This window comes from Littorina saxatilis, linkage group LG4, assembly GCF_037325665.1.
Source record: "Littorina saxatilis isolate snail1 linkage group LG4, US_GU_Lsax_2.0, whole genome shotgun sequence".
Lineage (NCBI taxonomy): Eukaryota > Metazoa > Mollusca > Gastropoda > Littorinimorpha > Littorinidae > Littorina > Littorina saxatilis.
The window spans coordinates 19,309,538-19,437,037 of record NC_090248.1 but is presented as its reverse complement, the minus strand read 5'-3'; the positions used below and the strand labels follow the sequence as shown (position 1 = coordinate 19,437,037).

At 40.7% G+C, this 127,500-nt stretch overlaps 2 protein-coding genes and 2 long non-coding RNA genes across 4 annotated transcripts; all 4 read right to left on the bottom strand.

Moving 5' to 3' along the window:
- Window positions 1-22,637: 22,637 nt before the first annotated feature.
- LOC138965520 (uncharacterized) lies at window positions 22,638-29,266 on the bottom strand. Its single transcript, XM_070337703.1, has 6 exons — window positions 29,198-29,266; window positions 26,579-26,720; window positions 25,026-25,160; window positions 24,582-24,690; window positions 24,287-24,348; window positions 22,638-23,927 (listed from the first exon to the last, which is right to left on the bottom strand). The coding sequence occupies exons 1-6, from the start codon at window positions 29,264-29,266 to the stop codon at window positions 23,566-23,568; spliced, it is 879 nt and encodes a 292-aa protein (XP_070193804.1). The 3' UTR covers window positions 22,638-23,565.
- Window positions 29,267-49,248: 19,982 nt separating this feature from the next.
- On the bottom strand, window positions 49,249-110,661 carry LOC138965519 (uncharacterized). Its single transcript, XM_070337702.1, has 54 exons — window positions 110,283-110,661; window positions 109,992-110,046; window positions 107,620-107,683; window positions 107,109-107,190; window positions 106,514-106,800; window positions 105,928-106,126; window positions 105,300-105,511; window positions 104,630-104,760; window positions 104,309-104,369; window positions 103,128-103,341; window positions 102,276-102,421; window positions 101,562-101,701; window positions 100,764-100,956; window positions 99,313-99,455; window positions 98,720-98,790; window positions 98,056-98,198; window positions 97,481-97,647; window positions 96,168-96,339; window positions 95,225-95,383; window positions 88,554-88,963; window positions 86,471-87,015; window positions 85,593-85,796; window positions 84,874-85,077; window positions 83,917-84,053; window positions 82,858-83,032; window positions 82,238-82,308; window positions 81,608-81,765; window positions 79,493-79,693; window positions 78,860-78,971; window positions 78,086-78,339; window positions 75,491-76,156; window positions 74,871-74,965; window positions 74,390-74,586; window positions 73,382-73,721; window positions 72,929-73,106; window positions 72,236-72,420; window positions 71,453-71,735; window positions 70,592-71,009; window positions 68,839-70,295; window positions 64,977-68,329; window positions 63,768-64,061; window positions 63,367-63,489; window positions 62,885-63,029; window positions 62,278-62,423; window positions 61,489-61,574; window positions 60,702-61,053; window positions 59,699-59,818; window positions 59,257-59,439; window positions 54,401-54,929; window positions 54,084-54,128; window positions 53,445-53,489; window positions 52,775-52,819; window positions 52,231-52,352; window positions 49,249-51,108 (listed from the first exon to the last, which is right to left on the bottom strand). Exons 2-54 carry the CDS (start codon window positions 110,015-110,017, stop codon window positions 50,852-50,854), a joined length of 14,745 nt encoding a protein of 4,914 aa, XP_070193803.1. The 5' UTR covers window positions 110,018-110,046; window positions 110,283-110,661; the 3' UTR covers window positions 49,249-50,851.
- Window positions 110,662-111,134: 473 nt separating this feature from the next.
- Window positions 111,135-113,043, bottom strand: LOC138963541 (uncharacterized). The gene is made up of 4 exons (XR_011454853.1): window positions 112,804-113,043; window positions 112,234-112,288; window positions 111,676-111,776; window positions 111,135-111,227 (listed from the first exon to the last, which is right to left on the bottom strand). It is a non-coding gene; the product is annotated as an uncharacterized lncRNA (long non-coding RNA).
- A 2,012-nt stretch (window positions 113,044-115,055) lies between these two features.
- On the bottom strand, window positions 115,056-120,442 carry LOC138963540 (uncharacterized). Its single transcript, XR_011454852.1, has 3 exons — window positions 120,346-120,442; window positions 119,070-119,227; window positions 115,056-115,149 (listed from the first exon to the last, which is right to left on the bottom strand). It is a non-coding gene; the product is annotated as an uncharacterized lncRNA (long non-coding RNA).
- Window positions 120,443-127,500: the final 7,058 nt, after the last annotated feature.

Genomic DNA, 127,500 nt, shown 5'->3' with positions numbered 1-127,500 from the left:
AACGTATACTCGATCGTAGCATCGTCAGTACACCGCTCTGGGAAAAGGCAGTGAAATTGACTAGCCAGAATAGCGCGGTGGTGGTTGCGCTGAGCAGGATATGACGCTTTTCTGTATCTCTGTTTATTTTAACTTTCTTAGCTTTGTAATCCAAACATACCATATCAATACGTTTTTGGAATCAGGAGCCCACATGGAATAAGGTGAACATGTTTTTAGATCGATTTCGGAAATTTAATTTTAATCATAATTTTTATATTTCAAATGTTTAGAGCTTGTTTTTAATCCGAATATTACCTGCTATTCAGACTTTGTCGTGTGACAGACGTTTTCTTCCACACGAGATTACGTTGATTGTCTAACGAAGCCGTTAACATTTGGCAGTAAGTTTAGATAATATAATGTTGATATCGGGTCGTCTCAAAAGGATGAAAACTTGTTTCCAAATTGCACAAAAATGACCCCATCAAATATATTTTGCAACAAACATGCATCAGCATTCGAAGAAAACACATACGCACTGCACTAAGATAAAATGACAAGATAAGCTTTTACTTTATTTCAAACAGAGTCGTACGAATGCACATATGCAATAATAACAAAATGTGTTTACCAAAGTGTCCGGAGGAACAAGTTTCTGTAACAAACAGGCTTCCCAGGAAACACACACATAAATTCACGAAACGCATATTCATGCAGTCTACACACGAGATGTGTTAGGAGTGATTCCCTTCACACCTTCCTCTTTCACCGTTTATATGCGGAAGGAAACCAGGAAGACAATTCCAGGGTAGATTACAAGCTGTGACATGAGTGACAAATGCTCTATTTGACTTGCTCCTCATGTAGGAACACCCCTCGTGTTTGGCCCACTCCGTCCCGTGAATGCCTTCAACAAAATTAATTCTAAAGTGAAAATATCACTGTGCACAGAGAGCACACAGGCCCCCTTAGAACATGTTTCATTTGAATGCCACTCTTCCAATGAGATGTTTATTATTGGGGTGTGTACCCTCCAACCCCACACACACACACATACACACATACACACACACTAACACCCCCCACACACACACACTAACACACACACACACACACTCACACACACGGCACACACACACGCACACACGCACACACACTCACACACACGGCACACACACACACTCACACACACGGCACACACACTAACACACACACACACGGCACACACACACACACACACACTAACACACACACACACACACTCACACACACACGGCACACACACACACACACTAACACACACACACACACACACTAACACACACACACTCACACACACGGCACACACACACTAACACACACACACACACACACACACACACACACACACACACACACACACACCTTATTTCAGAAGAATGTAGTTGTTATATATTGTCCACACTTTGTAAATCATTGCTTTCCCCTATCAATAGTGCGTGGGATCAGTGATCAAACAGAGCAGCACTCAAGTTGTCTCGCAAAGCCTATCAACTGAATGAATGAAATCGTGTCACACTCATTTGAAAAAGGCAGTTGTGTTCTGTCACGACTGCAATATGTGTTCTCTACTAGTACTACCCATATCAAGCTAGGCAGATACGATATTTACCATATTTAGCAAACATTTTACATAAAGTAGGGTCAGTAGGGTCAGTAGGGTGCAACCTACATCAAAGACCCCCCCCCCCCCCCCCACCCAAAGTCAAACTCGCAAATGCAAGGTTTGTGTGGTAAATTAGTTTGAATAAAACACACACACACACACACACAAACACACACACACACACACACACACACACACACACACACAACCCAGCTAGATCAGATTAAGTGCTGCTTGTCATTGGAAAGAACAATCAAACTTGTATCAATAACTGTCTTTTGTTTACCTATCTTGTCTAACAATAACGTTGTGATACGCTGAACGGTGTAGGTGTCATTCTTCTTAGAAGCCATAGAAGGCAACTTTTGATACTGTTTCAGCGGGCAATCCGACAAAACATCCGGTACATTTCAGTTAATCCTCAACGCTTTGCCTTCAAACTTTCGGAGCTTCGTGCCAGCACACGTCGTACAATACACACGAAATGATAAGTCTTTTGAGACTTTATTGACGCTGCATTCAAATAGACGACTGGCCGTGTGTGCTTTGTGTGTACGGGTTGTACGGTACCGGTCCCTCTAATCTGTCGCATCAAATACGTTGGAGGGAAAACAGTAGTGCACCGAGTTTCCATGTTTATATGAGTGTAAGCAGAAGTGCTTTAACTCGAAGTAGATCATTTACCTGTAGTGTCGGTAAATGCGAATATCCGCCATGTTGGCATGTTCTGGAACCACTTCCTCTGTGTGTGGTTAGCTGCTTGAATGGAATACAGGACTGCAGGTGGGCCGACTGTCAAATTGAGCACGCATTCTGGCGTGTGCCAATGTCTATTATGAAGACCGATGATAAGAAAATAGCTCTGAGTGGATTACCTCTGATATTGTAGAATGGAATGCATTCTGGCTGACATTAAGTTGATCCCCCAAAATAGACATTATAGTACCTCGTATACATGTACACCCAGTACATGTACTTCAAATCGCTCCCTCGTGACAAGAAATCAGAAGACAATACTCACAATCCTACATATTATGGACCATATTTCCTGAAACATGTGACGTGAACATTTTTGTTTAAAGGATTGGATTGGATGGATTGGATAAGATTTACAGTCCAGTGAGGTTACCCTCATGGAAATTCGGGCTGCTTTCTCCCCGGGGAAAGCGAACTGCCATACATACGGCGCTACCCATATTTTTTTTCCTGCATGCGTGTATTCATGTTTCCTGAGACTTAATGCCGTGTGAGATGGAATTTTTTAAAAAACTTTATTCCAAGTCCCACGGGTATTTGATGGACATTTTTATCTATGCCTATACAATTTTGCCAGGAAAGACCCTTTTGTCAATCGTGGGATCTTTAACGTGCACACCCCAATGTAGTGTACACGAACGGCCTCGGTTTTTCGTCTCATCCGAAAGACTAGCACTTGAACCCACCACCTAGGTTAGGAAAGGGGGGAGAAAATTGCGGCCTGACCCAGGCCTGAACACGCAACTTCTCGCTTCCGAGCGCAAGTGCGTTACCACTCGGCCACCCAGTCACTAAAGATGTTTTAGCAATAATAACATTGAACTGGTTGAAGAGAGTTTTGGTTTCAGATTTCGAATATTCTGTATATGCACTGTGTCCATTCTGTCAAGGTATTAAAACAAGAGGTGGTGAGTTTTTAAATGTGTTGATGGAGAAAGTAAACCATATTGTCTGGTTTGACATGTTTAAACATTGTAAGAAGTTATGCTGATTCTTTCTTCTTCTTCTTCTTCTTCTTCGTTTATGGGCTTAGACTCCCACGTACACTCGTGTTTTTGCACGAGTGGAATTTTACGTGTATGACCGTTTTTACCCCGCCATTTAGGTAGCCATACGCCGCTTTCGGAGGAGTTATGCTGATTATAAGAGCATTACTCAAAATAAATCAATTGTCCTTGATCTTGGAGAAGAAAAACAAGTCGCGTAAGGCGAAAATACAATATTTAGTCAAGTAGCTGTCGAACTCACAGAATGAAACTGAACGCAACGCAACGCAGCAAGACCGTATACTCGTAGCATCGTCACTCCACCGCCCGTGGCAAAGGCAGTGCCCGTGGAATTGACAAGAAGAGCGGGGTATTCGTTGCGCTGAGAAGGATAGCACGCTTTTCTGTACCTCTCTTCGTTTTAACTTTCTGAGCGTGTTTTTAATCCAAACATATCATATCTATATATTTTTGGAATCAGGAACCGACAAGGAATAAGATGAAAGTGTTTTTAAATTGATTTCGAAAAAAAAATTTTGATCATAATTTTTATATATTTAATTTTCAGAGCTTGTTTTTAATCCGAATATAACATATTTATATGTTTTTGGAATCAGCAAATGATGGAGAATAAGATAAACGTAAATTGGGATCGTTTTATAAATTTTTATTTTTTTTTACAATTTTCAGATTTTTAATGACCAAAGTCATTAATTAATTTTTAAGCCACCAAGCTGAAATGCAATACCGAAGTCCTCGTTTCGATTCCCCCTCGATGTTAAAATATTTAGTCAAAACTTGACTAAATATAAAAATGGGATGAGTGTTTTGTATGAAAATATAATATGAACACTAATACCAAAAGTTTATATATAAAACAAATTTGTCACTCACGTGTACCTGAGTGCATTGAATATTGGTCACACAAAATGTGTACAGAAAGAGGATTTTTGTTCAGTGATTAAAACCACAGGAAATACTAGATAGATTAAGATGGCTTCAGTTTCGGATATCTGATATCACCAGCAAAGCGGGTGTTTCTTTTAAAAAAAAGTGTAAACTTTTACTTCGTACGCTGTGTAAAAGTAAACAAGTCGCATGAAGCGATATTAAAACATTAAGTCAATATAATAGGTTGAAACTAAAAGATCAACGATAAAAAACAGCCATTACCGAGACTAAATGTAGTAAGTCTGGGCTAGCAGAAAACCGAGAGGGGTCACGCTCGGCTCCGCGAAGCATGCGAACGTAGTACCTATTTTCTTTAACTGTGAGCACATTTTCAGAGTGAACATGATGTACTTTTTTTTTTTTTTGATTCAAGAAATGATACAGATAAAGATGAAGTCGGTTTTAGATCGAATACTCAAATTCTACTTGTAATCATAATTTCGCCAGATTAACATATTTTCATTAATTGTAAGTACATTTGCAGAGTGCAGAAGGCATATCTATATATTTTTGGGATTCAGGAGATAACAAAGAATAATATGTTATAATTTTGGGTCGATTACTTTAATTTGAATTACAATTTTAAGATTTGTAATGACCAAATGAATTAACTTAAAAGCTTTCAAGCTGAAATGCAATCCCATAGTCCGGACTGGGTCGAAGATTGGTTGACCAAAAATGTAATCAATTTTATCAAAACATGAGGGCGTGACAGCGCCACCTTAACTTTTAAAAAAAAAGCCGGATATGACGTCATCAAGGACATTTATCTAGAAAAGGAGAAATGGTCAGGAGATATTATACCCAGGAACTCTCATGTGAAGTTTCATGAAGATCGGTCCAGGACTTTTCTCGGAATCGCTCCACACACACACACACACACACACACACACACACACACACGACAAAACTTGACCAAATGTAAAAAGATACCCGACAACACTTGTTGAGGGATTGCATTAAAGTGAACAACTTTTGGAGATTTTTTTGTCAATGGTTAAAGCAGCATTGTTCACATTGTGGGCAAGTATTGTTTTTAAAAGAATTGTCTTAGGCTTAACACAAAATGCACAAACCGATACAGGATTGTGTGTGTGTTAGTGTGTTAGTGTGTGTGTGTGTGTGTGTGTGTGTGTGTGTGTGTGTGTGTGTGTGTGTGTTTATATCAGGATGATATACCCGGATATTTTTGTTCTATCATAATTATTGCGTTGGCGAGCGGCTTCTTGAGTTATTATGCAAAATGAAGCTGCCTTGGAAACAAACAATGCAATGTGTTTCAATAAACTGAGTTCCTTATGCTTTCAACTTTGATCGCGGATCATTTAATGTTGAAGTTTGTTTTTGTTGGCACATAACAAAGCTCTATTGGTCACACACTTCCAAGCTTTCGTGACTAATGAGACAAACACTTCTACCAATTAAGAGCTAATGATATTCTTTCCTTGGTGTAGACAATGAGTGAACGGGTTTATGACTTCCTCATCATTGTATTACTGTGAAGATATTATTGTTTAAGCAGAACAGTAATTGACAGTGAGAAGACAGATGACCAAGTTCACCAGGCATGATTTTCCTTCTGAATGATTGTCTTGATGAAATAGAATTAATGAGACTGACGAGGAAAAATTAACAAGCCGGATTTTCCTGTTGTAATTCCTTTTCCTTTATAGAAAAAGTGAAATTTTCTTCCTCAAATTGACGCGTATATTTCCGCAATGCAAGAGAAAGAGAATGAACGAACGAACCATCTTTATTAATAAAGGATAGCATTGTTAGGCTGACGCCTCGGATATAAGAAATGGCCAATCTGAACTAAGCCAAGTTAAATTGACATCTGATTCAATGTTTGGACTGGATGTCATCAAGACAATTTCAAAAGCGAAAACGGCATCTGAATTAAAAATTCGTGGGTTTGAATGACTCCTCACTGCATGATGTGTGCAGATGTTAACACTCAAACTTAAACAGGTGTGAGCTTCTAGCATATATCTGATTTTCACCAAGTAGGAACCCAAATGTAACTTCATTACTATTCATTATTTAGACCCCCGTCCTCCCAATCCCATCCCTTCCCTAATTTAGTTTTTTGAGGGGTTCACTCAGTGTTTTTTTTTCTCAGTTCTTGTTTGTGTGTCTGTGACAGTGTTTGTCCTGCTGTTCACACGGTGGTTTTCGGCTGATTGAGCAGAAATTTGACGTGTGTTTGGAAGTAGGGGACGCACAGTCATAGCAAAACATTAGATTCCTAGCATTCATGGATGAAGAAATACGCCGAAGACACATTTTGGCATTCACTTTAAACGCTACGCATGCGCTGATCCAAACTTAGAAAGATAACCCCACTATTATTGTATGACTTCTGTCCTTTGATACACAAGTTGATTTTCACGAATCATGAGACCAACGACAGGCTCTGACAAACATAAACTTTCATAAAAGGTACGTTCGTGTTAGTGCCTTCACACACATAGTAACACACGCAGCCAGCGCCGCATGCAACTCCTGTTTAAATCTGATGCTAAAAGAAACATCCTCGGATAAGAGAAAAACATTAACAAATATTGTTTCTGCCCAAGATCTCCTGATAAAAAAGCCCTCGGATATAAGAAAGGATTTTCCCTCGCTCGATTTCCTTAAAAGCTGGTTCCACTGTACAGGCTTCGATAGCTGCTTCCTTTTCACACAAAAAGGGTTTTTAAATATCTGCTTCGTAATATCTTGCGTAATATGCAAATCTGTCAACTTCCCTTTGATCTCAATTGCAAGCTTTGTATCCATGGCAGCTTGGAGTTAAACTCTGTTTCTAAAGCTGTATGCCCATCTAGAATTTTCGATGTTACCGTATAAACCTAAGGTTAGCAAAGACACCCGTCAAGAGTTTAGTTCATATAGAAAACAAATTTATTTTCAAAAGTAAGGGAAAATGAAAAAAAAATAACAAAGCTTTTTCTATTATTGAAAACAAAAAACACAAACATACTGCGAGACCGTAATAATCAAATGTTGTACAAGTATATTCAATGTGTATGTTAAATTCGGCGGCATACATAAGTTAAGTCAGCATGCATCCATCCACAATGTCACATTCAGTTTTGAACTTATTGTATGCTTTTTCACGGAGGCATAATACAAACAATTCCGTTGACACATATGTTGTATAAAAGAAGGATACAAGTAATGTTATACAGGAACTGGGTTTTGTTTTTCTTGAGTTGAAGTCTGAGTATGTTTTAACTTAACTAACCTACAAACTCATACAGGGTAGTATAGTGATACAAAAATGCAGTATCATAAAGCGAAGATAACACAAAAAGCCTTGTAAAAGATAACTATGACAGGATGTGGGGAAATTCAGTATAAGTTGCACAACCCCTCTTTATGTCTTGCGCTGAAAACAGTTGGCAGTGGAACAATTATGTTCATATTATGGCTTTTTTTCTCTGGCTCAATTTGACGCACATGCTATTATTTTTTACATACATATAACCAAAAATGAACTGCTATTTTGATATTGACAATATGTCTCTTTTCAAATGTCTGTAAACTCCATTCCATAACCAGGGGCTTGACTAATATCTGTGCATTTAGATTGTTGAAATGGGAGCATCTCGTTATTCCCCCGGCTCGTTACTCCCCCGGCTCGTTACTCCCCCGGCTTGTTACTATTCCTAACCCTAACCCTAACCCTAAGGGGGAGTAACGAGCCGGGGGAGTAACGAGCCGGGGGAGTAACGAGCCGGGGGAGTAACGAGCCGGGGGAGTAACGAGCTGATCCCGTTGAAATAACCAATCAAAGAAAAAATAAACTGTTGTTGCATATTGTTCAGTATATTTTGCACTTGTACATGACTGTCATATTCCATTGCGTAAAAAAAAAAAGGACCAATATACAGATTGTTCCTGTTTACTGCCACATATTATCAAATCTACAGAGACTAATACTATGGTACTGCTATGGCCGCGGGGATCGACAGCTGGAGCAGTGTCCTGTTACTTTGTCACACACCTCACCGTTACTGCAGTTACCACACCTGTTACATCCACTGCCCCAGTAGTTGTCACTGCAACCTTTATCATGACCGATGCTTTCTTGTTAAGTAGTTGACCGTTTACCGTTGATGCACAACTATCACAGCAACAACATATGTATTTGTTGTTGGTGTTGTCGTTGTTGATGATTGTGGTGGTGGTGTTAGCTATGTTGTTGATGAGCAATTTCATTTTTCAAGAAACGATTGCTATGGAATAGAGAATGATAGTTTGGTTGGTTAGATATTCAAACTCGCTGAAAGTGACCGATCAAAAATAGTCCTTATTCCCTACACACTGTACACCTGCCGGCAAAAAGCTTTGATACACGCTAAACTAGTATCAGCCAACCCGCAGTGTCAACTTCATATACCAACACCGAGACGATTGATCCATGCCAAAGGGATCACGTCGATTAAAAACCACGTCTGCATTGCTTTTAGGAGGATTTCTTCTTCTTCTTCTGCGTTCGTGGGCTGACACATGTACATTCGTGTTTTTGCACGAGTGGATTTTTACGTGTATGACCGTTTTTACCCCGCCACTTAGGCAGCCATTTCGGAGGAAGCATGCTGGGTATTTTCGTGTTTCTATAACCCACCGAACTCTGACATGGATTACAGGATCTTTTCCGTGCGCACTTGGTCTTGTGCTTGCGTTTACACACGTCTGCACATAAGCCGACCTGAAAGATCGGAAAAATCTCCACCTTAAGCCACCAACCGCGGCCGGGATTCGAACCACGACCTCCCGCTTTGGAGGCCGGCGTCTTACCACCAAACCATTGCGCCCGTCTGGAGGATTTCACAATTAATCGGTCACATAAAAAGAAGAAACAATTGCATGAGAGCGAACAAATTCGCTGGAACTGAGTGATATAATCCTGATACGGCAAAGCAATCGATCGGACTTGATCCTTTCAAGTGAGTGAATTGATAAGGATATGTTAACAGAATAGAAGCAAAATGCCCTGCTACATCGGTAATTGCTTGTAGGCACGTGTTCGGTGACAGATTGATTCATAATAACAGTACAAATATTATCATACTCTCATTGGAGACTTTTCAGCTATGGTTTTTCTGAGCTCTGAAGTTTGCCTCGTTGATACACACACACACACACACACACACACACACACACACACACACACACACACACACACACGCACGCACACACACGCACACACACACACACACACACACACACACACACACACACACACACACACACACCACGACCCTCGTCTCTATTCCGCCATCTATGTTAAAACATTTAGTCAAAACTTGACTAAATATAAAAAGAAAAGGAAGTTTTAAACACTTATTTGTATGAGGATAGATGACACTCGAGTATGGGATATCCGACTTCTGGACAAGAAATACCACTGAATAATTAAGTAATTTTAGGAAGAAAAAAATGTATTTGATTTTCGAGCATAAATGCCTAGTTTTAATCAGTTATCTATTATCACTGCGACAAACAACCAACTCGGATGTGTATGATATGCAGTGTACGCTCGCTCGGTATTATACTATTTCCTTTGGACAATATGCACACCAGAGCCACGAATCGCAGCATTGTGGTTCTCGATCATTGACAGTGATCTCTCAGCACGTATCGCGTATGTTTTCCTAAACTCACGTGACCTCAAGCCAAACCCACGTAGCATCGGTCAAAACACGTTGTTAACGATCACTGTTGGCAAGTAATCCTTGCACGATGAGCTTTATAACAAAGACATCGGACGTAATTAATTGATTGTCGCGATGACAGGTTAAAGCCCCCCAGTACCGAGCTAGTTGATAGCTGGTTTCTAGTTGAGACAATCCGTGGAACGCCATGAACCTCTGCACAGTCGATCGTAGATCATTCTTTTTGGATGCAAAATGACTAACATGTATCAGTGAAATTTGTTGTTTAATTCTGCAAGCAAATGTGTGTGCTGTTATTGCATTATTTGAAAAAAAACGCACAGAAAAAACACTATTTTTGACGACTCACTGCAGTTATCCCAGGTGCGGTTAGATAGACGCGCATACATGTAAGTACAGTTTATTTTCTAGGTTTGGTATCGTAGAGAATTTTTTTGGAATGCAATGTGACAAACATGTATTGATACAGTTTGTTGTATAATTTTGCAAGTGAATATTTGTTTATTGGCTGCATGTTTCACTAAAACGCAGTAAAATAAAAACTTTTTCGTTGCTTTTGTTGTTTCCTTTGATTGCAGCCAAATGACTGAAAATTAAGTGGAAGACACTTTGAGATATAAGGAATCGGATAGGCCATGACACGAGAAGGTGTAGAAATCTGCTTGCAGACAGCTTTAACATGACATCACATATTGATATATTTTTTAAGTTTTTGCATATTACCCCATTTTTGAGGTCACGTTTTAACTTTGGTTAAGTGTTTGCCCACAACTGACATTAGATTACATTTAAACATTTTACATTATTTTTCTAGCACATGTTCATGTTAGTCTGCGCCATCCATTGATCACAGAACATCCACATAGGAAGAAAAGGTGTTTGACTACTGAAATAAAAATGTTTAGAGAAATGTAGAAAGAGGTGAACAAAATGCAAGATGATTTGGTATGGAATTTAGTTGTATACGTGAATGAGGTGTGAAACGTATGCAGAAAGGAAGATGTTTATTTGCGATGAAAGAAAATAGATATAATAACTTCATACTGTAGTAAAAAAACAAAACAAAACAAAAACAACCAGTAATCAGCCAATCAATTTCAAATGTTCATTCAACAGTAACCATATACATTCGACAATGGTCCTCTGTAAATAAAAATTAAAAACAAATCTGCTTGGACAGAATTGTTGTTATTTTTGGGAATAAGAAAATATCAACTATCTTCAGATGCATCCTCTTGCACAAAAATAATGCAAGTTAAGGAGTTACGTCCATATGCGTAAAAAGTTAAGATGAATATATGGATCAACAATTACCTCCCCTACTTGCATTATATTTGGGCAAAGCTATAGGAATAGTGTAATGATATTTTAAAATAATTGTCACATTGCCTTAAACATTTGGATTTTGACATGGAGTATTTTACGTAATGTGTACATTTTAGACATGGCAACTGAAGGAAAAAAAAGTGGAGAAAAAAACCCTAACATTTTGTGGGACAAATTTTGTAAGTTGGGTGACGAAACCATGTAAACTTTTCCTTCACAACAGACAAAATTAAGAGGTTTTTCTTTTAACAAACACAAAGAAATATGTCTTTACCTTCGAACAAGCACAGAAAGTATGTGTTTTTGTTCATAAGACCATACATTTTGTTGTTGTGGAGATATGGATTCAACTGCAGAAAATGTGAAACTTTGCTAACAATTCCCATACCTGACATTTTAAAAGTCTAAAAAGTGCCTCCCACTAGCTTGTCACCAAATAAACGGAGTAGGTTGTAACAAAATTGCAGATTAATAAAAAAATAGTTCAATCAATAGTATATGTCACACCTGACATTAAACTAGTAATTTCCATCACTATCCTTTTCAGGCATTAAAAATAGTTCAAAGCAGCTATAGCCCCACATGAAAGTAAGAGGCTCATTCACAAACTAGTTAAAAGCTTTTCATTCTTTTTGTTTTTCTCAAAAGAAAGTTCATAGTATGACAACAGTATTCACAGCAGGCAGTTTTAAATCACGCAAGGGTCATTCTCAAGGTGTGTTCACGAAATACATTGTAATTTTAAACAGAGACAATTATCAGTTCACGCTTGAAGATGATTTTACTGACCAAGTTTTTCCCCATATATTTCATAACCCTGCAGGTGAAAATGGGAATACCAGCACAGAATGACTGTCAGTGAACATTTAATACCAACACTTCAAACTACATCACTCATCATAAAACAGAAGCTGTGACTTGGATTTAAATGAAAATCAAAAAGTGGAAAAACTCATACTCTGATAATTGTTGTCCAAGTGTTTCAAACTACATCACTCATCATAAAACAGAAGCTGTGACTTGGATTTAAATAAAAATCAACACGCGGAAAAACTCATACTCTGATAATTGTTGTCTAAGTGTTTGTGTGGTTAAAAAAACAAACGTACCTGATCCTGAATAAAATCAGAGCAACCCATATGATCATTAAAATGTAACCATTCACTGGTCCATAGGTATACTCTTTTCAAAAAGGAGATGGGTATGGAAGAGGCAGTGCTTCTGTTAGTGATTCAAAGTGCCAGACATCCCATCCTAGTGCTGTGAAATGGATATGAATTATATATATATTCAATATTTCATGGAAGCTTACTAATATTTGCATGCAAACATACTGTGACAGTACTAATACAGTAAAAGCATTATTGAGGGTGAACAGCCTGCTTTACTTGGTTTCAGTGAGGAGTAACAATACTAACAATAACAATAACATGCCTAAGTTGTGAAATGTAAGTACTTAACCCCCCCCCCCCCCTCCCGGACACTGGCAAAATTCCAGCAGAATGTCCCCCACCTTCGCTGACGATTATCCACAGTTTATACAGGAAGTGTGCAGGTAGGTTGTCTGCCTCTGTGTCGGTTTTACCTCCGCGGTGTAGACGAAAAACTTTTCCACTTCTGCCACAGGGCGAAAAGTCTCGTTTTGGCACTTTAACTTGGCATATAACATCAAACATCACGTTAATCAACTGAATTGTGTGGCATTATACCTATGCGATTCATGTCACATTAGAAAAACTGCCGTAACGCAATAAAATTCCTGAGATGTTAGTATTATGCATAACACGGTAAAACATCGAGTTTTGGTGTCTGCGTTTTGGACGTTTTCGCTGGGATTACGGAGGGCTATTCACATCGTGTTAAACAAGTTGTCGCAGTGAGCAAAACACCAGATAACGTCTGGAATTATGACAAGTTATTGCAGTGACTTAAACTCGAAGTTAGCTGTTGGTTTTGATGTGTTTCACTGCGTCAGTTTTCGTCTTGCTTTTGTTTCATAATGTTGTTGCTGTTGTTGTTGTTACTGTTGGGAGCTATACATCACATTTTTTTCCCCAAAAAATACATTCTTGATTAATATCAGGACGCAAACCATCCCCTTTACTTCACACACACACACACACACACACACACACACACACACACACACACACACACACACACACAATCTACTCCTCAGTTTGCAGCGTGGCTTCGACAGCGAGTTTGCCCGTACCCAAGGGGAGTAACTCGACATAACTCAGCGCGCGGTCTACAGTAAATAGAAATCACCCGCTAGGTACACGCGCACTCAAGTTAACCTCTGCTTTGACCTGTGGCTGTGTGCCAAGAGAGAGCAGAACACACACGCCGTAGACCAAATAAATAGGTGCTTGATTTTGGTATTTTGATTTTACATAACATTAAACCTTTCTTGGGGTTCATGGTCATGGCAACAGCCATAATAATATTATATCATGTATAATATTACATTTCAGCATATGTGAATTACATGTCATCATAACAAACTGTCATACATTTTTATTCCTCATCATTCTGACTGATCACAACCAAACCTACTATCAGTGGACACATCCAAATGCAAGCGCCTGTTCTTAACAAATTGCCACAGTGACTGATCTAAAAATATAGGTCCTTTGCCGCCACGGACACTGTTTGGCCTGTAGGTAAAATGTACAATGTATTTTCTGATTTGTGCACAAAAGCTTTTTTTCTTTTTTTCTTTTTTTTAACATAACAATGTTTAATGTTACTGTATGTTTGAAAGACCATGGTCACATTTGTAAAACAAATGTTAAATTAAAAAATAAATAACATTTTGGTTCATGATTTGTTCCTACACCTGTGCTAAAACTAAGAAGTAAAAATGTCGGTATATAAGTCACTCAAATACTTCAAAGTTGAATGGTTAGAGTTTGTTGCGGTTGACCCTGCACAGTTCGACCTACGATGTTTTTGTTGAACAATTTTGTCAAAAAAAACACAAAAACAAAAGTAAGGGCAGTAACTTAAGACGTAAATGTGGCAGTGTCCCATAGGCAACCGCAGAGTTATCCTGTCCATAGGCAAGCGCTTACTTGATCCCAATTACTAGGCGTCTCCGGACGCCTAGAAAAAGCACAACTATAAGTATTTTTGTAACTACATGGTTTATTCTTTTGGAAAAGAACGTTGATTGTCTCAGGATAGCAGAAGTAAACTGTCGATTTCCACACTCATGCGTAATTATGCAGGTTAAGTCAATATTACCTTTTTAATTTGACTACATCATGTTTCATGTAATGTGAATCTATAGAAAGAAGACGGAACTTCAGAAGCACCATTCACAGGCAAGCAGCAATAAACAAAATCATCATCACTATCTTAAAGCCTCAGTATGCCTCAAATGGTTTAGAGAACGATTTAAATCTTCTCACGAAAAAAGCAGTTCTAACCTTATGGAACACACTTGCAATAGTATTTATCAGCATTAAATGACAGTTCGTTTGAATGGCTCCTTTGCTTGCGTAAACCACACACCAGATTTCGTGTCAAGCGCAAAGAGCATAATTGTAAAGTTATGATGTTGCGCTATATAAATGCTCATTTATTGTTATTATTATTATTATTATTATTATTATTTAAGTTATTGAGACATCCCAGTGCACTAAGGGATTTATAGAGCAAATCGAGAAAATTCATTATTGAACGAAGCGCATAGCGCTGAGTTCAATAATTATTTTCGAGATTTGCTCTATAAATCCCTTAGTGCACTGGGATTGTTTCAATAACGATATTGTCGGTACCGCCAGAGAAAAAAGAAGATACAACACGCACATTTTGCTACGCGCATTTGAATAGGCATAACTGTGTGGTCAGGTCGTATAGAAGATCTACTTTTGTGTGGGCTGTCTCGTGTGTTGTGCTTTCATCACACGCAAACTCTTGTTTTAATTTCTGTTGGTAAATTCCAGTGTAGCGTTAAGCTAAACAGTGATGATCTTTCTCTCATTTGAACTCGGAGAAAGGACTGTGCTTTCAGTTATTTGCGGTTCGAAACCTTCATCGAGCTTCGACAGATTGACTGTGCAAAGTTGTGCCCCTTGCCAAGGTCGACGGAAAGCCCATTTTCAAAATAAACGTGGCATGTTTTTCGTGTGGTATCTTCCCTCATCGGGGAGTCTGGTACTAAATATGAACGGTAAGAATGCTCTGAACCCTACACGTATTATATCCCCATCGTTTTATCGTTCACATTTGCCTAACATGTTAATTTGCTGAGCGGGATTTATGTCGTCTGCTAGGCTATTGCACTGAGTCTCATTTCAAAAACAAAAATTGCTCGTCCCGTTGCACTGAGTCTGCACACATAAAGCAGGCTGGTAATAAGTCTTATATGTGGTAAGAACGTTCTAAACCCTACACGTTTTCGATTCCGATTGTTCTTGCCTTAAAATAAACGGAAAGCATTCATTTACTGAACAGATGCAGTCGTATTTCAGTGTAGTCTGCTACGTGCTGATCTAGCTGCGACGTTATCGGAATAACACTTGTGTTTTCTGTTAGCTGCTGGGAATTGTATACTAACTCATCATTTGGTAATGTGGATAATAAGGTACATGCCACCAACATGGCATAATTATGAGAGGAATCTTCGCAAGTCGAAACTGAAAAATTAGACACAGCGGGTTCTATTTTTAGATCAGTGCAACTGTGGGCGGCACAGGCGCATGCAATCTGTCAGAAAAAAACCACTTCTGCTTTAATTGAAAAGCAGGACATTTATGGTCATAATCATTGGTATTGTGGAGAATATATAAGCTACATGTCATTAATTAATTCGTGTTGTATCTTCACTCATCGGGGAGTCTGATACTAAATATGAACGGTAAGAATGCTCTGAACCCTACACGTATTATATCCCCATCGTTTTTTCGTTCACATTTGCCCAACATGTTAATTTGCTGAGCGGGGTTTATGTCGTCTGCTAGGGCAATCAAACCACTGCATGCAGTCTGCACTGACTGAGTCTGCACGCACGAGGCACGCTGGTAATAAGTCTTATAATGGTAAGAATGCTCTGAACCCTACACGTTTTCGATTACGATTGTTCTTGCCTTGAAATAATAATTCGGAAACCATTCATTTACTGAACTGATGCAGTCGTATTTCAGTGTAGTCAGTGCGGCTACGTATGACAGAGTCGATCGAGTCAGTCTTCCAAACTGGTCTAGCTGGTACGTTATCGGAATAACACTTGTGTTTTCTGCTAGCGGGTGGGAATTTTATATTAACTCATCATTTGGTAATGTGGATGATAAGCTACATGCCACTAACACGATGAGAAGAATCTATGCAAGTCGGCGAAACACAGCGGCTTGTATTTTTAGATCAGTGGCAGCCGCACTGTGGCACAGGCACCTGCAATCTGTCAGAAAAAAACCCACTTCTGCTTTAATTGAGAAGCAGGGAATTTATGGTCATTTGGTATTGTGGAAAATATAAGCTACATGTCAGTAATTAATTCTGAGGATGAGAGCACAGTCTTGCTTAGGTAAAGGGCGTAAGAATACGCTCTGTGGAAAAGTTAGCGCACTCCAAGAGTGCGCTAACAGTTTTAGCGCATCGCCATTAGCCAATCAACTGGTTCACATCAGTCATGTGACACCAGTACTTACTGACAATTATTATTATTATTATGTTTATTTTACCCCTGAGTCATCGTGGACCCGTGTCACCCACTTTCCTTTTTTCACAATTTAGTCGTCAGTTTGTGATTTCAATGCAACTCGCTGTATCTACAATAGCACGTTATTTTGTACCTCTGAGTCAAAAATGCAACAAACGACTGCGAGTCACACGAACTTATCGGCGGCGGTTGGCTTCAAAGAAGCAAGCGATATGCAGAAAATTCGTCTGCTTGGGCAAACACGACCTTGCGTGATCTCCTTACAGGCTTCCTTTTTTCAAACTTTCAAAACTTCGAATTGTACTGATCTTGTCTTGATGAAAAAAAGAATTATTTTATGATTTAAGAATGCTTGTGTAACAAGTTGTCAATTTATTATTTAGATTTCAAAAGTAAGGTCTCGCGCCAAAATTAGGCTTCCAATTTGTTTTATAGTAAATCCGGCTGGCCACGCAAATATGAATTCTTTGAAAAATGCTCGCTCTTTACGGAGGGTACCTAGGGTGTTCTCAAGCGGTGAGTGTTTAAACGAAAGGGTGTTTGTACCGAGTGTAAAAGCCAGACAGTGTCTGTGGCCAGAAACTGATGGTCTACGTGAAGCTGAATGTGCCTTTAAAGTGCTTACGAAGGTCTGTTTTCAAATGTTTAAGTTGGGCAGATTGACAATGTGTGAGTTCAAAACTCACAAATACCCTCTTAATAACCCTATGCTTTCCCAATAACCTGCACTTATCCTCCCCTATAATCGCTAACGTAAACTCGTTTCACAAAAACTCCACTCTGAAAGATAATTTAAATAGATGCGCATATGCATATAATGAAAAATACTTTGTAAGAAGTGTGACAGGGAGACTACTGCGTCACCCTTATCACAGCAGACTCTGCAGAGTTGTCTGGGGGCCATTTATAGCTCGCCGGCAACACCTGTGAATTGTAAAGTTATGTTTGTGATAGGGTCTGGGGCTGCTGCTTGTATGTTCTTGGTTGTCTTTGAGTAACCAAAACAGCTTTTATAGGGCTAAGAAATTAGCTCTAAAATTCTCAATCCTGTTTGATTGGACTTCGCCTCCAGAAATATTTCGCCTTCGTTACAGAAATATACCATTTTCAGCCATAAATACTAACTAAATCAACATTAAATTTTCTCAATGATACAAGTCTAGAAAAAGGACCAAGACACACGCGTAGGTACAAATCGAACAGAACAGGTAATTCAGGGTTTAGCCTGGGAGAAAAAGGCAATGGGACATTTGCCCCCCTCAACCAAATTCCGATGGGACATAGTCGAATGGAAGGCAAGAAGCGCCAAAGAGGCCTGTACGCGTTTTGACCAAAGATGCAAAATGGTACAATATGGTGCCATCTGAGAATTAGCCGCCGACACTCGACTCTTCCGACTCCCCACAGTGCAAACAAAGACATGTGGCGAGAGGTCCTTCGCCTATCAAGCCCCTGTGACCTGGAATAGATTACCTCTGCCTCTCAGACACACAGATTCTCTCACAACATTCAAGACAAATCTCAAAACACACCTCTTTCAGCGCAAGTGATTTTCCCTCCAGCATCTCCCCACCCACCCCATCCCGCCCCACCTCACCCCCTACCTAGTGCCTAAAATAACGTGTATATATATTTTCTGCGCTTTGTGTCAGCACTGTTTGTGTGTGTGTAAATAGTATTGTTGACACGTTTTTATACAGTAGCCTTATGTGGTTCTTGTGCCTAGGCTGTGTATTGGATTGTCATTGTATGCCTGCATCATTAGTTGTCAGTAATTATTACATGTGCTGATTGTTCTCTTTGCCTGCGCGCGTATAGTATGTTGGTTATGATTGGTCATAGTATGTTTGTTTATGTTTGGTCGTTATCTTTGCCTGTGCGTGTATTGTATGTTTGGTCGTTTTCTTTGCCTGTGCATGTATAGTTTGTTGGTTATGTTTGGTCGGTTTCTTTGCCTGTGCGTGTATAGTATGCTTGGTCGATGTATGTATTGTAAAGCGCTAAGAGTAGACATTTTTCTAGAATAGCGCTATAAAAGTTTGCATTATTATTATTATTATTATTCTCTGTGTGTGTGTGTGTGTGTGTGTGTATGTGTGTGTGTGTGTGTGTGTGTGTGTGCTTACTTACTGTAACGTTTAAAAGTCAATGTTCTCCTCAAATAGGTCGCGCTATACTGTCCCATATGCAACTATCCTCCGTTATGGTCGTCACCTTGTAAGGTTTGGAGGCTTAGCGTGGCTCGCTGAACCTATAAGAGCTTTACAGCGAAGCCGGACAGATCTCGGTGGAGAGTGTAGACTAAGTGCAATCAGAGGCTGTAAACGCGAGCAGCCTGGGGATTTGGTGCTGGACTAGCTATTTTGTTTTGCACAGTTTGTCAGATAAGTTTTTTCTAATTCGTGTTTGTCTGTGCACTTAAAAGACCGCTGGGTCCTTATAATTTGTATGTGAAAGTAACGTTTTGTTTTTTCAAGAGTTAAACGTTCTGACAACATACCTTTCTTTTTTTGTGATTTAGATTTTTCTGTATAAAGTGTAGGTTAGCCAAGGCACCCGCAGGCATATCGAAAACAAGTTTATTTTAAAAAGTAAGGAACAAATTAAAAATGAACAAAGCTTATCCATTATTGTAAAACACAAAACAAGCCATCTTAGGACCGTAATAATCAAATAATGTACGAGTATATTCAAATTGTATGTTAAATTCGGCTGCATACTGAATTTTAGCCAACATACATCCATTTACAATGCAACACTCAGTTTTGCACTGGCAGTTGGCTTTTCCTACGAAGGCAGAATACATTTGCGTATGCTGTATAAAAAGAAGGGTACAAGTATTTTCACACGGGAACCTGAGTTTTCTTTTTTCTTGAGTTGAAGACTGTGTATCTTGTTACCTACCTGATCTACACACTCATAAAGGGTAGTATAGTGACGCAAAAATGAAGTATCATAAAGCGAAGATAACACAAAACAAATAACTATGACAGGCTGTGGGAAAATACAGTATAAGTTGCACAACACACTTTCATGTCTTGCGCAAAAAAAATTGTGGGCAGTGGATCCATGGAACATGAATTATGTTTACATTATAGTTTTTTCTCTTCATGCTCAAATGTATGGACATGCTTTTGGTTTTTACATATTTGTTTATACGGCACTCTATATGCAACAAAACTGAACAGCAGATTTGGTCTTAACAATGTGTTTCTTTTCAAATGTCTGTAGACTCCTTTCTTGTCTACTGCAACATAATATTGTCCACAGAGAATAATACTATGGTACAGATTTATTAACACTGTCACAATATCTATCCAAACACCTGACATCAGGCAGCTATATATATAAAGTACAAGAAACAGTGTTATCAACTGTTAACAAGCTTATCAAAAGATGTTCGTCCTATATATCTACATGCATTAACATTTGCCGGATGCCGCTTTTGACTACACACGCCCGACGATGCGGGTTTGTCTGAACCCATACATTTGAAAGAGGGTTTTTACCGTTTATTCCTCTAACGACGATGCGGGTTTGTCTGAACCCATACATTTGAAAGAGGGTTTTTACTGTTTATTTCTCTAACGACGGGGTGGGTTCAGGGAAACCCACAGCGCTACTTCAGTGGGTGCATCGAGTTTCTCCCTTCACCGACCTCTTGCAGGGGAGGGAGAGGGGGAGGGAGAGGGGGAGGGAAAGACTGAGAGAGACTGAGAGACTAAGAAAGAGAGAGAGAGAGAGAAGACTAAGAAAGAGAGAGAGAGACTAAGAAAGAGAGAGAGAGAGACTAAGAAAGAGAGAGAGAGACTAAGAAAGAGAGAGAGAGACTAAGAAAGAGAGAGAGACTAAGAAAGAGAGAGAGGGAGACTAAGAAAGAGAGAGAGAGAGATTAAGAAAGAGAGAGAGAGAGACTAAGAAAGAGAGAGACAGAGAGAGAGAGAGAGACTAAGAAAGAGAGAGACTAAGAAAGAGAGAGAGAGACTAACAAAGAGAGAGAGACTAAGAAAGAGAGAGAGAGAGAGACTAAGAAAGATAGAGAGAGAGATACTAAGAAAGAGAGAGATAGACTAAGAAAGATAGAGAGAGAGAGACAAATAAAGAGAGAGAGACTAAGAAAGAGAGAGAGAGAGACTAAGAAAGAGAGAGAGAGACTAAGAAAGAGAGAGAGAGACTAAGAAAGAGAGAGAGAGAGACTAAGAAAGAGAGAGAGAGAGAGAATAAGAAAGAGAGAGAGAGAGTCTAAGAAAGAGAGTGAGAGACTAAGAAAGAGAGAGAGAGAGACTAAGAAAGAGAGAGAGAGACTAAGAAAGAGAGAGAGAGAGAGACTAAGAAAGAGAGAGAGACTAAGAAAGAGAGAGAGAGAGAGACTAAGAAAGAGAGAGAGACTAAGAAAGAGAGAGAGAGAGACTAAGAAAGAGAAAGGGAGAGAGACTAAGAAAGAGAGAGAGAGAGACTAAGAAAGATAGAGAGAGAGAGACAAATAAAGAGAGAGAGAGACTAAGAAAGAGAGAGAGAGAGACAAAGAAAGAGAGAGAGAGACTAAGAAAGAGAGAGAGAGAGACTAAGAAAGAGAAAGAGAGAGAGACTAAGAAAGAGAGAGAGACTAAGAAAGAGAGAGAGAGACTAAGAAAGAGAGAGAGAGACTAAGAAAGAGAGAGAGAGAGTCTAAGAAAGAGAGAGAGAGAGAGACTAAGAAAGAGAGAGAGAGACTAAGAAAGAGAGAGAGAGACTAAGAAAGAGAGAGAGAGAGACTAAGAAAGAGAGAGAGAAAGAGAGACTAAGAAAGAGAGAGAGACTAAGAGAGAGAGAGAGAGAGAGAGACTAAGAAAGAGAGAGACTAAGAAAGAGAGAGAGAGAGACTAAGAAAAAGAGAGAGAGAGAGACTAAGAAAGAGGAGAGAGAGAGACTAAGAAAGAGAGAGAGAGACGAAGAAAGAGAGAGAGAGACTAAGAAAGAGAGAGAGAGAGAGAGAGAGACTAAGAAAGAGAGAGAGAGAGAGACTAAGAAAGAGAGAGAGAGACTAAGAAAGAGCTAGAGAGAGAGAAAGAGACTAAGAAAGAAAGAGAGAGAGACAAAGAAAGAGAGAGAGAGACTAAGAAAGAGAGAGAGAGAGAGACTAAGAAAGAGAGAGAGAGAGAGACTAAGAGAGAGAGAGACTATGAAAGAGAGAGAGAGAGACTAAGAAAGAGAGAGAGAGACTAAGAAAGAGAGACAGAGAGAGAGACTAAGAGAGAGAGACAGAGAGAGAGACTAAGAGAGAGACAGAGAGAGAGAGACAGAGAGAGAGACAGACAGAGAGAGACAGAGAGAGACAGAGAGAGAGAGACAGAGACAGACAGTCAGATAGACAGACAGTCAGATAGACGGATAGACAGATAGACGGATAGACAGACAGACAGACAGACAGACAGACAGAGCAACTGACAACAGACATACAGACAGAGAGATACGGACAGACAGACAGAGAGACAGACAGTCGCTTGGAGACAAACAGGCAGACAGACACTGTTCCGCCGCTTTGGTAATTATGGGTGTAGCAGAACCCGCGCCGTCGGCAGAGGGATAGTTACAATCACTACTACTCTTTAAAAGTATGGGTTTGTGTGAACCCGCGCCATCGGTAGTGTTTATGTAAATTATCATAATCAATTAATTTTAATGTTTTGTCATGTACAAACTAAAAATTTGCAGACAGAGAGCAAATTAGGTGTGTGAGAGATACTTAAAATTTCAAAACGATACCTTTAATGGTTCCAGAGTTACAATGATTTTAGTGTGTCTCTGGGTACAGGTGAACCCAGGAAGCACGGCAAAGGTTAAAATGACCAAAATATTTATTCGTCTTCGTGGTTAACTATAGTATGTGTGGCTTCCATTGAGCACACTAAGTACTATGCATCCAATAATATTGATGTAATCACTGCAGCAAGCTATGTTTCATAAACTACATACATCATACATCACATACGTCTTATTCTAAATACAAGATTTGCAAGCAACCAAACATGTACGTATAGTCAATAGGATATTAAAAGCGCATTATCAGTGCCACGTTTCAAATCACGTACAGATGTTTGAAAAGCTCTTCAACCTAGTTTGACCTTGTTAAATGCATTGTTGTAAATAACATAAGTCACGAATACATGTATTGCTTGTAAACGTTGCCGATCGTAGGATCTCTTGGAACGAAAATAGTTCATTCTTCTTCTTCTTCTTCTTCTTTGTTCAAGGGCTAAAACTCCCTCGACTTTTACGTGAATGACCGTTTCTACCCAGCCGTTCAGACATCGGTACGCGACTTTCGGAGGAAGCATGCTGTTTGTTTTTGTGTTTCTATAACCCTAAGAACTCTGACTAGCATTACAGGATCTTTTCCGTGCGCACTTGGTCTTGTGCGTGCGTGTACCCACGACACCAGCACATCTGCATATGATGTTGACCTGGAAGATCGGAGAAATCTCCAGCAGCTTGACCCACCAGGCGCGGCCTAGATTCGAACCCTCAACCTTTCGCACAGGAGGCCGGCGTCTTATTCACTAGGCCACTGCGCCCGTCATTGTTCTTTCAAGTTTTGAGTTCACTGTACACGTGCTGATCTCCAGTGTTCACGTACACCTGTGGTCTCTCGTACGTGTTTTCACGGCCACGGTCCACGTTTTCATAGGGCTGGTCGGTGGAGGGAGCTGAAGACTTCCTGGGAGCCCCAATGTTAGACTCCCCTTCCACAACGCACACTTCTGTTGTGGCTGGAAAGCGCTCTGCTGGGTTCTGCGTCGTCGCTGGCATGTCTTGTTCGGAGTTGACGTATCCATGGTTAACTTCGCCATCGACTGCTTCGTAATTATTGTCCGACTGTGAGGATGATAGTATTACCGGGTTTCTGTGATTCGTGGGTGAGATGATTTTGGATGAGTCTATCCGTGCATCTAAATGGACAGCAACACAACATCAAGGCATATTCCAGTAAACTTTGTCATTAATGCTATGAACGTATTGTGTGTGTTCTTGTTTAGGGAATGTGTGCTTGGGTCTGCTTTTATTGTTTTGAGGGAGAGGGAGGTTTTTTCCACCAATCAGAGCATCCCAGCATGCAACTATGTCTTATACTTTGGCGTGCCCACAAACGATCAGCAGACTTACATATGTTGAGTAGAAGAAATTTAAGCGAGGCAATAGGTTCCTGGTAACGTACATTACAGCTACCTTTTACACATGCTATGTCAATTATAATTAATAAGCATTAAACATTACATAACAAAATACACACAATCATAATCCATCATACCGTAAGACGCGATGTCTGTTGCCCTTCCTTCGTTGGTTTGATGGGAGCGTGATCTCTGCCATCTGTAGGGAATAATTATGTTATCATTAAATCATTCTGCAATTAAAGTTATGAAAAACATGTTACATTTCCCCTACTTTTCTTCTACAGAAAAAGGCCATCTGGTTGACACTCCTTTGTCACTGTTTGATAATTATGTTCAACACTCATTCCCTTTTGAAAGTTGAACTGCCACAATGTTAAAGCTGCAGTAATATACCGTGGGCTATAGTGGAGTATAGCAGGCATTACTGACCTTACGGCAACAAGCACCACAATGAGGAGCACAACCACTGCAGACAGGGAGCCGACCCCTGCTCCCACCAACATCCCAGTGCTGATAGGCTCGCCTCCTGTATGCTCTTCTGTGTGCAAAATAAGAAAAACAGCAACAAGTTCAGTGCTGGTATATACGCTCTCATTTTAATAACAAAGTCTGTACCAAAATTAAGAAAATGTATGTGCATTAGAATTTGACCAACCCATACCACGCCATTGCGCTTTTTTGTAAGTTGTACCAACTTCAAAGAAAGACCATTTTTCAGACGAGAATATCCTAATTATAGTGTTACTTTATAAAACATACATACGCGTATACATGTGTGTGCTTTTGAGTAAAACATTGTTTTTGTCCTTAGAGGAAAATAGAAGTTTACGCACTCTTGTAATTATACTGCATGGGCAAGTTGTGTTCACTCACCCCTATCGCACAGTGGAGGCTGAAGGCCAGGGGGACAGCTGGAGCAGTGTCCTGTCACCTTGTCACACACCTCACTGTTACTGCAGTTACCACACCTCCTGTCACACCCACTGCCCCAGTAGTCGTCACTGCAACCTGTATCAGGACCAGTGCTTCCTTAATATGAAGTTTCAGACATGAGCAAATTTCAAAAAAGTTCAGTCGTCATTTTGGTTTAATGACCGGTTTATCTATAAGGGAAGCAAGCGGTTAAAAACGGGCGTCGACAGAGCCAATGAAGGGGGATAATAACTTATAGATACTATAACTGTGTTTGAACCTATAAAAAAGAAAAGAAAAAAATACCAGCACGGTTGGCCTAGTGGTAAGGCGTCCGCCCCGTGATCGGGAGGTAGTGGGTTCAAACCCCGGCCGGGTCATACCTAAGACTTTAAAATTGGCAATCTAGTGACTGCTCCGCCTGGCGTCTGGCATTATGGGGTTAGTGCTAGGACTGGTTGGTCCGGTGTCAGAATAATGTGACTGGGTGAGACATGAAGCCTGTGCTGCGACTTATGTCTTGTGTGTGGCGCACGTTATATGTCAAAGCAGCACCGCCCTGATATGGCCCTTCGTGGTCGGCTGGGCGTTAAGCAAACAAACAAACAAACAAAATATGAAAAAAATCACTGGGTTGAAAGAAAGGTTTGGACAAATGACACCGGATATAACATAATTGCCTCCCTTGTCTTAAATCACCCCTATCACTTTGTAAATTGTATTAGTCTCTTTCAGTGTTTATTATTATTTGATTTTGAATTGTGTGCAAAATAATATATTTATATATGTTTTTGTGCTTAGAACTGTTTTAGGATTTGCGCCATAAAAATATCCGCATTATCATTATTATAATTATCACTTGTTGTGAGAGAAAATAAAGGAAATTGCTGTTGATTCACAGTTTGAAATAACTTTCATCATTTTAAGGTCATTAACAAATCGATTGTAGCAGAGAACTTTTCTTTCTAATTGCGTTGCCGAGTTTGATTGTGTTGTGTTGTGTCTACACGTTTTGAAGTGTGCCCTATGAGAAAAGGGGTCCTCTTATGTATAAGTACCCATTTGCAAATTCCCGATGACTTAATATTTAGACTTGCAAAGTGGGCAATCACTTGCTCAACATCTGTTCGCCCGGTCATTACTAGTAGCCTGGGGCGAGTGGACGACCGACCTTACTCATGCCTTCCGGGTTGCCTGTTTACTTTTGATACATTACTATTAAAGCAACGTTATCTTCTTTCGTGTTCTGTTATTGGAGTTAAAGAGTACTTTCTTGTCAAAAAAGGAGAGCACACCGACTTATACTGTGGAAGAATAGGTACTTCGTGGCAAAACGTGTTCCTTGTTGTCATCTTTCGACACCACGTGATAAATACAATCAAACACAGCTGACATTATTTGTGAAATTTAACTATTGATGTCCTCGTCATGTTTTCTATCGGCGTGTGGTATTTCAAGGCCTATTATATGGCTCGTATACCTCATAAATAGTTCGTTATAGTTGGAGAACATACTTAGCACTTGTAATTCACACATGTTGATTGTAATGTTGTCTCCAGTAAATCCTGTGGTGTTCTTGGCCAGTGTGACATTTCGTCCGTTGAGAACACCGGTCACACAGGTCACGTTTGTTGTTCTGCTGGGTTCTGTCAGAGACTATAGAGTATACAGAGACGCTTCATCCTTCTTTGCGCTGCGGTGCGAAAGTGAGACCGGCCGCCAGCGCGCGGGAAAAGAGCCACTCCCTGCCGCACAAGGAAGTTCGCGTATAGTGGCTGCTGTCGGCTGTGTTTATATCACGTTTGTATTAACATACTGTCTGTTCTGTCCGACTGACAGTGCTGCAAAAAGTAACTGAACGAAAAAATATGTTTGTTTGTGAACATCCTTTTTAAATGACCATAAAAACACCGCAGAAAATGGTGTAGATTAAAATTAAATCAAATTTACTTAGGCAGCAATACCCGCTGCATCGCTGTAGTTATGCAAACATGATTCAAGTCAGTGTCTTTTCACGAACTAACTGTCGTTATTTTTGTGTGTTTTAGTCAAATACAAATACACACTGTATACATGGTCACTTAAGCCTGAGAAAATATGTCAGGAATAAATCGTTAACGAAATAGTTCCCGGTCAAATCGGTAACTAAGGCATTTAGTCAACTTGGCGTCGTCCCAGCACCTCTAAAGTGAAATGGGTAGTCAATTGCACGGTGCTAAGAAATTATCATGTAAGGAAAACTGTAAAATACAGCAACTTAAACAACATTATTGTGACCTAGCTGACTTTAATTAAAGCCGGAATTTTGATCGATCGATGATTGTCTTATTTCTTATCGGTTGCTTCTTTCTTGTTCAGAAAGCTCTCTCTCTCTCTCTCTCTCTCTCTCTCTCTCTCTCTCTCTCTCTCTCTCTCTCTCTCTCTCTCTCTTTTTTTTCCTAGTCATAGTTATAGTAAAATAGTTTAGTCCCTCTTTAGGGCGAGGGCCAGATGCAAAAAAGCATATCTATGCTTATTCTTGTCACCCTCCAAAAAAAGATTTGTCATTGTCATTGTCATTCTCTCTCTCTCTCTCTCTCTCTCTCTCTCTCTCTCTCTCTCTCTCTCTCTCTCCCTCTCTCTCTCCCTCTCTCTCTGTCTCTCTCTCTCTGAGTCAGCTACACACACACGCACGCACGCACACACACACACACACGCACACACACACACACACACACACACACACCCACACACACACACACATGAATTGAGATGAATTAACGAGGTACGGACCGACTGGATGACACTTTGAACAGCATCGTCACAAGCATTCTAGTTTGAGAAGTTTTCGACTTTTGCGCTTGGACGAAGAATAGAATCAATTGTTCAGTTGTCCTTCAAAACAAAATTAAGCCTGATGTTAATTAAACAACTGCGCAATCACATTGTTGAGCTTGTGTACAGTGTGTGTTTTCTCTGTTCTGGTAGAATACACGCAGTTCGACGCTACACTTTTTACTGATTTTCCGACATTTAACGAGAGAAAAAAACCAAAAAAACAATCCTCACTTGCTCTCTTCCTCGGAAATTTGAACATCCTGAAGCCTTTGGCATGTGAGTTTGAGCAATTGATGGCCAAAGACCATGCCCCGCTGTGTTTTCTTTTTGGTGCGGCCATGGTTGTGCTGCACGATATCGCTACTGCTGTGGAAAGGGAAAGTAGGTTTTTATATTTAGTCAAGTTTTGACTAAATATTTTAACATCGAGGGGGAATCGAAACGAGGGTCGTGGTGTATGTGTGTGTGTGTGTGTGTGTGTGTGTGTGTCTGTCTGTGTGTGTGTGTAGAGCGATTCAGACTAAACTACTGGACCGATCTTTATGAAATTTGACATGAGAGTTCCTGGGTATGAAATCCCCGAACGTTTTTTTCATTTTTTTGATAAATGTCTTTGATGACGTCATATCCGGCTTTTCGTGAAAGTTGAGGCGGCACTGTCACGCCCTCATTTTTCAACCAAATTGGTTCAAATTTTGGTCAAGTAATCTTCGACGAAGCCCGGGGTTTGGTATTGCATTTCAGCTTGGTGGCTTAAAAATTAATTAATGACTTTGGTCATTAAAAATCGGAAAATTGTAAAAAAAAATAAAAATGTATAAAACGATCCAAATTTACGTTTATCTTATTCTCCATCATTTGCTGATTCCAAAAACATATAAATATGTTATATTTAAATTAAAAACAAGCTCTGAAAATTAAATATATAAAAATTATTATCAAAATTAAATTGTCCAAATCAATTTAAAAACACTTTCCGCTTATTCCTTGTCGGTTCCTGATTCCAAAAACATATAGATATGATATGTTTGGATTAAAAACACGCTCAGAAAGTTAAAACAAAGAGAGGTACAGAAAAGCGTGCTATCCTTCTTAGCGCAACTACTACCCCGCTCTTCTTGTCAATTTCACTGCCTTTGCCATGAGCGGTGGACTGACGATGCTACGAGTATACGGTCTTGCTGAAAAATGGCAGCTACTTGACTAAATATTGTATTTTCGCCTTACGCGACTTGTTACATGTTTCCGCGTGGTGGCGCCACAGTGCTTCCTGTTTCAATTTTCAGCGCCGAATGAAGCGTCTCTGTGTACTCTACAGTCTCTGGTTCTGTGTAGCCAAACCGGTAGCACTCCTTCCCGTCCACGTAGATGATACAACCTGTCATTCTGTGTATTTCTGGAACAATACAGGAACATGAACAACAGGGCTGAGGTACACGAACCGAAAGTGGGTACCACCCAGACGGGGGAGAACAAACCGCGGAGTTTGATTCGTTTAAATCAAAACAAATATCAATGTCAACCAGTCCATTACCGCGCCTGGCTCCCACCCGTTTGGAAACTTTCGTGTGCACCTCGGCCCAGTACTCTTATGATCCTTTTTTCGCAGAGAAAAGCACCTCCTTGCGCTATCTCGCGCGCGCGCATGCGTGTGTGTGTGAGCGCGCGCGCGCACGCGCGCGCGTGTGTGTGTGAACTCTGCAGCCTTTCTCCTTTTGAGAATTGTTTTAGAATCTATAGCAATCAATCGTATTCCCTCTGACTCTATCCACTTTCCTCGGTATTAACATGACATAGTCGCATTAAACAGTTCAGAGTGGGAATAAAGAGAACAAAAGTGTGGTTTGATGCTATTTTCTGGTGTTTAGCAAGAAATTGTACGAGTTCCATTAACAATAAAACACAAACCTCAGAGTTAGCGTTGGTATGGAAACACTAATGCACAATTACACAACATTCACAGACCAGATTCAGTTAACCAGGATCACGAGGTGTGGTTCAGGGTCTATCAGTGCTTGGGTGGTAGTTAACGAAGTCACTGAAAGACCGCTCAGTGGCAGAGTGCTTATAAACGAGAACAGACACATCACAACAAGCACTGAACTATCAACTTTAGATCTTTGAAACTGTGCTTACTCCCTGGGTTTGATGATTTCCAGACATGACACAAACCTGATTGACCGTCCTCAAAGTTCAAGGTCACAGCGGGGTCATGTTTTTGTTGACTCTCGTCAAATTTCAATAACAATAACAATAACAATAACAGCACTTTATTGTCCATTAAAATATTACATAAAAATAGAAATTTTTCTTCGGCACACCCTGTCTGCCTGTAAACGATTATAACAACAATTGTATAGGACGACACACATAAAACATAAAACATAAAAAGGTTACAGTTGGCTCAAGTTCAGATCAAAAAGGTGAACATGTTTTATCTGTATAAATGCTTTAATATAGATCTGCACAGTTGGGTCGAGTTTGGGTCACTCAGTCGGAAATATAATTTTTCTTGAACGATAATGGAGCTAGTGCAGTAATTTGTTTCTTATCAGTTCAGATTACGGATGACGAATGTTAGTAGCATTTTCTGTTCTTTTGCTATAGTTATTGTCGGTGGTTGTGGTGGTTATGTTTATCTGTTGTTTTTGTTGTTGTTGTTGTTGTACATACTCATTCAGTCCCTCATCCCGCATGGCCTTTTTATATGGGTGTGCGATCAACGTATCCAACACTATCCAGCGGCACTCCCTCTCTCTTCCCCACCCCCTCTCTCTCTCTCTCTCTCTCTCTCTCTCTCTCTCTCTCTCTCTCTCTCTCTCTCTCTCTCTCTCTCTCTCTCTCTCTCTCTCTCCATGTATGAGAAAGACGGTGTGCATCAACCCGGTGTAACACGAAATTTTTACTCCACGAAAAATTTACTCCGTAGTAAAAATTTCGTACGAAATTCGTACTCCGAGTACATGCACCTTTCGTACGAGAAAAGAACTCCCCAAGGCACGAAAAAATTACTCTCTCCACGAAATATTTACTCCCCATATTTATATTTAGTCAAGTTTTGACTAAATATTTCAACATCGAGGGGGAATCGAAACGAGGGTCGTGGTGTATGTGCGTGTGTCTGTGTGTCTGTGTGTGTGTGTAGAGCGATTCAGACTAAACTACTGGACCGATCTTTATGAAATTTGACATGAGAGTTCCTGGGTATGAAATCCCCGAACGTTTTTTTCATTTTTTTTAATAAATGTCTTTGATGACGTCATATCCGGCTTTTCGTGAAAGTTGAGGCGGCACTGTCACGCCCTCATTTTTCAACCAAATTGGTTGAAATTTTGGTCAAGTAATCTTCGACGAAGCCCGGGGTTTGGTATTGCATTTCAGCTTGGTGGCTTAAAAATTAATTAATGACTTTGGTCATTAAAAATCTGAAAATTGTAAAAAAAAATAAAAATTTATAAAACGATCCAAATGTACGTTTATCTTATTCTCCATCATTTGCTGATTCCAAAAACATATAAATATGTTATATTCGGATTAAAAACAAGCTCTGAAAATTAAATATATAAAAATTATTATCAAAATTAAATTGTCCAAATCAATTTAAAAACACTTTCATCTTATTCCTTGTCGGTTCCTGATTCCAAAAACATATAGATATGATATGTTTGGATTAAAAACACGCCCAGAAAGTTAAAACAAAGAGAGGTACAGAAAAGCGTGCTATCCTTCTTAGCGCAACTACTACCCCGCTCTTCTTGTCAATTTCACTGCCTTTGCCATGAGCGGTGGACTGACGATGCTACGAGTATACGGTCTTGCTGAAAAATGGCATTGCGTTCAGTTTCATTCTGTGAGTTCGACAGCTACTTGACTAAATATTGTATTTTCGCCTTACGCGACTTGTTTTTACTTCCAGTAAAAATCTCGTACGCGAAAATGGAAAGCGGGCGAAGGGTTAATGCCAATAATTATGTGATCTCGCGCAAACGAATGTTGCGCTACCCTCCCTCCACCCCTTCCACCACCAAGACTAACAGGGGACAAGGGAGTACAAATTGCGTACACCTGGCATGGGAAGTTAAATTGCTCGTGTTAGGGTGAAGTAATTTATTCGTTATTTAATCGTCAGGGGAGTAACATTTTTGTACGAAATGTTTACTCGGAACTCACCTGTCGTGGGGAGTAATTTTCTCGTGTAATGGGGGAGTACTTTTTTCGTTAAGGGAGTAACATTTTCATACGAAATTTTTACTCCGGAGTAAAAATCTCGTGGGAATAATTTTCTCGTGTTACAGCGGACCCGGACAGAAACGCAAATCATAAGTGGTTCGACAAGGAACGCGCGCAGAGAAAGTGAGAAGCACGCCGCGAACTGAATCGCTTTCATAGAGCAAGCCCAGACACCAACAAGAACAACAGCGTAAACCGGCACAGGCGCTCGGAATAAAAATTCCTTGATGAAGGAAAAGAAAAAAGAGTATCAAAGGACCATGCACCAGTCGCTCATTGAAAATAAAAGGAACAGTCAAACATTTTTGGACACCGTCAAGAACGCCAGACAGAAAAGACGAGTGTTCCCTGAAATAGATAGTGGGAATTGGCAAGAGCATTTGTTTTAACATGTTGAAAGAGGGCGATGCCGGAACCCATAGATGTGTAAATAAGAATAAGTTCGAAGATGAAGGGGAGACAAAAAAATATATATTTCGGAACTTGACCCCATTAGGGAGCAGGAGTTGAGGCATGCAGTGCAGAAATTTGAAATGTGGTAAATCCCCGTGACTGGACGAAGTATGCGGGGAATTTCTTAAGTATGCAGAAGATTTAGTTGTGCCGTTTTTCACCGAATTGTTTAACAGATTATATGACGAAAGTGTTTTTCCTGCGGATTGGTGCAAATTCATAATCATCCCCCTAAATAAGAAGGACGACGTTAAGAACACAACTAATTACAGAGGTATTTCCTTGCTTAGCTTTGTGAGTAAAGTCTTTACAGCTGTCTTGAATAAGAGATTGTATAATTATATATGGGCTGAAGAAGAGGACAGAATTAGTAAGGAACAAGCAAGATTTCGCAAAGGTTATTCAACGGTGGGCCATATTTTTACTTTGATGTCTATAGTGAGTAAGACGTTGAATAACAAACGGGGAGGTAAAATGTATGTGGCCTTTTTTTTACTATAACCGTGTATGGGACTGTTCAGACGGTTCTAGGACAATCCCCCCCCAGACAATCCCCCCCCTGGACATTTCCCCCCTAGGACTTCTCCCCCCCCCCCCCCTGGTCAATTTCCCCCCCCCCCGGACTTATCCCCCCGGATCTATACCCCCCTATACTAGTTTCTTCATGCATCATCGTTGTTATCACACTTGAAGAGTAAGACGTACGTGAGCTAACATGTTTTGTTTCAGTGGCTGTGGAAAGTTGCATTCCCCTGCGTGAAAAGTGTGCTCCTGTTATGCTTTTTGTCGTGTTTTTTTTGCTTCGTTCGCCTCTTCCATATTGTCAAAGACGCAAATCACGTCTTCTTGAGGAACAAAAGCCAGGGCAGCAATCTTGCGTACTGCCAGAGAACTTCACTACCCTCAACTTCACAATATCACCTCTTCCTTGGTTTCCAGAATGGTTGTGGTCATTGATTTTCTTCTTCAGCTGTGTTTCTTTTACGTGAATCTTCGCCTTACATCCATGATCTCGCCTCTTTTCACACTCCCAACATTCTACACCTTTGTTTTACGTAGACATGATTTTCAAACACAATGCAGCGAGCACCTCTTGTTGTCAAACTAAACTCCATTGTGTACTATCCTGAAGCAAGGTCAAAGTAAAATAATCCCTTTTATATAACACCTCTGAGCTTTAAAATACTGATTTATACTCACTGATGAACAAAACCCAGGGCAGCAATCTGAGTTCTAAAATACTGATGAATGCTCACTGATGATTTCTATGATCCGCAGCAAGGGAAGAAAGTTAACGATAATAATCACTTGTGAAATTGATTTTTTTGGGGGGGAGGGGGAGACAGGGGGGGGGGGTATTGGTGTTGGGGGGGGGTGTCCTAGGGGGGTATTGTCTAGGGGGAAAATTGACCCGGGGGGAGTTATCCTAGGGGGGGGGGGGGTGTCCAAGGGGGGAGTTGTCCAAGGGGGGATTGTCTGGGGGGAAAAGTCCAGGGGGGGTATGTCCGGGGGGAAATTGTCCTGATACGGTTCAGACATGCGTGAGATGGGGTGCAAAAATGTCTCTAATTGTTTCCTTGTTAATTACAGAGGTGGATGATTAGGTGCGGGAGAAAGGAAAGTATGGTATACAGTTGTTATTTGGAATGGAAAAAATGTGTTTGATGTTATTTGCTGATGCTATTGTTTTAATTTCGTCGACACCCGTTGGGCTGCAAAACCAGTGGATAAATTTAGAACATGCCTATACAAATTTAGGTCTTGATGTGAATTTGGATAAAACGAAAGGAATGGTTTTCAGAGAACGGTGGTTACTTAGCTGCAGGAGAGAAGTGGTTTTATGATAAGAAACAGATTGAAGTTGTGAACAGTTCTACGTATTTGGGATTTATGTTCACAACAAAGTTGTCATTTGCTGAATACGCAAGCACAGGAAAAGGAAAAATAGTAGAATTGATGAAGACGCATGGGCACTGCTCGTTTTTGTTTTCAATCATTTCACGCAGAGGTAAAACTGTTGCTCCGCTACGCCTCACATATTTGTGACCCTCCACCACGGAATGAGTCGCATGTCACCTTTGCATGATTTTCATATTTTTACATTTTCCTAAAGAGTTGTTTATGCTCTATCCAGTGGTGAAACCCGTTTTAGAAAAGAGCGAAAACTGTTTGAGTTTTAAGCCTGTGACTAAGGTGACCCTCACACTGTTACCAGACACTCCCCGGACTTATATTAAGCCTAGCGCAGAACCGCGCGAGGTGACATGCGACTCATTTCGTGGTGGGGAATAAGAAGATTAGCCATTATTGAGTCCGCCCATATTTTTGCATGCATTTACGAGGTTTTTAAATGTCAGCGGAAAAGACACCCGACCACCCGCTGTACGGGAACACAGGACGGTATCCATTATACTATTTTATTATATTATTTTATTCTCTCTCTCTCTCTCTCTCTCTCTCTCTCTCTCTCTCTCTCTCTCTCTCTCTCTCTCTCTCTCTCTCTCTCTCTCTCTCTCTCAAGATTAGAATAGTCCCTCTCTGGGCGAGGGCTGGTTGAAAAGAAGCTCGTTTATAATAAAAAAAAATTTGATTTGATTTGATTTGATCTCTCTCTCTCTCTCTCTCTCTCTCTCTCTCTCTCTCTCTCTCTCTCTCTCTCTCTCTCTCTCTCTCTCTCTCTCTCTCTCTCTCTCGTATGTTGATAGTACACTCTCTGTTTACATTTAGTCAAGTTTTGACTAAATGTTTTAACATAGAGGGGGAATCGAGATGAGGGTCGTGGTGTGTGCGTGTGTGTTCGTGTGTGTGTGTGTAGAGCGATTCAGAGAAAACTACTCGACCGATCTTCATGAAACTTCACATGAGAGTTTTTCAATTTTTGAATAACATTTAATGTCTAGGATGACGTCATATCCGGCTTTTTGTGAAAAATAAGGCGGCACTGTCACGCTCTTATTTTTCAACCAAATTGGTTGACATTTTGGTCACGTGATCTTCGACGAAGCCTGGACTTTGGTATATTGTATTTCAGCTTGGAGGGTTAACAATTAATTCATGAAAGTTGTCATTAAAATCGAATTTTCGCAAACAGATTTAAAATAGATTGCATCGTATTCTTCATCACATTCTGAATCTAAATGTATAATACATTTGTCATGTTTACTCTTAAAATGTGATCACAGTTAACGAAAGTATATTAATTAGTACAGTACTACGATTAAAATGTTAGAAATCGATCCAAAAATGATTTCATTTTATTCTTTATCATTTCCTGATTCCAAAACATATAGATATGATATTGTGCATTCAAAACAAGCTCAGAAAGTTAACAAGAATACCGAAAAGCGCGCTTTCCTGATTAACGCAATACGCTACCGCGCTATTCTGGCTTGTCAATTTCACTGCGTTTTGCACGTGGAAAGTGAGCGATTTTCTTCTCGCGGGGATTGACGAAGCTGTCTTGGTAAAGAAATGCAGTGCGTTCAGTTTCATTTTGTGAGTTCGACAGCTTTACTAAATGTAGCAATTTCGCCTTACGCGACTTGTTTTAAACATGATTGGTTTGAATTTAAGAAAATACCAGAGTCGAGATTTAGTAGACAAGTGCTCACAATGATGCAGTCAAACCTGAATATACAGGGACATTTTATTATATGAAAGAATGTCTCGAACAATATGGTTTTGAAAATGTCTGGCAGAACGGAGTGGAAAATGAATCAGCCTTCCTTTCCAGTTTTAAGCAGAACTTAATTGAATAATTGAAAATCTAACAAACAGAATGTATCAGTTTAGTAGTTAATGTTGTAGGAAGTAGGAAGTAGGTTGTAGGAAGTATCCGTTTCATTGCTAGTATCATCCGATGTGTTGGCGAGTAGTTTGTTGCTAGTTTCATCTCTTTACGTGCTTGAATCATCTTATCTGTGGCTGAAATCATCTTTTTTCGTGCTCAAAGAATCCTTTTTCGTGGTGGAAAATCTGTTGATGAGGTAAGCCTCTCTGTTGCCAGATTCATCTATTCTGTTGGTAAATTAATGGTTAATCAAAATTCAGTCAAGTGACAGATTTGAAAGGTACCGATTGTTTAAAAGTTCGTTCAAAGCGGAACAATATTTGAACGATATCACAATTAAAACGTTTAAAGATGTGATGGTAAGATTTCGTTTTGGCATTAACGAATTGAAAATAAATAAGAGGTTTAATTCACAGGGGTTTGAAAGTAAAAGCTGCCCTTTCTGTCCGAACAATATCGATGACGAACATCTTTTTTTGTTTGAATGTCACTCTCATGACGATATTAGAAAGAAGTACAACATTTCGACCGCAGTTTATGATATTGAGATCCTCTCAAGGAGCCCAACTGTAGTACAGATAAGAAACGGTGCAATGTACATTTGATATTCACTCAAGGGGCGTGAAGAACGCTTGGAAAGATTTTGAGCATGTTGTACATATGTTACATGTAGTTGAGAACCCGTTCTGTGTGTGTGTGGGAAAGGGGTGTTAGTGTGGGTGCTAGTAGGTGAGAGTGACCTTTTGTCAAGTTTTTGCTGCTGCTGCCTACTACACTAGGAAGTCGGGGGTATGTTACACAATTTGGGCCTGTGTGTGTGTAATTTTTGGTTTTCGCTTTAGTTACATCTATTTTACACCATGTTTGTGCATGGGTCGTTGGTCAACACAATAAAATTAGTGGCAGTGGCTCTCTCTTCTCTCTCTCTCTCTCTCTCTCTCTCTCTCTCTCCACTGTCTCTCTCTCTCTCTCTCTCTCTCTCTGACAACAACATCTCACCAACAGTCCTTGCCCAGACAACGATACGGTGAACAGGATACATCCGACCAAGGTCCACCTCCCACCAAGGCGCCGTGTCATTACCAGCGGTATGGATACAGTTGTCCTCGCGATAATGCTTTCCTCCTGTGTTACCATTAACTGCTGCTCCAGGTGGGTGTGTGTTATTGGGCCAGTAATACTGTGAACTCATACTACAGGCCTTGTTCAGTGCAACATTTTCTGTGGAAGAAAGCACTCGATAGATTATTAGTTTTTTTTAGATGAAACACAATGCACATGGACAATTTCAACGTTCATGTTGCAGCAGTTCTTCAACGAAAAGGAGCCTGGATAGAGCATATTATAATCTACTAAGGACAGACCAGTTTCTACCAAATTTGCAAGACATAATGTCCACTCATTCTGCTATTGTTTGGTGAACACATTTTCTAAATCTCCCTTCGCAGTCAAAATGAGATCAAAAAGAAAATAAGGCGCATTTTTGGACCACCCTGTATACACTCTTCAAAGAAAGTTAAGGATTGGTTGAAAAAACGGATCTAATTATAAAACATTGCCAAAAAATTAAACATCGACATAATAATTAAAAGATTAATGTGTTTGAATTAACAAATGAACAATGAGTCTTGACCTAGAATTTTGTTTGGCAGGCAGAGTTATTTCCCTTTGTGGGACTTCTCAAAAGCTTCTGCATTTTGGAAGAAAAAGGGTGTTTTTTATAGCCCCATGAAATTTGCGGAACGCATGCCAGGGCAAAAGGTTGTGATGCACGTCACGTGCTACAACAGGATCCTGGCTATGAACATCGCTCACCAGCTTGTGTTTAAAGGTTGACACGCTGACACAATTATGCACAGTAGCAACATGCCCCCACGAAGAAAACTGAGCGATTTGGATAGAGGAAGGGCAATAGGATGGCTACAAGACGGTGTTGCTGCCAGGCAAGTGGCCCAGAGGCTTGCAGTGGCTCCCTCTGTCATCATCAGACTAAAACAGAGATTCCACGCAACTGGAAGAGTGCAGGAGCGAAAACGTTCTGGTCGGCCCAGAATCACCACACAAAGAGAGGATCGCTTCATTCAGAGGCAGGCCATGCAACAAAGCGATCGGCCCTCGTGCGATTCTTCAAGATGACAACGCACCTCCCCATCGCTCTGCAGCTGTAAACACCTTCATCCAGCAGGCCAGGGTCAACAGGATGCAGTGTGGCCAGCCAACAGCCCGGACCTGAACCCCATAGAGCACATGTGGGACGAGCTTTGTCGTCGGGTACAGCAACATCACCCTCCTCCTGCCAATCTGGGTCAACTGCTGCAATGGCTCCAGCAGGAGTGGAATGGAGTTCCCAGAGCATTCATATGCAACCTGATCCACTCCATGCGCCAACGATGTGTTGAATGCCTGGCACACAACGGAGGGCACACGCGTTATTGACACTGATTCACATTGTTGTGAATTCCATTTTCGAGGGTTGTCACGTTTGACACACTCTAGCTAAATTGTCGCTGCCGCGTTCGATCTTTGCTTTGTTTGTCATTACTCCTTGGTTGTTCAATTATATAATTTTTTACAAATTAAGTAGATGTGCAACGCCAAGGCACTGCATACCCCAGCGAACTTTAGACAAACCTCTCTCTCTCTCTCTCTCTCTCTCTCTCTCTCTCTCTCTCTCTCTCTCTCTCTCTCTCAAACACACACACACACGAACACACACACACACACACACACACACACACACACCCAAGTTACACACGTACACACTCACTCACACGCACTCACTCACTCTCTCACACACACTTCACTGTACACACAAAACACACCCCCATACGCACATATAGACAGACGGACATACTCACCTTTACAAACAAACACACATACACATACACTTACGCACACGCACAAACCAACCCACCCACTCTCTCTCTCTCTCTCTCTCTCTCTCTCTCTCTCTCTCTCTCTCTTTCTCTCTCTCTTTATCTCTTATACAAACAGACACACACCCACACAAACACACACAAACACACACACACACACACACACATGTACATACGCACGCATGTACGCACGCACACACCCACACACACACACACACACACACACACACACACACACATTGACTCACACAAATCTCATACACACAATACACACACTCATACGCACATACACGGTTGGCCTAGTGGTAAGGCGTCCGCCCTGTGATCGGGAGGTCGTGGGTTAGAACCCAGGCCGGGTCATACCTAAGACTTTAACATTGGCAATCTAGTGGGTGCTCCGCCTGGCGGCTGGCATTATGGGGTCAGTGCATGCTAGGACTGGTTGGTCCGGTGTCAGAATAATGTGACTGGGTGAGACATGAAGCCTGTGCTGCGACTTCTGCCTTTTGTGTGGCGCACGTTATATCTCAAAGCAGCACCGCCCTGATATCTATGGAAACAAACAAACAAATACGCACATAGACAGACGGACACACACACCTTTACAAACAAACACATATGCACACTCATACACACACAAACATACACACAAACTCATGCACACACACATTCACACACACACACACACTCCGGTTGGTCCGGTGTCAGAATAATGTGACTGGGTGAGACATGAAGCCTGTGCTGCGACTTCTGTCTTGTGTGTGGCGCACGTTATATGTCAAAGCAGCACCGCCCTGATATGGCCCTTCGTGGTCGGCTGGGCGTTAAGCAAACAAACAAACAAACACCCACACACACACACACACACACACACACTGTGCATACGCACGCACACGCACACACACACACACACACACACACATTGACTGACACAAATCTCATACACACATAACACACACTTATACGCACATAGACCGGCACGGTTGGCCTAGTGGTAAGGCGTCCGCCCCGTGATCGGGAGGTCGTGGGTTCGAACCCCGGCCGGGTCATACCTAAGACTTTAAAATTGGCAATCTAGTGGCTGCTCCGCCTGGCGTCTGGCATTATGGGGTTAGTGCTAGGACTGGTTGGTCCGGTGTCAGAATAATGTGACTGGGTGAGACATGAAGCCTGTGCTGCGACTTCTGTCTTGTGTGTGGCGGCACGCTATAGGCTATGTCAAAGCAGCACCGCCCTGATATGGCCCTTCGTGGTCGGCTGGGCGTTGAGCAAACAAACAAACAAATACGCACATAGACAGTCGGACACACACACCTTTACAAACAAACACATACACACTCATACACACACAAACATACACACAAACTCATGCACACACACGTACATTCACACCTACCGCACACACACACACTCTCTCTCTCTCTCAAACACACACACACACACACACACACACACACACCAAGTCACACACACACACACACACACACACCAAGTCACACACACACACACACACTCACTCACACGCACTCACTCACTCTCTAACAAAAAACTTCATACACACAAAACACACACCCATACGCACATATGCCAGACGGACATGCACACCTTTACAAACAAACACACATACACGCACACACATAAACTTATGCCCACACACACACTTACACACACACGAATACAGACTCATGCACGCGTGCGCATGCACACACACACACACACACACACACACACACACACACACACACACACACACACACACACATACACACACACCACACACATACGAGTACAGACTCATGCACGCGTGCGCGCACACACACACACACACACACACATACACACACACACACACACACACACACACACACACACACACACACACACACACACACAGTAACACTAACACATGTGCACAAAATGAACACAAACACACACACTGCGCGAGAGAGAAACATAGACTACAGGGAGGCATGACGTCATGATGCATTAATTGACGTCAAAGACTTTCGACCGTGACATATTCTTCTTACGCGAGCTTTATCCATAGACTTGGAAACTACGGAATTTCTACCCGTCCAAAGCGGCCTGGGGTGGCGTTTGCTGAAAAAATGGGGGCGCCTATTTTACCCACCGTATTTTTGTTAGTATGGTCCCCATTTTTGGTGAACTTCCATCTCCAACTGTAGCACGTAGCCGGGCACAACGAATCCTTCTTTATCATGTATTATTCGGTGTGCACATTTCTCAAATCGATTACAGTATAGCGTTCACGGGATACCTCCAGCTTCGCTGGGATTAAGTAGATGTGCAACGCCAAGGCACTGCATACCCCAGCGAAAGACAAACCTCTCTCTTTCTCTCTCTCAAACACACACACACACCCAAGTTACACACGTACACACATACACACTCACTCACACGCACTCACTCACTCTCTCACACACACTTCACTGTACACACAAAACACACCCCCATACGCACATATAGACAAACCAACCCACCCACTCTCTCTCTCTCTCTTTCTTTATCTCTTATACAGACACACACCCACACAAACACACATGTACATACGCACGCATGTACGCACGCACACACCCACAGACACACACACACATTGACTCACACAAATCTCATACACACAATACACACACACATACACGGTTGGCCTAGTGGTAAGGCGTCCGCCCCGTGATCGGGAGGTCGTGGGTTAGAACCCAGGCCGGGTTTGTTTGTTTGACTTTAAAATTGGCAATCTAGTGGGTGCTCCGCCTGGCGGCTGGCATTATAGGGTTAGTGCATGCTAGGACTGGTTGGTCCGGTGTCAGAATAATGTGACTGGGTGAGACATGAAGCCTGTGCTGCGACTTCTGCCTTTTGTGTGGCGCACGTTATATCTCAAAGCAGCACCGCCCTGATAATTATGGAAACAAACAAACAAATACGCACATAGACAGACGGACACACACACCTTTACAAACAAACACATATACACACTCATACACACACAAACATACACACAAACTCATGCACACACACATTCACACACACACACACTCCGGTTGGTCCGGTGTCAGAATAATGTGACTGGGTGAGACATGAAGCCTGTGCTGCGACTTCTGTCTTGTGTGTGGCGCACGTTATATGTCAAAGCAGCACCGCCCTGATATGGCCCTTCGTGGTCGGCTGGGCGTTAAGCAAACAAACAAACACCCACACACACACACACTGTACATACGCACGCACACACACACACACACACACATTTACTGACACAAATCTCACACACACATAACACACACTTATACGCACATAGACCGGCACGGTTGGCCTAGTGGTAAGGCGTCCGCCCCATGGATCGGGAGGTCGTGGGTTCGAACCCCGGCCGGGTCATACCTAAGACTTTAAAATTGGCAATCTAGTGGCTGCTCCGCCTGGCGTCTGGCATTATGGGGTTAGTGCTAGGACTGGTTGGTCCGGTGTCAGAATAATGTGACTGGGTGAGACATGAAGCCTGTGCTGCGACTTCTGTCTTGTGTGTGGCGCACGTTATATGTCAAAGCAGCACCGCCCTGATATGGCCCTTCGTGGTCGGCTGGGCGTTGAGCAAACAAACAAACAAATACGCACATAGACAGTCGGACACACACACCTTTACAAACAAACACATATACACACTCATACACACACAAACATACACACAAACTCATGCACACACACATTCACACATACACACACACACACACACACACACTCTCTCTCTCTCTCAAACACACACACACCAAGTCACACACACACACACACACACTCACTCACACGCACTCACTCACTCTCTAACAAAAAAACTTCATACACACAAAACACACACCCATACGCACATATGGACAGACGGACATGCACACCTTTACAAACAAACACACATACACGCACACACATACACTTATGCCCACACACACACTTACACACACACGAGTACAGACTCATGCACGCGTGCGCACGCACACACTCTCTCACACACACACACACACACACACACACACACCAATACACACACACCACACACATACGAGTACAGACTCATGCACGCGTGCGCGCACACACACACACACACAAATACACACACACACACACACACACACAGTAACACTAAACACATGTGCACAAAATGAACACAAACACACACTGCGCGAGAGAGAAAGACTACAAGGAGGCATGACGTCATGATGCATTAATTGACGTCAAAGACTTTCGACCGTGACGTATTCTTCTTACGCGAGCTTTATCCATAGACTTGGAAACTACGGAATTTCTACCCGTCCAAAGCGGCCTGGGGTGGCGTTTGCTGAAAAAATGGGGGCGCCTATTTTACCCACCGTATTTTTGTTAGTATGGTCCCCATTTTTGGTGAACTTCCATCTCCAACTGTAGCACGTAGCCGGGCACAACGAATCCTTCTTTATCATGTATTATTTGGTGTGCACATTTCTCAAATCGATTACAGTATAGCGTTCACAGGATACCTCCAGCTTCGCTGGGATGAAAGAATTCGGTCTTGTCTGTTTTGTGTGGCGTGCTTGTAAAAAAGTGATCCTTAACTTTTTTGGAAGAGTGTATGTTATCTTTAGATTGAAAACAAGCTAATGAAAAATCAAGAAAATGTGCACATTAGGGTCATTTGGCTTATGTCATGGAGACAGAATGTCTGCTTCCACAGATTTTACGCGACTCGTGTTTTTGTTTTTAAAGGTCCTTGTCTACATTTTTATACCGAAATCGCCATTTGACCATTAAAATGCAGAGTCTATTATCTACAAATATCAACAATACACCCCCTTTCGATCAGGAAAGACGAAGCCAGTGTAGCCGTTTGAAAATTCATTGTAGTATTCCAGCGTAGTACTCATAGTAGGATATCCTTATTTGGAAAATGCCAAGCGCAAAACTCCTCTCAAATCCCGTGCATTTCGTGCGTTTAAAAAAAAGCGTGGACAGCGCTCCAGTGTCAAACTGTTGCTGCACTTGTTTGGGCGTGGCTTTAAGCATAGTGACATGAATTTGATTGGTCAGTATTTTTAGGCAAAGCACATGTTCTCAGCAAACAGAAAACAAAATATTGGAAGCGTGAGTCACGCTACCCAAAAATAAAATCTTTGTTTACATATATTTTTTTTTCTATAACTTTTTTCCCCATGGTTCATTCATCATCTGACATAACATTTTAGCGAAATCTAACCATAAGATTATTGAAAAAAAAGCAAAAATGTAGACGACCACCTTTAACGCCCCTTCAACCTATTTGGAAATGCGGGACTCCGTAATCGATAGAAAAAAGTTAACGACAAAGAAATGAATAGGAACAAGAGACTGCAGGTGGGAATAACCAGAACAAAATAACTTGTTTTAAGTGTAACTGACGAAGACTATTTGTCGAAACCGGTCTGTTTTTATTGTTCAAGTATTTCTCGTACTGGTGAGTAAATTTTAATTGTTATTTATTTCTGACAAAGAAATGGATAAACGTAAGTAGACCATTTGCATCACAGGAAAAAAATAATGAATATGGGAAAAAAAATGGATAAACGTAGGTAGATCATTTACGTCATCAAAACAACAAAAATAGATCATCATAGTCGACGATTTACGACATAAAAAAAGAGAGAGAGAGAGAGAGAGAGAGAGAGAGAGAGAGAGAGAGAGAGAGAGAGAGAGAGAGAGAGAGAGAGAGAGAGATATGACAATCAATATGCTACCTGCAATAACAGATACACTGAAAGCGGAATAGGCGAATGATAATAGATATATAAATAAACAACAAAGCTATCAAACGTTTTACAAATTGCAACGACTGACGCCATTAAACATGTTTTCTAACAAACAAAACAGCACAAGAAAAAAATGAAGCATCATGGCCTAGCCTACACATACACACACATACACACACACACACACACACACACTCACACACTATAAACATCAAGTTCATTTGCTGAAGGTTTGTATTGAGATCAGCGGTCATTGGTCAGATTATAATCGAATAAAATCATCAGATGTGCTTCTACATGTACAGTATTTCACCCAGAGTCGTAGGAATGCATTACATTATGTGATGATAACAAAATATGTTTACCAAAGTGTCCGGAGGAACACATTCGTTTCACACACAGGCTTCCCAGAACACACACACATAAATTCACGAGACGCATATTCATCCTTTCCATGCATGAGCTGTGTGTAGAGTGATTCACTTCAAACCTTCCCGTGACACAGTTTATATGCTGAAGAAAACCAGGAAGCCATTAGACAATTTTCGGAAATAACTCGGATTTGCAACCATTGTGGCAAAATTGCGCCCCGCTAACAAAAATTCGGACAAACCGGAAACAGATGGTCGCAGCGAATAACTGACTCTGATGTGTATGATATGCAGTGTCCAATCGATATTATGCCTTTTTCTTTTAAAAAATCTGCACATCGATCGGCGCCACGATTCTCTTGATGGTACAGCGATCGCTAAGCACGTCAGTTTCACACGCTGTCGTGACCTCGACCTCAAGCAAAACTCACGTGACCTTAGGCAAAACACATTGTCGGGTAACACTCGGGACAAACAATTCAGCCTTGCTGCAACAAATCGTTAACTGCGATGTGTATGTTTTCGAAAGAAATGGGGTCATATCGAGCGGACGTCCCTGTAACCTCGCGGTATTTACCAACTTTGAATGGGTATTTTGAACGTGGAAGTTAAAACTCGTTGCCTGTGCGTAAATACGAATCTGAAAATGACATTAACCAAGCAGAAATATTTGTGTTAAGGGCAGGAGCTACCATAAAATACACAAAACCAATAAATAACTTCAAATGAAACCAGGCAATCTTATATTAAAGGCAGGAGCTATCATAAAATACACCGTTTTTCTCTTCAAGTCATTTGACCACAACATTCGTGAAACAGAACTGTTTGTGTTAAAATGTGGTGTGCATTTGCTTCAATGTATATTGAATAATAGTATATGATCCAACACAAATTTGCTTTTAGATTGACTAAGTAAAAATTATCAAATGAAAAATAAGCAAAGTGATGAATCGAAACATGTTAGTTCATGGATGACAAGATAATGTCATAGCATTTTTTGTCATGATACCCCTAAAATATTACGCAAAAAGTCCCGTTTTTGACCGCTCTTGCGATCGACACCTGCAGCAGTAGGAATAGCATAGCGCACGAAATACGCAATGTAGCTAAACAAAACAATGTTTTCAGGGTAGATAATTGATTTGACTTTCTTCTCGTATGTCAAAGTTGCACAGATTTACCTATTGTGATTTTTTTGTAGATTTTTTCATTCGGACCTTCCGTTTTTGTCTGGTCGATTTTGAGGGTACCCTTATTTGAGCAGCGGTCACGTGATCCCTGTAAAATAATTCTTTAAACCAAAAGGTGATCATGATAGTCAAGTGAACGGCCTTAACTGTCATATAAAGTGTTAATGAAATGACACTGGAATTAATGCTTTAAGTTGGGTTCGAAATGTGTTGCAATAACTTGTTGGCCAAGTTTATGTGTTACTGTCATTTTAAGGCGAACGTAGGTACACTTAAGTTTTCATCGATGTCAAGTGTACGTTGATACCGACATGGATTGTGAGATAGAGAAAGCGTGAGAAAACAAATATAAAAATGTATTTTGACTTGCAGTTGTTGACGCTCACTTTGGTATTGAATCATTGAGATTAAGAGAAAGAGAGATATATATATATATAGACACACACATATATATATGCTAAACATATATGCATACACGGGAGCTCACGCTTACCTCCTAATTCATATATTGTTACTGAACATGTAGTGTCATGATTTTAAACTTTCGAAAGGAAAAATAATATCTATTTTCAAACATCGCAGATTGTGACCACACTTTGAGACAGCTATTACACGTCACTAAACATGCATATTTTTGAAAGAACGATCACATTTACGTACGATTTTTTCAAAGATGTGTAAAGATGTCTCTGTCATAATTTGGGAATTTGAGATGGTGTGTAATCTGTTCAGTGTCTTGTTAAAATCCACTGGTTGGTTCAGGAAATATGTAAAGTGAGAAACTGATCTCAATTTAGCCTACACAAACGTCATGTAATTTCGCAATGACAATGATTTAAATGAAAATACATCATTATAACAAATACCTCATCCAATCACCCCGCCCCCGTTTATCTTATTTTTGACATCATATTCAAAAGTCTGTATCATAACGTATGTCCGATAGATTTCTCTATTTTGTCAACACTCTGAAAATATCACAGGCGAAATGCTATCGGTTTTTAGTCAATCGGTGTCATGTTTCTGTAACAGAGGAAGAAAGCTGAGGAGTGTTTGTATTCGCGACTAACAGAGCGTTATCGGTCACACCTTCCAAGCTTTTAGTTGTTGATGAGACAAACGTTGAAATAAGAAGAGCTAATCGGGTTCATTGTTTATTGTTCAGCGACGACAATGTCTTAGCGGATGCATGGCATCCGCATCATTGTAATACTTTAAAGATAGCGTTGCCTTTGAAATAAGTTTGATTTTCCTTTTGAACGTTTGCCTTAGTAAAACAGAGCTTATAATACTTACGGGGAGAAATTACCAGGCCGGATTTCCCTGTCGTAGTTTGTATGTCCTTGATCTACAAATAAACGTGTCCGTGTGTGCCATACAGCTGTGCGTGCGCGCGTGTGTGTGTGTGTGTGTGTGTGTTTGTATGGAGGGGGCACCCGATTTGTCAATGGTGGAGATGGTCCGGGGGGAGGGATGCTGTGGAATGTTGCAAGGACAGTACTGTTAAAGTACAGATTTACGGCATAAACAGCAATAAGGTTCATACATTTATTAACCTTTTCTTTTAATCAGTAACGGAGGTCAAGACTTTGGACATATCGCCATTCCTTGTGTTTTTGTGTGTGTTTTATTTCGATACTGCAAGTCAGAACAGATTGCTGCATGTATCTCAACTTATGTGCTCTTCACTTTTAACAATTATGCTGAACCGTAAATTTATTTCTCTTTTAGATAACATTCAAGTCGTATGTCGTTCATTTAAAATCAAACCAGCCCAATCAAAACATGATGTACGATTTCAATGCAACTGTCATGGCATACCTTGTCAAGATTTACTTAATGCGTGTTGTCATCATAATTCGTCATAAAACATTAATGAACAAAAAAAGCAGACGTCAGTTAATCATTAACAGTATGTTTCATTTATATCATGTAATTTGAAGGGCCTACATTTCGTGTAAAAGTCACAAATCAATATAGGCTTATTTTCAGATGAAACAGCTAAATTGCCGAAACAATCCTCATTAACGTTTATGACATAAAATGCAAGGAACAATCTGCCAAAGAAAAATGTAGCTTTTGTTCTGTCAATCAATGCTTTACCTGTACCACTCCTGCTAAAATAGAGACAATCACCATCAATAAAAAGAAAGGGTATGACGCTAATGGCCTAATTAGCACAGAAAGTACTGCTCCGTATTTTACTGTCCTGAATACTTTGTTGTTTTGTTGCAAATGTATTGTTATACGAACAGCTCAGCTATCCTTCTGTGTGATTCAGAACTCTAAAAAGTGCACAAAGCGTCTATCACCGTAATTATGCTTTGTCAAACGAACCTTTATGGCCATAAAAATAATTCCTGATTTAGGGGGTACATCAGTCTTAAGACACGACAGTACAAGTTGTACTGTTAAACAGATATCTGGGAAGAGCTTGCTGCCACTCCAAGCCAGATATATTTCACTCTATTATCAATGTATTTTGAAAAGATATACGTTACGAAACGATCTAATTAAACCACAAAATCACTTAAAAGGCCATAAATGAAAGCAACAAACAGAAGGCACTGGTTAGTGTGTGTGTGTGTGTGTGTGTGTGTCTGTGTGTGTATGTGTGTGTGTGTGTGTTGGAGCGAGAGAGGGGGGAAAGGAGGAGACGGAGCGGATCGAGAGCAAACGAATTATGTTTTGGACACCATTTGGTTCAGGAAATGTCTTTATTGAAAACTATACACCCTAAGTAATCTACATATTTGCATGCGTACAATGAAAGTTACATAAAAGTACACTTCGGTGGAACAAAAAAACAGACAAGCATTCATTTACAGGGTTATGTGTAAACTATTTTAATCTTACGCGCTTGCCGATCCAAATAACTAGGTAATACATGTTAACATATATACATATTGTTACAAAACGATTTTACTCATGTGAATGTTACCTATGTTTTACTAATGGTTTTAGCGAACGGCGTTGTGTCTGCGTCATGGGTGACTGAAGTTACAGCAACAGAACTGAAGTGGAGAATAAAAGAGAAATAAAAAGAAAATACGCGTGAAAAATACAACATTCTAACACAAGTTGGAGCGTCAGCAAAGAAGCACAATAATCATGTGTCTGCCTCTATAGCGCGGACTGTATAACGACACTACTTTATGTGTGCAGGCATTTGATAAAATCCAAAGTCGTAAAAGTCTGACGCTTTCAGCAGATGTCTTGGTTGTGTAATTAATCCTAAACAGACTCCGTTTGAAATCATTACACAGAACGTAAACGTTTTTCTTGGTCAAATGAACGTACCATTTTCTTCTTGGTGTCTATACGTTTCCCTGACAGCCCCACCTCCCTTGTATGCCATCATTTACCGGTATTTCTTTTATTTTTTTCTGTTGAATATGGTTCGTTTAGGACAAGGGGTGGAGCAGAGGAAGTGGGCTTGATAACTGAGCAGCAGCATCGTCATAGGTCTGCGAGCTCAGAAAGAAACATCACAGGAAGACCAAGGAATAAAATCATTGCCAAGAATATGAATACGAGTTGATTTCCTGAAACAAGACTTAGTTCATGAAAATATAAAGCGGTTAGAGTTCCCTATTTCTCAAACAAGAAACCAGGAGAGGAAGAGCGGATTGGAGTTTCTTATCTCTCTCGACTTACAGCACCTGAACGGCACAATAGAAGCCTGATTCAAACCGTTGCTGCCAAAGAATAGTTAAATACGGTTCCGTTTCTGACATGTCTTCAAACAGTTGACAATTTGATCATTTGTGAATATTGTACTAACAGATTTTGTTCCCTAAAACCTTAAGTGTATTTTAAAGAAATTGCTCAAACAGGAAAACAAATACCGTTCTTATTCTTGCTTGACACACCCTCATAACTTACGTAGCTGTGATACATGAAATGCTCATACAAAGTACATGAATAAGTGTATTAAATATGCACTCATCTACAATTACAAACAAAATATGATTTAAAAAACCAACAATGTTTACATGGATACAGATACACCGCATACTTGATATTTGTGCAAAACAATCACTTCGTTTAACTACTAAACAAAAAAAGATAAAAATCCAAAGAAATAAATATAGCAGTAATCGGATATTGCTGAATCGTCTACATTTTTCTACATACAGTTCATGACTGTAAAAATGGTTTCTGTTTGATTACATTGTTGCAACATCATCACCAAGTCAATTTAAGCATCCAATTTCGACAAGTTATCCTACTGGAAGACAAGGCGTACAGTCAAAATGACACACATGACATTAATGTTGCAACATTACCACAAAGTCACTTTAAGCTTCCACGGGGGGCAAGTTGTCATCCTCGAAAACAACGCTTGCAGTCGAAATGACGACCCCAGAACTACTTGCAGAAGACAGGCGGGTTAGGTTGTTCCTAGCACCTGTAAGTGTAGTTGGCTTGACGCTGTTCTTGCTTTTCTTTGGGGCTCCTTTATTTACGTGTTGGACCTTTATTTCGCTGCGGGGGGGAGGAGGCTTTGTCTTGGAGGCTGATGTCGAAGGGTTTTCTGTGTCGGCCAACGCCGAAGCTGTTTGAAAGAAAACAACGTAACTGTTAAGAGGACACATATATTATTCTGAAGTAACCAGGAACAGTGACATTGTATAACAATTTCAAATCAAGATAATGTTGGAAATCAATCAATCAATCAATATGAGGCTTATATCGCGCGTATTCCGTGGGTACAGTTCTAAGCGCAGGGATTTTTTTATTTTTTTTTGCAATTTATATCGCGCACATATTCAAGGCGCAGGGATTTATTTATGCCGTGTGAGATGGAATTTTTTTTTTACACAATACATCACGCATTCACATAGGCCAGCAGATCGCAGCCATTTCGGCGCATATCCTACTTTTCACGGCCTATTATTCCAAGTCACACGGGTATTTTGGTGGACATTTGTATCTATGCCTATACAATTTTGCCAGGAAAGACCCTTTTGTCAATCGTGGGATCTTTAACGTGCACACCCCAATGTAGTGTACACGAAGGGACCTCGGTTTTTCGTCTCATCCGAAAGACTAGCACTTGAACCCACCACCTAGGTTAGGAAAGGGGGGAGAAAATTGCTAACGCCCTGACCCAGGGTCGAACTCGCAACCTCTCGCTTCCGAGCGCTAGTGCGTTACCACTCGGCCACCCAGTCCTGTAGAGTTATTTAAAGCTACCGTCATTTCATAGGCGTATCTAATTAATTTGAAATTTTTGAAAACGAAAGATATTTAACTATTTATAGAGAAAGGCGGATTTATGTTTGCACGACTTCCAGTGGCTTTAAAACGGTTAGCCTGTTTCAACACTGACGTACACATTTTAATCATATATTTATGTGCAAGCTAAGCTTAGTACACAACCTTGGATGTTCTCACAAGTGCATGGCACACCAAATACTATAAAAAGGTAGTCTCAGTTCTGAAATACTCGGTGCCGGTGCTGAAACTTTTATTCTTAAGTTTGCTGTAAAAGAGGAGGAATAGTAGGTACTTTCGGCAGAATCGATTTCTTTCCTCTTGTTGTTGTTGCAGTTGCATTTGTTGTTGCTGCTTTTGTATAGTTGTGCTGAAAGAAGCTGTGGTAAATCACAGTAGCTTTTAATTGTTTGCTCGTTCGTTCGGTTGGTTGATGTTTGTGTTCATATTTCAATAATACCTTTTTCAGTCCTTGCACGTTCAGTCGGGTTCTTGGTTGGTTGGAAGGTGAACATTGGCAGAGACATGAAGTCAAATTTGGCTTCTTCCCCCTTAGGTACTACAAGAGGTGGCAGGTTGTCCCTGGAAGGAAATTAGAATGTTTAGAAATTATTATTGGTGTGGACAGAGAAACATACTCCTGAACAAAACCTTAGTAATGGCTAAAAATAACAAATCATTAAAAACCAAAACAATCGTTCATTTTTATTTTTATTAAAGTTTATTCAAACACAGCTCTCGGTCTTGTATAGCCAAACAGGTTCAAGGGAAACTACTGGCTCTTTGCAGTGTTACTAAAGAAAATTCATTGGAAGACAGCAACAATATACAGCTGTCTAACGCGCAGGTTTTTGGACTAAAACCCACCGTTGATTTTCAGCGCAATAAATAAAGCTCTATAACATTACACACAGTGAAAGAGGATATAAACACATGTGCTTATGTCATTGAATACTACATTATTTTAAAAGTTGTACACAAAAGAAAGAAAGCTCAATTCTTACTGGCTCTGTGCTGTGTCCTTTTTGAGATCGTCTGTCAATGAATTTCTGAAATAATAAAGACAAATAAATGCTCAAGCGTAAAGAAATACCAATAAAATATTATTACTCAAAAGATACAAGTTTGTAGGTTTTTGTTGGTTGTTAGACTACGATATTAAGATATACAATGATGTGATTGGAAGACATATGCATTCAGTGATAGAAAGATACATAACAGCAACAACAAACATATACAGGGCCCCCAAACCATGTGTCCCTGCGTCTTGTATGAACTAGAAGCCAAACAAAAGCGAACTAGAAATTCATGGAGCGAGTCCCGCGACGCACTGAACCTGAAAAGAACGTGTCCAGCGATGCACAACATACCCCTTATCACGAGTACTGTCAAAACAGTTTTCAGAAAATGTTCTGCCAGATCTGTACCGACACAAATTTACAAAGTTAATCTAACTCAGAGAACTTCCAAAAGCCGGCATCACGTGGGAATGAGCGTTCTAAAGATCATGTGTCGGCGAGGAATGCAAGAATATGAACCTCCTGGTAATTTGACCCTTTAAACGTTCACTAAAAGTTGGAGTTGGGGGTCCCGGGACCCTCCAGGCCGTGGGAAGCCCTGAATAAAAACTATACAATCAAAATGTAAACAAAAACAAAACAGTTTTAATCTTACTGATTTGGCGCTGTATCCTTTTTGAGATCATCTATCGACGAACTCCTGCAAGAACAATTGAACATTTGAAATCCAAGCTATGGGAAATACACTTACATACCCAAACGTTAAAACGGCGTGCAATAGTAACACCACACGTTAAATTATCTCTCTCTCTCTCTCTCTCTCTCTCTCTCTCTCTCTCTCTCTCTCTCTCTCTCTCTCTCTCTCTCTCTCTCTCTCTCTCTCTCTTTGTCCCTGTCATGTATACATTGCTTATTCTGTCACCCTCGTAAAATAAATTTCAATTCAATTCAATTCAATTCAATTCTCTCTCTCTCTCTCTCTCTCTCTCTCACTTTGTCCCTGTCCCCAAGGTTTTTTTTTCTTGCTCTGATTAATCTGACTATTCGTTTAGCATTCAGGTACATTTTTTTTCCTTGTCCTTTTTTTAAAATGAGGATGATATTTGTGTGTTAAGTTGAGATTATATTTTTCTGATTGCATGTTTGTTTTGAAGACAACACTATAAGCCGTAGGTTTGTTGTTGTTTTCATTAATGTATGTACACTTCATGAATATTTAAACAGAAATAAAACATTAAAAACAAAACTGGGTTTTTTTAAACAGAAGAAAAATTAAAAAAAGTTTCAATCTTACCGATTTGCCGCTGTATTCTTTTTGAGATCATCCATCGACGAAGTCCTGCAAGAACAAATGTAGGATTTTTTTTGTTTCATATTAATAAATCCATGTACATTTCATGAACACATGAACAGAAATAAAACAATGTTTAAACCAAAGAAAGGAATTCTGATGAGACATTTTGCCCGCGTGCACAAATATACACACACACACACACGCACACGCACGCACACGCACGCACGCACACACACACACACACACACACACACACACACACACGTGCGCGCACAAACAAACAAACAAAGAAACAAACACAAAACTAGCAAACTCACATGATTCCAGTCTTTGAGCTTTTTTTCTTCAACCGCCAAAGTGCAAACAGGCCCACCGCCAAAGCCAAAATTGGGCAGAGAACAATGGCGGCCAGCTTGGTAGTGTTAGGGTCACAGCGATGTCCACCAATGAGGTCCACGCAGTCTGTGATGGGACTGCACGTGGCTGTCCGACATTCGTCCGTCTCTGTCTGGCACCACTCACCCTCGTACCCAAGGTCACAGTGACATAAGTAAGGGTCGAAGGTCAAGGCCCTCTTGGGGTCACTGCATGGGGTCAGGGACAAGGCCCGTGGTTGGCAGTGTCCATGGAAACAGGGGTTGATCAGGACGTACATGTTCAAGGTCAGCTGCATGCTAAAGGCGTTGGAAGCGTCCCTGGCTCTTGCGCTGTATGATACGTGGCCGTTGTAAGCTTCAGGTAGATGGAGGATAATGTCTTTGCCTGTGACGTTTGTAGGACTGGTCAGGGTGACGCCAGATAGACGTGGGTCTGTGGAGCTGATGTCATTCACTTTGATCTCGGCACCTGTGATGGAGATTAAAAAAAAGGTAAATCAAACAATCAACAAGAAAAATGTTCATTCAAAATGAACAGGCGTCCATGTTATTTTGACAAAAGGAATATTTTTGTTAAAGAAGCTGGCAAGCACACCCTTTCGAATATAGCGGAAGTAGTTTCGACCCTAAATGCTTAAGTACTTAGGCCTTAAACTTAAGTACGGGTTGATAGAATATTTTAATGTAAGCAGAGATGTCTCTGATATAAGTGCAGTTTATTTTCAAAGTTTGGAGTCGTAGATCATTCTTTTTGGATGCAATGTGACTAGCATGTATCGGTGAAATTTGTTGTTTAATTCTGCAAGCAAATGTGTGTGCTGTTATTGCATTATTTACAAAAAACGCACAGAAAAAAACACTATTTTCGACTACTCACTGCGGAGCAGAGCGTGCAATATACGCTCTGCTACAGAGTTATCCCACGTGCGGTTAGATAGACGCTCATACATGTATTATTTTCTAGGTTTGGTATCGTAGATAAATTTTTTTGAATGCAATGTGAAAAACAGGTATTGATACAGTTTGTTGTATAATTTTGCAAGTGAATATTTGTTTATTGGCTGCATGTTTGACAAAAACGTTGTAAAATAAACACTTTTTCGTTGCTTTTATTGTTTGCTTTGATTGCAGCCAAACGACTTGCTCTACGGGGCTGAAAATAAAGTGGAAGACACTTTGAGATATAAGGAATTGGATAGGCCATCATACGAGAAGGTGTAGAAATCTGCATGCTGGCAGCTTTAAAGTGTTACAGCAACATCAGAAAGCTCTAAAAGCTTCTTTTTTTTTTTAAATGCATGATTTTCATAGTTTGTCACTTTAGACAATTTTTGTAATAATTAATTTGATCGGAAAAAAATAGTGTAATATACAAATAAGAAAATTTTTGAATCACATTTTTGCTATCCTTGATGAGAAGCGAGTTGAAATGTGCCTAAATAAAGTCACACCTTAACATTTTTTAGTTTTTGCCCACTAAGGCATTTGCAACATGAAATTTCAGTATTTTTTAAGTTTTTTTGAAGGAAAATAAAGTGGAGAAAAAAAAACCTAACATTTTGTGGGACAAATTTTGTAAGTTGGGTGACGAAACCATGTAAACTTTTCCTTCACAACAGACAAAATTAAGAGGTTTTTCTTTTAACAAACACAAAGAAATATGTCTTTACCTTCGAACAAGCACAGAAAGTATGTGTTTTTGTTCATAAGACCATACATTTTGTTGTTGTGGAGATATGGATTCAACTGCAGAAAATGTGAAACTTTGCTAACAATTCCCATACCTGACATTTTAAAAGTCTAAAAAGTGCCTCCCACTAGCTTGTCACCAAATAAACAAAGTAGGTTGTAACAAAATTGCAGATTAATAAAAAAAATAGTTCAATCAATAGTATATGTCACACCTGACATTAAACTAGTAATTTCCATCACTATCCTTTTCAGGCATTAAAAATAGTTCAAAGCAGCTATAGCCCCACATGGAAGTAAGAGGCTCATTCACAAGCTAGTTAAAAGCTTTTCATTCTTTTTGTTTTTCTCAAAAGAACACGAAGTTCATAGTATGACAACAGTATTCACAGCAGGCAGTTTTAAATCACGCAAGGGTCATTCTCAAGGTGTGTTCACGAAATACATTGTAATTTTAAACAGAGACAATTATCAGTTCACGCTTGAAGATGATTTTACTGACCAAGTTTCTCCCCATATATTTCATAACCCTGCAGGTGAAAATGGGAATACCAGCACAGAATGACTGTCAGTGAACATTTAATACCAACACTTCAAACTACATCACTCATCAGAAAACAGAAGCTGTGACTTGGGTTTAAATGAAAATCAAAAAGTGGAAAAACTCATACTCTGATAATTGTTGTCCAAGTGTTTCAAACTACATCACTCATCATAAAACAGAAGCTGTGACTTGGATTTAAATAAAAATCAACACGCGGAAAAACTCATACTCTGATAATTGTTGTCTAAGTGTTTGTGTGGTTAAAAAAACAAACGTACCTGATCCTGAATAAAATCAGAGCAACCCATATGATCATTAAAATGTAACCATTCACTGGTCCATAGGTATACTCTTTTCAAAAAGGAGATGGGTATGGAAGAGGCAGTGCTTCTGTTAGTGATTCAAAGTGCCAGACATCCCATCCTAGTGCTGTGAAATGGATATAAATTATATATATATTCAATATTTCATGGAAGCTTACTAATATTTGCATGCAAACATACTGTGACAGTACTAATACAGTAAAAGCATTATTGAGGGTGAACAGCCTGCTTTATTTGGTTTCAGTGAGGAGTAACAATACTAACAATAACAATAACATGCCTAAGTTGTGAAATGTAAGTACTTAACCCCCCCCCCCCCCCCCCGGACACTGGCAAAATTCCAGCAGAATGTCCCCCACCTTCGCTGACGATTATCCACAGTTTATACAGGAAGTGTGCAGGTAGGTTGTCTGCCTCTGTGTCGGTTTTACCTCCGCGGTGTAGACGAAAAACTTTTCCACTTCTGCCACAGGGCGAAAAGTCTCGTTTTGGCACTTTAACTTGGCATATAACATCAAACATCACGTTAATCAACTGAATTGTGTGGCATTATACCTATGCGATTCATGTCACATTAGAAAAACTGCCGTAACGCAATAAAATTCCTGAGATGTTAGTATTATGCATAACACGGTAAAACATCGAGTTTTGGTGTCTGCGTTTTGGACGTTTTCGCTGGGATTACGGAGGGCTATTCACATCGTGTTAAACAAGTTGTCGCAGTGAGCAAAACACCAGATAACGTCTGGAATTATGACAAGTTATTGCAGTGACTTAAACTCGAAGTTAGCTGTTGGTTTTGATGTGTTTCACTGCGTTTTCGTCTTGCTTTTGTTTCATAATGTTGTTGCTGTTGTTGTTACTGTTGGGAGCTATACATCACATTTTTGTTCCCCCCAAAATTTATTCTTGATTAATATCAGGACGCAAACCATCCCCTTTACTTCACACACACACACACACACAATCTACTCCTCAGTTTGCAGCGTGGCTTCGACAGCGAGTTTGCCCGTACCCAAGGGGAGTAACTCGAAATAACTCAGCGCGCGGTCTGCTGAAAAAGGCCCTAATAGAAATCACCCGCTAGGTACACGCGCACTCAAGTTAACCTCTGCTTTGACCTGTGGCTGTGTGCCAAGAGAGAGCAGAACACACACGCCGTAGACCAGATAAATAGGTGCTTGATTTTGGTATTTTGATTTTACATAACATTAAACCTTTCTTGGGGTTCATGGTCATGGCAACAGCCATAATAATATTATATCATGTATAATATTACATTTCAGCATATGTGAATTACATGTCATCATAACAAACTGTCATACATTTTTTATTCCTCATCATTCTGATTGATCACAACCAAACCTACTATCAGTGGACACATCCAAATGCAAGCGCCTGTTCTTGACAAATTGCCACAGTGACTGATCTAAAAATATAGGTCCTTTGCCGCCACGGACACTGTTTGGCCTGTAGGTAAAATGTACAATGTATTTTCTGATTTGTGCACAAAAGCTTTTTTTCTTTTTTTCTTTTTTTAACATAACAATGTTTAATGTTACTGTATGTTTGAAAGACCATGGTCACATTTGTAAAACAAATGTTAAATTAAAAAATAAATAACATTTTGGTTCATGATTTTTTCCTACACCTGTGCTAAAACTAAGAAGTAAAAATGTCGGTATATAAGTCACTCAAATACTTGAAAGTATGAATGGTTAGAGTTTGTTGCGGTTGACCCTGCACAGTTCGACCTACGATGTTTTTGTTGAACAATTTTGTCCAAAAAAAAAGAAAAAAAAAGTAAGGGCAGTAACTCAAGACGTAAATGTGGCAGTGTCCCATAGGCAACCGCAGAGTTATCCTGTCCATAGGCAAGCGCTTACTTGATCCCAATTACTAGGCGTCTCCGGACGCCTAGAATGAATATGTCACTGCGTCAGAAATAGAAACGATCATGTATCATAAAGTAGGTCAAGCAGACAAACGAACAGAACTATTTGAAACTATTGTTGAGCATCGCAACCAGAACAATGGTAATTATGAACTCTGCAATTTACACGTCATTGCTTTTTTCATGTTCTTCCATGCAATGTTTAATTGTCTAACTACTTGACTATTTGAATGGGTACGGCAGATGTAAAATAATCAAGCGTGGTGCCCCGCTAGCTGCGAGCAACCAGTTCAACAAAGGAAAGATAGCATGGGGCAAAAGTAATAAGTTGCTGTCGATATCATACCATTATCAACAACCGTTTTGTTGAAGAAGTGGACGGTATCGTTTTGGTCAACATCACCGAACACGACAACTCCCAGATCAGCAGTAGTTGTTGTGTTCCCCTCCACATACACAGAAATGTTCAGTCCGTTGCCAGCTGATATTCCCACCATGATCTCTTGCTGTACATCTGTGTCGTTCCTACCTGCAGATGACAAAATGTGATTGGTATGACAGAAATTGCCAAGGGCTATGACCATAGCCCAATATAAGTCATAAATATTATATCGTTTGAGGACAAACAGTTCATGTCAGGCAAACTAAAAGATCACACACACACTGGCCTGTATATAAGACAAAAACACTCTGGAGAATATTTCATTTTTTGGCCGAAATGTGACTATTAAATCGCACATTAAATCCATCATTGTGCTGTACATCGAAGAACAGAACCCTTGTCTTACCTGGCAAGTAGAAGATGGCAGGCGGGTCGTTGGTATCAGTTACATCAACTGATATGGTGAAGTTGATAGTGTTAGGTTTAATCCCCTGGGCCAGTGATGCTGGGTCCAGGTGTTCGTAACCTGCAGGCAAGCCAAAGCAATACAAATGATGAATCGACACTTACATACATACAACTATTCTAATGGCATGGTGAAAAATGTCATCATAATTGAGTCATGTAGTGTCTGTGTTGCTTAAAGGCACAATGCAGGTCACAGCCTTCGTTTTGCGTTTTTGTCGCAGCTGAGTGCATTTACAGTTCAAAAATCCTCCTATGGTAGTAAAACAAACCCAAAACTACCCAACGACATCTGTGAAGCTCGACAGTTTCTTGTTCACGCGAGTGCATAAATTAACCTAGTTATTACGTGGTGTTTGGTCGGAGTTCGATTCAACTGAGTGATTCCGGCCTCCATTTTGTTTTACACAAACTCATGATGACGTCTGACATAGTTTGCTAGTGACTGTCTTTTTGTGCATGATGTGGTGATCTACCTGATCTAAATTTAGATCCAAAAATAGGTCAAGACCAGCCGGGTCCGAGTACGAAATTAATTCGTAAAAAAATCGCAGTTCTTGACTCTTTGGGTGCAAGTCAATGAAACTTGGTAGTTCTTCCAACGGATAGCTGCCTGAGGTATGACTAAAAGCCCCAGGGGCTCCGTGCACCTGGATTTGACAAGTTCAGTACCTTTAAGTTTATTGGATTTCATGGGTTGATGCAGGGTCGGTACAAGGAGGATTTGGTAAAGTCTTAACCCGGCAATTGTTCATAAAAGGCAGCTGTATCTTGTTGAAGGATTCAAGTAGCAGGAGAAAGTAACTTAACGATTTCAAATCGGAACATTGCATACGTTTTAACACTGACTGATCACATTCTCAATCCAATATTCTTGTTCTTTGTTTTAAAACGTAAGTTTCATCTAAAATCACCCTCACGGTAGCTTTAAAAATAACCTTTACCAACAACGCGAATCACATCAGGTCCGCTGTAGTCGGGTACCGAGCGATACACAACACGACCGTCCTGGGTGACGTGCGCTGATCCGTGACGGGGTTGTTCAGCCACCCGGAACGTCATCACATCCCCCTCGGGGTCAGTGTAGGTGATGGTGAAGTTGAATGAGTCACTGTCCTCCAGAACTGCGTAGGAAGTGTTGTGGATCAACGGAGGTTGGTTTGGGACTGAGGTCTTTATGGTAGACACTGTCAGCATTCTGGGGTTCAAGGAATCTGCCTGGTCTATCGTTGCGCTGCGTTTTCTGCGTTGGGAGGGCGCCACAGGTTGCAATGATCGGAAAACATCGGGGCACACCTGTAAAATACTTAGAGGTATTCGTATTATTGTTTCAATGTAAGTGTTATCATGTTAACCTGTGCACACACAATCTCCTCAAGACTTGTCAATGTTGGCAAATGTTTGACCCCACAGGAGGCTTTATCAGAACAATGAAGGGTGAATGGGTAGTGATTATGTCTTGGAATGAATGGTGTGAGGTATGATAAGGCTAACATACAAAATACACTGTACAATTAATCGTAACAAAACACAAGCGATTATGGTATGTGGACCCACGGCTTAAATAAATTCTGCGTGAAAAATTGCCTCAGTAGCCAGCAAACTCAGCTATTCCTCTGGGTAACTTGCAGTGCTGGCGCACAAAGCACGCTTACAGATGTGCTAGTGCACCCACAATTAAAACGTGACTCAGTAATTTACCATCACATTTAACTACTCCTGCTTACTTACTTGCACTGACAGTGACCGTGTCTTGTTGTCATACCACTGATTGCTGTTTGGGCAACGTTCTTCCACGGACTCCCATTCTCTCAGGACTGAAAATAACGAGACTTGTGCAACACAGGAGGTACTTATACACTTTAACACATTTTATTTAAATTGCTAGAAAAGGCTAAATAATGTGCTATCATTTGCAGTATAGTAGGTGTAATATACACACCTGTAAATCCTGGATGTTCGAGACACAACATTATTGGTTTCCATATGGGAATTATTCTTTTTGCTTATGGAATGCTCTTCGTTATACATTCTACAATTTTTTAAAGACACACACAAAAATAAGTAAAACAAATTCTTATGAAATAACAATATCTTCAAGGTCTTTTATTTAGTGACTAGAATATATTCACAAACTGTAGTAATACAGTCCACTGTATACGGAACAACCGCAACAATAGAACTTAAGGTTATCCATAGGTCAAACATCCAAAAACAGATAGACTGCCAACGTTCCAAAATTCAGACTAAAAAAACAAGAATGGTAGGCAATTGGAACGTTTATCATAGACAAAACAAAACGTTACATTTTACTAGTACGTCGACCCAAAAGCCGTTGAAGTAGACAGACAGACAGACACTTATGAAACAGATATGAACTTAACTTAAGATCGTGTGGCTACTCGCTTGCACAATGCCGGCAAAGTAATTATTTGTTTTTTTTAAACAAACAAAACATAAACGATCAAACACACAAATAAATACAAGCAGCAGGACAAGGATATTTTCAATATCACTTACCAGGATTCCATACTAGTAGAGAAACTAAGCTGTCTTGAGGAATACTCATGGTGTCGGACAACTGGTAGCTGACAGCAATATCCTCATTGAACTCAGCGTCTGCCACAGGCGAGAGAAAGAAGCTGGGCCCGTCCATGCTGACAAGTCTGAACAAATTGTTAAGAATACACATGAGTTATTTAACCCACCTGACCATGCCCATGCTCATGCCGACAGTCTCATATTTTGAGCTGCTGTTGTTCTCGCTTGCAAAGTAGAATCTTGCAACAAAATTATAACTGTAGTATTTTTAGGGGATATGCCTTGTTATCTTTTGCAACAGTTCAGTTCTCCTAAGAAAAGACACTTGTGCAAGACCGATTCAAAAACATGATCTGACTCAATGCAAGAGGCGTGAAACAGAATGTAATTTAGCCAGCGGAAAATCTTTTGTGTAGAGAACTGAAGAAACAAGTTTACTAATACCGGTAATTTGTCCTTGGAAAATAATGGTAGAGTATGCAATACTTCAACTCTGACTAAAACACAATACTTTGTGACACTCTACAAGAATAAACTAACCTAAACCAAAATAAACTACATTCTCTCTCCCTCTCTCAGTACTTGCCTTTTGCGCAAAGCCCTTGAAGTTTGATCAGCAGCAGGGTCTGGCTGAACAATGAAGGGAGAGTACTCTGCTGATGCAGAACTTCCGTACTGAGAACTCAGATCACTTTGGGTTAGCGCCCCTGCCATCAGTGCGCCTTTAGACACTGCACAGAAGACAGACAATGTGAAGAAAAAAAATGGTGTGTATTCATACTTTATATAACAATTAAGCAGGAACAATGACATTTGGGACAGCTATTGTGTACTCATAATTCAAATAAACCAAGGTAGTCCTCACTTTCAAGAGAACTACAGAAAAGTAAACACATCAAAGGCACAACAGCTGAGCATCACCATGGAAACCATGGCATTTCGTGAAATCATTATCAGCAAGACGAAATCAGGTATACCGTATTTTAAAAAGAAATTCTGCGAATGCCTTAAAACACATTCGAAGGAAGTCCAAAAAAAAAGCTGCACACAAGATTTAACTTTACTCACTTTTAAAGTTGACATGTACTGAACTCTCCTTAGAGGACGTGGAATTATCAAACTGGGTAGAAGCTCCATTCATTGTAAGCTCGTGATTCGCACCATCAGCTTCAGTTATGACATCGTTAGGACCTGATAAGCAAAAATAAAAAAAATCTGTCAAAGCACAGGATCAACATATAAAAATGTAATTTTAGCATCAGATAAACAGTGTAAAACTATAGTTATAGAGTTGCATCACGTTCTCATCACAATCTGAAAGTGCAGCATTTTATCTCAACTTACCCCTCCTCAAAGTATCTAAAAAGAACGCGTAAATACGAAACGAAAACAAACAAACAAACAAGTAGATCATAAAGCAATTTAGGTACTTCATATAGACAGACAGGGTATAGAGGTAGGATACTTACGTTTGACACAGGTAGGTTTCAGGTTGATAACGGTCGACACGTGTGCCTTGCTGACACCGATCACCTGTTGTCTCAAACACCTGCCCGGCTCCATCAGAAAGTTGCTGGCCGACGGGTTTGGCTTGTCGCTGCTGCTGTAGTTTTTCTTAGCGTAGTCCCCGACACTGATACCCGCGGGCGCCTCGTCTCTCTGCACGAAGCCGTTGGCGATGGTGATTGTTTTGGTGTTCTTGTCGCCAACTACTGTTCTTGGAAAGACGTCTTCGCCGCCTTCACCAGTGCCAATGGACAGCTCTGATAAAAGAAAAGAAGATAATTGATTGCTTATTTAAGCTGTAGATCAATGATAACTTTTGAGGAGCTTAACCATTGAGGTAGGGATGTATATTTAGCTAATATTGAAGCTCGGTTAACACCAAAATGATGTGATAGGCAATGGGAATATACGTTCTTGGTTCTTCAGCTTTTCATCATAACACTGTACACAAATATATTGGCTGACTAGATGATTACCCGCTTCGCCGGGTGGATCGCGAGACGGAGTATGCAGCGTGGCGGTTCGCCGGCTTAGAGCACGTGTTGACGTCCCCCCCCGCCCTCTTGGCACCTTTACACAACCGTCCCTATCAGGCATGGTCAAAGGTGGCTGACCTCTCAAGCAACCCCCTACCCAAACACAATGGCAGACGGAGTATGCAGCGTGGCAGTTCGCCGGCTTAGAGCACGTGTTGACGTGATTGACGCCACACGAAGGAAGGGAGATAAACGCGCAAAACACTGGAGAAGATAAGGAAGAGTTACTGGTAATGGATCTACAGAAAAACCAAAATCGGTTGACCGCGCCGCGCTTGGAGCACGTGTTGAAAATGTTCATCGACCAGATTGTGTCCGGGGTCTACCTGAATATGCCCACCAAATTTGAAGCAGATCCATCGAGAACTTTGGCCGTGCATCGCGAAGTGACAGACAGAAACACACAAGCCGTATATAGATATAGATACTCGCACGCGCGTTTTAAATAATGTATGGTAATCTCTAACCATTTCTATATGTATATAATTTATACATCCATCTATCTGACACCTTACAAAACTGTGTAATCGTTGTCTGCAATTAGTATAGTTAGCATGTCAAAATGTGACAAAAACATGCAACGATTCATTAAAAAAAGAGATTTGCAGTAAAAGTCCAAAGAGAACGTTTACCTACCATAGTACTGAACATCCACAGCTGCTGTTGAAGGAAAGTTCAGGTCGATCTGCAACTGATCTGTGCTTTCCATCATCCCCATCTCCACACCTGAGAAGTTCACTGATGTCACGTTGGGCTGCTCTGGTGTCACACCTGACATATCGGGAGGTACGGTGTCAACCGTGAAATTTCTCCATGCTTGGGTGCTCAGTCCTGCTGCGTTAATCGCTTCCACGGTGATAAAGTACACGCCAGTCTCCTCCAGAGGTGAGGAGAAATTTGTGAAGATATACTCTGTCTGGTGTTCTATCAGAATTTGTTGTACTACATCATCCAAGCCTGGTTGCGTCCCCAGGCTTACCTTGACTTCCGAGATGTCTGAAATGTCTTCAGAAGCTTCCCAGCTCGCACCTACCGTGTAGTTGTTGCCCAGGTAGGATATGGCAATATCTCCAAAGAACGTCGGATCAAAGCAGCGGATGTAGTTGATAACAGGAGGAGAAGTATCGACGACAACACCTGAAGACTTTACTTCAGTAACCCGCCCGCTGTGGTCGGTCACTCGGACGTCGAGAAAATAAGTTGGAAGTTGGTACTGACGAAGCTCCGCTTCAGTAGAGTTTTCAGAAGGAAGGCTGTTTCCAGGCGTTGTTTTGTTTGCCAATTCCTGGCTCTGTTTAAACGCTATGTCACCTGCTTGGAGAAAGATCCCCTCCAATCTCAAAGGAAAAGTTTTGAAGCTGTTTGAATCGACCATTTCTTTGCCATCACAAGAAGCACAGAGGCTATTGCAGCCCAGAAGGCAAGGCATGCAGAACGACTTGTACACTCTGAAGGGGACAACATTTGCAGTTGTATTGTAGCTGTCGGATACGCCCAGTGAGATTTCTTTGATGCCGCTTACACGATCCTGAAAAGCTTCACCGTATGAGCAGAGCGGCTGTTGAGCAAGTGGCAGAGAAATGGCAGACACTGAAATAGACGCTGTGAAAGGATGAAAAGGGTCTGTGAAATTGGGTACGACGCCATCAATGTTCCATGTGTAGACACTTACAACAAAGTCGCCAGACAGCACCCGGCCAGACACGGATACCTTTTCTTGACCGTCGACAAGAGCTGTCACTTTCCATAACCCGTGGCCATCTCCATTCTCTTTGTTCAGCCTCAGAACATAGTCCGCCTCTGTGTTAGTGGGATCAAAATCCAAAGGAACCCAGCTCTGTTCCAGTTGAAGCTCGTCCTGTACCCAGAACAGTAGCTTCGTCTGTCCCTCCTTTTTGAAGAAAGTTAACCCGGCTCCACTGTCAGTATCTGATTGCATGACACCCTCCGACACTGTCTCGTTCTTGTCTTCGAGGCAAAGCTGTTGTGAAGGATCGCAAGGCAACTGAGCGTGTTCGGTCATACCATTCTGCCTGAAATACGGGGGCTTTAGGGACGCAGAGGTGATGGAAATGCCGGAAAGAATTTTGTCGTCAATGCCTGATGTGAAGCGGAATGTGTAGTCGCCTTCACGCCATGGATGGTTTCCAGACTGAACGGCCCCTTTGTCTATTCCAGTCAAGAACCGATCATGGCGGATGATAACCTGCAGTGTCCCCGAGTCATCAAAGCCAGCACAGTCGTCTGCAAATTCGCCAGTCATTTTCTTCCACTCATCTCGCGAAGCTGCATCCAACAAATCAATCTGAGTAGCACAGTCAGAATCCGCTGATAGTAACGGTCGTACTGCTGTGATGCCTGTAATGACGTCTGTTTCACTCTGAAATGTTCGGCCAGCAGCAGTCCAGTCTGTGGTCAGCTTGACACTGCCTGGCAGAGGCGGAGAGAGGTCCAGCAGCATTGGTTTACTTGTAGCTCGTGTCTCTAGCCCAGCGCCGTTAGTGATCGTTGTTCTGAGGAAGTAGAATACTCCTTCCACCAACTGCAGATTGTGAAAGTTGATGACAGACTCATTCTGTACTGTCAACGTAGCTATGACTGTGAGGTGGTCAGAATTTTCCTGTGCGCTACAATCAGAACTGGAAAACAGATCGACACTGATAGCGGTGATTCCACTCTCTGGGTCTCGGAACTCAGTCATATCTACTTGCAGTGCTTCAGGGGAATGTACAAATATTGCGACATCAGCTTCAAACTGACCGGTTCTGATCTGCCCATGGTCTGTAGGAGTGGTGTCTACCAGAACGGCTTCACTGACAACGGCCACACATTGTCCCATCTGATTGACAGCGATAAGCGTGACATGGTATTCCTCTCCATGTGTGAGTCGAAGGTTCTTGATAACGGCCATAGATTCTTCGTTTATGGTCTGCAAAGGGCTGACATCAAAAGAAGCTGACACATTTTTGAAAAGCTTTGCGCATTCCTGAGTGGAGTTGCTAACTCGAGGCAAAGTTGAAGAGACGCCTGTGTAGTAATGCGTGATTGGCATGTCAGATGTGAAATCGGCCCAAGAAAAGCGGATGGACTCTGTGCTGCTCTGGTAGACATCAACATGAACATGGCCGGGCAGCAGGTCAGCATTATAGCCAACTCGAATCCCGTCCGAGGAGCTCTCTATAAAACTGCCACCGGCACTAAAAGCTCTCACCGTGACAAAGTAGGTCGTGGATTTTGCTGTCAGGTTCAGACCATAAACTGTGATGTTTGTGGAAAGCCGTACGTCCTCAAACCCAAAGACATCAGTGCGCGTTGTAGGAAGTCGCCTGTCTGTCCCGACCGCTGCTTCGTACCTCAAGATGTGATCAGAGGGAAGAGTGGATCGGGGATTGCCAAAGGAGTCCCAGTTTGCTGACAAACGATCTGTTGGCTCCTGGAAGTCTTGGTCTTCTTCACCAAGCCCATCAATCACTGAAGCCGCCTCCGGAAGCTGGACGAGTACCGTGATCCCGTCCGAAAACGCGGTGACAGTTCTGTTCAAAGAATCGGTAATTCTCACATAGCTGACATACGTTTTGAAGTTTTCCAGATGCATATCGTCTTTGTAGAACGTATTACCAGAAATCGTGGTGAAGTTGACGACAGTCTTTCCTCCAAGCTCCAAAACGGACCACTCAGCTTTCCAGATTGGACAGGGATCTGAGTAACTCCAACGGCCCTGTAGAACGTTCAGGCTCAGCTGACCATCGAGATCACTCTCTTGTCCTCCATCGCGAACTTCTAGCCGAGGATCGGGGCTGATCACCAGACCTTGTGACGCGACTGTTGTGAACAATCTCACATTGTTTGTGACACGAGCGGTAACAAAGACGGTGGACCCAGGCATAAGAGCCAGACGATCCATAGCATACATACCGTCAAACAGCGCGTATTGCTGAAAAGGCTTGATATCGGTTCTTCCCTGGGAAGATCCAAGCGCAAGCTCAACGCTGAAATGGGAAAAATCAAAGACACGTAAAGTCCCTTGTGACAGAGATCAGAACTGAGCAGATTAGTAAACTATTGTTTCATTGCACAATGAATTTTAAAAGATCCAGTAATAGGCAGGCAGCAAATGTGTCTTTAGGTTAAATTATAACATTTTTTCCTCTGTGCCTTAACTTTTACTTCCGACTTAAATTGACACGAGGGCCATAAATGCATGTACAAACAAAATAAAATAAAAAAAGTATAGCTTGCTTGCAGTTAAGTGGCTTTCCATACCAGCTCTTGGGACATTTTCTAGATATATACTCAAAACATTCAACAACCTTGGCTATTTACAGTTTTGTAACAAAGAAATTGTCTTCCTTTGCTTGCAAGCAATATATAGTAAAAAAAACAGACGAAATCTATACTAATAACAGATATTCAGATAACATTGTTTAATTGTCCACATACATATTTTCAAACATTAAATAACATGACAGACGACACAATAAAAGAAAATGACTAATACCTTTCTATTTCGGACTCTGGGTCTTCAAGCCCACGAAGGAGAACTTCAATGTGGTCTTGAGATGTCTGACACACCTGCTCTACATTATGGAAACCGGACCTTGGTGACGTCACTACGGACACGGAGTTGAGCGATGGCCGTGTCGAATCGACAAGAACCCGAACAGGCTCTTCAGTCTTGAACCCGGCAGCAGTCTCAGCGATGAAGATGACAAATAAGTCTGCTGAGGCAAGAGTGAAAACAATTTCTCTCGTATCCAGGATCCATTGGCTGACGTAGAGAGGAAGATGTGTCATGTTGAGTAGATTAGAAGCAGACTGTCCGCTCCCAAGTCCTACCGTTATGCTGGACAAAAGACTTTCCTCTTCATCAATCATCTTCCAGGCACAGGTAATCAAGGGGGAGACAGCAGATATCACTTTTGTGCAATTCAGTTCGTTGAAAACAGGAGGAGTGAAGTCAAAAGTCACAAGTGGCAAAAGCGATGTTGCTTCGTTTCCAGAATTGTCCGTCATGGTCAGTGCAGAGAAAACAGAGTCGCCAGATTTCCAAGGTAAAGTGAGTACTAGGGATTCTGTTCCAACAGCGGGCACAAGTTCCTTGTTGGTTGTTGTAGTGAAAATGTCTCGGTTCAGCCACGTTTCCTTCACACCACTGGAATCCTCGACATGCCACAGAATGGGGAGATGTTCGGAATTTGCCTGATAAACGACGTTGTGTGATGAAATATCCCCGTCAGCTGCTCTATAGGTCACTTGAGGAGGTGTGATGTCCAGAATGAACCCATCTGATGAAGCAACAACGTAATCTTCGTGACAGCCTTGCCCCGTTTCTGCTCGCACTGTGCTGAAGTACTTCTTCCCCTCATCCTGTGTGACGTGAGCCTGTGCAAATCCAGCACCTTGCTCATCCACAACAAGCCCTTCTCTGGTAAACGGCATGATGTCAGTGGCAAAAGCTGATGTCCCAATTCCCCACTCGTAGCTGACAATGCCGAAGGCGTCGCTACTAAAGCCAGAAAACCGTATGGCAACGGAGGATGCATCGTAAGAAAAGTCAGCATCATCTTCTTCCCTTCCGTCAGTAACAGTTCCAGCCACGTTCGCTTGCAACACATAGAAGCGTTTGGACTGAGCTACTGCAGAACTCACTCCTGCTCCGTTGACGACAAAGACGTATGCCTGGTAGAAGTTTTTATTGTCATTATCGGAACTTACTTGCAAGTTCAGGTCATGGAAGGAGGCTGTAAGGACATCCCACCCGTCCACAATACGAGTAGCCACAGCAGATGCCTGGCAGTCCGAGGAACCCGCTGGACTGATGCAGATGTGAGACTGGCTGATGCCGCTTTCAGAGTCATGAGGCGACCAGGTTATCCATAGAGGTTCTCCCTGCACGTGCTCCACTTCGTTGTTCTTGGTCGTCTCTTCGCTCTCACTTTGCCGTGCAAGCTTCAACTGAAAAAATATAGAATCCTACTTGAACATTTTCCAAAAAGAAAGGCAGGGACTAGGGTTTTATACACGCCTCTCAATTAAGAACTTCTAAATCCTCAAACACTGACATAACCAGCTTAACTTAATGTGTAATACAAATGTCTGAAACGACTTAAAAGACAACTAGGTCAACATACTGTGATTGTGTCAACTGTTTTCTATAACTAATTAAATGTTCCACAAATGTACAAATTAGATACATACTAATGTTGTACAAATTCAAAACTTCTGAACAAAAACCAAATGATACCACTCACCTTCCGAACAGTAGGAGGACTGATGTCAATTATAACTTCTGGGGACTGTTCAGATGCCGACATCCTCGCTCCATTCATGGCAGTGATCTTTAAGCTGTATCTGGCTCCGTTCTGTAGCTTCAGTCCAGACAAATTAAGTTCTTGTTTTGTCGGTAATGTTGACGTGTCGTTCGTGTGCAGCGCATAGAAGTTTTCCGATTTGGGCAGATATCGTGTCTGCTGGTTTTGAAAACGCTGCAAAACAGTGTATCGGTACTCGGCAATGTCTGACTCTGGATCGTGAAATTCCCAGCTGAAGTCGAGATGGTCGTCCTGCATCTGGTAGAGAGTGTGCTGCCCTGTGGTAATGTTGATGAGTTCTGGCGGGGTATGATCCACAACCACACCGTCTGACATCACTGTTGTTTCACTACCAGCCCTGTTCGGTAGATAGTAAAAGAGTAATATGAAGTAAGTGTTGCGCTGCTTACACAACAGCATTGCTCTAATTCGGTAATATCACATTCTGATCTCGTTCCTATTGCAATTGTAAAAGTATGCCCTAATTCGATAATGAAACTTGTTGTTCTATTTCTATTTGAGTGCTTGAGTAGACATTGTCTAAACGTGTTTTTTTTCTCGAAAGATGTCATAGAAGCATAAAACAAAACAAAAAACCCTTGAACGAGATACTGATTGCTGTTATTGCGCACATTGACAATAATTGACTAAAACAAGGCAAGCAAACCAAAAATCTCTCAGAGCATTGTATGTTTTATAATAATGACAGGTATAAGGCCAAAATCATCACAAAATATAATCCATAGTTTAAAATAAATAGGATTACACTTACAATAACTACTTCGCTTGAATAAAGCGTACCTGTTTTTTGCTTGAAGCTCAACCTTCAGAGAGTCTCCGTGCTTCAAGGAAAACGAATGATCCACAAAGTGCTCCGAGTTCTCATCAATGCCAGCGAAAGTCTTGTGAACCTGATCGTTGACGATGACAGACACAGAGTAGGACTTCATGCCACTCTCGCCGTCATAGAAGTTTGCCCAGGCTGCTGCCACAGTGGCGGTTTCTGATGTGAAGTTGACGTCATCGTGGATGTCGCTGCCGTCGGACACAAGTCCAGAAACAGGCGGAGTGACATCAACCAGTACTTAGGAAAGATGAAAAGCATACGTCAGTTCACCTGTCTGCAGATAAGGCTGTGTTGTCTTGGAAATAACAGGAGGAAACAATACGTTGTGTTCAACATGTGAGCACATAATTTTCTTTTTTTGACACATGCATCCTTTTGTTCTGTTTTACTTGCATCTTTTTTTGGTCACTTAATTGTGTACTTCGTACCTTTTTTTCAGAATGATTCTAATTTGATTGACTCTTTATGTTAAACATCAGTATTACACTTACCATAAAAGAACCCGCTCTTTTTAATGTGCCACATTAATCTCGAGTATATCAATGTAAGAAACAAGCAACTGCAACATTTATGCTGTTGTCAAAGCTCTCATGTAACCACCCGCTCATTAAGAAAATCGAACTTCAATTGCCAAATCCAACAAATTGTATCAGTCAAAAAGAGCAGGAACAGCAAACTTATGCCAAACAACAACAACAATAACAACAACAACGACGACAACAACAAACTTAACTTACTTCCATCAGAACTCGTGTTGGCAGACTTTTGATTGAGCGCTTTGTTGAAAGCGACAACTGTAGAAAAGTAGGTCACATTGTGTTGTAGCGCAACGTTTACACAAGAATGCTTCACGTTATTTGGTAGCTGGTGGAAAGTCAGTGTATCGTCTGTACCGGGTGAAAGCCCAACACCCCAGTAATAACTGCACATTCATGCAAAAAAGAATATTAAGAACAATAATTATTAAAATAAGTTGGTTTGAGTTGAAAAATGTTGATGCGTGCACTCTTCTTAAATAATTGAAAGTCAAGTTAACATTGTGTCGCTTTAACCATATCTGAAGTTCTTGTGACAATGTTGGCGCATGTGCAATTACAACGTTGATAAAAAAATGAAAAAGGTATCCTAGCCTAAATACCCATCAAAACACACATGGCTACTGATATCTATAGCAGAGAAGCAATCATGTTGGTGCTGAATAGTGAGATTTTATGTTCATATTTTCGAAAGAAAACAGCATCAAATAGGGCCGACATAACATGCACATCGTACCTATTTGTTCTCACTGTGAAACCTATACTGCTTGGATCAACTACTCATTAACGTTGTTTGGCTTTATTATCTCAAAGAGCGCAGCTCGTCCACAACCATAACGAGTTATTTCTTGGAAATGTCTAATTAGAAAGGTTTGAATAAAATGTTAAACTTACCTCCCGATTACAGACTCTGGGTCAACGAAGTCTGACCACTGGGCACAGATCTCTGAGGTACTGGACTGACAGCAGGTGTCAAGTCCAAGCAGTGACCCGTCAATCACGTGACCGGGAATTGGGGCGGAGCTGTCCAGCAAGATCGGGCTGTGTGATGCTCCAGTCGCTGACAGATACACTATAAAAAGTAGCATTGCAGAATATCAAAAACAAATAATGAATGGTCAAACACACATATATGTCATATGAGGTTACCAACAGTCAAAACCTTAATATTGTTCTGAAGCTGTACAGCTCTTACATTTCTAGAAAATTGAAATGCTTTCGCTGCTAGAAGAAGAGACAACAAAGAAATCACAATGTAGAATTATTTAAATACTAGATTATTATGCTATTCGTTCTTTTTTTTATCAACGTTCAACAGCGTTATATATATTAGCAGATTCTTCTTACCATTGTTGACAACATTCAGCCTAATCCAGGCAGGCACGCCTTCCGCTGTTTCAAAATCGCTGCTGATGATGTATCTTTGGCCATCAGTTCCACGTGTATCCACAGCTGTGTATCTCCGAATAGCAACGTCGTACTTGGTTTTCCCCAGACCGAACTCCACTTTACTGATGTTCGAATCGTCGTCGCTGGCATTGTAGTATACTACCAAGATGCGGAAAGTTTCATCAAAGACGAAATCGTCAACGCTGTATAATACAGGAGGAGTGGTGTCGACGACGAAAGGAGTAGAGTGACAAACCGTCGTCACAAGGTCTCCACCATGAATGATGTCGTTCACAGCCTGAATGAAAAGAAGTGAGTACATACTGATTAAACTATTAACACATCTTTCTGCTTCTGGATTTTGTGATATGGCAAGCCAACCTTTTTGACTTGCCACAGGGCTCCCCAAACTGTGCGTTCCTGCGTCCTATACGCTATAGAAGCCGAAAAAACGCACTAAATATTCTTAAAGGGGGTCTCGTGTAGCACTAAGCTAGAAAAGAGCGGGTCCCGAGACGCAATTAATTTGCGCTATCATGTGAACCGTTTAGTACTGATGTAATCGTCTACTAGTCTCCTTACACAGATACGGAATGGACAAGAGCGTACACTTTACTTGGCCGTACATGTATTTCTAAGGCGAAAACTTTTTCTGCCGGATCTGTAACGACACTCATTTTTTGCAGTAAATTTGACTTATATGACAAATAACTCCTTTGTAAAGTTCTCACATATTTGCTAAAGTCCTCCTTGTTTTGGCACCCTCTTCAGTTCCGCTGAGAGGGTCCTTAAACCCCCTAAAATTATAATTGGGGGTCCCGGGACCCTGTAGGTAGACCGTCGGTAGGGAGCCCTGTTGGCAGAGGCCTTCATATTGACCATCAAAGCCCACGACAAATAACGCTAACCAAGTTCATTTTAGTTTATCATATACACAAACGGTTTTCTACCATCGCATAAACGTACCTGAACAGTGACGTAGTACTGGCCATCCTGCAAGTGTAAGTCTTTGACCAGTCCAGTGTGAGTCCAGTCATCGCGGTTTTCAACAACAGCATGAGGATCCTGGAAGCTGACCAAGTCAGTGCCACAAACTGCTGTCCCCACTGCCCATGTATACCCCAGTATACCACACTCCTCGTCCTTGAATGGTTCCCAGTTTCCTAAAATGACAAACATTTTAAAACTTATTCAGCTCTAAACCTTTTAAAACCGATTCCGCTCCCCCAACCTCCCTAAAAATAACGTAAATCAATTTGACCAACGAATATCTTAGCTTTATGTTTGTACCTCAACAAGAACTAGTTATACCCGTATCTTGTTATTCAAACTTTCTCTCCTCTAATTCGCCCTTGTTTAGGCAGTTATGCAAACTCTTTAGATTTAATGACAATGAAAGCAATAATGCAAACACGTTAACTCCAGAATACAATCGTAAATTAGTGACCTGCAACTCTGTAGTTTTCCATAGTGTGCCCCATGTCTTGACCTCGCCTGTTTCCGTTCATGACAGCACTGCTTCCTGCGCCGTCAATGATTTTGCTGCAAAAACAGAATCAAAGCCACGTAAAACAAGGGTGAAGAAATTAAGGCAAATACACAAGATCATGTCTACAGTTCAACTTAGCAATGAAAGAATCACAGTCGCAGAAGAATAATCACATAGTTTATGTGAATAATATACTCAGATCCATTTCTAGTTGACTATCAAACCTGAAAGGCAGTCTGTGAAATTAGTTTGAGTCACCATCTCGGATCTGGCCAGGCTTTCCCATTGGATAAGAACATGCATCTCTCCACTTGGACACGTACCACAAATCTACATCCTGTTCCCACTAGTGTCTGTTTACAAATTAATTCATCAAAAGTGTCCACTCTGCACATACAAATAAAAGACTGCTGGCTTTTGGTATGTTTCTCAGGGGAGGGGTGACATTGTTTACATGGGAAGGACTGTGCTGTTCATTGAACACGAAACGTGGATGAAAACAAACAGAGGATAACAAGTAGCTACTCCTGTGACACCATCTGCTCAACTTTCTAGAACTACGTCAGCGGATCACTCACCGGTGATTCAGGGTCGAAGATACAGCTTCAACACAGCGTTGAAGAACTGATGCCTCACATTCCTCAGCGACGAATACGTCAGAGAGGGACTTCTTGACATCACCACCAGGATTTGGTGGCGTGAAATCGATCATGGTCCCTTGTGATGTCAGCACAGCGCGATAGCCAAGGGTGTTCTCTACGTCAGCGTTAATGAAATACATGGTCCCGTTCTGTAGGGGTAAGTTTTCGTGAAGCAACTTTGCCGTGTACGCAAGTCCTAACTTTTCGTAGGTCATATAACTTTTGTCAGGATGTCTATGAATGTTCACTCCTTCCTTGACGTCTAAAATCTCGCAGTCTGGGTGACTCTTTGAGTACGCGAACGACAGGCATGTTGGTATGTTCAAGCATTCCGACGCGCATTGACCGATACCTGACACTTTGAGAGTTTTCTTTGGTGTAGTTGCCAAGCGACCGGGTCTGGCGGAACTGAACTGTGCAAGCGGCCCAGAAACTCCACTCTGTGACGGAGTATTGGACAGAACAAGAGGGTTCCAGTCAACAACCTCGTGGCCGTAAAAACTTGGGCTGTAACCTACACCGTGCCACACTGCATCCTGTTTCAGCGGAGAGTCTTCGTATATGATTACCTCAGCGCTGAGTTTGCTTGGATGACTGCTGCACCTGGACAATAACATTCAGATACAGTGTGTTAGCGCCATTAGTGGTTGTTAGCTGCAACCATACATCGATGTACACATGCACTCCACAACAAATCAATATTTGCAGTGTTCTATAGCTTCCTAGTTATCCTGAAAGATTCGCGAAGAAGACATAATCTTTCGCTGACCATGGCACATTCAGCAACTAAAAAATACACAATAGCAACAGATATTAAGGTCTCCAATTTGGGTATGAAAGATTCATATTTGTACATCTCTATCCCAAGCTGAGCCATGTACGAAGTTAAATATTACAGCAGCAGGCAACTCGAAGTCAGAGAGCAAAAACGAATGGGAGGAACATGTAGAGGTTACATGCCGAGTCTCAGTGATTATTAAAAATAATGGTCGAAGTTAGCGGATCATGAAAAATGCGAACGAACGAACGAACTTTATTACTCAAGGATGGAGATTTTTGGCTCACGCCTAGTCTTACAATCTGTCCCTGCTAAACTAAGACATGTATACAAATAAATACAATAAAAGGACAATTGTCAATCGCAATCATACAGTATTACTAATTACAACATTACCAACACGAATACATAATGCATGATAGAACATTGAAATGTACATGTATGTCAATATAATACAAAGGAAAAGAAAAGTCGACTCGCACACACACGCGCGCCGCGTGCCTGCAATCTCGTTCGCACTCAATACAACACTCACACACACACACATACACACACACACACACACACACACACACACACACATACACATATGCGCACACACACACACAGACATACGCACGCACACACACACACACACACACACACACACACACACACACACACACACAACAACAACCTCATCATCATCATCATCATCGTCGACATCATTATCATCATCAACAAAATATATAGAGCTTCAGCGAGCTTTTTCATGACCGCGAACTGAGACCATTATTTTTAATAATCAATCAATCAATCAATCAATATGAAGCTTATATAGCACGTATTCCGTGGGTACAGTTCTAAGCGCTTGTGTAACTTCTTTATTCCTCCTTTCTTCAGTTATTCAAAGAAAAGAGGAGTTTTTGTGCGAAAGTTTGATCGAATCCTATTCACTCAACCAGTCAACCTGTGCAGGCGATCGATTAATGCGCGGTTGTATAGTTCCGTGCATGCAAATCATTCCATTCTGTTAACACTTCTTGTCAGCTTCCCTGTTTTGGACTAAAAATCAAGTACACAGATATGTTGTTATTCTGCTGTGGCGGTAAAGGCAGATATAGTGTGTTCTGTTCATGTTTTGGTATCGCTCAGGATAATGTTCTTTCGTCAAAAGGGACTAGCAGACGAACTTTTGCACCCGTGTTCCAACGTTAAAAACTGTATGAAACTCAGTTTTCTGGTGAAAATAGTGTATGAAACCGCTTTATGTTCTTTAAATTGATGAGATGTGTGCATTTGCTTGCATGTGATCTGTTTATAAAATGAAATATTGTTGAAAAATGACCGTCGGATTGCAATCTGTTGTCGAAGAAACTGAGTGAAAAGAAATTTGAAAGAGGAACTACTCTTATCGCTAGACAAAGTATGGGAATTTGCTTGTGTTGAACGTTTGTGCACGGCAGATCTAGATTCAGAAAACAACCGAACTCATGGATTTTATATGGAGATTCATGCGTTCAAGCCTGTTGTTGTTAATTTAAATGCGGTATGTTTGTATTGTTTGCTCCAGAGATGTATACTTCGTACATTAGCGCGTTCGGAACTTTTCAGTCGCAAAAGTACACAGAACAGCTTCTCAACCCATTGCGCTATCGAGGATTCAGGCTGTTGCTGGCTCGTTATTTGTTTGGTTACTGGGTGTTTATCGAAAAATAACTAGCTCTTCAAGTTTACAGAGGTAAAGAAGCAGAGGGGGTAATAAGTATTCTTACTTGTAAGCATTGTCCACTCTCCCATCAGGAAAGGTACAGTCATAGGTAGGAATAGAGCAACGGCCGATGGTGTCCTGTCCCTGTGAGTTTCGCGCCCTGACCATGAAGTGCAGAGGAACGCCGCATGGGAGAACGGCTGGGGACAGGAGAGAAGCACCCCGCATTTCTGTCCAGTACACGACATTGGTACCTCCACGGTAGTCGCCAATAGCGTACCATAGCTTCAGGTCACTGTCTTCATCCTCTACTGCGAACTGTGACAAAAGTAGCGAGAGCATATATATGTAGATCATCACATTTGTGTCTTGATCATCTTCACATCATGTTAGAAGTATGTTGGCATTTGTAATTTTGACGTTGTTTCACAAGTGGTCCACTGCCCATGCTACAGCTCCGAAGTTGATATTTAAACAATGTCAACATTCAACTTCTTTGACGTAATATGCTCCCGCTGTATAGGAACCGCATGGCGTCAGAATTCTGTCATTGTTGATATAAGAATGACACACTTTAAACAAATCAACAGCAACGCATAACAGAAGCATACCGAAAGCGAACAAGTAAGAAGCCATGAACCTCCTTGGTGCATGAAGTGACAAATCAAAATAAATCTGACAGTGAATTAGAAAAAGGAAAAAGAGCATTCAGATCGGCAAACAAAGCAGCAAAACTTCTTCAAAAATCGTTAAACTTTGTAAAATCGCCGAAAACGTTATAGCAATTTCGTCTAATTTGGTCATTGAAAAATCCTAGCAACGCCCCCGTAACACTTACCTCCAGTTTGAACGCAGCGTCGTGCGGGTGCCGACCAGGTTCTTGTTTCACTGTGCAGCCTGCAGACTCAGATGTTGACCTCTTTTCAGGAGCATATCGCTTTTCTCTGCCGCTTTAAACCAAACGAAAATAACAGTGAATAAACAACACTAAGCTGAAGACACTTAGCTAAAGCGAAAGTTTGACAAAATCTTGCTGATTGAAAACAAAAATCTCGTAATACACGTGTGGATATGTGTGTGTGTGTGTGTGTGTGTGTGTGTGTGTGTGTGTGTGTGTGTGTGTGTGTGTGTGTGTGTGTGTGTGTGTGTGTGTGTGTGTGTGAGGGGGGGGGGCACGGAAGAGGAACTGTTTGATTTAACCTTTTAGTGTCTTTTTGTTCGAACAATGTCTCCCTCTACAAAAACAAAAATGTACAATATGGATGCTGTAAATCCCCATAAAAAATGAAAGCAATATGCCTCCTTAGTCATTCTTCTTCACTGCCATTTGGAATTTAAAAAGAAGAAATTGAACATTTTACGAACAAGCAATAACCTGCAAACAACAGCACATAATCATAACAATTTTCTGATTTATTTTACTCTCTCTTAACATGTAATACCTGTTTTATCTACGTTTAAGTACACATACCATTGCTCTGCCACCCTGTCGCAGTAGGGGAACCGGGGTGGACCAAGGTCGTTTTTCTTGTACTCTCGCTCCCAGATGACACCCCGAATTGCCGATGCTGTCCAGTGCCACACGGTCTTTTCGAAAGTGATGGCCCAAAATATAGTGACGAACACTTTCAGTTTCAGTTCTAGTGGAATGAGTTCCACCTGCAGACTCTTACTGTAACAGACAGAAGCTTTTTATATTGAGCACCTGAAGAGGGCTTGACATTTGGAGGGTTTTAAATTGATTGACACTTGAAAATCATTGATTGATTATTAAAATTCCATGGGCCTAACATTGATTGAGTATTAAAATTCCATGGGCCTACAATTGATTGATTATTGAAAGTCCAAGGGCCTAACATTGATTGATTATTAAAATTCCATGGGCCTAACATTGATTGATTATTGAAAGTCCATGGGCTTAACATTGATTGATTATTGAAAGTCCAAGGACCTAACATTGATTGATTATTGAAAGTCCAAGGGCCTAACATTGATTGATTATTGAAAGTCCAAGGGCCTAACATTGATGGATTATTGAAAGTCCAAGGGCCTAACATTGATTGATTATTGAAAGTCCAAGGGCCTAACATTGATGGATTATTGAAAGTCCAAGGGCCTAACATTGATGGATTATTGAAAGTCCAAGGACCTAACATTGATGGATTATTGAAAGTCCAAGGGCCTAACATTGATGGATTATTGAAAGTCCAAGGGCCTAACATTGATTGATTATTGAAAGCCCAAGGGCCTAACACTGATTGATTATTGAAAATCCAAGGGCCTAACATTGATGGATTATTGAAATTCCAAGGGCCTAACATTGATTGATTATTGAAAGCCCAAGGGCCTAACATTGATTGATTATTGAAAGTCCAAGGGCCTAACATTGATTGATTATTGAAAGCCCAAGGGCCTAACATTGATTGATTATTGAAAGTCCAAGGGCCTAACATTGATTGATTATTGAAACCTCAAGGGCCTAACATTGATTGATTATTGAAAGTCCAAAGGCCTAACATTGATTGATTATTTTGAAAGGCCAAAGGCCTAACATTTATAGATTGTTGAAAGTCCAAGGGCTTAAAATTGATATATTCTTGAAAGTCCAAGGGCCTTACATTGATTGATTATTGAAATTCCAAGGGCTTTACATTTATTAATTCTTAGAAAGGTTACAGCCCTATTCCGCCTCACATGAGATTTACAGAACGATGGAATCTTTTCACGAAAACAGCAATACCAACCTGATGAAATACATTCGCAATTGCATTCAACACCTTTAAATGGCACATGCAGGTCACTTGAGTGGCTACTTGTCTTAGCACACTTAAACCCCACACCAGTTCTCGTGGTTTATTCAACCTCCGGGCCATCGGGGCCCTCTGTGACCCACTTTATTCACACATAGCCTTGAGTCGTTAGAGGTTTCAAAGAGACTCCAGATCAGTAATAGCACGTTATTGTGTACTTATTCCCCCCTCTGCTTCTTTACCTCTGTAAACTTGTAGAGCTAGTTATTTTTCGATAATGACCCAGCAACCAAACAAATAACGAGCCAGCAACAGCCTGAATCCTCGATAGTGCAATGGGTTGAGAAGCTGTTCTGTTTCGGAACTACTTTTGCGACTGAAAAGTTCCGAACGCTCTATACGTACGAAGTATACATCTCTGGAGCAAACAATACAAACATACCGCATTTAAATGAACACATGAATCTCCAAACAAAAGGAAAGTCGCATGGTTTTTGGCAGCCGACTTCCCCGCTATCAATTACGTGAAAAGAGTTGCATCTTACACGCACCAGTCAACTCACCCACGCACCTCCCTTTACCTGCATCTGGGATCCCTTTTTTCAAACTTTCAAACTGTACTGATTTTGTCTTAATGAGAAAATAATTATTTGTGTTTAAACAAAGTTTGTCTCACATGCTGTCAGTTTATTTTTTTGATTTTAAAAATTAGGTCTAGCGCCATATTGAGGCTTCCGATTCATACCTATACGTCCACACAAAATAAATTCTTTACAAAATGCTCAATAAACGAATGCATATAAAGAGATATTGATATTTTTTTCGACGCAACATACGTGGTAATTACTGGTTGCTTGGTATAGTTGGTAGTGAGGACCAGAGGGAAGCCGGTCTTCATCAGGTAGCCAGTCAGCGTCACACCAGCTTTCGCAATGACAATGGACAATGACAAACTGGCGTCTATCTTGGCTGCTATCCATGGCTTTACTTCAGTCTGTGGAAAGAAGGAACGGCCTTTATCCATAGGATTAGGACTTCTGTGTGAAGGATCACCTCATGAGACAAAAGACATATTAATATAATGTATTGTCCATACAATTAAATGTTGAATGGAAAAGTGTGCTTTGTAAGCTCTTTAACAACCAAACTACATATATAAACACCCAAACACGCTCGTGGTACCAAGAGAATTGCATTTTTGCAAACGTGAACACAGCTAAATTATACTCTAATGTGTCCCTAAGGGGCTAGATTTTCGTGAAAAAACCTTCTGGGCTCTAATTAAGATCTTTAATCCCCGACTTCATAATTATCACCATCTATATATATTCTAAGGCATATTACAAAGGGAAAATGCAGAAAACCAGCCTGAAGGCTCAGGTAAAGTTTTCATGGAACTTCTTGTAACTGTAAAGCTAAATTTGTAGATAACATGTCTCGAGGAACTAAATATTGTATCTACTTACTGCCAGGAGCGAATCAAGCGCTTTCACTTTCACATCGAACGACAAACCAAGTGCACCAGCCGCGTTGAATTCTGAAATGCAAGTATACAATAATATGTCACGAACATTCTTATGTCTTCAATATGTAATATGTGCAAGAGTGATTCGAGAATTCCAAAAATATTTCAATGTTCATCAATGATATCTGTATCAAAAGCAGTTTTGTTACCCCCTTTTACAACACAAACTTGCGTCAAAAACCAAGGAAAATGCTTTCTTTAGCATGATAGGTACTTTTGTGCCTTCCTTTTACATCATTCCGAACAAGACTACACTAGAATCAATCCTTTGCCGACCAACAAGCTTTATGGAAACTGTACACATGAACACTAATTATCCTGTTAAGTTGTTGTTCTTTTTTTCTTAATTTCGCAAAACCGTTGAGTATATTCGTAGATTGGACCCTGTAGAATCTCAAAAGTTCATATTGCAAGAATCAGTAAATGTTCGCCTGACGACAGTATTTAGCAAGTTACTCGATAGTGTGCTGTGCATGTACGTTCGTTTTTCCAGGTCATTTCATATATACGGAGAATACGGAACCTTACAGAATAACTATAGATGAAAGACTAGGCTCAGACCTATATCCAGCAAACAAGGACCAATGGGGTAACTGAAGATGAAGTAGAAGAATTGAAGGTTGATTTCGCTGTCCTCTCCAGGAGCAGGAAAGTTGCCTGTGTCCACCTGGTCCAAAGGATTTTGAAACTCTGCCTTCATCGTGTACTTGGTGCCGTTCTTATTACTTGGTTTTAGCTGAGGACAGTCACAAAGATAGTGTTAGACACAGAAAATATTAATTATGCAATAACTCATAATGACTACCAATAATTATTTTCTTTGTTTTAGGATTTCTGATTTTAGAAGTAAGAACGTTAGCAGTTCATCGGTTTTGGAGTTCTTTGAAACACAGATAGGCAAACCCACAGATGGAGAGACATAGTCAAACACATGGATATAAACACAGACACATGCCCCCAGACACAAACAAAATCACGCACCAAGGCACGCACTCGAATCATATCAAAAAGATTAAACTGACTTCGTTTTCGTCTTCATTTCTAACCGTCAGGTTATTTGTGATTCAGTTAGCTTGGAGTACCTCATGTTCATTGAATGTCGTCTGTATCTGCTTCAAGAATGTTTCTTTCACATTACGGTTTCTTGGTCTTGTGAGTGCGTGTTAGCCTACAATTTCAATCATCTGCACATAGTTACATCCAGTAATCACAGAATCACTCTACACATAGCTACATCAAGCAATTTCAGAAAACATCTACATATGGCTACATCCAGTATTTGTAAAAAATATTAAAAATATATAAAAACCTGCACATAGTTACACTCAGTGGTTGCAGGAAACTACTACACATAGCTAGCTATCTCCAGTAATAGCAGAAAACATCTGCACATAGGAACATCCTCCAATACATGAAACAAAATGTGCACATAATATAACTACATCCAATAATCGCAGAGAACATGTCCACTTAACTACACCCGATAATGCCCGAAACCATGTACACATAGCCACATACGGTAATTGCATAAAACTTCTGCACATAGCTAGATACACGAATCACGAACAACATATACACAAAAGTACCCAGCAGCTAAAAGAGAACGGTGTCTTTACGTACTGAAGAGGAAATGCTGCTTTGAATTCCCCCTATTTGACCAACCAGCTCCGTCATGGGAAAGTTGAAATCCGAAAAAGTTTTCACCACTCCGTCAATGGGTCCACTGTCCAGTTTATTCAGCCCATCTCCGGCGTTATCTCAAAGAAATTAAAGAGAATCACATATAAGCAAGAACATAATCTCATTGTTACAAATGTCCAAGTCTAACAGCTCCCTGTGGTGCCTCATACATTTTTCTCATGCCTACACATGTCTCAACACGTATTTGTACTATGATAAGTTGTAATCAGTTACACTCTGCGATACACACTATCATTAGTTTGTTATTCAGAACTAGTAATGATTGAAAAATCCAGTACCAGTCCCTCAAAGTAGTTTTACTCCAATATGGGATCAAGTACACACTGTGAATACCGCTGCCATGATTTTGTTACCCAGAGCAGTTCATGAGTGAGAAAATAGAATGACCGCCCAAAATCCGCGGCAGCGCCATTGGATCGGCAATCGCGGGTATACTCTTCAACCTTGCAACTGTGTTCGCCTGTTATACCCTGAGGTTATTTCGTCACAAAGTAAAATCAAAACCATAATGTTAATGTACCCTTGGCCTATGACAGATAAACAGTGTGAAAAACAAGGGCAGTTAATCTATGAGACAAGCCACTAAATGAAGGAAGTAGAAATCCGGCAAATAAATTGCTGTCTTTTTCGTCTTACTTGTTGTAACCTCTACAAATGATGCAATGATACTTTATTACCTCCAGATGTGGTGTTTCAAATGGCAAACAATAACTATATACTATACTAATAACATTTAAAACATTTTCGTATACAATTGTATCACAGACGTGCACGAGAACGTTCACCAAAGCTCCTTCAAAAGAATTAAATCATAAAAAGCACTAAAAACCACAGAGTCTAAACTTTCCTTTCAATTTAAAATGTGTTAGTGTTTACTTGTGGAATTGGTTGTTTGGCCTCCTGAAGGGTCGAACTTGATGTTCCTCATCAGATTCAGTGTAGGCAAACATTTTGTCTTTGCACAAGCCTTCAGGCTGAGTGAAAAGCGAAGTTCTTTTCCCGTCCAGCTAGCGTCAGCTTCCAAGTTTGCCGTGAAGATCTTAAACGCTCTCAGCTGCACTGTTATCTTTTTTGAGAATGCTTTGGACAAAAACAATAAACAACAAGATATGAAAACGATAACATGATAATATGATTCAGTACATTACTTAATATAATCCAGACTGATATTTGTTTCAATACATCTTAAAGCTCTCCACTTTTTTTGTCAATACAATATACTAATAAGTATATGAAATAAAATTGTCAGCCGATATGAACATTCCCTATTTTCTTGATAGTTTCGTCTTACATGAACGGCTTAATATTATGTCAAGAGAAACTATTCTCACACAGTCGTCATGCCAGGTCACAGCACAACAGTGAAGAAAACGTTAGTACAAACAGTAGAAACAACCAAACGGTTTTAGCAAACGAAAAAGAAACAAATCTTTAAATCAACATTGCTGTTTTAAACTTGGACCAAGCCCTACAACAATATCCGTTCCTTTTTTTGGCCAGTGTAATTCGAATACACAAAGACATGCACGTTTCAATTAGTTTCTAGGTAGTTTGTCAGTTGCATTTTGTTACACCTTAATTTTAGACATACACACCGTTTCCGACGAGACTCTGCACCCTTCCACCCGCAGTGATCACCACTTTCTTCTGGTCTGGGTACACTTTCACACCAACTTCAGCACGAGCCTTGACGAGAGCGTTCTGAATACTGACGTCACAATCCACCCCAAGGCAGTCAGGGTGGGCCATGCAGGAGGAACCGGTAGCTCGAGCAAGGGCGTTCCCAAAAGAAGCGCACACTGAAAAAGAACATTTGTAAATTATGCTACAAAACCTTTACAGACGCGTATGCATGTGCAAACACAAGCTCCCGTTCTCTATATTACTTTAAATTCAAAACATATTTTACATTCCTGGTAAATACAGGCTTCTGTTTGGGGATGGATGTCCTCCCCTATGATGGTGTGTATCGCAGAGTGTAACTGATTACAACTTATCATAGTACAAATACGTGTTGATGCCCATTCCCCACTCTCTCTCTCTCTCTAGCTCTCTCTCTCTCTCTCTCTCTCTCTCTCTCTCTCTCTCTCTCTCTCTCTCTCTCTCTCTCTCTCTCTCTCTCTCTCTCTCTCTCTCTCTCTCTCTCTCTCTCTCTCTCTCTTGTCTTCTTTATCAACATTATAGTTAACACTTGTTTTCATTTATTTGTGATTTCGTGTGGATCTTGGTTTTCTTTCCTAAAAATGTGATACAATTCCAAAGTTTTGCTATTATTTATGGGCACCGCCACCCTCATCACCATCCTCCCCCCCTCCCTCCCCCCCCGCCCCCCCCCCCCCCCCCACCCCCAGCCCGACCTGCCCATTTCTCTTGTGAGCGTGAAACGTGTCAGCTTGTATTAGAATTCGCTGCTAGTGAATTAGTACTCAAATCCGGTGTAGCAGTATCTGACACAACCAAACACGCTACTTACTGGTGCACGCGCTTGACTTTAGACCAGCCATCATTCCAATCTTGCCGCCGATGAAAGAAGAAACAGACGAAGCCACTCCTCTCGCAAAATCAGCATTCCACGGCTCTACAGCGTGTTTGGACGCTTGGAGTTTGTTGATCCCAGAGTTCACAATCGCCCCAAGTCCTGAACCTATTAGATCTCCAGGCGAAGAGCCACAACCCTGGCCAAAGCTAGGAAAGCTGCTTCCATTTGCCCCTATACCCAGAACACCTGAAACTCCCTGCAGGACGTCTGCTACTCCGGGTGGTAAGGCGGCCATTACTCCTTTGTTTGCCAAAATTCTTCCTATTCCGCCAATGGCCATTGACTTGATTTTGTTGAAGGTGGGATTCTGTGTCAGATTCTTGGCTATGCCAATCAAACCCTGGACTCTACTTAGACCTCTATTCAGGAAACTTCCATTGGCCCCAGCTCCTGCCCCTGCTATTTTACTTGCCATGTTCTTGAGACCTTTGAGGTTGAACTTCTTTGTAGAGATGTTGTCGAAAAACCCTTTCATCTGCCTGCAGAATAGTTTCATTGACACTCAATACAAAATGCTGATAGTACCCTACTTAATCCTATGCCATACCCACAAAATGTCAAAAAGACTTCAGGCAAACTTATGATTTATTGAGTTTTTGCCTTGTTCTCTTTGTTATTATCAAACGAAACGTTGTAACATTAATTCCTCCACATACTTCTTTCTCGGTTTGTACGAGAAGTGAAGCGTTGTATTATACATCGATTTACCAGTATTACGTCTAATGTTTGGTGTAATGCAGCAGCATAACACGAATACGTCAAATACGCATATGAACAATGCAGTGAGCATAAGGGTGAGCAAAACGTATCCTTAAAAACTTTGCTGAAGCTTTCACTGTTAAGACTGCATGGTGTCTACCGATGAGATGAGAAAGTAAATAAACATTGGTCACTCGCCCAATTGACATGTCCCAAGGAAAGAATGTAGACAGCATAATAAATTAAAAACGCACTACCTATATAAAACTAAATTAAAAAGTTCACTTAAAAATCTCTTGTCACTTGTAATTACTATTCTATTTACTTAATGTCAAAATGGGTAGGGGGTAGGTGTAGTAGAAGCACCACAACTCATTATTTAGTACGTTAAGGGGTGTTAATATTTTTGTTGTGGTTATGGGGATACCTGACCTTACATGTAACAAAGTTGTTAAAATTCTTATCACTGTACACATGTAATGTCATGTTTACGCTTGAAACCTAGTTTATAAAATAAGTACAAAGTCCTTATCTGAGAAATAAGTCCGTTAAGTCCTATTTTGCAATGTTTCTGGCCTTACCATTCCCTAAACTTACAAACTATTTTTAAGAAAAGTCTTATCAGTTTAACACGGGGTAGACTCCTGCTTTAAGTGAAAAGTTAATTTGTAATTGTTTCTAACACTAAACACAACTCAAAAACGCATTAATGCTATTTTTCAGCACAGACATATTGCCAAACGGCATGAAATTGATGGAGGGACTTCCCTGGCTGCTTGCTAAGGTCAAATTAATCTACTTCCTCTTCTCCATCAGCGTTCATGGACTGAAACTCCAATGCACACATGTTGTGTGTGTTATTGTTTATTTGTTTTTTGCACAATTGTTTTTTTACCTCAATACATAGGCAGCCTTACGCCGATTTTGGGGGATGTATGCTTGGTACCTTCGTGTTTCAATAACCCACCGAACTCGATCTGACATGGATTACAGGATCTTTACCATGCGCACCTGGTCTTGTGATTTCGTCTACACACGAAGGGGGAAAAGACACTTGCAGGTCTGCACATATGTTGACCTGGGAGATCATAACAATCTCCACCCTTAACCCAACGAACACTCAACCTTCCGCATTGGAGGCCGACGTCCTATCCACAAGGCCATGGCGCCCGTTGTCATGTGAATCAAGATTCAAGTTCTGCACTTGAACATTCATATTCGACGATTGCAAGTACAAGATCTATATCACATGTTTCTATACATAATATTCTTTTGAACTTACAAAAACGACAGTAAGTAAAACAATGACATGACTTACCCTTTGCCTTCCTTGAAGAGGTTTTTGAGATTCGTTGGATCAGGGTCGATGTTGGTCACAATTTCGTTAGCAAAGCCCTTCATCACTCCCAGGAATCCTGTATCCGGCATTTTCTTGATCTGGTTGAGAATCAGCTGTTTGCCAGCATCCAGCGCAAAACGCTTCAGCTCTTCTAGGAGAGGGGCGAATCCTTTGGAGAGTTTGTTGAAGTCCACAATTTGGCCGATGTGCTTAAAGTTGTATTCCCGACATTCTTGAGTCCACTTTGGAATGGGCTGCATACGGTCAATGAAGGGAGATGGGTCCACGTAGTAGCAGAGATCTTGCGCTGAGTCTGGGGCAAAGCGTTTCATAGCGAGGTTGAAGTGACCATCCAAGCAACCGTTTTCTCCCGCAACTTCTCCAAGTACCTGCAAAGACGGGCGTTTAGCTCAGTTTCTAATGCTTCTGACCAATACGGAGTTTGTTGCTAGCCCGTTCGTTTTATTCCCCAGTTCCCAAAGCTAACGATTTCTTTTAGTTTCTTCTTCTGCTTATTGGCCCTATATTTGTGTCCTGACAACCTCGTGCATTGACCAAACCTTGTAGTTTTGAAGGGGACACCCCGAAGCGTCCCGGTACCAAAGCGTCCCGGTACCGAAGCGTCCCGGTACCAAAGCGTCCCGGTACCGAAGCGTCCCACTATAACGCGTCACAGGACTCAGACTTTTTTTTTCTAAACCTTGACCAAGGGCGGATCAATTCACTTTGGAGGGGGAGGTTACAAAATGACGGCGAAGATACAAGTTGACGGCGCCGAAGGCGCCTAAGTCTCTAAGGGGGTCCGGGGGCATGCCCCCCCGGAAATTTGTTTTATCCAAAGAAGCAAAATAGAGCTATCTGGTGCATCCTGAGCCAATAAATTACCTCTTTTTTGGGTGGGTGGGGGGGTTACGTAACCCGTGTAACCCCCCCCCCCCCAGATCCGCCCTTGTTGACCTTGGTTTAAACAAGTTTATTCAATAAATTCCATTGGTACTATTACCGCATACATGAAGTAAGGAACATGGAGCACAACAAGCTAGGCTTATACCTAGGCTAGCCTTGTTGACCTTGATTTGACCTTGACTTGACTAACCATATTTTTTTTAAAAATTTAATCTTGACCTTGATTTGACCTTGACTTCACTGATTTTTTTAATTTTGCACAGACCTTGATTTGCTTTCGGTAAAAAAAAATCACTTTTTGTCCAACTTTTCCCCAACTTTACTTTAGATCTGTACTCACAACACACCAATTTGGAAATACTGTACCCGTGTGGACAAGTTCGGGGGAAAAGTCCGTAGGCTTCCGTTCACAAGAGGGATATGTCTGTTATCACACACGCTTTCTGGCTTCACTAAGCGTGAGCGTCGGAAAAAGTCTTTTCTTTTTTTTTTTTTTTTTTTTTATTCTCTTTTTGTACATTTTTTTTTTACATGTATATGCTGTACATTACAGGACATCACCTAACCGAAAGGACAGAAACATATAACAGAAAAACACACTTGGACAATTACAACATACATGGGGTGGGAGGATGGAATGGGGAGGGGGGGATGTTCAGTGGTTTGGTGGTCGCATTATCAAAAGGTTTTAGGAACGAAAAAACCTAAGGGTTACATCAAAACGTGTATATACAGGCGCCAATCCTTGTAGAATTTATCTACTGTATTATTCACAACTGCGTTATACTTTTCACAAATAAATCTTTGCTTAAAGTTTCTACTAAATGTCTGAAAATGAGGGGTCTTTTTGTTCATTTTGGAAATATATACATGGTGTTTGGCACAGATTAATAACACATCAAAAGCTTTATCGGTGACTACATTGTTCGCCACTCCAAGAAGAACCAGTTCTTTAGACAGTTTTAAATTGTTGCAATGGGTGCAGTTCGCCTTTAGCCAATTTACAAATTCTATCCAAAAAGTCTGCACTTTATCACACTCCCAAAACATATGTAAAAGGGTTTCTTCATTTCTACCACAAAATGTACACAATGACGTATCCACAATTTTTCGCAAAAATAGAAACCTTTCTGTGGGCAAAATTCTGTACAATAATCGGTACTGGAACCATCTCAGACAAGTGTCTTTTGTTGTTTTAAAAACATGTTGAAAAATAGCCTTCTTATCTAACAAACAGTCTAAAGATTCAGACCATTTTTCGATACATTTTGGGACCGTAGTATGTTCAATCAGTTTTTTGTAAATAAGTTGTGTCTTACCTTTACAAATACATTTCCACACAATGGGCTCTGTCATAATAAAATGTTTATCAAATTCTAAGCCGATTTTTCTCTGATATTTCTTAACAGCCTGGATTACACCTTGATACAATACAAAATCGCCTCGCACATTTGGATATTTGATTTTAAACGCATTATAGGATAAGTATCCATTTTGTCCCAAAATATGACCAATCTGAGCTATTCCATTGTCGATCCAATTTTGAATGTACACTGTCTTTTTATCTCTCCGAATATTAACATTATAATGTAAACATTCTGATACAAAATCGTTAAAGGTTATAGGGTCACATTTTCCATGTAGTTTCTTATAATGTTTAAAAACATTGGTCCAAAACGGGTTTTCCATTCTCTGCATCAAAACATTTGCAAATTCCTCTCCTCTCATATTAATTGTTGTAACCGATGGACATGCTTTAAACAATAATCTTGATATTAATCCAGTAAGGCCATCAACTCTTTTTAACCAAACGATTTTTAGAGATGACAGAAAACTTTTCACGTCAACCATCTTTAATCCTCCATCTTCATAGGGTTGGGTGACCGTACTTCTTTTAATTTTATCTCTTTTTCCATCCCAAAGAAATTTGAAAAAAATATTATTTAACTCCATCATAAACTGTTCGTCTGGATCAGGTAAATTAGTAAACAAATGTGTCAATTTGGAAATAGCCAAGGTTTTTAGGACTGTTATTTTACCAAAAGGTGTCAGGTTCCTTCTGGTCCATGAATTCAGAAGTTTTTGAATTTCCTTTAACTTATTTCTATAGTTAAGAAAAACAACCTCGGATATATTCACCGAAAAAATAACGCCAAGTGCTTTAAAATTATCCGGGTTCCAGGTAAAATTCATATCAGGCAAAAATCTTCTTTTGCTAAACTTTAAAGGTCCTAACCAAACTACAATTGTTTTATCATAGTTCATTCTCAGACCTGACAGTGATGCAAAATGTTGTAACACTTTTATACTTTCGCAAAAAGATTGCTCTGTACCATCAAGAAACAGACTGGTATCATCAGTCTTTTCAGTTCTGCCTCCGACTTTTAAATTGTATCATTTGGGTTCATTTGGGTTTGTTTGGGTTCATTTGGGTAATAAAGAACGCTCGCGCTGGACCCGAGTACTCTTCAGACTGGCTCGCTCCCCCAGTATGAAAGTTTTTGTCTTGTGCACGTTTAAGACCAAGTGATTGCTCTGTGTGAATTACAGGCATTCCCTTTGCTATATAATACATTGGCATGCGAGCCGAGGATGTGCGTGGTGACTGGTACCGGGACGCTTCGGCACCGGGACGCTTCGGTACCGGGACGCTTCGTGCCCTACTGCGCGGGAGCGTCCCGAAGCGTCCCGGTACCAAAGCGTCCCGATACCCCTGTGACGCGTTATAGAGGGACGCTTCGGTACCGGGACGCTTCGGCACCGGGACGCTTCGGTACCGGGACGCTTCGGTACCGGGACGCTTCGGCACCGGGACGCTTCGGTACCGGGACGCTTCGTGATGTACCCGTTTTGAAGATGAAAACAATCAAATCAAATCAGATGAAATGTTTCAAACAAATCCAAATCAAATAGGCATGCATCAAGAATCACAGTCGCATGGACAATGTTCGGAAATAACTCTGTCGAGTTTGTGTCTTTTCGTTTTCATGTTCATATTATGTTTGTTTTATTTTCATGTTATTTTCGATTTGATCCCGGTTATCATTGCTTTATTTTCCTATTGCCGGGACATTTGGGCTACTTTCTTCTAGTGAAAAGTTAGTAGCGACAAGAGTCACGCGGCCCAGGTGTGTGGAACATATTAAAGAGTTCGGACACCGATTGACCCAAAAAATAGAGTTCGCTAATATTTTGTCTGTGATAATTTTAGAATATGTTGATACAAGTGTGGAAAAAATGAGAGAAGTCAATCGGACAGACTTTATGATACCGAAGTTTGAATATGATGGCATCCCAAGAAACAGATAAACGAGGGTTGGGTCATTCAATGGGGTATCTGCCCAATCAATTACAACCACAGGACATATTTTGGACGTGGTATAAATCCCTGGTTTAAGTTTGTTGTGATGATGTGTTTCTATTTGAATTATTGTAACGTGTCTTTCTGATATGGCTGATAAAAACCCGTTTTTATTACGTTTTTATAGTTTAAAATTAGATCAGTTTCTCGAATTGCATCAACATATATCCTGGAACATGCGCTCGATTTTAACCAACAAATGACACAATGCCGCGCAGGGTCCACACAATCACATAATTTATAACAAAAATAAAACAATTGACCGTGTCATTTTTGCACCGACCTGCAAAACGTACCATTACCCATCCTGAACTCAGGTCAAAAATGAGTTACTTCCCTTCGGGTCTCATTCTATCCCTTGGTTTTCCTTCTCTGGAGAGGAAATCGATTTTTTACATATTTAGATCTTTTCGTAATGTGTTATGGATATAAGCAGATTCGCGATCGTCGATAATGATTTTTCATGGCGTTGTGTAATTTTTAAATTACAAAGGAATCGATATGTAAGACAGTTTCAAGCGAGCTATCTTTCGCGGATGTATATACTGTGCAAACAACTCTAAAGTGTCACGTGATAATCAACTTTGGCTTCGGTCCGCGCCGGTGCAGACGATTTTTTCTGTAACCAGTTGAGAGTGATGCAACCATATATCACGGTCTCCTTCCGACAGCAGTCTCAAAATGTCGACTTGTTTTGACCCTAGAACGATGTCTTTATCATAACTGTGAAGAGCAGAACGGAGATCACTGTCGAAGTCGGCCAATCTGCAATCATTTTCGTCTCGCGAACACTGATCTCAAATTTAGATCAGTGCTCGCGAAAAACATATGGGAGATAAATCTGTATTCTTGTTTTGATAGATTCGCGCAATAATTTAGCATGCTGTCAGAGAGAAACTGGCGATAGCCGTGGAGCGATGATTATCAGAATGACCATTACCCCCATTGGGAAAAATGGAATCAGAAGAAGTAAAAGTGAACGTACCCTGAACAATATGCAGGCTGAGTGATATATAAGCGCTGTTTCAAAGTATTTACACTCTGCCATGTCCGAAAATAGATATAGGTGTACCTTCAGAAAGTTAAACGTTATTATATTCTCGTCATATCATTTGCATTAGGACGTAAACTTGCGTGCGTCAGTATGTGTATTTGTGTATGTGTGGCTCTCCCTCTGTCTCACGCTCATTCAGATGTTTTTCCTTCTGTTGATAAACCCTTTATCTGTTGTTATCATTACGTAAATCAATGTTTTTATTTATGTATAACAGTCATTTCAGGCGAATGTAGGTAAACTGGTGATTTTGTTTATGTAAAAGTGAACGTCACGGCTTGCGTGACTTGGGATAGCGAGAGAATGGTTTTTTTGGACTTGCAGGTATTGACGTTCACTTTGATATTGAAAAAATGTGTGAGAGAAAAAGGGACAGGGAGACACATCCACAAAAACACATACACTCGCGCGCACGGTTACGTTCGAATGCAAATAGTTGTACTAGAGTATCATAATGTTAAACTATCTGAAGGTATACTTACATCTTTTTTCGGACGTAGCAGATTGTGAACACTTTGAAACAGCGCTTACATATCACTTAACATGCATAATTTGCATTCAGAGTACGATCACTTTTACCACTTCAGAAGCCTTTTTTTCAAAATGGGCGTAATGTAACGTTTTGCAGGTCGGTGCAAAACTGACAGTCAAATTAACTGTTTTTCATATGTGATTGTGTGGACCCTGTTTGGTATTAAGTCATTGTTTGGTTAAAATCGAGGAGATGCTCCAGGAAATATACGTTGATGCAAATCGAGAAACAGATTTCATTTTAGCTTACAAAAACGTCATGAAATACATTTCCAGCCATATCGGAGAAACACGTTACAATAATTCAGACAGAAACCCATCATCACAAGAAATGTAAACCAGGGATTTATAACACTTCCAAAATAGGCCCTGTGATTGTAACTGACAGGTTAGATACCACATTGAATGACCGAACCCTCGTTTATTTAATTCTTGGCATGTCATATATATTCACAATTCTGTATTATAAAGTCTGTCCGATTGATTTCTCTCATTTTTTCGCACTTGTTTCAACACATTCTGAAATTATCCCAGACAAAATATAAGCAATCTGTTAGCGAAGTCGTTTTTCGGGGTCAATCGCTGTCGGATGTTTTTAATCGGATATCTTATTTTGACCATGTCTGTTCAACATACTTTTTTTTTAATCCCAAACATGCAAATCAGTGCTCATTGTTCAACTCAAAGCTATCGGCATGTTAACATTCCGCTCCAATTTCATGAAAAGATCATTCTTACATATTAACGCGGACATTTCTGTCTTAATCTCTCTTTACAATAAATTGTTCTTTCACAGACCTGTCCAGCTTCGACGTATGTTCCGTCTGTGACGATCATGACTTCCAGTTTAATGTTGGAGATGATTATCTCATAGTCTCCAAAGTCGGCTGAGTCTGGCTTGATGCTAATTGATCTGTTACCTGCTGAAGTCATTAGGCCGTCCACGGGACTGTGAATCTGCAATCATTATTGTCTTTGCATTTTCATTCCATCACGGCTCCCCACATTGTGCGTCATATACGCACCAGACGCCGAAAAACGTTCTAGAAATGTAATAGGGGTCCCGGGACGTACTAAACATAAAACGAGCGGGTCCCGGGACGCACTAAATCACGTTCTCGTGCGTACCGTCGATAACATTATTTTCGACTATAGTGCAAACACCAATGTCATGCTTGCATACATGTGTGTCTGTGTGCGTGTGCGTGTTGTTGTTGTTGAAATGTATGGAATATTCGTATGATCAAAAAAGATTCATAATATTGCACTACTCGCGATCACAAAGTGTTAGCAGTTCACCGGTTGTTGAGACACTAAGAATTCCAAAAAATTCAAAGTGGGGGTCACCGGGACCCTCTAGGTGAGGCGTCCGTGGGGCGCCCTGCCTATTCTTATTGTTATCTGTCAACATATTTGAACATTAGTAGTGCGCTCAAAGGTTTCTTTATCAAATGATTATAGAACAAAAACACATTCTTAAATTAATATTGTTTAACATATATTTCTTTTGATTTTTCTCAATGATTTGTATTTCTAAACAACTGTTCTGCGGCGGTATCAGTCACGCTGGCCTATTTAGTTGTGTTAAAGTGAATATTCAATTTAAGAGAAAAGTATTGTTATTTTCCGCAAATATTTACATTTTTCTGAATAATTATTGTTTTGACTGAAGAGAATCTCGTTTTAAGTAAGCTTAGGGACATTTGGGAAAAACTGAAAAGAGACAAATTCAGGTACCTACCTTCCATCCTTTGTCCAGCTTAAGATCAATGCCCGGATGACCATAACGATTGCAGTCGGTGGGGTAGTAGCCACAGCCACACTTGTCTTCACAGTCTCGCTTCTGGTCAGGGAATGTGGGGTGAAATTTTTGACCGAACAGCGCACTGATGCGTGACTTCACCATGTCAATCCTTCAACACAGAAAAAAAAAAAAAAAAAAAAGTTTACAGAACGTTTCCTGAAAAGCAAAACTAAAGTTCTAAAGTTTGTCGAATTCTTTGGCCTTTTCATTATAGTGGATGGGCATACATCTGATTAGAAGACCAAAAAAAGCAAAGAAACTTTGCCCAGTTATGTGTTGCTCAGAGTTATAAATAGAAGCACATTTGTGATCAGACTACGTGCATCATATTTTTCTTGAATGCAATGCTATATTTGATTGGTATCAACTCACAAATGTGTTGGCGATATAAAAGTCATAATTCATAGCGTAATTCAGTAATATGTTATTACTCGAGGAATTCAGCCTGCTAAGTAAAACTAATACTGGATTATGTTTCCGGAATAATTAAGGCTTATTTAATTCATGTAATTCCAGATCAATTGAACTCCAACGTGTATACAACACAATCCTAATAACAACGCGACCAATAAAAGGGGAATAACTGAGAAAAAAAGTAAAAGCATACAACAAAAACGATTTGCATGTTGTCTATGTGTCGCGTAAACATGGTGGGTGAAAGAGTAAGGGAGAGAGAAACTCATTAAAAATGAAACGGAACTTTATCACAAAACGATAAAGGTTTCTGTCAAAATCGAATGTTCTGGCCTGTCCTTTCTAAATTTGACAAACGCATACAGAATTACAGGCCACATTTAACATGGTCCTCGGTACTCTGACAGGGTGACGCAGTAGTCCCCCTTTTTCACAGGCATTTACTCTGCATTGATGGAGTTGTCTCCCTGCCAAAGTCTGAGCTACTTATAATAGCTCAACGTGTTTGGTACCTTAAAAGACAGCACACAAGTGAGATATGGAGTAGCTGTTTCTGATATGATATGGCTGCTGCTGTCACCTCGTTTGCTCTTGGTAACCTTTGCGTACCCAATGGCAATTGTGTAGGGCAATTAATTAAGTTAGCTCTAAAATATCAACTCTGTTTGACTGGCGTTGCCTCCTAAGGTGATTGTGCTTCAGGCACTCGATTACAGGAGAGAGAGTGACAGACAGACAGACAGACAGACAGACAGACAGACAGACAGACAGACAGACAGACAGACAGACAGACAGACAGAGAGAGAGAGAGAGAGATCTGCATGATGGATACTCACGCTTCTTTAAATGATTCATAGTTCGTTTTGAGAAGTTCTGTGTAAAGAGCGTGCTGGTCCAGACCCGTTTGAAGGTCCTTGGCTGCAGCAGTGACGTTCAAAAGGTGTTTGGTCATGGCTTCTGCCCTTGTATACAGGTCTTGCAAAGCATCCTCTGCTTCGTCACTCTAAAAAACGAAGTTGCTCTCAAGATTTGCACGTGTCATTTATACAGTGAAAAGCAAAATATGTATGTGTGTCTTTTTCCCGACCCTCAATATATTTTTCGGCTACACGTTCAAATAACCAGACATGGACGCAAAGTTTTGTTTACGTACGTATTATGCTTCTTATAATTTTCAAAGCCAGTTTATTCAGTTACGAATAATCGCCAAGGGAATTGCATTTACGATAGCCTCAAGATGATACAAAGAAACTCACTGCAGTTTCGACGACCACATGATACAAAATACAATGATCTAAACACAAGAACAAAAACACTACATGAAACATTTCATAGAATGAACAAGAACAGAACACATTAACAAATTGAAACAGTATCAGAAGATCAATTTCACACACAAAAATATACTGACCATAGAGTCATCTGTGTCATCGAAGGGGTCAGCTTGTCGTTTTCGTCTGGCGTGTTCGTTCTTCAGTCTCTGTACAAGGCGGTTTGTGGACTCTACAACCGTTTCCAGTTCTTGCCCCGTGTTCAGGAAGTTACTCTTGCTTCCTGTTGATAGTAGTAATATTATGTATTCTCTCAAGGCACTTAGTGTTAGATCGCTTAATATTGTTGCTACCTAATATAGTCTCATGATCTTTTAGAGATGTTGGCGTTTTAGAAATATGGAATCTCTTCGACATTGTTGACATTGAATAATGTGTATGTAACAGGAACATGTAGTAATTTTGTTCTAATTTTGAATTAAAATAAATATGGATGTTACTGTGATAAGCAATGGAATTACTATGAAGGAAACATGGAATTATGATGTTAAAGGTATATGGAATAACTTTGATGGTTTTGAAGATAGGGTTAAATTAGAAAAATGCCAAACTATTTCCATTTTATCTCCCACATTATCCACGTATCACTGTCTCTTAAACGCACATTCAATATTTCTGTAAGAATAAATAAAGCTGACCTTTTTGTACAATATCATATTGTATTCATATGCTTGCAGGAACCAAATTCAGGTAATAAACCTTGACACACAACAAAAGCTCTGAATCAGAGGGTCCATCTACTACCTGAGAGAAACGAGGTTGCTTGTTTGATGACATTGTTTGCTTCGAACATCCTTCGCATTGCCAGCTTGTACCTGTTAGAAAAATACACTTTCTTCATGGGCAAATCGTGAGACTGATGAATAGTATAATATGATATACCAAAACAGAACCGTAAACCAAAAGCTATGCTAGTCTTAAACACAGAGTCTAGAGTCTCACGTCAAATTAATGCCCAGAAAAATACACAGGTTGATTCACTGGAATTATGATAGATAGTTGCTTTTCAAAATAGACTGTCAACTGGAACTTGCAGACACAAAGTGAGAAAATAAAACTTCCAAATTCTTATGCATGACTAAAACAAATGTTGAACACCTGACATGCAACATAGGCTAACAGCGGTTGAGTATAAAAAACATGGACAAGCCATACTTATACTTAGGTGGCTTATAAACTTGACCATTGCTCACCTTAAGAAGAAAATGGCTTTAAAAATAAATTTGTAATCTCCGCCAAGGAATGACTCAGTATACTTCGACGTGTTGAAGTGACTTAGTTATTATAATTTTTGTTTGGCGTTTATTCCCCATGAAAAATCATAGATTAATGCGTACCCTAAAGACGCTTTTTTTGCAATTGTCGTGACTTGTCTCGGTGCCTGCGATATCTGGGGCAAATTTTCCAGCACCAAATTCAGATTCGAGCGAATTTCCTTTTCTACCAAAGGCAATGCTATGACGGCTGCGTCCTTCACATTCTGAAAACAAAAGGTCATTCAAAAATGATAACGAGGTCATACATTTTAATATTGCAGTGTGTTTTATGTACACAGCTGCCAACTGCTACGCAGCATGCTACGTTTTAAGAGCGTTATTGCTACGCCAAGGTTAAGGTTACTACGCTTAAAGAAATAATCTCAAACATGGGTCATAAAACATTGTCTACACTGAAAAGTGGCTCTGCAGATACTCTCAAATAGGCATTTTATGTACCTGCATTCCATTGATGTCTTTTATTGTGCAAGGTGGGATACATGCCAATACATTTTAATAAATGTCACACTTAAACGACATTTGCTACGCTGAATATTCTAAAATAATTGCCACACTTCTTGGACAGGCTGAGTTTTTCCACACCTAGCGTGAGTGATTCTCAGTGGGGCGACCATCCCCAACCAAGTGCGTCCCCAGGTGGCAGATAGGGGAATAGCTCACATATATGGGGGTTAGCTGCGAAATAAGCTAGGCTTGCCTGGACGAATAAGCAGTCGCAGACCAACTGGCGGTGATCCGGCCAGAAGAGGGGCGGGGCAACAGGTGGCACTGTTTTCCTCCATGGAATACCCTATGTATCCTTTGGCAGGTTCATCACGCGGGTAAGAGGCGCGGCAAAACCTCTAGCTACGGGGTGGGATCCTCGGAGAAACAATCCCCCCTGTGCTCCCAGGGTAGGACATATGGGCCAGGAGCTAAGGGTGGGGCAACCCCTACAGAAAACCTAGAGGGCTGAAGACGGAGGTATGGAGCCTGCATGGCGCTTCTCATGACACTTGGAGACAGATTGCCACACTTGAGGCTTCACATGGGTTGGCAGGTCTGTGTGTATTGGCTATCGGATGAAATATTTTATATTGGGTGCAATTTCCTTGCCTTTTGTGTAATAGTGGTTTATAAAACGCTGCTGCAATCTTTGTATTGTCAATCAAGGATTATCACATGATTGTAAGATTCATGCTGTTAATTGAAACGTCAATGCAGGTATTTAAACATGCAGGGTCTATCAAAACTGACAATTGTAAAATAATCAATAGTCTAAAAGTGTGTAATTTACATTTCAGAAGGGATTTTCCAATATAATCTACCCGCAATAATGGCAGCATTTCGGTTGCCTTGAAACCCTTGCAGCTTGATTTCAATCTTAGTTAATGTAGCAATAAAGTCAACTCAATTATTTCATCAGGTGGAAATACTTCAATCATCCTGCGAGTAAAGATATAAATTAATTGACATAACAAAAGTTTCCCCAAAAATCGATCAAAGCAAAGTACGTTTCAATCAGCCCTCACCGAGAAAAATTCCGTAGTCTCACTATGCACGTCTTCCATGAGAGACTGAGCTTTTATGGACAATTGCTGAAGTCGTGTGACCAAAGGGATTCCTTCCAGTAGTTCTGCAGCCTCCGTAAGATTCACTGTTGACTCAAGGGCGGCTTCTGTTCTGAGCGGCAACTCTCTGACAGTTTGAGCCATTAGTTCAAACCTGTTCAAATACACATATGACGTCATTTTCACAACCATGTGCATTGTCTGCTGCCACCAAAAACACATACATAAAATAGATCACACAAATATTCGCATAAATATAATATGAATTCTAAACAGTAGGACTTGTTTAACAACTTATTTCTTTTAAAACCTGACAATCATAGTTCATAGAAAACAGGCTCTTGCCTAATGAAGATAAAGAATCAGATATAAACACCTGAATAAATATACTTGAAACAATATGATATTCATTCTAAACAGCTGAACTCCTACTCGTAAACAAACTACTTATTAGCATGGTCCATAGTAAACAGGAACTTCCCAAGTGAATAAATAAAATCATTGATTAACACCTGGAACGAACAAAAAAAGGTAAGTATTTTAGACGAAAACATTCTACCTTTAGATTGCCTTTGACAACATACTTTCCAAAGTTGTATTAACAAAACACACCGCTAACTGGTGACTGCTGCCACTAAGGACGTTAAATCTGAATTGCATCTCAAGAGACATTCAGTGATCTCTATACCTTGTCTTTAAAGCAAGGAAATAAATAAGTGGCATCAGTTTATATCTGGCATGCTCATTTCTCCAACCTACCCACTCTTCGGTTGATCTGTAGTTGTGTCCTGGTACATGGTAGCCAGCTTGTTGGCACTCCTCTCCATGGGTTCTATCAGTCGGTTGGCGATGTGGTCAAAGGCGCTCGAGATGTCCTTGGACAATCCCACCGTGAAGTCCTGGCGTGAAGACAAATGGAAAACAATAAATGGTATAGATAATACAGTGGAAGACAACGCCAACCCATTCTTTAGGACCCCCGATTTAAGACTTTCCCTTTTGAAAACTTTGCTATTTACGGCTTTCATGGCTTCTGCAAATGTCCCTTCTGATTTTAGACTCACTCATTTTTCAGAACTGATTTTCTGGGAGTTTTTAAATGGGGTTCCACTGTATAATGTCCCCTCTTAAACCATTTGATGGCGAACAGATAAAGTTGCATAAAACTATAAGGCGCGTTATCCAACCCTACACTGATGTGAAGAGGCACACGCTTGAAGTGACTGTTCAGTTTACATTTGAAATAAAAAGTCATTGGAAGATTCGTTTTAACTGTTTCATTTTCACCAGCACTCATAACAAACAGGAACTTAATCTGCAGACTTCATTTTGGTACACCTGTCTTTGCACCACTAAAACATAACACAAACCAACATAAAGCTAAGAGACAATCTACAAATGAGTTCTCTTCTTTAGTTTGTCAGCGCTTTTATTTACATTGAAATGTTGACGTGTATGCCAGGTATAGGTTACCTTCATAATGTTTGTGTTGTAACTGAGTCGTCCCTTGTAGCAGATTTCCATGAGCAGTATGTCCCAGTGCTTGTTGATAATCCCAGCGTGTATCTCAGCCCACACTTTGTCGTGTACAGTCACATCCACGTAACCATTCAGCACTCCTGTTGCAAACAATAGTTACCATTTTAGCGCAAATGTGACTTATTCTGGTGCCGGGGCTGACTTTAGGGGACCTACTAGATGTAATGGCGGTCAGGCCGGAACTCTACAGAAACAGATAAGAAATAAATGATATCAGCATTAACAATGCCAGTTATTAGAATCTCTAACTGAGAAATGGCATTCTATTAAGCACCTCCTTAACCGAGACTTTCTTGTCCGCGTTCAAGTGATTTGAATACATTAACCCTAGTTCACCAAAATGGCCTTCTGAAGCAACCGTCCCTTAGTCAATGCTGTCACGTGGGCAGAAATACTACCGACAGCTCTTTAAAATAGGCTAAAAAGAACCAATCTCAGCAAATCTGGTTGAGGTACCTTTTAAGATTGAGGCATATTTAACGACGTTCGTTGCATACAACATGAACAGGCATTTAGATACATAAGTTATCCCCATCGTATGCGTGTGTGTGTGCCGATCTTGTGACACATGTAAGTTGTTTGCAAACTTATTTCACCCAACGATCATTCATAAAAAGTAGAGTCTCTGAATTCGTGGTGGTTCGGACTTAAAAGGATATGACTTCTCTAATCCGTCATGAGGTACATGTAGATCTATAGAAACATTACCCTGCGGCTTGATACAACCAACGTAAAAGTAGACCAGGTTTAGTCAGAAATGACAGTTATTAAGCAAGCTATACTTACGAAACAGAGCACTGATTCTGTTATCAAAGTAAGCTCCGAAGCTGGCACCTAAATCCTTGCTGCCAATCTCTTTTTTCCAGTCAAATCTGGGTAACTCTCGTCTGAACTTGAACAGCACTTTGTCAAACAGGCTCCGCTTCACACGAGTCACCGCCTGGTACGTGTAGTTATGGCTGTGAAAGTGAAAATAAATGTAAATATCTAATCGTAATAACTGTTGTCAATTGATATACACAGGTAACTCAAAGATATGTTCAGATTATCCAAACAAGGAAAGTCCAAACTTCTGAAGTTCATTCGATGCAACTCTCTGGTTTAATTCCATTTCCATTTATACGATTGTAGTTGGTCATGAATGAATAAAAAAAAAATAAAAAAATTGTGGGTTATTGGAACGTTTATTTATTGACAAACCAAACGTTACATTCACTAGTACGTCCAATCAGTGGTCTCTTCAATAGACATCGAGACAAACGCTTATGATACAAATAATGAACTTATCTCAAAATCGGCGATAAAACTCGCTTGCACTTAAAATAAAGTCCGGCGAGGTAATACAACTTGCATTTTCAAGTGCAAGCAAGTTTCATTGCTGATTTTGAGATAAGTTCATTATTTGTATCATAAGTGTTTGTCTGTCTGTCTACTTAAAACAAGAGGCGAAGCCATCAAGGCTCACGTAAGAAACCGACAAACAGTAACACAAACTCAATCACTCCGTCACACACACACACACACACACACACACACACACACACACACACACACACACACACACACACACACACACACACACACACACAGAAAGAGCATAGGTGAAACTGTGCAAGAAAGCGAGACACTAGATCTAGATCTGTCTGTCTGCATGTTAGCCTACTTACAAGGACACGACTGCCAACTAGTCTCGGCGCGCTCAAAATAATAATGACCGAGACTTTCAGTACTTCCTTCGCGTGACGTCTAACCCTCTTACGTCATAATGTGACGTCAATGTAATGTGACGTCTTCAAATGTTAGAGTTTCTACCACAGACATACACACGCACAGACGCACGCACGCACGCACGCACGCACAGACAGACAAAGTTACGATCGCATAGGCTACACTTACGTGAGCCAAAAACACTGGGTCCTTTCTGATTTTGGAGTAGTAATTAGAATATGCGCTGCTTAACCTCTCACAAAACCGTCCTTTCTGTCATGAGAGTTACTGTACGGAACACCCCTAGAGGCCTCACTGTCCCTGCTGAACAGATTGCATGCATGTGGCTCTAGAAAGGTCAATGGTGCCTGAAGAAAGTTAAGGATATGTTTTCTTTTCATTGTACCGTAATAAACTGGAATAAGCTCACTGAAACCCAATTCAGAGTGGAAGCTCTAAAAAAACATTCTGCCAGCAGCCCAAGTATCTAAAAAGACAGCAGTATGCAAATATAACCTGTTGTGCATAAAGCCGTTTTAAGGCTTCAACAACACATTGTTCATATTCAGATAAGGACTGACCTGAGAATTGAATCCTCTTGTTGTTTGGTGACAGTGTGGCGACGTGGATGTTTCAAGTACACCGCGAGTGCCGTCTGGCGAACAGTGTGTCTCTCGTCGTGCAGTAAGCTGTTCAGTATGGCACGTGCACTCTGAAACCCAGAAGAAAAGCCCAGGAGCCTTTCTGCTCAAAAGTTTTGTATAATGATTCAAAGCGTTGGTCGTTAACGTTCAATATAAATGTATTCATTAGGGACATAAAACCACACGTGACCATAACGAGCTATTATATTTTTGGTAACCAATATTTCGGCTGCATCAGAAAAAAAAACTTGCACGACATACGCAGCCGAATATGGTAATTATTACCCATCTACCCAAGAAAATCGTTAACAACAAAAATAATGCCCTAGTAGTGTGGAAGCATTAGATGAATTGTTTTGTTTACGTAATTCATCAAACCGGATGGAATACAACCGTACAATCAGGCACTTTAAAGCAGCCACCCTGAGCAGCATTGTTTTAAAAGCAAGTACATTTATTGGACACAAAGCCGTACGTTCACAATTGACATAAGTACGATCATTTGATAGCTTCTCTAGGTACCCACATATTGTCTATGCAGTGTGTGTATTGCATGGACAATAGATAATCTCGTGCCTTGTTTCTTATGTCTTATGTTAATTCTCACCTCGTTGCAGGTGTAATGTCTCAAGGCATCTATAGCTGCCCGTCTCCACATGTGGTGCCCTCTGTTGGGCTGCGCGTGCAGCAGGATGTGACGTCGTGACCTTGGCAGAGCAGCGTTGCCCAGCGCATGGATCAAGACTGCTTTACTCAGGTGGTGGTCCTCGTGCTGCGTTGTCTCCAGCCACGTGTCACGCTTGCTGACGTGTGGATCACCTTAAGCGGAGCAAGATTTGTTAACTAGAGATCAGTATGTGATTTCATTTTGCACATAGTTTAGTGGTCTTTTTTCCGTATCCCAGCAATTACTTTCCACATAGTAAAATTATATTTTGAACTGATATTTTGTTTTTATCTTAGTGGCCTTCTTACCCTCATCTCAGATGTGGCATTCGTCAGTCTGTGGAAAGGCTAATACTGGGGTGTCAATACCTCCTGCACTGATAGATAAGTAGCCGACGGGAAGACAGACCATCACATCATCTATCGTTTATTGGCCAAAGAAACTAACCTTTGCAATGGGGAATCAGTACTTCACATGTCAAGTCAGTCGTTCAGCTTGCTGATACATAATTAGCTGACGAGAAGACAGGCCATTATATCACCAATCAGTGATATACAAGGCAGCTCACCTTTGCCATGGTGATCTAGCCAGGACTCCAGCCGTTCAGCCAGTGGTTCAGCTCGCTGCACCTGGTCGTCTCTGTGGAGTGCCTTGGACAGACTGCCCACTGCCAGGCACGCTCTGATCTGAGTGCGGTTCATCACACGCGTTCCGTGAAGTTGTCCCTTGTCACCGAAACACAATCTCTCCACAGCTGCTACAAAATCCTGGCACAAGAAAAAAATTGTTACAATTCGTGAATGTTTCTTTTTGTCTAGAATTAATGTTCCATACATTTCAATGTATTACTTTTTGAAACAAAATAATAATGGCACAATGAAAATAGTAAAAGGAATAAAATCCATGCGTTGTTGAAAATACAATTCATTTGTCAAATGTTTGAATCTTTACAATCCCCAAAACCGTGTTTTCCCTCTCCACCCTGGGTAGACGGTTTAAAATTACATTCACATCACACTAGCTTCTTCATTACAACCATTGCTGCAGGGGTCTATACATACTTAAACCGTGGCCGACCTTTCATCCTAAATACTCAAAAATAGCCTGATCCAGTTGTTAAGAAGAAGAAGAAGAAGAAGAAACTATATATATACCTCTGTAGGATGTTCAACTGCAACACAGTGCATAAACACTCTGCGAAGCTCTTCATTCACTGGCTGTGATTTTGACAGCACGTGCTTCTGCAGCATTTCTTGTGACGTGTTATCAGCAATGCGTGCCACAATGTCAATGATGATGAGTCTCTTGTCCTCGCATGCCGTGTCACTACCCTGACACGATGTCTTGAGCATATTTTCCACAAAGTTAGCGTAGTCCTTTTGGTCGAGTTTCTTCATGAGTTCACGAAGAGTGTGAATACACACGGAACGGTTCACATCATCTGTGAAAACGGTATGAGTATTGATAGCAGTTGAACGATGAACTATGCTGACATGTATTTTCATTCTTCACAATTTCTTGACCCTAGAGAGAGCACCAGATTCAGAATCCACGCCAAACAGAGAGGATATGGTGTAAAAACACATTTTGACACATAATTATAAGGGACCCAATTTCACTAAATTCTTCAGTACTTTGACCCAGCAATTTGTAAGTGAGCCGGTCAGCACGGAAGACTTTGAGAATGGGTAGTGAATAATCAGAGCTGTCTTTTAACAGGAGGTTAACCTGTGTCAGAAATGCTCATACCTTTTAATGGAAACCGGCGAATGCAAGCAAAACTCTCCGTGATGTTCCTCTCCACTTCAGAAAGCGGATGTTTCACAAGTTTCTGCACATTTCAAGTGTTTTTATGTCAGAGTAACAAACTCACGCAATAACAATACATCAACAGGGACAAAAACACACAAAAAGATAAACAGGCAGATAAGCAAATGCACAAATTAATAAACTTTTGGTGGTGGTGGCGGTTGCCAATATTTGCCCTGCGTGTAGTTCGTATAACTCGGTGTTCGTTCTGTTGATGCAAAATGGCGTAACAATATGAGCATTAAGTTATTCTATATAACAGGCTATGATATATATCTCTGAAGATAGCTGACAAATTCGTTGACAAAATGCACTTTATAATATATCTGAAGAAAAAAAGGAAGCACGTGTTCTTTGCTCTCCGTAAAATGCTTAAGTCAATGCATATATCATAACGACCACAAACAATGTACAATAAGAAAAAGAAGTTCATTTGATATCGGATTCTTACCGGCTTTGTGTGAAGTGTGTGGCGTACCAGTTGGTCGTAAACAACTCTGGATGCTTGCCCAGGCCTGAAAAAAATATTTGTGTAACTTATTGTTAAGCAACCGTCTTGCATGTTTTTCCTACACATGTGAAATGCAGTTTAAAAATGGCAATGTTCGGATCAACTTATGACTTTGTGTATGTGATATATATTTGAGCTTATTGTTTGTTTTGTTTTCATGCACGTTATGTATTTTGCGCGGTGGTTTGTGCATAAAAAAACCTCTAACGAGGTAAACACATGTGGCAATGCATTCATATTTACACTTCTATGACGACAAAACCAAGAACATCCAAGAAAGTAACATGTGCAAAAAATTGCATTGCTAGAAACTACTCAATTATCTTTAGTTTAAATGATCAATAATGTCATCCACGGTAGCAATCGTAAAGCTACGTTTCTTCCTACTTATTCGTGTGATTGTGATGTTAGTAACCACCTGTTGATGAGATGGAAGTTTATACAACTGATAATGTATGTTACAATCCCAGCGTGCAGACTTTGTAGGGGAAAAGTGCAGCAAGAAAACATCATATCTGAACATGTTCGGTGATTTAATCCAAAAGCAAATAGACCTTTGACGTTCAGCATGGATGTTGTATGGTGTTGCACTGCATCTTGATACACGTTGTGCATGTTGTATGGTGTTGCACTGCATCTTGATACACGTTGTGCATGGATGTTGTATGGTGTTGCACTGCATCTTGATACACGTTGTGCATGGATGTTGTATGGTGTTGCACTGCATCTTGATACACGTTCAGCATGGATGTTGTATGGTGTTGCACTGCATCTTGATAAACGTTGTGCATGTTGTATGGTGTTGCACTGCATCTTGATACACGTTGTGCATGTTGTATGGTGTTGCACTGCATCTTGATACACGATGTGCATGGATGTTGTATGGTGTTGCACTGCATCTTGATACACGTTGTGCATGTTGTATGGTGTTGCACTGCATCTTGATACACGTTGTGCATGTTGTATGGTGTTGCACTGCATCTTGATACACGTTGTGCATGTTGTATGGTGTTGCACTGCATCTTGATACACGTTGTGCATGTTGTATGGTGTTGCACTGCATCTTGATAAACGTTGTGCATGTTGTATGGTGTTGCACTGCATCTTGATACACGTTGTGCATGGATGTTGTATGGTGTTGCACTGCATCTTGATACACGTTGTGCATGGATGTTGCATGGTGTTGCACTGCATCTTGATACACGTTGTGCATGGATGTTGTATGGTGTTGCACTGCATCTTGATACACGTTGTGCATGGATGTTGTATGGTGTTGCACTGCATCTTGATACACGTTGTGCATGTTGTATGGTGTTGCACTGCATCTTGATACACGTTGTGCATGGATGTTGTATGGTGTTGTATACAACTCTCCTGTGTTCACTTTCAAGTGAATAACTATCGTTCTGATATCATTTTAAAGTGAAGCTAAAGAAACCTGGTATCGGCACTGCTGTGCATCTCCTATGATCTCAATGGTATCAAGGCACGGGTCATAGCCCTTTGCCGCGACAAGGTTTGCCGATACCGGCACTTGTCTTGTCTAGACAGTGACGTCATTCATAGATGACGCCAATCATAAATGACGTTTGTCAAGGGAACTTATGCTTTCAAGTGTTGCTGCTTCCAGTGACAGGAAGGTATAGAGATTGATCATTGTATACAATCAATTTATCATTGTATACACAAATTACACAAACGTCATCTTGTGAGGGACCAAAAAATATTGAAACTCTCGGATGATTTTTTTGTGTGGTATCAACCTCGACCTACGGTCTCGGTTGATACCACAAAAAAATCATCCTCGAGTTTCAATATTTTTCGGTCCCTCACTCGATGACGTTGTGTAATCTCTATGCATTGCATCTTGATACACGTTGTGCATGGATGTTGTATGGTGTTGCACTGCATCTTGATACACGTTGTGCATGGATGTTGTATGGTGTTGCACTGCATCTTGATAAACGTTGTGCATGGATGTTGTATGGTGTTGCACTGCATCTTGATACACGTTGTGCATGGATGTTGTATGGTGTTGCACTGCATCTTGATACACGTTGTGCATGTTGTATGGTGTTGCACTGCATCTTGATACACGTTCAGCATGGATGTTGTATGGTGTTGCACTGCATCTTGATAAACCTATTATTAACCTATCTTTTTTTCTTTTTAAAATTCGAGAATTCATTATAGGAAAACAAATCCGCCTTCATACACATATGTAAAAGGTGGATTTGCAAACATTGCAAGTCTTTGTGGCAATTAGGGAGAAAGGTCTGCCTGCTATCATATGATTTATTTTTTCATCTTACCTTCTGGCGTCCAGTTTCACTCTCATTGTTGCTGCTGCCTCTATCTCAGGAAAGTCTGCCACAAATTAAACATAGCAATTGTCAAGTAAGTAAGTTGTAACAGGTATGTCTATGACCTTGTTCGACGCTGTTGTTGTTTTTCTCCTACTTGTTTTCACAACAGCACGTAATAGAAAGAATGTTAAAAGCTCCGACAAACTGGATTCATGTAATGCTGGCTTGCTAAACAGAATATGCTTTTTGTTATACAGAATTTAGAAATTAATTAGTGTTTGCCATATTTTTTCTTACCGCCAGATGTTGAAATCTTGTGTACTCTTTCGCCAGGAATGCGTACCCTGAAAGCAAAATAGAAAAATGTACAATGCACCGTACATGTACCGCATCTAGCAGTCAAATGGAACCCTGCAAATCAAATTTACGAAGCACTACACTAACAAGCTGCTGAAGATTTTCCTTAGTTTGTTTTCTTTCTTTATGGTTTTTAGTTTGTTTGTTTTTTGTAGTATACTGTCTTATTTTCTTTCTTTCTTTCTTTCTGTTTTTCTTTCTTCCTTTCTTTCTTTCTTTCTTGCTGTTCAAAATGTCTTTGTCTTTTCCTTTTTCATGATTTTTTTGTATTCATATATGTACTTCCTGAATCGCGAACGAAACGCACCAACAAAGTTCATTTACAGTGAGCAGATATCAAGAAAAGATATGCAAAAGTCTCGCAATCATTGTGACAATTACTTGAATCTTAAAAATAATTCGTGGACAGTTCCAATACTATACTGTAGACGATAGTATGCGCACTTCTCCGTCACCTTTTTTCTGCCACCCCCCCCCCCCCCCTTTCAGTCCCCCTTCCTCGTGTCGTCTCAGCCCATCACCGCAGACGAGTGTAATGTTGCAGGGATGTTGCTGGGGTATATTTCCTTCGGCATGTTTGCCGACCTGGTCATTAACGTTTTGGCAATTTTCAGTGCTTCATGCTGCTTTCTCCTTTTACAAAATTGTCGTCGATCTGAAAGAACTTTGGGATTTTAGCCGACTGGCGATGTCGGACGACATCCCTGCGTCCCACATCCACCCCTACCATCCCACTCATCTTGCCGTCTCGGCGCCTCCATGCATACAGGACAACAAAGTATGTCTTGAATACCGTGTGGCCTCCTTTGGGCCGTGGTTCTTGAACACAACTTTGTCCTGTGCCTCCGCGAAGTGAAGAGTTCCGTCTTTGTCGTAATGCAGCATCTGCAATTATGAATACAAGCATTGCATGAACTAGAAATGGACTTTTGTACTCGAATTTCGCAATGTTGATATTGACGCTGTAATGAGCTAACTTCTTGCTTTTTGATTGTCTTATTTATTTGAACGAGTGTTCACTTCAAAGAACACTAGATTCAATGACGACGAACCGGTGGATATTTCGATTTGTCTATGATTAAAATTACGGTTCGAGTTGTAGTGTCAAGGTGAGGGCGTCTTTGTTTTTTAGTTTAGCTGCCATACGTTGCATGCTCATGGACAGGACACTGTTTTCTGTTTTTTAATTTTTATGTACATTAGAAGACTGAAATTCGCAATCCATGTTTTGAGGGAAGCATGACAAAAAAATAGGCGTTCAACTGGCAGGCGACTTCTGCAGTCAGTAATGATACTCTACGTCACCGTGCCAAGAGCTACCAAGTCAGTCTACCTTTGAGTGTGATCTGTGGGCATCCAAGGAACTTGTATGGGTCCGATGCATCTTCAGGCCAGTGACAGTTTTCTGCACTCTGTAGTCATGTTGAAGTGGACCTTTCCAAAAAATTAAGTCAACAAGTCTGCATTCAGACATTTTTCTCAGATACAATCTGTCTTACACATTCTCCAGCCACCCCAGCCCCCTCCCCCCCCCCCCCCTTCCCCGCCACACACACCATAATGTACAATTGTAAATAAATCAACAAAGATCTCAAACTTGTATGGATTACTCCTGTATTTTAAGTTTTATTTAATATTTATCAACGGTTCGAGTTGTAGTGTCAAGGTGAGGGCGTCTTTGTTTTTTAGTTTAGCTGCCATACGTTGCATGCTCATGGACAGGACACTGTTTTCTGTTTTTTAATTTGTATGTTTTACTTTTTTGTTCTAACTGTGCAACGTTACCTTTTCAGTATCATAGGATTCCGCAGGTCTTCTTTTGTCAATGAATGTCATTACTAAAATTACGCTTTTTACAGTAGAACATTTAAGATTTGTAATTTAAATTTACCGAGATGATCGGACTCCATTGCGCTGTACTGCCAGTCGTCTCGATTTTCTTCAATCTGAAACACACACACACACACACACACACACACACACACACACACACACTCACACACACACACATACACACACACACATACACACACACACACATACACACACACACACACATACACACACACATACACACACACACATACACACACACACACACACACACACACACACACACACACACACACATGCTGTTGATGTTTGGTTTCTTTCACAATAGATGGGTGGCAATCTCCCATGTGTAAGCCTGGCCCAGTCTGACATGTCCATCTTAATCGTTTACACAGGAAGGACTGTTCCTTTAAAACATTCTACTATCGGTAAAACGAAAGAGGACAACTACTAAAACAAACACTAGTACCACTAACTCTTTTTCTGTTTTAAGCACTACTGCCAGGATTACTGCTGGTACGACTAGTGATAGTACTAGTGCTACTTCTACTGCTGCTGGCACTGTTCCCAATTATATTACTGGTGCGTGACAGACGGAAACAACACAAGGGTTAGTTTAATGAAGTACCTTGACATGGACGGAGAAGATGCTGACCATGGCCTTCTTGATGAATACCAGCTCTTCGTGGTCCTGGGGATGACAGTGGACCAGTGTGATGCTCCCGTGGTGGTCAGTCTCAAACAGAAATCTGGGAATCAGACGTAATGCAAGAATGCTAATTTTCTAGCACAACTGTTGCTGAAACACCTCACAGTGGCAACAAAAAATGTCACAACAACAGTATGTAAGTATTGCAACAGTGACAACCGCTCCTAAATATACTCAACGGCACAAGATACCACACATTTTTTAATGTTGCGTCACAGGCGTAATGTCGAACGCAATGGATTCTTGCTTAAAACGCAGTTTACAGAGGCCATTGCACTTCGGATTGCACGGGAATGTTTAGTCATCTGTGAACGAAAACGGCGTCACTTTTTCCACGTGCACGTTGCAAATACCAATGGCTGTTATGCTATATGGCGGAATAAATCCTTCTTGTTCTTCTTGTTCTTGCAAAATGTAGGCCTGTGAACCTCCGTCGCCTTGGTCCAAATGTATTTGTGGCAAAACTACTATGACCAACACCAACACCATAAATACTACTACTACTACAAATACTGCTTCTGGCGCTAGATCTACTACTACCACTACTGTTACTACCGCTGCTCCTGATGTTACTACTATTACCACCAACGCTATTACTGCAACTACTACAACCACCTACTACTGTTGCAGCTGACACTACTGCTATCATTTCTACTACTACCACCATAACCATCAAAAACATCTTCGCCACCGCCACCCAAATAACAAGCAGCACCACGACGAAACCGTGATCTAAAGTTAAGACATGAAAGCAGAAACGTAAACTTGTTTGTTTTGTCTGTTTTGTTGATACCCTGTCTGCGTTATAGAATAACACCATTTAACAGTTCCCTGTATCTCGAATACTCTTAAAGACGCCAGTTGTCAAAGGTGTAGCCGAACCAGAGGGAGAAAAAGTGTAGGGGGGAGTGGGGGGAGGGATAGATACTAATGAATCGCCATTCACTGCTCTCCCTCTCTCTCTTTCCAGCACACACACACACACACACACACACACACACACACACACACACACACACACACACACACACACACACACACAAAGCTGCCAGCAGTCTGACAACGCAGTGCTGAGTTTTTAGCAGAAACAAGTCTTGAACATTATTGAACGCATTTCATGTTATTTATTGGTCCTTTACGTGATCAAACGTTTTACGTCAATGGTATTGGTCGTTTCAAAGTAATGCAAGCACTTACGCTTTGGAGAGGTCCCACTTCAAAGGATTACTTTGGACTGGAAATGAGGCAATATTTTCATTATGTGACATGCAATATACACTTGAGAAATACTCAGAAAGTAACAATCGGAAATAACAAATGTTTATATGAATTGCACCAAACCGAATATAACAGGCAATATAGACACAACACATGTGAAAAAGCAAACATGACGACAAAAGGAAGAAATTCTACACACGGCCTGTCTTAGTTGCTTCTCTGTACATGAAAGGTGGTTTTTTTTTCGTTTTTACGTTGAGTCGAGTTTTGACTAAATGTTTTTACATAGACTGGGAATCGAGACGAAGGTGTTAGTGGTGTAGGAGGGAGTTTGTGAGTGTTTGTGCGTGTGTGGGGGGGGGGAATGGTGGGGGAGAGGGGGATTTGAGTGTATATGTGCGTTTTTGCGTGTGTGTGCGTATGTGTGGGTTTGGGTGGGTGGGTGGGTAGAGTAATTCCCAGTAAAATACTCATCAGATCTTCAGGAAATTTTACATACATATTCTTCCAGACGTTATCCCCAGACACTTTTTTAATTTTCGATAAATGTCTTTGATGACGCCGTATCCTGCTATTTACAATAGTTGAGACTTCATTAGCTGCCACGCACTGATTTTGAAATGAAATTGATTAAAATTAAGATCGAGCAATCTATGACTAAGTCCGGACAATGGGATTGCATTTGAACTCTGAAAAAAAAGTGCGAAAATTTAAAAAAAAATCAGTTTACGCAAATTAGGTCCTATGTTTTAATGCCTTGCCGAGACCGGCCTGACTCGTGTCGGTCTCACAGTTTCGGCTATCTAAGCCTCGCTAGTCTCGACGATGACTTATCCCGGGTTTTCAGTCTTGCCAACAGATTGACTAAATGATTTAATATCGTTTGATGCGACTTGGTTTTTTTCATCGGTTATTTCATCCAGATAAATAATGATAAAACAAGTTATACTTACGTGCTCCATCTGTTATGTATTGCACCAAACTGTCCACAGCAAGTGAGTGAAGCATGCTACCATTTTCAGTTTGGTTGATGCGGATGACTTGAAACTGCAAGAAAGTAACTTAACAATTGAAAATGATGCGTTGTCAGCCTGCTGGCAGCTTTGTGTGTGCGTGTGTGTGTGTGTGTGTGTGTGTGTGTGTGTGTGTGTGTGTGTGTGTGTGTGTGTGTGTGTGTGTTGGAAAGAGAGAGAGGGAGAGCAGTGAATGGCGATTCATTAGTATCTATCCCTCCCCCCTACACTTTTTCTCCCTCTGGTTCGGCTACACCTTTGACAATCAACCACAATCAAGTTCTTCGCCCACACACCCTACCACCACCACCCCCTCCCCGCCACTCTAGCGCCACCCTTCCTCCTTTTTATGTTAACTGTCTAAATAAAACGACGTGTCGTCATACATAATTACAATCCAAGGGTACGCACGCATACATATCACCATTTGTCAATTCAATCTCGAGCTCGATAAACAATTAGCGCCAACAGAATTGTTTATGACAACCTTTAGGAGACATCAATAGCGAGACATCAAATACTTTAGCGCGTGTCACCAAAAGAGCACGTTGAAATGAAAGCTTTTTGTTCTCTCCAAGTAAGATTTAAAGTAATGAATTGCTCCCTTGCGTGACAAAGTATGACTCTGATCTTAAAGTATAACAATACCAAAAGTAGACATTTCGAAGAAGTAATCATCATACAAAACGCTTTGCTTATGTTTTACGTCAATACCGAATGACATTTGGACTCAATCAATCAATCAATCAATGAGGCTTATATCGCGCATATTCCGTGGGTACAGTTCTAGGCGCTCTGCAGTGATGCCGTGTGAGATGACATTTTATACGGCCAGTAGATTGCAGCCATTTCGGCGCATATTTACCTTTCACGGCCTATTATTCCAAGTCACACGGGTGTAGGTAGACAATTATTAACTGTGCCTAAGCAATTTTGCCAGGAAAGACCCTTTTGTCAATCGTGGGATCTTTAACGTGTACACCCAATGTAGTGTACACGGGGGGAGGGTTCGGACACCGAAGAGAGTCTGCACACAAAGTTGACTCTGAAATAAATTTCCGCCGAACCTGGGATCGAACTCACGCTGACAGCGGCCAACTGAATACAAATCCAGCGCGCTACCAACTGAGCTATATCCCCGCCCCGGTTATAATAACTGTCAACTGTGGGTGCACTGGGTCAGGTAATGAAATATTTACAAAAAGCAAACAATACGCCTCTAAGAAAAAGACAAAGAAATGTGGTGGGGGAGGGGATGGAGCGTTGGGTTGGTGGGGGGGTTGTCAGAGGCCGTAAAGAACTCGATTTTAGATGCACGCAAGGTAATGCGAGGTTGAGACAAAAGGCAAGTATTTACATCAACTCATCCGTCTCGAAAATGTCCAAAGAAAAATGTCTGTCTCCGAGAAATAAAAAGCTATCAACTACAGGAATAAGGGCCTGATCGTTCTGCTTATACGGACGGTTGAAGTTGTTCTATCACGAAAAAAGGTATTGCGATGAGAAACGGAGTTCTTTCACTCCGTTGGTTTAAATAGTATTTTATTCATGAACACACACACATGATACTACAACAACATGTTTACAAAGGAGCACATCAAGTTTAAAACTTATAATAAGTGCTCACATAATCATACCTGTTATTTCATGGCGGCATATGACTAACAAGATATGGCGACAGATCTTTTTGAAAAAAAGAACATATTGAAAAGACAGAAGGGGAGGAGTGTATTAAGGTAATAAACAAAAACAACAAAAAAACCATTAGGAAAACTTAATTTCCATTATCGAACACAATCAGTATCAATATCAAAAACAAAAACAAATTAAAAAAACGATGACGAAAAACACAACATAATATCAAGAAGTAGATGGGCCCCAAGTAATATTTTTGTTTTGTTAAAGACCATCGAAAGTAGGTGTCCCAAAGCGGTTTGATCTCTCAATATAGCTTTGGACAACAACAAAAATAGCACCATTTTCAAATATGGAAATGTTCGAATCACCTTTCAGGAGTGTGTCAATATTAACCAATTCTGTAGATAACGTACCGTTGGCTGCATTTGTTTGGGAAAGTAGAAGCTTCGTAGTAATTCGAGCGCGACAGATTGTGACGGCTCATTTAATCAAATTCGGCTTTTCTTTACAAAGAAAAGTTGACAGTAATGAACTAAGTTAGAGAGTTCTGAGTAGCATGCCCAAAAACAGATCCATTCCAACTTTCTTACTTTCTTCTACATTTCCAGCTTCTGAATGCAAATAGGTTTAGAAACCAGCTTTTTTGTCTTCGTTTTCTTTGATTCAACTAATTTAGGAAGGCACGGTATTTAAAGAAGCTGCGCACACAGAAGTATACAGAGGAGTTGCAAGGAATGTAACCTTTTTTCACGTTTTGTGAATGACTGAGGCAGATCTGAGAAACAAAGGGAACTAAACGCTCTAAATGCACACGGCATATGCAATACAGTCAGAGAGAGGTATGCAGAACCAGTCTTATGGCACACAACGTCTGTCTGGTAGATTTATTTAAAGGCACAGTAAGCCTCCCGTAAACCATCACAGATACGGTCAGGCTTTTACACACAGTACAAACACCCTTTCATTTAAACACTCACCGATTGAGAACATCCTAGGTGCCCTCCGTAAAGAGCGAACAATTTTCAAAGAATTTATTTTTGCGTGGTTTATCTTACCCCTGAGCCATCGTGAACCCGTGTGATCCAGTTTCCCTTTTTCACAATGTAGTCGTCAGTTAGTCATTTGAATGCGACTCGATGTGAGCTTATCTACAATAGCACGTTTTTATGCACGAAACAAACGGCTGTGGTTCACAAGAACTCTAGCGATGACTTTTGACTGTTGAGAGGAACGGCGATATGCCGCATAAACCGTCGTCTGCTACGACCCTTGCGTGACCCTGCTTCCGGGCTTTTCTTTTTTCAAACTTTCACAACTTCGAATTGCACTGATCTTGTCTTGATGAAAAAAGAATTCTTATATGATTAAAGAATGTTTGTGTAACAAGCTGTCAATTTATTATTTAGATTTTAAAAGTTAGGTCTAGCGCAAAAACGCACCACGGTCCAAAAACATTCTGATAATCATCGATCCACGGCTATCGCCAGTTTAAGGGAAGTAACTCATTTTTGACCTGAGTTCAGGATGGGTCCAAAAAGTGTTCGAGACTATCTGCAAAATTAATTCTTTAAAAATTGCTCGCTCTTTACGTAGGGCACCTAGGATGTTCCCGTTTGGTGAGCGTTCAAATGGAAGGGTGTTTGTACTGTGTGTAAAAGCCTGACAGTATCTGTGATGGTTTACGGGAGGCTTACTGTCCGGGCGTGATTTCCGGGATATTCATAACAGCCGTCCAGCACCAAAACGAGGCGCCATTGTTGTAAAGGGCCAAGTCCACGAAAATAAATTCTTTGAAAATTTCTCACGCTCGACAGAAAGCAGCCAGGATGTTCCCGTTCGGTGAGCGTTTAAATGGAAGTATGCTTGTACTGTATGTAGACGCTCGGGGAGCTCTGTGATGGTTTACGGGAGGCTTACTGTGCCTTTAATTGTTTTGCACTTGTTTCAATCCACTCTGCAAATATCACGAGCAACTATTTAGCAAGATATTAGCAAGAGGGGGGTGGGGGGGTCAATCGGTGTCCAATGTCTTTAAGTGAGCCGGTCAGCACGGCACACTAAGGGAGTGGTTACATGAGCCGTCTATTAATTGAACAATCAAATCAGCAATCTGTAAATCTCTCCGTGCATTCACCGATCAACTAACCAGCCAACCAATCACTCAATCAGTCGAGCAGTCGAGCAAGCCAGCAAGCTAACAGCTAGTGAATGTCTTTACCTTCAAGACGGTGATAAAGGAAAACGGTTTAATCGGTACACAATAGCCGAATAGGTTGACGGGAAAAAAACGAAAAAAACACCAATCAACCAACCAACCTTCAAGACAGTCGTGACGTTCTGGTGTCCGAACAGAGAGTTCTCCGCTTCGTACGAGTAGTGATGACTGAAGCCGGACTGGAAAAAGTAGGTGTGTGACGGTGACACTGACATCAGGCATACTGCCAACACTGTCAGCACTGACACGTCCATTGTGCCTGTCACACAACCATACTACATAAGAAATAAGACTGTACATAATATAACCATGAACAAACGTACGACAGCAGTGTTTTGAGTGTGTATGCATATATTGCATCAAAATTTGTTATTATATTACTACGTTTCCTTTATATTATTTCCATCTTAAATCAGATATTGACAAATAAAACATGTTAGTGAAATTAGTTTGCATCGGTAACAATAGTGCAAACCCAACCGCTGACAAACTGATAGACAATCGGTAACCAGTTAAGACGTAGCAGAAGAACAACCGGAACAAGAAAAACATCAAGACCATCAAGATATTCTGAATAGTTGCATAATTACTTCAAGAAAACACTATTGCAGTGTGCGTGTTTTCATTATAGTGCTTAGATGCGTTCATTTGTTTGTTCGTGCGATTGTATGTGGCACGGTCACGGTTTCTCCCTCTTCTTGTCGATCACACTAGTTATATTGTCAGCATTTTGTGCATGGTCATGGTTCAGAATCATTCCTCTTTGATTAACTTGAAAAATAAGCTTCGTTATTGATGTACTCCGACGGGCGCTGAGGCGGGGTGGTAAGACGTCGGCCTCTTAATCGGAAGGTCGAGGGTTCGAATCCCGGCCGCGGCCGCCTGGTGGGTTAAGTGTGGAGATTTTTCCGATCTCCCAGGTCAACTTATGTGCAGACCCTGCTAGTGACTTAACCCCCTTCGTGTGTACACGCAAGCACAAGAGTCAAGACCAAATGCGCACGGAAAAGATCCTGTAATCGATGTCAGAGTTCGGTGGGTTATAGAAACACGAAAATACCCAGCATGCTTCCTCCGAAAGCGGCGTATGGCTGCCTAAATGGCGGGGTAAAAACGGTCATACACGTACATTTCCACTCGTGCAAAAACACGAGTGTACGTGGGAGTTTCAGCCCACGAACGCAGAAGAAGAAGAAGAAGAAGACGTTCTCCAAATAGCCTAATCAACCGTTGTAAAACAAAAAACATTGCAAAAAAACACTCTGAAAAATGTTGCAATGGCGAGAACGTTAAACGTTGTGTAGAGTTCTTTACATGAAAATGTCCGCTAAACAAAGACACACACACAAACTAAAACATGTACATTGAATCACTTACCAAAATGACTGACCGTTTTCAGGTGTGTGCGGTTTTTAAAGAAAAGGCATCTTTTCGCAATTGCCTCCTACATTATAATAGCACTGCACGATACAATGATCACAGAAAATACGCATACCCGTAAAAATATGGATCGATAATAAGCTCCACCCTCAGCGCATGCGCGGAAATAGTTCTGATCAATAAAATCTATATTTGTATCACAGGAGGAGCTTAAAATGCAAAACAAGTACAGGCATGGTATAAGTAAATATTGATCCACTGGCACGATAGTTGAAGGTCGCTCTACTAAAGATAAATCGTATCTCTCTCTCTCTCTCTCTCTCTCTCTCTCTCTCTCTCTCTCTCTCTCTCTCTCTCTCTCTCTCTCTCTCTCTCTCTCTCTCTCTCTATCTCTCTCTCTCTCTCTCTCTCTCTCTCTCTCTCTCTCTCTCTCTCTCTCTCTCTCTCTCTCCCCCCCCCCCCCCCCCCACGAACGAATCCGGGGCTCATAAATAGTCATATTGAACCGAGTTGAAGAAAGGAAGTATGGAAGGCAAAAAACAACAGCAAAAATAGAGAGACACATTGTTATAAATACTAACTGCTCTTATCAAATGTCTTCAAGGATATTTTCAGTTGCCATGCGTACATGTATGCATCTCACAAATTCGTTTGCGCGCAGATAATTCTTGCGAACATAGACCCACTGTATTTATTTCAAGTCTTCATTCTAGTGTGAGAAAAGTTGGGACGTACTGTTCGGGGAGGGAAAGATATGATCCAAGGTTCTAAACAAAAAGAATGGGTACGAACTTGATGACATTGTAATCAAAGCCAATTAAGTAAGCCAAAGTGTGTTTCACTTGGGGGTTTGGAAAACATGTTTTTCATCAACATTATTGAAGTCAATCCGAAAATATTTATTTGAATTGCCGATTCAACTGAATAGTTTTAAGGCTAAACCAGTGCAAGCGTTCTTTGAATAAAAAAAAAAGGAAAACAAAATCGCAGATTTTACCGGTCGGTTTTACGAGAAATGACCTGAAATCATGCCAGGTGACACGCTACCCCAGTGTAGTTAGAGATATGTAGAGATAGCATTTTATATTTTGCATACATTTGGTTTTATGTGAAGAGATGATATTAGTTGAATTGTAAAACCAAAGAACTGTCCCTTTCAAGCCAAGCAATTATTATTTGGTTATTGCGACACAAAACGAGTAGGAACTAGAACAGTTTGTAGGCTAACGACAATACTTGTTGACGGAATCTGTAGCAGTCGAAACATTTATCTGTTTTCAGAAAATGGAGATTTGTTTGCTTACAATTCGACAATGCTTTATAAGAACTGCACCGCTCAGCGCATGCGCCTAACAATTGCTGATTGTATATATTGTAAAAGAGTAACATTATTAACTCTCTCTCTCTCTCTCTCTCTCTCTCTCTCTCTCTCTCTCTCTCTCTCTCTCTCTCTCTCTCTCTCTCTCTCTCTCTCTCTCTCTCTCTCTCTCTCTCTCTCTCTCTCTCTCTCTCTCGCTCTCATAGTTATAGTAAAATAGTTTAGTCCCTCTTTAGGGCGAGGGCCAGATGCAAAAAAGCATATCTATGCTTATTCTTGTCACCCTCGAAAAATAAAGATTTGTCATTGTCATTGTCATTGTCTCTCTCTCTCTCTCTCTCTCTGTCTCTCTCTCTCTCTCTCTCTCTGTCTCTCTCTCTCTCTCTCTCTCTGTCTCTCTCTCTCTCTCTCTCTCTCTCTCTCTCTCTCTCTCTCTCTCTCTCTCTCTCTCTCTCTCTCTCTCTCATTCTCTTTCCCTCGCCCTCCAGCCCTGCACCATCACAAAAAAGTCAGATACTATACATGCACACGATATTGGTGCCTGAACCGAGTGGACAAAAAGAAAAAACAAGTCGCGTTTAGCGAAATTACTACATTTAATCAACCCGTCGAACTCAACAACAACAAAATGTACGCACTCCATTTCCCCGAGGCCTTGAGCCAAGAATATGCTCTTGCTACTTTTACGAAAAAAGCGTGTAAAAAGTGACAAGCCAGTTTAGCGCAGTAGAGTATGGCCCTAGTGTGGGACAATTTGGGAGGTAATGTTCAGGAAGAGATAGATATGTTTCAAGGGTCTAAACAAAATGAATGGGTGCGAACCTGATGCAATCAAAGCCAATTAAAGTAAGCTAAAGTATATTTCACTTAGGGGTTTGATAAACATGTTTTTCATCAACACAATTGAAGTCAATCCGAATTTTACTTATTTGAATTGCCGACTTGATTCAAATGAATAGTTTCAAGGCTAAACCAGTGTAAGCGTTCCGACTTTGAATTTTAAAAATAGTGAAACTAAATCGCAGGTTTTACCGGTCGATTTTACGAGAAATGACCTGAAATCATGTCAGGTGACACGCTTTAAATACCCAAATTGAAGTATACAGAGATATAGTATTTGATATTGTGTATGCGTTTAGTTTGATGTAAAGAGGTGAGATTAGTTGAATTGTAAAACCAAAGAACTGCCCCTTTCAAGCCGAGTAGCAGACTGCTTTGATCAATTCTTTAGTTATTGCGACGCAAAAAGACCATGTACTTTAACAGTTTGTCTATGCTTGAACGGCTGACAAAAATACTTGTTCACGGAATCTGTAGCAGTCTTAATATTTGACCGTTTTCAGAAAATGCTGATTTGGTTGCTTAAAATTCGACATTGCCCAGCGCTAGTGCCTAAACATTGCTTATTGTACATCGTAAAGGAGTAAAACGAGTAACTCTCTCTCTCTCTCTCTCTCTCTCTCTCTCTCTCTCTCTCTCTCTCTCTCTCTCTCTCTCTCTCTCTCTCTCTCTCTCTCTCTCTCTCTCTTTCAGCCAATCTCAATCACCTCATATAGACAACCACATGAAAAGGAAAGAAAAAAAAAGGTAAAATAAAGAGACGACTTGGTACTAATTTCAGAAGGATGACATCAGATTCTAAGCATTCAGTTTATGTCTGCGAAGACAGATCGTTTTTACTTCACTTGCCTGTCACATGCTTTGAAAGGTAGGGGCGTAAAATTAAGGGACCAGGGTGGAGTGGTTCACAGGTCCGGAAAAAAGAGCGGACGAACCTCACGACATTGTAATCAAAACTTTTGTTTTTTTTAAATATCACGTTGGTGGCCGGGTCACATGCTTTTCACAAACAAGATCTAACCACGTTACTTATAAACACATTATTTGTTGGAGACTTCATTTGAATTAATCTTGTCAAGGTTACACTAGTGCAAGCGATCTTTGAATAGGCAAAGAAGCGAAACAAAAACTGAACTTAGGGGACATTATGCAAATATTGCAATGTAGTTTATCAAGATTTGTTTCCTTGTTTTTTTGGTTTATTTGTTTAATTTTATGTGAAAATGTCCTCAAGTGACATCTGCAAAACTAAAGAACTGCTTCTTTGAAGCCGAGGAGCGATACTCTTTGATCATTTCCTATCGCGACACGAAAAGGACACGTCCTGGAGCCCTGTGCTTATGTGCGTGATTGGCGAACGAAAGGAATTTTCTTCGAAAAATATAGCGGTTGAGAAATGACCGTCTCCAGATAACATTCTGGAAAATGTAGGTTTGGTTATTTGAAGTGGACTCCAACATTCGATATTGTTAGGTAAGTACTGCACCGCTCAGAGCATAACAGCAACATTGTTGATGGAAGGCCTAAACAAATCAGTGTTTCAGGGTCCCCCACCAACGCTTCTTTTCCTCCCGACTGTAGACTTTTGTATGACCCTTCAAAAAAAAACCTCTCAAAGACGGACAGTGCACCCTGGTGCAAAACAAAAAACGAGAAACAAACAAACAAAAAGACAAACAAACAAACAGAAAAAAATAACAAGCAACAAAAACAATAACAACAAAGATACAAACAAATAAGCAAGCAAACAAACAAACAAACAAACAAAAGAGATACTCTATGGCTACCGCCATTGTCGTAAAGGCTGTCTAATGATCCTACTTTTCAAATGTTCCTCTGTTCTTAATTTGGTGCTAGAAAAACTTATGTCGTTTAAAATGGAAGATAATGGAACAGGCCGTGAGGAAGGGGAGATAAGTGAAGCGAAGAGAACCAGTGACAACAGCACTGAGACTTGACAACTGTTTCTCGCTATGGTGACAGTAAAACATGTTTACTGCAAACAAGATTAAAAAGTCATGCCTCCATTATTTATTACAATTGCCTACTTCATTTACGTGATTCGTTTCAAGGTTAGAGACCAGTGCAAATGGGTTTTCAATAAAATATGACTTGACATAAACGCCAGCGGAGCCGGTTCGGTTTTCTAAGAAATGATATATGATAGTGTGTGGCACCTCGCGTAACGCCCTTTTCGTACTGTAGACAATGGTAATTGATTTACGTCCTCATATTCCTACCCACCTGCTATTCATCGATGTCAGCTTGGCGGAACGCGATCACTGTGTGCAACCAAAATAGCTTCCATTACATCGCAGTTTAGTCTGCCGTGGAAGGTCAATTATGCGAGGAATAGTCAACTATGCGTAACTAGATCTGAAATCGAGTCAGCAGATTGACAAGCCTGGGTGATATATATACAAAATTGCACGCCAACCCGGACACGAACATGAGCAATGTAGAATTTGAGTATCATTTTCTCACAAGCTGGCTGTGGATAGTTTGGTGTTCAAAGAAAACAAATACGGCAAGGTTTACCTTATTTAACGGCTTCTTATGCTTCATGATCTAGCCCAACTCTAGGAACAATAATTTATTGGCACACTTATTCATTTTGTTAGGTAAACGAATTCGGTAGACTGCAGGGAGCTTAAGGACCTTGGAATGATATATGAGTGCTTTAGAATCGACCTTATTTTAATGCGTATGATTTATTTTTTAAAGCAAGTGCACGAGGACTCATTATCCCCATAAACTCAATACTAACTCTAAGAATTATTTTACTGGTGTGCAATGCATTTCAAAATTCATGAATGTGCATTGAAAACTTTGTAAATTGTATTAGTTTCTTTCAATGTTTATTATTATTTGATTTGGAATTGTGTACATTTAATTTATTTGTGTATGTTTTTGTGAGGCGCTTAGAACTGTATCAGGATTTGCGCCATATAGATATTCGCATTATTATTATTTATAACAAAAACTGTTACAATAATCTCAACTTCATCAACATGTGTGCATCACCAAATGTATGCGTTACCAAACACACACGTACACACAGTCACACACACACACACACACACACACACACACACACACACACACACACACACACACACCCAAACAATAACACACACACACACACAAACACACACACACGCAAGCACGTACGCACGCATGCAGGCATGTACACACACACACACACACACACACGCACAAACACACACACAAACACAGACACATAAGCATGCACGCACGCACACACGCACGCATGCAGGCATGTACCTACAACTATCGCGGCTCAAACATGCACACACACAAGCACACACACACACACACACACACACACACACACACACACACACACACACACACACACATACAAAAACATATAAATATATGTATAGGATCGTCCAAAGGGGATGGGGGTGCATGAGGCATTTTGAGAGGTAAGGGTGTCGGGTAAAATTCAATGATATTTATCCCAGACACCTTATCGGCACCCTTTATTTTCACCAAAGCGACGGGTTAACAAATATATAACACAATCACTGATATAACTCGCGAGGATTGCTTACTTGCGCAGTTGCACGCGAGAAATCAGGTCAAGGCTAGGTCACTGGGACCTTGCTTTAAAATAGTTACACACACGCACAGACACAGACACACACACACACACGCACACACATACACATACAGACACAGACACACGCACAGACACAGACACACGCGCACACACACACACACACACACACACGCACACCAGGCAGACACGCACACACATACACGCACACACACACCGCCTGCACTAACCCCCACCACACCGCACACAGGTATTGCAACCCTATTTTTCTAATGCGAAATTGCCTGACATAGTTTTGTCAGAAGGAGCTTAACTCGCAAAAAACGCCTATTATGGCTTTTGTGCACGCATTCAAATTATGTGCCTCTCTTTTTGGGTCAACGCTGTCAAGCGTTAAATCAACAAGCCGATTCTTTGAAGCTTGGGGCCGTTCATATCAACTCCAAATAGACGCTCTTTGATTCTTTATTGACACGTAAAATGACACTTGCTGCTGTGATCTATCTGCGATTAAAAACATAATAATGAGCCTAGATTTTTCGGAAACGCACGGTTCGTGACAATTAATGCCGCATAAACATATTTCTGAAAAATAGGACGCATATTATATACCGGGGTCTGTGGTAAGTACATACATACCTACTCAGTCATCCAATTATAACCTTGCACTCTCTCTATATATCTCTATTTCCTATCTCCACTTATAAATTACCCGCCCCGTACCAATACCTAAACATTCTGGTTTAAAAAAAGGGGGGGGGGGGGCAAGGATTCACAAAATGGTTTAACCGTGACGGCGTTAAACAACATTTATCATCATGGGGAAAACAGGAAGAAACACGTTGACAAATAGTATACACACACAAAAATAAGCAAACCCGAAAACTAACTGAAAGATAAAAGGGGAAATTAAGAGAGAAATTATCGAACGAACACACGAACGAATAAACAAAAAAAGATTAAAACATAATTGAAAGACACAACTTTTGCAATTGCCTTGTTAGTTTAATATCCATGTTCGACAACCATTTCTGTTGATATCATGTTCGCAAAAACAAATCAAAACAAGTCACGTAAGGCGAAAATACAACATTTAGTCAAGCTGTCAAACTCACAGAATGAAACTGAACGCACTGCACTTTGTCACCAAGACCGTATCGTCAGTCCACCGCTCGTGGCAATGGCAGTGAAATTGACAAGCCAGAAAAGCGCGGTAGTGGTTACGTTGAGCAGGATAGCATGCTTTTCTGTATCTCTATTCTTTTTAACTTTCTGAGCTTGTTTTAACTCCAAACATATCATATCTATATGTTTTTGGAATCAGGAACCGACAAGGAATAAGATGAAATTGTTTTCAAGTCGATTTCGGAACAAAATAATGTATTTTAATCATAATTTTCATATTTTTAAA

Bases quoted from the DNA above. Each gene is read 5' to 3' on its own strand.
- LOC138965520 (XM_070337703.1), bottom strand. From the start codon at position 29,266: ATGACAGGTTGTATCATCTACGTGGACGGGAAGGAGTGCTACCGGTTT. The intron at 24,691-25,025 runs GTGAGTGAACAC...TTTTGCACACAG, and splicing joins GCCTCCACTGTGCGATAGGG to AAGAGCATACAGGAGGCGAG. The intron at 24,349-24,581 runs GTCAGTAATGCC...TATTCCCTACAG, and splicing joins GTGGTGCTTGTTGCCGTAAG to ATGGCAGAGATCACGCTCCC.
- LOC138965519 (XM_070337702.1), bottom strand. From the start codon at position 110,017: ATGAGAGTGAAACTGGACGCCAGAAG. The intron at 87,016-88,553 runs GTAAGTCATGTC...ACTATTCTGCAG, and splicing joins CTCTTCAAGGAAGGCAAAGG to GCAGATGAAAGGGTTTTTCG. The intron at 61,575-62,277 runs GTAAGTGATATT...CGTTATTTTCAG, and splicing joins TCTACTAGTATGGAATCCTG to TCCTGAGAGAATGGGAGTCC.